At 41.0% G+C, this 144,179-nt stretch overlaps 1 protein-coding gene across 1 annotated transcript; it reads right to left on the bottom strand.

Moving 5' to 3' along the window:
• Positions 1-37,707: 37,707 nt before the first annotated feature.
• Positions 37,708-139,998, bottom strand: LOC128664506 (lamin-L(III)-like). Its single transcript, XM_053719327.1, has 8 exons — positions 139,548-139,998; positions 114,599-114,755; positions 106,069-106,194; positions 81,064-81,234; positions 79,508-79,633; positions 79,195-79,415; positions 78,231-78,459; positions 37,708-37,848 (listed from the first exon to the last, which is right to left on the bottom strand). Exons 1-8 carry the CDS (start codon positions 139,898-139,900, stop codon positions 37,708-37,710), a joined length of 1,524 nt encoding a protein of 507 aa, XP_053575302.1. The 5' UTR covers positions 139,901-139,998.
• Positions 139,999-144,179: the final 4,181 nt, after the last annotated feature.

The raw sequence follows: 144,179 nt of genomic DNA, 5'->3' as shown, positions 1-144,179 counted from the left end.
TTTAGGATCTTGAGATCCAAGATTGGTCTGAAAGTTCCCTCTTTTTTGGGAACTATAAAACAGATTTGAATAGAATCCCTGCCCCTGTTCCTCCCTTGGAACTGGGTGGATCACTCCCATGACCAGAAGGTCTTGAACACAACGTAAGAATGCCTCTCTATCTGGTTTGCAGATAATTGTGAAAGATGAAATCTCCCCTTTGGAGATGAAGCTTTGAAATCCAGAAGATATCCCTGGGAAATAATCTCCAGAGCCCAGGGATCCTGGACGTCTCTTGCCCAAGCCTGGGCGAAGAGAGAAAGTCTGCCCCAACTAGATATGGTCCCGGATCGGGGGCTACTCCTTCATGCTGTCTTAGAGGCAGCAGGTTTTTTGGCCTGCTTTCCCTTGTTCCAAGCCTGGTTAGATCTCCAGACTGGCTTGGACTGGGCAAAATGTCCTTCTTGTTTTGCAGTAGAGGAAGTTGAAGCTGCGCCACTCTTGAAGTTTCGAAAGGAACGAAAATTAGTCTGTTTGGTCCTTAATTTGTTGGACCTATCCTGGGGAAGGGCGTGGCCTTTTCCTCCAGTAATATCAGAAATGATCTCCTTCAATCCAGGCCCAAATAGGGTCTGCCCTTTGAAGGGGATGTTGAGAAGCTTAGACTTTGAAGTAACGTCAGCTGACCAGGATTTAAGCCATAGCGCCCTACGTGCCTGAATGGCAAAACCTGAATTCTTAGCAGTTAGCTTTGTTAAATGAAAAACGGCGTCAGAAATAAATGAATTGGCTAACTTAAGAGCTTTAAGCCTGTCTAGGATATCATCCAACGGGGTCTCCACCTGTAGGGCCTCTTCAAGAGACTCGAACCAGAAAGCCGCTGCAGCAGTGACTGGGGCAATGCATGCAAGAGGCTGGAGAATAAAACCTTGTTGTATAAAGATTTTAAGGAAACCCTCTAATTTTTTATCCATTGGATCTAGGAAAGCACAACTGTCCTCGACGGGGATAGTTGTACGCTTAGCTAGGGTAGAGACTGCTTCCTTCACCTTAGGGACCGTCTGCCACGAGTCCCGTGTAGCGGCATCTATGGGAAACATCTTTTTAAAAGCAGGAGGGGGAAGAGAACGGTACACCTGGTCTATCCCATTCCTTCGTAATAATTTCTGAAAACCTCTTAGGGATTGGAAAAACATCAGTGTAAACAGGCACTGCAAAGTATTTGTCCATTTTACACAATTTCTCTGGGACTACAATGGTGTCACAGTCATCCAGAGTCGCTAAAACCTCCCTGAGCAACACGCAGAGGTGTTCAAGCTTAAATTTAAATGCTGTCATTTCAGAGTCAGACTGAAGTAACGCCTTCCCTGAATCAGAGAAGTCACCCACAGATAGAAGCTCTCCTGCTTCGGCTTCTGTACATTGTGAGGGTATATCAGACATAGCTACTAAAGCGTCAGAAAGCTCTGTATTTGTTCTAGCCCCAGAGCTGTCTTGCTTTCCTTGTAACCCTGGCAGTTTGGACAATACTTCTGGGAGGGTATGATTCATAACTGCCGCCATGTCTTGTAAGGTAAACGCATTGGACGCTCCAGATGTACTTGGTGTCACTTGCGCGGGACATATAGGTTCTGACACACTGGAAGAGCTAGGTGGTTTAACCTCCCTTTTGTCAGTCTGAGAAACCTCTGGTGATAAATCTTTAAAAGCCATAATATGGTCTTTATAACTAATAGAAAGGTCAGTGCATTTGGTACACATTCTAAGAGGGGGTTCCACAATGGCTTCTAAACATAATGAACAAGGAGTTTCCTCTATGTCAGACATGTTTAACCGACTAGTAATGAGACCAGCAAGCTTGGAAAACACTTTAATAAATGTGAAAAAGCAATTAAACAAAAACAGTACTGTACCTTTAAGAGAAAAAAAAAACTACCACATAAACTGCAAAACAGTGTTAAAAAGTAGTAAACTCTACGAAATTTTTAGTGTGTATAAGAGACTAAAGCAGCATTGCACCCACTTGCAAATGGATGATTAACCCCTTAGGCCCCAAACCGGATTAGAAAAAACAGAATTTATGCTTTCTTTCTCCAACGGTGTGTCCGGTCCACGGCGTCATCCTTACTTGTGGGAAATATTCTCTTCCCCAACAGGAAATGGCAAAGAGCACAGCAAAAGCTGCCCATATAGCCCCCCCTCTGGCTCCACCCCCCAGTCATTCGACCGACGGTTAGGAGAAAAAGGAGAAACTATAGGGTGCCGTGGTGACTGTAGTGAGAAAGAAATTTTTCAGACCTGATTAAAAAACCAGGGTGGGCCGTGGACCGGACACACCGTTGGAGAAAGAAATTTATCAGGTAAGCATAAATTCTGTTTTCTCCAACATTGGTGTGTCCGGTCCACGGCGTCATCCTTACTTGTGGGAACCAATACCAAAGCTTTAGGACACGGATGAAGGGAGGGAGCAAGTCAGGTTACCTAAACGGAAGGTACCACGGCTTGCAAAACCTCTCTCCCAAAAATAGCCTCCGAAGAAGCATAAGTATCGAATTTGTAAAATTTGCCAAAAGTGCAGAGAAGACCATGTCGCTGCCTTACATATCTGATCAACAGAAGCCTCGTTCTTGAAGGCCCATGTGGAAGCCACAGCCCTAGTAGAGTGAGCTGTGATTCGTTCAGGAGGCTGCCGTCCGGCAGTCTCATAAGCCAATCGGATGATGCTTTTCAGCCAGAAAGAAAGAGGTAGCAGTAGCTTTTTGTCCTCTCCTCTTACCAGAGTAAACGACAAACAAAGATGAAGTTGGTCTGAAATCCTTTGTTGCGTCTAAATAGAACTTTAAAACACGGACCACATCTACATTGTGTAACAAACGTTCCTTCTTTGAAACTGGATTCGGACACAGAGAAGGAACAACTATTTCCTGGTTAATATTCTTGTTGGAAACTACTTTTGGAAGAAAACCAGGCTTGGTACGCAAAACAACCTTATCTGCATGGGACACCAGATAGGGTGGATCACACTGCAAAGCAGATAATTCAGAAACTCTTCTAGCAGAAGAAATAGCAACCAAAAACAGAACTTTCCAAGATAGTAACTTAATATCTATGGAATGTAAAGGTTCAAACGGAACCCCTTGAACTGAAAGAACTAAATTTAGACTCCAAGGAGGAGTCATGGGTCTGTAAAAAGGCTTGATTCTGACCTAAGCCTGTACAAAAGCTTGGACATCTGGCACAGCTGCTAGACGTTTGTGTGATAAAACAGATAAAGCAGAAATAAGTCCTTTTAGAGAACTCGCTGACAACCCTTTATCCAAACGCTCTTGGAGAAAGGAAAGAATCTTAGGAATTCTTTCTAGTCACAGGTTTTCTGGCTTGGACCAGAGTATCACTGAATTTGAAAACCCACGCTTGGATAAAATCAAGCGTTCAATTTCCAAGCAGTCAGCTGCAGAGAAACTAGATTTGGATGTTCGAATGGACCTTGAACTAGAAGATCCTGTCTCAAAGGTAGCTTCCATGGTGGAGCCGATGACATTCACCAGGTCTGCATACCAAGTCCTGCGTGGCCACGCAGGAGCTATCAGAATCACCGAGGCCTTCTCCTGTTTGATCCTGGCTACGAGCCTGGGAAGGAGAGGAAACACATAAGCTAGGTTGAACGACCAAGGCGCCACTAATGCATCCACTAGAGTCGCCTTGGGATCCCTGGATCTGGACCCGTAGCAAGGAACCTTGAAGTTCTGACGAGACGCCATCAGATCCATGTCTGGAATGCCTCATAATTTCGTTAACTGGGCAAAGACCTCCGGGTGGAGTTCCCACTCCCCCGGATGGAAAGTCTGATGACTCAAATAATCCGCCTCCCAGTTGTCTACTCCTGGGATGTGAATTGCAGATAGATGGCAGGAGTGATCCTCCGCCCATTTGATGATCTTGGATACCTCTCTCACCGCCAAGGAACTCCTTGTTCCTCCCTGATGGTTGATGTAAGCTACAGTCGTCATGTTGTCCGACTGGAATCTTATGAATCCGACCTTCGCTAGTTGAGGCCAAGCCCGGAGCGCATTGAAAATCGCTCTCAGTTCCAGGATGTTTATCGGGATTAGAGACTCTTCCCGAGACCATAGACCCTGAGCTTTCAGAGAGTCCCAGACCGCGCCCCAGCCTAATAGACTGGCGTCGGTCGTGACAATGACCCACTCTGGTCTGCGGAAACTCATTCCCTGAGACAGGTGATCCTGAGTCAACCACCAATGGAGTGAGTCTCTGGTTACCTGGTCTACTTGAATCTGGGGAGACAAGTCTGCATAGTCCCCATTCCACTGATTGAGCATGCACAGTTGTAATGGTCTTAGATGAATTAGAGCAAAAGGAACTATGTCCATTGCTGCAACCATCAACCCTACTACTTCCATGCACTGAGCTATGGAAGGCTGCAGAATAGAGTGAAGAACTCGACAAGCGTTTAGAAGCTTTGACTTTCTGACCTCTGTCAGGAAGATCTTCATTTCTAAGGAATCTATTATTGTTCCCAAAAGGGGAACTCTTGTTGACGGAGACAGGGAACTCTTTTCTACGTTCACCTTCCACCCGTGAGATCTGAGAAAGGCTAGAACAACGTCTGTATTAGCCTTTGCTTTGGAAAGAGACGACGCTTGGATTAGAATGTCGTCTAGGTAAGGTGCCACTGCAATGCCCCTCGGTCTTAGAACCACTAGAAGGGAACCTAGCACCTTTGTGAAGATTCTGGGAGCAGTGGCTAAACCGAACGGAAGAGCCACGAACTGGTAATGTTTGTCCAGAAAGACGAACCTTAGGAACTGATGATGATCTTTGTGGATAGGAATATGTAGGTACGCATCCTTTAAATCCACGGTAGTCATATTGACCCTCCTGGATTGTAGGTAAAATTGTTCGAATGGTTTCCATTTTGAACGATGGAACTTTGAGAAATTTGTTTAAAATTTTTAAATCCAGAATTGGTCTGAAGGTTCCCTCTTTTTTGGGAACTACAAACAGGTTTGAGTAAAACCCCTGACCTTGTTCCACTGTTGGAACTGCGTGTATCACTCCCATCTTTAATAGATCTCCTACACAGTGTAAGAATGCCTGTCTTTATCCGGTCTGAAGATAAGCGAGACATGTGGAACCTTCCCCTTGGAGGAAGTTCCTTGAATTCTAGAAGATAACCCTGAGAAACTATTTCTAGTGCCCAGGGATCCGGAACATCTCTTGCCCAAGCCTGAGCAAAGAGAGAAAGTCTGCCCCCTACTAGATCCGGTCCCGGATCGGGGGCTACCCCTTCATGCTGTCTTGGTAGCAGCAGCAGGCTTCTTGGCCTGTTTACCCTTGTTCCAGCCTCGCATTGGTTTCCAAGCTGGCTTAGCCTGGGAAGCGTTACCCTCTTGTCTAGAGGCTGCAGAGTTAGGAGACGGTCCGTTCCTGAAGTTACGAAAGGAACGAAAATTGGATTTATTCTTAGCCTTAAAAGGCCTATCTAGTGGGAGGGCATGGCCCTTTCCCCCCAGTGATGTCTGAAATAATCTCCTTCAATTCTGGCCCAAAAAGGGTCTTACCTTTGAAAGGAATATTAAGCAATTTTGTCTTGATAGATACATCCGCCGACCAAGATTTTAGCCAGAGCGCTCTGCGCGCCACAATTGCAAAACCTGAATTTTTCGCCGCTAACCTAGCCAATTGCAAAGCGGCATCTAAAATAAAGGAATTAGCTAACTTAAGTGCGTGAATTCTGTCCATGACTTCCTCATATGGAGTCTCCTTATTGAGCGACTTTTCTAGTTCATCGAACCAAAAACACGCCGCCGTAGTGACAGGAATAATGCACGAAATTGGTTGGAGGAGGAAACCTTGCTGAACAAAAATCTTTTTAAGCAAACCCTCCAATTTTTTATCCATAGGATCTTTGAAAGCACAATTGTCCTCAATGGGAATAGTTGTGCGTTTAGCTAGCGTAGAAACTGCCCCCTCAACCTTAAGGACTGTTTGCCATGCGTCCTTCCTTGGGTCGACCATGGGGAACATTTTCTTAAATATAGGAGGTGGGACAAAAGGTATGCCTGGTTTCTCCCACTTCTTAGTCACTATGTCCGCCACCCTTTTAGGTATCGGAAAGGCATCAGGGTGCACAGGGACCTCAAGGAATTTGTCCATTTTGCACAATTTTTCTGGAATGACCAAAGAGTCACAATCATCCAGAGTAGTTAGTACCTCCTTAAGTAAGGCGCGGAGGTGCTCTAACTTAAATTTAAACGTCACATCAGGATCTGCCTGTTGAGAAACTTTTCCTGAATCAGAAATTTCTCCCTCCGACAAACCCTCCCTCACCGCCAATTCTGACTGGTGTGAGGGTATGACAGATAAATTATCATCAGCGCACTCTTGCTCTTCCACTGTATTTAAAACTGAGCAATCACGCTTTCTTTGAAATGCTGGCATTTTGGATAAAATATTAGCTATAGAAATATCCATTACTGCCGTTAATTGTTGCATAGTAACAAGCATTGGCGCGTAAGATGTACTAGGTGTCGCCTGCGCGGGCATAACTGGTGTTGACACAGGAGAGGATGGTGAACTACCCCCACTACCTTCATTTGAGGAATCATCTTGGGCAACCTTATTAAATGTGAGACAGTACTGTCCTTACTTTGTCTGGACGCCACGGCACAATTTTCACATACATTTAAAGGGGGAACCACCTTGGCCTCCATACATACAGAACATGTTCTATCTGAAGGTACAAACATGTTAGACAGGCTTATACAGGCTATTAATGCAATAAAACCGTTTTTAAACAAAACCGTTACTGTCTCTTTAAATGTTAAACAGAGCACACTTTATTTCTGAATGTGTGAAAAACTATGAAGGAAATATCCGATCCTTACCAAATTTGTACCCTAGTGTCTTAATGCTTTGAAAGTATTGCACACCAATTGTCAAGTTTGTAAACCCTTAAATGAGGAAAACTGAGCTATTTTATCAAATTAACAATTTTAAACCCACTACAGTCCCAGCCACAGCGTTTGCTGCGGCTTCTCCTGTCCTTGGGGGTTATTCGCCACCGAAATAAGCCTTCCAGAAACGTTTTTAATGGCCACCAGACCCTCTCACATGAAGCTGCATGCACTGCATCCAGAAGAAACTGCGCAATTAAGGCGCGAAAATGAGGCTCTGCCTACTAGAGTGAAAGGCCCTTCCTGACTGGAAAGGTGTCTAAACGACTGCCTGGTGCTTAAAAACGTTACCAAAGTATTTTCAAGTTGTAAAACGTTTCAAACAACATATAAATATTGAATAAATCAATCAATTTAGCCCACAATAGTGTCAACCAGTATATAGCCCATTAATAAGCCTTCATTTTGTTATGAGTCTAAGAAAATGGCTTACCGATCCCAAAGAGGGAAAATGACAGTCTTCTAGCATTACTAAGGACTAGTCATACCTTGAGCAGAAAAGTCTGCAAACTGTTCCCCCCCAACTGAAGTTCTCTGGGCTCAACAGTCCTGCGTGGGAACAGCACTTGATTTTAGTTACTGCTGCTAAAATCATACTCTTTTAAACAGAACTCTTCATCCTTTTCTGTTTTAGAGTAAATAGTACAAACCGGCACTATTTTAAAATAAACTCTTGATAGAAGAATGAAAAACTACAACTAACGCCACATACTCTTCACCATCTCTGTGGAGATGCTACTTGTTCAGAGCGGCAAAGAGAATGACTGGGGGGCGGAGCCAGAGGAGAGGCTATATGGGCAGCTTTTGCTGTGCTCTTTGCCATTTCCTGTTGGGGAAGAGAATATTTCCCACAAGTAAGGATGACGCCGTGGACCGGACACACCAAAGTTGGAGAAAACGGTAAAACCGTTAAAAAACAGTCAAACACACTGCCACAGCTCTGCTGTGGCTCCTACCTGCCCTTAAACACTATTTTTGTAGGAAAAAAACCCTCTATAGTGGTCCTAGATGCCAGAGGACTCCTTTAGTTCGCGCGTGCAATTTCTGTCCGAGGACTGGATTCTGATTTGATTATCAGTTTAAGAAGAAGGCAGCTACGTAATAGTGGGGGGAGTTCGGCATCCATATTGACCGGTATTAGAGTAGTTAGCGCCGCTGATTAGGACAAAAGCAAGGCGGCAAGGGAGGAGGGGTATAGTGTAGGCGGACCTCCGTTTTATTAATTTACAATATAAAAACATGTTACACTAAGTGTTGAATGTCCCTTTAAAAAAGTACTCCTAGGAGTAATCTAACAAGCCATGTGGAAAAAACGTTTTTTTTCTGTAAGTTATGCAAACGTTTTTACACTAAGTAATATGAGAGTTAACATGAATATTACCCTTATCTTGTAAGCATGACCCCAGTCGTTAAATCACTGTATCAGGCTTACCTCAAATATACCAGGCACCGTCAGCATTTTCTAGACCTTATCTCTCTAGAAAAAAATATACTGAACATACCTCAAAGCAGGTGATCTGCAAACCGTCCCCCCAACTGAAGTTTTCTTTCCATACTCTTCAGTTATGTGTGAGAACAGCAATGGACCTTAGTTACAAACCGCTAAGATAATCAACCTCCAGGCAGATTCTTCTTCCAATTTCTGCCTGAGAGTAAAACAGCACAACGCCGGTACCGTTTATAAATAAACTCTTGATTGAAGGTAAAAACTACACTAAGTCACCACATATTTCTTGATACTTCCTTTCTTGTCGAGAGCTGCAAGAGAATGACTGGGGGTGGCAGTTTGGGGAGGAGCTATATAGACAGCTCTGCTGTGGGTGTCCTCTTGCAGCTTCCTGTTGGGAAGGAGAATATCCCACAAGTAATGGATGAACCCGTGGACTGGATACACCTTTACAAGAGAAAGGGAGTGCATGTTTTACAATAAAGAGAGTTCCTGTTTCACCTGAATGCTAGTATGTCTAGTTATTTGGGCGGGCTCCTGCTAAAATCACTTTCCTGGGCTACATAGCAGCCTGTTCCAGTCAGAGGAAGGACCCTCTGGCAGAGCTACCTAGTCTGGGTAGCCGGAGTCTGTCACAGGGTGGGACCCTGAGTACTGGTGCTGTCAGGCATCAGGGGTGGCTACTGGCTGTGGTCACTTGCCAGCCACATAGCTGCAGTCAGGGAGGAAGCAGGATCAGTTTGGCAGAGCTATCTAGTCGTGGTAGCCCGGGTATTTGTCACACCTAGGAATTCTAAAAAGAATGCTAAGAGAAGTTATGAGAACACTATAAAATATAGGTTTTCCAAACCTGATAATACATGTTCGCTGGAACATACTTATAAGCCTGCAACATAGCCTTAAAAACAGAGTCAGAGAAACCTCTGACTAAACACTAATCAATTTCCATACCACCAAATTAGTCATTTGAGATCCCGATGGAAAAATAGCCCTTAAAACAAGAGGGCTGGCCAAAGAAAAGGCGGCCATGGATGGCAACTGGACATCCGAACAAGATCCATATACCAAACCTGTGAGGCCATGCTGATGCTAGCTAATCCACCTCCCAAAATGTCTAAAAATCGTAGAAAATAGACAGGAGATGAATTCCATCTAAGAACGTATTTAAGATACTTCTTAATTGCTTCAGGAACTTCAAGTCCCTATGTGATATAGTCTGTCTGAAAGCAAAAAAAAAAAAGTTTTTCATTTTTAAGATAAAAGGCCAAGCCTGAAAGAGCTTTGAAACAATAGTACGGAGTTCTACAATATCAATTGGAAACCTGGCCTCTTGAAGTTTCCAAACCCCTGTCAAAAGACCCTCAGACAGCTCCCCAACCTTTAAAACTTGCATCCATTAAGAATACAGTCCAGGAAAGACTAACAAAAAGGAGGCCCCCTGAATAAAAAGATGATAGACTAATCACCAAAACAGAGAACGAAGAGAGTGTTAGGATTTAAAAATATCAACTGTGATATCTAAAAACAATTCATGTGTCATTGATTCAGTATGCAAAGCAAAAAGATCTGATTAAAAACGAGCAAAGGGAACCACGCCCGATGCTGCAGTTATGAGACCTAAAACTTCCATGCACATAGCCACTGAAAGAAATGTTCTAGACTAAGTTAGACAGGCTAATGCCACTTACAATTGACTTTTGTTCGATAAAGACATCTAGAAACCCAAAAAGAAATTACCCTTGTCTGAGGAATCGCGAAAATCTTACGTAAATTAAATCCTCTAACCATGTATTGAAGAAACAAAACTTAGTTGATCCATGAGGAATTCCACAAAAAGGAAAGGCCATATATTTGAACACTGCTTTTCCATATGTATGTATTGGGTACTTGTAAAGCACGTCTAATCACCTTTAAGGGACTCAAGATGCTGCTCATTTAATTGACCTCAGAAGGATGAAAGGCTGAATGGACCTCGCCGGAAATCGAACCTGCAACCCTTAGGTTGCCACAGAGCTCAGCCACAGTGCATTAGCATGCTGAGCTATCTGTCCGGATTTAATACAAGAAAAGTTTAAGCTAATACCAAGATACTATCCAAATAAGGAAGCACCACAATACCTTACTGTCTGAAGACAGAAGAAGAGCACCAAGAACCTTTGAAAAGATTCATAAAGCGGTCACTAAACCAAATAGAAAAGTGAAAAATTGGTAAAGCTTGAAGGGACACTGAACCCAATTTTTTCTTTCGCGATTCAGATAGAGCATGCAATTTTAAGCAACTTTCTAATTTACTCCTATTATAATTATTTCTTCATTTTCTTGCTATCTTTATTTGAATTAGATAGCATCTAAGATTTTTTTTTGTTCAGAACTGTGGACAGCACTTTATTGGTGGATGAATTTATCCACCAATCAGCAAGAACAACCCAGGTTGTTCACAAAAAAATGGGTCGGCATCTAAACTTACATTCTTGCATTTCAAATAAAGATACCAAGAGAATGAAGAAAATTTGCTAATAGGAGTAAAATTAGAAAGTTGCTTAAAATTGCATGCTCTATCTGAATCACAAATTAAAACATTTGGGTTCAGTGTCCCTTTAAAAAGAAAATTTCAGAATCCACAAGTGGTCTGAATGAAATAAAATATGAGGTTAAACATCCTAAAAAAATGGAGTGGACATGAAATGACCTTAACAAAAAGGCATAATAGTCCTTATAATCGCCAACTTACAAGTTGAGACTCTAACAAAACAATATAAAAGTCTTCAGATCCAAGAATAGACTGAATAAACCTTACTTCTTAGGGACAAAGAATAGAATTGAATAGAAACCTAAATCCAGTTCCTGCAAAAAGAACTGGCATAATCACTCCTGAAAAGAATTCAGAGCGTACTAAGAAAGATTCTTCCCATAGGAGGTCTCATTCTAAAAATCTATTCAAACCCTAAGAATAATATAGAATTTGGACTGAGTTCATCGAAAAACAATTTAATCTGCCCCCCACCAGAAGGACTGGTTTGAGAACCGCACCTTCATGCAGTCTAATAACTAGTAATTATATAGCGTTTTTCGGTGCTTACACTTGGAGTTAACCAAATTAGCAGCTGATAAAAACAGTAGTTATTACCCAAATAAATGGTATGCAATAAATTGACCTCAAGGGCCAAAGGGCTGTATTAACCCTGCCGGGAAAAGAATCTATGACCCTTGGGTCTAGAACAAGCGTTTGTAGTCAGGACATCCACCAACTGATCTACATCACCGGACTAAATGTAGGGCAGAAAAAAAAAAAACTCTAAACCTCCAGAAATAATGGAGATAATAGAAATCAAACAAAAGTATTATCCTAACGAGAGATAAAATATTTGAAATAATAATAAATATAGTAAACATAATTAAATGAACACATCTAAAGGAAATAAACAGAGTTATATACTTAAGAATCTGAAACTGCTTATGCTGTTCAACAAAGATTGAGAGAACAGTAATGTCAGCCACAGATAAAGCTGAGCTAAAAATATTAACAGTACGTGAATATGCTCTACTAAGGTTATATTCAAATCAAATTTCTAAAGAATTCTGAAAACAAGTACCATTTTCCATAGAAATAGTAGTACAGTCCAAAGAGGGAATCGGAATAACCATTCTCTAGAATATAATACAGATAGTATATTGAATAGGTAAAAAGCTCAAAGCAAAAATGTTAAAATCCAGATTTGAAAAAGGATTATTAACAGTTAATAGGACTAGACTCCTAAAAGCTATAAATAGAAAAAAAAAATCCTTAAAAAGGGACATGAAACCCCAAATTTTTATTTTATGATTTAGACAGAGCATACAATTTTAAAACAACTTTCCAATTTACTGCTATTATTTAATCGGCTTCCTTCTCTTGTTATCCGTTGCTGAAAGGTTTATCTAGGTAAGCTCAGGAGCAGCAGAGAACCTAGATTCTAGCTGCTGATATACAACGATTGATATTGGCTCTCCCATGTGTTCAGTTAGAAAGCAGTAGTGCATTGCTGCGCCTTCAACAAATGATACCAAGATAAAAAAAAATTAGATAATAGAAGTAAATTAGAAAACATAATTTATGCTTACCTGATGAATTTATTTCTCTTGTGGTGTATCCCGTCCACGGATCATCCATTACTTGTGGAATATTCTCCTTCCCAACAGGAAGTTGCAAGAGGATCACCCACAGCAGAGCAGCTATATAGCCCCTCCCCTAACTGCCATATCCAGTCATTCAACCGAAAACAAGCAGAGAAAGGAGAAACCATAGGGTGCAGTGGTGACTGTAGTTTAAAATTAAAAAATACCTGCCTTAAAATGACAGGGCGGGCCGTGGACTGGATACACCACAAGAGAAATAAATTTATCAGGTAAGCATAAATTATGTTTTCTCTTGTAAGGTGTATCCAGTCCACGGATCATCCATTACTTGTGGGATACCAATACCAAAGCTAAAGTACACGGATGAAGGGAGGGACAAGGCAGGTACCACAGCCTGTAGAACCTCTCTCCCAAAAATAGCCTCCGAAGAAGCAAAAGTATCAAATTTGTAGAATTTTGAAAAAGTACGAAGCGAAGACCAAGTCGCCGCCTTGCAAATCTGTTCAACAGAAGCCTCATTTTTAAAGGCCCATGTGGAAGCCACAGCTCTAGTAGAATGAGCTGTAATCCTTTCTGGAGGCTGCTGGCCAGCAGTCGCATAGGCTAAGCGGATTATGCTTCTTAGCCAAAAAGAAAGAGGTTGCCGAAGCCTTTTGACCTCTCCTCTGTCCAGAGTAGACAACAAACAGATGTTTGACGAAAATATTTAGTAGCTTGTAAGTAAAACTTTAAAGCACGAACCACGTCCCGTCTTTGCGTCCTAATCCTTCTTCAAAGAAGGAACGTCTATTACACAATCTGAACAACTATCTCTTGATTGATATTCTTATTAGATACCACCTTAGGTAAAAACCCAGGTTTGGTACGCAGAACTACCTTATCTGCATGGAAGATCAGATAAGGAGAATCACATTGTAAGGCAGATAACTCGGAAACTCTATGAGCCGAGGAAATAGCTACCAAAAAAGAACTTTCCAAGATAAAAGTTTGATATCTATGGAATGAAGAGGTTCAAACGGAAACCCCTGAAGAACTTTAAGAACCAAATTTAAGCTCCAAGGTGGAGCAACAGGTTTAAACACAGGCTTGATTCTAACCAAAGCCTGACAAAATGCCTGAAGTTTAGAACATCCGCCAGACGCTTGTGCAAAAGAATAGACAGCGCAGAAATCTGTCCCTTTAAGGAACTAGCCGACAATCCTTTCTCCAATCCTTCTTGGAGAAAAGAATATCCTGGGAATCCTGACCTTACTCCATGAGTAGCCCTTCACACCAATAAAGATATTTACACCATATCTTATGATAGATTTTCCTGGTGACAGGCTTTCGTGCCTGAATTAAGGTATCAATGACTGACTCGGAGAAACCACGCTTTGATAAAATCAAGCATTCAATCTCCAGGCAGTCAGCCTCAGAGAAATTAGATTTGGATGGTTGAAAGGATCTTGAAGTAGAAGGTCCTGTCTCAGCGGCAGAGTCCATGGTGGAAAGGATGACATGTCCACCAGATCTGCATACCAAGTCCTGCGTGGCCACGCAGGCGCTATCAAGATCACTGAAGCTCTCTCCTGCTTGATTTTGGCAATCAGACGAGGGAGCAGAGGAAACGGTGGAAACACATAAGCCAGGCTGAAGGACCAAGGCGCTGCTAGAGCATCTATCAGCGTTGCCTTGGGGTTCCTGGACCTGGATCTGTAACAAGGAAGCTTGGCGTTCTGGCGAGACGCCATGAGATCCAGTTCTGGTTTGCCCCAATGATGAATCAATTGTGCAAACACCTCCGGATGGAGTTCCCACTCCCCCGGATGAAAAGTCTGCCGACATAGAAAATCCGCCTCCCAGTTCTCTACACCTGGGATATGGATAGCTGATAGGTGGCAAGAGTGAATCTCTGCCCAGCGAATTATCTTTGAGACTTCTAACATCGCTAGGGAACTCCTTGTTCCCCCTTGATGGTTGATGTAAGCCACAGTCGTGATGTTGTCCGACTGAAATCTGATGAACCTCATTGTCGCTAGCTGAGGCCAAGCCTGAAGAGCATTGAATATCGCTCTTAGTTCCAGAATGTTTATTGGAGTCCACAATCCCTGAGCCTTCAGGGAGTTCCAGACTGCCCCCCAGCCTAGAAGGCTGGCATCTGTCGTTACAATTGTCCAATCTGGCCTGCGAAAGGTCATTCCCTTGGACAGATGGACCCGAGATAAACACCAGAGAAGAGAATCCCTGGTCTCTTGATCCAGATTTAGTAGAGGGGACAAATCTGTGTAATCCCCATTCCACTGACTGAGCATGCATAGTTGCAGCGGTCTGAGATGTAGGCGTGCAAACGGCACTATGTCCATTGCCGCTACCATTAAGCCAATTACTTCCATGCACTGAGCCACCGAAGGGCGAGGAATGGAATACAGAACACGGCAGGAATTTAGAAGTTTTGATAACCTGGACTCCGTCAGGTAAATGTTAATTTCTACAGAATCTATCAGAGTCCCTAGGAAGGAAACTCTTGTGAGGGGGGATAGAGAACTTTTCCTCGTTCACCTTCCACCCATGCGACCTCAGAAATGCCAACACTATGTCCGTATGAGACTTGGCAATTTGGAAGTTTGACGCCTGAATCAGGATGTCGTCTAAATAAGGGGCCACTGCTATGCCCCGCAACCTTAGGACCGCCAGAAGCGACCCCAGAACCTTCGTAAAGATTCTTTGGGCTGTAGCTAATCCAAAGGGAAGAGCTACAAACTGGTAATGCCTGTCTAGGAAGGCAAACCTGAGAAACCGATGATCTTTGTGTATCGGAATGTGAAGATAAGCATCCTTTAAATCCACTGTAGTCATGTATTGACCCTCCTGGATCATAGGTAGGATGGTACGAATAGTCTCCATCTTGAATGATGGAACTCTGAGGAATTTGTTTAAGATCTTTAGATCCAAAATTGGTCTGAAGGTTCCCTCTTTTTTGGGAACCACAAACAGATTTGAGTAAAAACCCTGTCCCTGTTCCTCCTTTGGAACTGGATGGATCACTCCCATAACTAGGAGGTCTTGTACACAGTGTAAGAATGCATCTCTCTTTATCTGGTTTGCAGATAATTGCGAAAGGTGAAATCTCCCTTTTGGGGGGGAAGCCTTGAAGTCCAGAAGATATCCCTGGGATATAATTTCCAACGCCCAGGGATCCTGGACATCTCTTGCCCACGCCTGGGCGAAGAGCGAAAGTCTGCCCCCTACTAGATCCGTTACCGTATAGGGGGCCGTTCCTTCATGCTGTCTTAGAGGCAGCAGCAGGCTTTTTGGCCTGCTTACCTTTGTTCCAGGTCTGGTTAGGTCTCCAGACCGTCTTGGACTGAGCAAAAGTTCCCTCTTGTTTTGCATTAGAGGAAGTTGATGCCGCACTTGCCTTGAAGTTTCGAAAGGCACGAAAATTAGACTGTCTGGCCCTTGATTTGGACCTATCCTGAGGAAGGGCATGACCTTTTCCTCCAGTGATATCAGCAATAATCTCCTTCAAACCAGGCCCGAATAGGGTCTGCCCCTTGAAGGGAATGTTAAGCAGCTTAAACTTTGAAGTAACGTCAGCTGACCATGATTTAAGCCATAGCGCTCTGCGCGCCTGGATAGCAAAACCAGAATTCTTAGCCGTTAGTTTAGTCAAATGAACAATGGCATCAGAAACAAAAAAATTGGCTAGCTTAAGTGCTCTAAGCTTGTCAAGTATGTCATCCAATGGAGTCGCTACCTGTAAAGCCTCTTCCAGAGACTCAAACCAGAACGCCGCAGCAGCAGTGACAGGAGCAATGCATGCAAGGGGCTGTAGGATAAAACCTTGTTGAATAAACATTTTCTTAAGGTAACCCTCTAACTTTTTATCCATTGGATCTAAGAAAGCACAACTGTCCTCGACAGGGATAGTAGTAAACTTTGCTAGAGTAGAAACTGCTCCCTCCACCTTAGGAACTGTCTGCCATAAGTCCCGTGTGGTGGCGTCTATTGGAAACATTTTTCTAAAAATAGGAGGGGGAATAGAACGGCACACCTGGTCTATCCCATTCCTTAGTAATAATTTCTGTAAACCTTTTAGGTATTGGAAAAACATCAGTGCACACCGGCACTGCATAGTATTTATCCAGTCTACACAATTTCTCTGGCACTGCAATTGTATCACAGTCATTCAGAGCAGCTAAAACCTCCCTGAGTAACACGCGGAGGTGTTCAAGCTTAAATTTAAATGTAGAGATATCAGAATCAGGTTGCATCATCTTCCCTGAGTCAGAAACATCACCCACAGAAAGAAGCTCTCCTCCTTCAGCTTCTGCATATTGTGAGGCAGTATCAGACATAGTTCTTAAAGCGTCAGTATGCTCTGTATTTCGTCTAACTCCAGAGCTATCTTGCTTTCCTCTAAATTCAGGTAGTCTGGCTAATACCGCTGACAGTGTATTATCAATGACTGCCGCCATGTCTTGTAAAGTAAACGCTATAGGCGCCCTAGATGTACTTGGCGCCATTTGAGCGTGAGTCCCTTGAGCGGGAGTCAAAGGATCTGACACGTGGGGAGAGTTAGTCGGCATAACTTCCCCCTCGTCAGATTCCTCTGGTGATAATTTTTTTAAAGACAGAATATGATCGTTATTGCTTAAAGTGAAATCAGTACATTTGGTACACATTCTAAGAGGGGGTTCCACCATGGCTTTTAAACATAATGAATAAGGAGTTTCCTCTATGTCAGACATGTTTGTACAGACTAGCAAGCTTGGAAAAAACTTTAAATCAAGTTAACAAGCAAATATAAGAAACGGTACTGTGCCTTTAAGAGAAACAAATTTTGTCAGAATTTGAAAAACAGTGAAAAAAGGCAGTAAATCAAACGAAATTTTTACAGTGTGTATAATAAGCTAACAGAGCATTGCACCCACTTGCAAATTGATGATTAACCCCTTAGTTCAAAAAACGGATCAAAAAAATGAGACTTTTTTTATAAGTCACACCAAACTGCCACAACCTTGCTGTGGGCCTACCTTCCCCAACGAACGATTTTGGAAAGCCTAAGAGCCCTTTAGAGATGTCCTATAGCATTCAGGGGACTCCTGGAGGAAGCTGTCTCAGTCTGTAAAAGTTACTGCGCAAAAAAGCGCTAAATTAGGCCCCTCCCACTCATAGTAACAGTGGAAAGCCTTCTAGGCAAATTTAAGCCAGCCATGTGGAAAAAACTAGGCCCCAATAAAGTTTTGTCACCAAAGTATATATAAAAACGTTTAAACATGCCAGCAAACGTTTTATATTGTAAATATAAAACATAATTTATGCTTACCTGATAAATTCCTTTCTCCTGTAGTGTAGTCAGTCCACGGGTCATCATTACTTATGGGATATTAACTCCTCCCCAACAGGAAGTGTAAGAGGATCACCCAAGCAGAGCTGCTATATAGCTCCTCCCCTCTACGTCACACCCAGTCATTCGACCGAGAACCAAACGAGAAAGGAGAAACTATAGGGTGCAGTGGTGACTGGAGTATAATTTAAAAATTTAGACCTGCCTTAAAAAACAGGGCGCGCCGTGGACTGACTACACTACAGGAGAAAGGAATTTATCAGGTAAGCATAAATTATGTTTTCTCCTGTTAAGTGTAGTCAGTCCACGGGTCATCATTACTTATGGGATACCAATACCAAAGCTAAGTACACGGATGACGGGAGGGACAGGTAGGATCTCTATACGGAAGGAACCACTGCCTGAAGAACCTTTCTCCCAAAAACAGCCTCCGAAGAAGCAAAAAAGTGTAAAATTTGGAAAATTTGGAAAAAGTATGAAGAGAAGACCAAGTTGCAGCCTTGCAAATCTGTTCAACAGAGGCCTCGTTCTTAAAGGCCCAAGTGGAAGCCACAGCTCTAGTAGAATGAGCTGTAATCCTTTCAGGAGGTTGCTGTCCAGCAGTCTCATAGGCTAAGCGTATTATGCTACGAAGGACAGAGAGGTAGCAGATGCTTTTTGACCTCTCCTCTGTCCAGAATAAACGACAAACAGGGAAGAAGTTTGTCGAAAATCTTTAGTTGCCTGTAAAAAAAAATTCAGGGCACGGACTACATCTAGATTGTGCAGAAGTCGTTCCTTCTTTGAAGAAGGGTTAGGACACAATGATGGAACAACAATCTCTTGATTGATATTCTTGTTAGTGACTACCTTAGGTAAGAACCCAGGTTTAGTACGCAGAACTACCTTATCTGAATGAAAAATCAGATACGGAGAATCACAATGTAAGGCTGATAATTCAGAGACTCTACGAGCCGAGGAAATAGCCATTAAAAACAGAACTTTCCAAGATAACAGCTTGATATCAATGGAGTGAAGGGGTTCAAACGGAACACCCTGTAAAACGTTAAGAACTAAGTTTAAGCTCCACGGCGGAGCAACAGATTTAAACACAGGCTTAATCCTGGCCAAAGCCTGACAAAAAACCTGAACGTCTGGAACTTCTGACAGACGCTTGTGTAAAAGGATGGACAGAGCTGAGATCTGTCCCTTTAACGAACTAGCAGATAAACCCTTTTCTAAACCTTCTTGTAGAAAAGACAATATCCTAGGAATCCTAACCTTACTCCATGAGTAACCCTTGGATTCGCACCAGTGTAAGTATTTACGCCATATCTTATGGTAAATTTTCCTGGTAACAGGTTTCCTAGCCTGTATTAAGGTATCGATTACTGGCTCCGAAAATCCACGCTTTGATAAAATTAAGCGTTCAATTTCCATGCAGTCAGCTTCAGAGAAATTAGATTTTGATGTTTGAAAGGACCCTGAATTAGAAGGTCCTGTCTCAGAGGCAGAGACCAAGGTGGACAGGATGACATGTCCACTAGATCTGCATACCAGGTCCTGCGTGGCCACGCAGGCGCTATTAGAATCACTGATGCTTTCTCCTGTTTGATCCTGGCAATCAAACGAGGAAGCATCGGGAAGGGTGGAAACACATAAGCCATCCTGAAGGTCCAAGGTGCTGTCAAGGCATCTATCAGGACCGCTCCCGGGTCCCTGGACCTGGACCCGTAACGAGGAAGCTTGGCGTTCCGGCGAGACGCCATGAGATCCATATTTGGTTTGCCCCAACGTCGAAGTATTTGGGCAAAGACCTCCGGATGAAGTTCCCACTCCCCCGGATGAAAAGTCTGGCGACTTAGGAAATCCGCCTCCCAGTTGTCCACTCCTGGGATGTGGATCGCTGACAGGTGGCAAGAGTGAGACTCTGCCCAGCGAATTATCTTTGATACTTCCATCATCGCTTAGGAACTTCTTGTCCCTCCCTGATGGTTGATGTAAGCCACAGTCGTGATGTTGTCCGACTGAAACCTGATAAACCTCAGAGTTGCTAACTGAGGCCAAGCCAGAAGGGCATTGAGAACTGCTCTCAATTCCAGAATGTTTATTGGAAGGAGACTCTCCTCTTGAGTCCATGATCCCTGAGCCTTCAGGGAATTCCAGACAGCGCCCCAACCTAGTAGGCTGGCGTCTGTATTTACAATTGTCCAGTCTGGCCTGCTGAAGAGCATCCCCCTGGACAGATGTGGCCGAGAAAGCCACCATAGAAGAGAATCTCTGGTCTCCTGATCCAGATTCAGCGTAGGGGACAAATCTGAGTAATCCCCATTCCACTGACTTAGCATGCACAATTGCAGCGGTCTGAGGTGCAGGCGTGCAAAAGGAACTATGTCCATTGCCGCTACCATTAAGCCGATTACCTCCATGCATTGAGCCACTGACGGGTGTTGAATGGAATGAAGGGCACGGCAAGCATTTAGAAGCTTTGTTAACCTGTCCTCTGTCAGGTAAATTTTCATTTCTACAGAATCTATAAGAGTCCCTAAGAAGGGAATTCTTGTGAGTGGTAAGAGAGAACTCTTCTCCTCGTTTACTTTCCACCCATGTGATCTTAGAAATGCCAGTACTAACTCTGTATGAGACTTGGCAGTTTGAAAGCTTGACGCTTGTATCAGAATGTCGTCTAGGTACGGAGCTACCGAAATTCCTTGCGGTCTTAGTACCGCTAGAAGAGAGCCCAGAACCTTTGTAAAGATTCTTGGAGCCGTAGCCAACCCGAAGGTAAGAGCTACAAACTGGTAATGCTTGTCTAGGAAGGCAAACCTTAGATACCGGTAATGTTCTCTGTGAATCGGTATGTGAAGATAAGCATCCTTTAAATCCACTGTGGTCATGTACTGACCTCTTTGGATCATGGGTAAGATTGTCCGAATAGTTTCCATCTTGAATGATGGAACTCTGAGGAATTTGTTTAGGATCTTTAAATCCAATATTGGTCTGAAGGTTCCCTCTTTTTTGGGAACCACAAACAGATTTGAGTAAAACCCTTGTCCGTGTTCCGACCGCGGAACTGGATGGATCACTCCCATTAGTAAAAGGTCTTGTACACAGCGTAGAAACGCCTCTTTCTTTATCTGGTTTGTTGACAACCTTGAAAGGTGAAATCTCCCTTGTGGAGGAGAAGCTTTGAAGTCCAGAAGATATCCCTGAGATATGATCTCCAACGCCCAGGGATCCTGGACATCTCTTGCCCAAGCCTGGGCGAAGAGAGAGAGTCTGCCCCCCACTAGATCCGTTACCGGATCGGGGGCCCTCACTTCATGCTGTCTTAGGGGCAGCAGCAGGCTTTCTGGCCTGCTTGCCCTTGTTCCAGGCCTGGTTAGGTTTCCAGCCTTGTCTGTAGCGAGCAACAGCTCCTTCCTGTTTTGGAGCAGAGGAAGTTGAAGCTGCTCCTGCCTTGAAATTACGAAAGGCACGAAAATTAGACTGTCTAGCCCTGGGTTTGGCTCTGTCTTGAGGCAGGGCATGGCCTTTACCTCCCGTAATATCAGCGATAATTTCTTTCAAACCGGGCCCGAATAAAGTCTGCCCCTTGAAAGGTATGTTAAGTAGTTTCCATTTAGAAGTTACATCAGCTGACCAGGATTTTAGCCACAGCGCTCTGCGTGCCTGAATGGCGAATCCGGAATTCTTAGCCGTAAGTTTAGTTAAATGTACTACGGCATCAGAAATAAATGAATTAGCTAGCTTAAGGGTTTTAAGCTTAAGTGAAATCTCATCTAATGTCGCTGAGTCAAGGGTGTCTTCCAGAGACTCAAACCAAAATGCTGCCGCAGCCGTGACAGGCGCAATGCATGCAAGGGGTTGTAATATAAAACCTTGTTGAACAAACATTTTCTTAAGGTAACCCTCTAACTTTTTATCCATTGGATCTGAAAAGGCACAGCTATCCTCCACCGGGATAGTGGTACGCTTAGCTAAAGTAGAAACTGCTCCCTCCACCTTAGGGACCGTTTGCCATAAGTCCCGTGTGGTGGCGTCTATTGGAAACAATTTTCTGAATATAGGAGGGGGTGAGAAAGGCACACCGGGTCTGTCCCACTCCTTAGTAATAATTTCAGTAAGTCTCTTAGGTATAGGAAAAACGTCAGTACCGCAAAATATTTATCCAACCTACACATTTTCTCTGGGATTGCAACTGTGTTACAATCATTCAGAGCCGCTAACACCTCCCCTAGCAATACACGGAGGTTTTCCAGCTTAAACTTAAAATTTGAAATGTCTGAATCCAATTTATTTGGATCAGATCCGTCACCCGCAGAATGAAGCTCTCCGTCCTCATGCTCTGCAAATTGTGACGCAGTATCAGACATGGCCCTAGCATTATCAGTATACTCTGTTCTCATCCCAGAGTGATCTCGTTTACCTCTAAGTTCTGGCAATTTAGACAAAACTTCAGTCATAACATTAGCCATGTCTTGTAAAGTGATTTGTAATGGCCGCCCTGATGTACTTGGCGTTACAATATCACGCACCTCCTGAGCGGGAGATGCAGGTACTGACACGTGAGGCAAGTTAGTCGGCATAACTTCCCCCTCGTTGTCTGGTGAATGTTGCTTAACATGTACAGATTGACTTTTATTTAAAGTAGCATCAATGCAATTAGTACATAAATTTCTATTGGGCTCCACCTTGGCTTTTGAACATATTGCACAAAGAGATTCCTCTGTGTCAGACATGTTTAAACAAACTAGCAATTAGACTAGCAAGCTTGGAAATAGTTTTCAACTAAATTTACAAGCAATATGTAAAAACGTTACTGTGCCTTTAAGAAGCACACAAAAAAAACTGACACAGTTGAATAAAAATGAACCGGATTAGTTATATAAACCAAATTTAGCAAAGGATTGCACACATTAGCAATGGATGATTAACCCTTAATATCAGAAAAAAACGTATAACAATTGACAATATAAGCGTTTTTATCACAGTCAAGCACAGTCTCACAGGTCTGCTGTGAGTGATTACCTCCCTCAAAACTAGTTTTGAAGACCCCTGAGCTCTGTGGAGACGTCCTGGATCATGCAGGGAGAAAAAGACAGACTGACTGAATTTCTGATGCGTAGTAAAAGCGCCAAAATAGGCCCCTCCCACTCACACTACAACAGTGAGGGAAGCTCAGTAAACTGTTTTAATTTAAAACAAACGACAGCCATGTGGAAACTAAAGCCCAAAACAATTTTCACCAAGTACCTCAGATAATTAAACGATTTAACATGCCAGTAAACGTTTAAAATCTAATATATGAAATGTCATTAAAAAGCCTGCTGCTAGTCGCTCCCACAGCAAGTTAGGCTAAAAGTTATATGCATACAGTATTTTCCCAGTGAAGTGCCATTCCCCAGAAATACTTAAGTGTAAACATATATACATGTCAGCCTGATACAAGTTGCTACTACTGCATTTAAGGCTGTACTTACATTATATCGGTATTAGCAGTATTTTCAAAGTCAATTCCATTCCTTAGAAAATAATATACTGCAACATACCTCTTTGCAGGTGAACCTGCCCGCTGTCCCCTGATCTGAAGTTACCTTACTCCTCAGAATGGCCGAGAACAGCAAACGGATCTTAGTTACGTCCGCTAAGATCATATACAAAAACTCAGGTAGATTCTTCTTCAAATTATGCCTGAGAAGGAAACAACACACTCCGGTGTCGTTTAAAATAAACTTTTGATTGAAGATATAAAAAACTAAGTTTAATCACCACAGTCCTCTCACACATCCTATCTATTAGTAGGGTGCAAGAGAATGATTGGGTGTGACGTAGAGGGGAGGAGCTATATAGCAGCTCTGCTTGGGTGATCCTCTTGCACTTCCTGTTGGGGAGGAGTTAATATCCCATAAGTAATGATGACCCGTGGACTGACTATACTTAACAGGAGAAAAGAGTATTACCTCAGAAAGTAAGCATGATACCAGTCGCTATTAAATCACTGTATTCAGGCTTACCTTACATAAATCTGGTATCAGCAGCATTTTCTAGCATTCACATCTTCTAGAAAAAAATTTAACTGCACATACCTCATAGCAGGGTAACCTGCACGCCATTCCCCCGCTGAAGTTACCTCTCTCTTCAGTCATGTGTGAGAACAGCAATGGATCTTAGTTACAACCTGCTAAGATCATAGAAATCACAGGCAGATTCTTCTATTTTTCTGCCTGGGACAAAATAGTACAACTCGGGTACCATTTAAAAATAACAAACTTTTGATTGAAGCAAGATAACAGCTACATTTCACCACTTTCCTCTTACTACCTCCATGCTTGTTGAGAGTTGCAAGAGAATGACTGGATATGGCAGTTAGGGGAGGAGCTATATAGCAGCTCTGCTGTGGGTGATCCTCTTGCAACTTCCTGTTGGGAAGGAGAATATCCCACAAGTAATGGATGATCCGTGGACTGGATACACCTTACAAGAGAAAGTTGTTTAAAATTGTATTCTCTATCTGAATCATGAAAGAAAGTTTTTGGGTTTCATGTCCCTTTAATAAAGAACAAAGAATGTTCAAATGAAAAATAAGGAGAATTTTTTTTAAACAAACTGTCTGATACAGGATCCTTTGAGCCAAAAGAAACCTTCATCAGTATAATAAACTTAAATATGCTGTCGGTCAGAACAAAATTAATCTTAATTTTGAAAAGACCTGGTAAGTTTATTTAAAAGGCATAATAGCAGTCATAACCTTTTATGATATAAGCAACATCTGATGTTTGCAGATGAAATCAAGAACATTTACTGTTTTTTTTTTTTACATATTCAGTTCATGTTATTGTACATGTAGAAACATTGCTAGCATAAAACAAGATAAATAAATGCCACACAATTGAGCTGAAGAAATAACAGCTTAAAAAATCAAAAGAACACACTTAGCTTTGCAGAATGATGTTACAGTAGAAACTATGATGCCCTGGAACACAAGAGTCAGGATCAGAATGAGACATCTCACAAAATGTAACAGAAAACGAAAAATAACATTAGGCAAAACAGTCAATTTCCACAATGTAACAGTTTCAGTAGAGAAAAACAAAAAGCAGGCATAATAGCTTTCAAAGTTAATGAAAACAGCGAGCAATAGAGGGAGAGGGGTAAAATAACTCAAATTTGGTGCCAAGAATGAGGCATTACGCAAAAAAAGTTACAAAATTTGGAGCAAAACACCAGGAAATGAAACAACTCACGTCAAACACAATTTCGTGCCAAAACAACTAGCATCAAAGACACAGGAAATTACTAAATCTGCGCCATTAAAGACGCAACTTCGCACCAAAAAAACTTTGCACCAAAAAAACTTTGCACCAAAAATGACGCAATTAAAAACAGCATTTTTCGCCCTTGCGAGCCTAGATTTGCCCGCGAAAAAAAGAAAAAAAAGTCAAATTAGAAAAAGACTGAATAAATAAATAAAACTTACCAAACATGATTCCTATATTGAAACTGTTTAAAACTGCAAAGGGAAATACACACAGATCTGACTCATGGTAAATATAAGTAAAATACAAATATTTAAAACTTTATATTAATACATTAAGCTCCAAACCATAGCTGAGAGTGTCTTAAATAATGATACATACTTACCGAAAGACACCTATCAATATATAGCAGATAGCCAAATCAGTACTGAAAACTATCAGCAGAGGTAATGTAATATAAGAGTATATCGTCGATCTGAAAAGGGAGGTAGGAGATGAATCCCTACGACCGATAACAGAGAACCCTTGAAAAGATTTCCCGCAAGGAAAACCATAAAATCAATAGGCGATACTCTCTTCACATCCCTCTGACAAACACTGTATTTAGAGGAATTGGGCTTCAGAATGCTTAGAAGCGCTCATCATAGAAGAAATCCTAAAAATCAAGCACAAACTTACTTCACCGCCTCCATAGGAGGCAAAATTTGTAAAACTGAATTTTGGGTGTGGTGAGAGGTGTATTTATAGGCATTTTTAGGTTTGGGAAACTTTGCCCTTTGTGGTAGTATTGTATATCCCATACGTCACTAGCTCATGGACTCTTGCCAATTACATGAAAGAAATTGGATGGCTCAGGAAAGATTACCTGGAACCGGGAAGATTTATCTTTGTGAAGGATGCATGAATCAAGCCACACAAGGTTATCCTGGAAGAAATTGTGCTTCCTTCTGCTCTCACCATGTTCCCCAACTCTGAGGATAGTTTTTTTCCCAGCAGGACAATGATCCATGCCCCACAGTAAGGTCGACCAAGGTGTGGATGGAGGCCCTCAAGATAAGACCCCGTCATGTTCATTTTACTTTTACACATGCCTAAAAATAGTAAAACAGAGAAACTGATCATTTTGCTGTGGTCTCTTATTTTTTCTTAAAGCTCTGTAAAGTACTGTGGAAAAGTTTTAGGCAGATGTGAATAAATGCTGTAAAGTAAGAATGCTTTTGAAAATAGAAACTAATTTTTTTAAATCAATTAAACTGCAAAGTGAGTAAACAGAAGAAGAAAAGAAAAACTAAATGCAAATCAATATTTGGTGTGATCACCATTTGCCTTCTAGGTACACTTAAACACAGTTTAAGGAACTTGGCAGGTAGGTTGTTCCAAACATCTTGGAGATCTAACCACAGTTAGTCTGTTGCTTCAGTCTCTTATAATCCCAGACATACTTTATTAAAGTTGAGATCAGGGGGCCAAAACATTACTTTCAGAACTCCTTGTTCTTTACACTAAAGATAGATGTTAAAAGACTTTGGCTGCATGTTTGGGGTTGTTATGCTGCAGTATAAATGTGGGCCCAATCAGATGCCTCCCTGATGGATTGCATGATTCCTGTACTTCTAGCATTGAGGAGACCATAAATTCCGACCAAATCACCAACTCCATTTACAGAAATGCAACCCCAAGCTTGCAGGGAACTTCCACCATGCTTCACTCTTGCCTGCAAACACTCATTCTTGTACTGTTCTACAGTCCTTGTTAACAAACTGCCTTCTGCTACAGTCCAGAACACAGCCATTTTCCTGCACCCAAGTTCCTGTGTTTTCATGCATAGTTTAGTTACTTTACCTTGTTTCCACATCAGGTGTTTTGGCCGAAAGTCTTCCATGAAGACCACTTCTGACCAGACGTCTCTGGACAGTATGGGTGTACTAGGGACCCACTGGTTTCTGCCAATATCAAGCTGATGTCATCGATTGTAATCTTCCAATTGCAAAGGGATACAAGCATGATATGTATCATCTGCTGCACTAAAATTCCATGGTTTACCACTGCATCTACGGTCCTCAGTGTTGCCAGTTTTTTTTTTTTTTGAGCTTCTACAGAAGAACTTGGACAGAAAGAACATCTGGAAACCCCCTGTCTTCCTCAAAATTTCTGCCTGGGAAAGACCTTGCGGTTGTATAAAACAACCTCACCTTGTTAGCAGAGTTTGGCTGTTCATCAGCCAGTTTTATTTCTCCTAAACAGATGTTACTGTTTCAGTTACTTACTGATTGTATTTCAACCTACATATTAAAATGATTAGCACCTATTTGGTATAATGGTTTAAATCCTGCACCTGACTATATGCCTAGAAAATCCCTGTCTTTACGCAAGTTTACATAAAAGAACTGATGCCGTTTTGAAGGCAAAGGATGATCACACTAAGGGGTCGATTTATCAAAGGCTTTCACCAGCCTTTGAGCCCCTACGGCTACAGGTTCTCACAAGAGAATCTGCTCGCCGTATTTAACAAGCAGCGGTCATCAGACTGCTTTCTTAACCTTTTGCCACCTCTAAGGTGGCGAAATTCAATCTCGGCGGTCTAGTTCGCCTGGAAGATTGACAGCTCCTGCCCACGCATGTTTGCATTTGCGTGCAATTCTGTTTGCGCACAGTCGATGGTAAATTCACCCGTCAGAGGCGAGCTGAGGCGGACAGGGGAGCGTATATATATGCGCCCCTGTCCGCCTCAGCTTGATAAACCTAGCCCTAAATATTGATTTGATTTATATATTTTTCTTCTATTCACTCAAGTTTGCATTTTGCCAATTGATAAAAAAACAGAATTTATGTTTACCTGATAAATTACTTTCTCCAACGGTGTGTCCGGTCCACGGCGTCATCCTTACTTGTGGGATATTCTCTTCCCCAACAGGAAATGGCAAAGAGCCCAGCAAAGCTGGTCACATGATCCCTCCTAGGCTCCGCCTACCCCAGTCATTCGACCGACGTTAAGGAGGAATATTTGCATAGGAGAAACCATATGATACCGTGGTGACTGTAGTTAAAGAAAATAAATTATCAGACCTGATTAAAAAACCAGGGCGGGCCGTGGACCGGACACACCGTTGGAGAAAGTAATTTATCAGGTAAACATAAATTCTGTTTTCTCCAACATAGGTGTGTCCGGTCCACGGCGTCATCCTTACTTGTGGGAACCAATACCAAAGCTTTAGGACACGGATGATGGGAGGGAGCAAATCAGGTCACCTAGATGGAAGGCACCACGGCTTGCAAAACCTTTCTCCCAAAAATAGCCTCAGAAGAAGCAAAAGTATCAAACTTGTAAAATTTGGTAAAAGTGTGCAGTGAAGACCAAGTCGCTGCCCTACATATCTGATCAACAGAAGCCTCGTTCTTGAAGGCCCATGTGGAAGCCACAGCCCTAGTGGAATGAGCTGTGATTCTTTCGGGAGGCTGCCGTCCGGCAGTCTCGTAAGCCAATCTGATGATGCTTTTAATCCAAAAAGAGAGAGAGGTAGAAGTTGCTTTTTGACCTCTCCTTTTACCGGAATAAACAACAAACAAGGAAGATGTTTGTCTAAAATCCTTTGTAGCGTCTAAATAGAATTTTAGAGCGCGAACAACATCCAAATTGTGCAACAAACGTTCCTTCTTTGAAACTGGTTTCGGGCACAGAGAAGGTACGATAATCTCCTGGTTAATGTTTTTGTTAGAAACAACTTTTGGAAGAAAACCAGGTTTAGTACGTAAAACCACCTTATCTGCATGGAACACCAGATAAGGAGGAGAACACTGCAGAGCAGATAATTCTGAAACTCTTCTAGCAGAAGAAATTGCAACCAAAAACAAAACTTTCCAAGATAATAACTTAATATCAACGGAATGTAAGGGTTCAAACGGAACCCCCTGAAGAACTGAAAGAACTAAGTTGAGACTCCAAGGAGGAGTCAAAGGTTTGTAAACAGGCTTGATTCTAACCAGAGCCTGAACAAAGGCTTGAACATCTGGCACAGCTGCCAGCTTTTTGTGAAGTAACACAGACAAGGCAGAAATCTGTCCCTTCAGGGAACTTGCAGATAATCCTTTTTCCAATCCTTCTTGAAGGAAGGATAGAATCTTAGGAATCTTAACCTTGTCCCAAGGGAATCCTTTAGATTCACACCAACAGATATATTTTTTCCAAATTTTGTGGTAAATCTTTCTAGTTACAGGCTTTCTGGCCTGAACAAGAGTATCGATAACGGAATCTGAGAACCCTCGCTTCGATAAGATCAAGCGTTCAATCTCCAAGCAGTCAGCTGGAGTGAGACCAGATTCGGATGTTCGAACGGACCTTGAACAAGAAGGTCTCGTCTCGAAGGTAGCTTCCATGGTGGAGCCGATGACATATTCACCAGATCTGCATACCAAGTCCTGCGTGGCCACGCAGGAGCTATCAAGATCACCGACGCCCTCTCCTGATTGATCCTGGCTACCAGCCTGGGGATGAGAGGAAACAGCGGGAATACATAAGCTAGATTGAAGGTCCAAGGTGCTACTAGTGCATCCACTAGAGCCGCCTTGGGATCCCTGGATCTGGACCCGTAGCAAGGAACTTTGCAGTTCTGACGAGAGGCCATTAGATCCATGTCTGGAATGCCCCACAGTTGAGTGATTTGGACAAAGATTTCCGGATGGAGTTCCCACTCCCCCGGATGCAATGTCTGACGACTCAGAAAATCCGCTTCCCAATTTTCCACTCCTGGGATGTGGATTGCAGACAGGTGGCAGGAGTGAGACTCCGCCCATTGAATGATTTTGGTCACTTCCATCGCCAGGGAACTCCTTGTTCCCCCCTGATGGTTGATGTACGCAACAGTTGTCATGTTGTCTGATTGAAACCGTATGAACTTGGCCCTCGCTAGCTGAGGCCAAGCCTTGAGAGCATTGAATATCGCTCTCAGTTCCAGAATATTTATCGGTAGAAGAGATTCTTCCCGAGACCAAAGACCCTGAGCTTTCAGGGATCCCCAGACCGCGCCCCAGCCCATCAGACTGGCGTCGGTCGTGACAATGACCCACTCTGGTCTGCGGAAGGTCATCCCTAGTGACAGGTTGTCCAGGGACAGCCACCAACGGAGTGAGTCTCTGGTCCTCTGATTTACTTGTATCCTCGGAGACAAGTCTGTATAGTCCCCATTCCACTGACTGAGCATGCACAGTTGTAATGGTCTTAGATGAATGCGCGCAAAAGGAACTATGTCCATTGCCGCTACCATCAAACCTATCACTTCCATGCACTGCGCTATGGAAGGAAGAGGAACAGAATGAAGTACTTGACAAGAGTTTAGAAGTTTTGATTTTCTGGCCTCTGTCAGAAAAATCCTCATTTCTAAGGAGTCTATTATTGTTCCCAAGAAGGGAACCCTTGTCGACGGAGATAGAGAACTCTTTTCCACGTTCACTTTCCATCCGTGAGATCTGAGAAAGGCCAGGACGATGTCCGTGTGAGCCTTTGCTTGAGGAAGGGACGACGCTTGAATCAGAATGTCGTCCAAGTAAGGTACTACAGCAATGCCCCTTGGTCTTAGCACAGCTAGAAGGGACCCTAGTACCTTTGTGAAAATCCTTGGAGCAGTGGCTAACCCGAAAGGAAGCGCCACGAACTGGTAATGCTTGTCCAGGAATGCGAACCTTAGGAACCGATGATGTTCCTTGTGGATAGGAATATGTAGATACGCATCCTTTAAATCCACCGTGGTCATGAATTGACCTTCCTGGATGGAAGGAAGAATTGTTCGAATGGTTTCCATCTTGAACGATGGAACCTAGAGAAACTTGTTTAAGATCTTGAGATCTAAGATTGGTCTGAACGTTCCCTCTTTTTTGGGAACTATGAACAGATTGGAGTAGAACCCCATCCCTTGTTCTCCTAATGGAACAGGATGAATCACTCCCATTGTTAACAGGTCTTCTACACAATGTAAGAATGCCTGTCTTTTTATGTGGTCTGAAGACAACTGAGACCTGTGGAACCTCCCCCTTGGGGGAAGCCCCTTGAATTCCAGAAGATAACCTTGGGAGACAATTTCTAGTGTCCAAGGATCCAGAACATCTCTTGCCCAAGCCTGAGCGAAGAGAGAGAGTCTGCCCCCCACCAGATCCGGTCCCGGATCGGGGGCCAACATTTCATGCTGTCTTGGTAGCAGTGGCAGGTTTCTTGGCCTGCTTTCCCTTGTTCCAGCCTTGCATTGGTCTCCAAGCTTGCTTGGCTTGAGAAGTATTACCCTCTTGCTTAGAGGACGTAGCACTTTGGGCTGGTCCGTTTCTACGAAAGGGACGAAAATTAGGTTTATTTTTGGCCTTGAAAGGCCGATCCTGAGGAAGGGCATGGCCCTTACCCCCAGTGATATCAGAGATAATCTCTTTCAAGTCAGGGCCAAACAGCGTTTTCCCCTTGAAAGGAATGTTAAGTAGCTTGTTCTTGGAAGACGCATCAGCTGACCAAGATTTCAACCAAAGCGCTCTGCGCGCCACAATAGCAAACCCAGAATTCTTAGCCGCTAACCTAGCCAATTGCAAAGTGGCGTCTAGGGTGAAAGAATTAGCCAATTTGAGAGCATTGATTCTGTCCATAATCTCCTCATAAGGAGGAGAATCACTATCGACCGCCTTTACCAGCTCATCGAACCAGAAACATGCGGCTGTAGCGACAGGGACAATGCATGAAATTGGTTGCAGAAGGTAACCCTGCTGAACAAACATCTTTTTAAGTAAACCTTCTAATTTTTTATCCATAGGATCTTTGAAAGCACAACTATCTTCTATGGGTATAGTGGTGCGTTTGTTTAAAGTGGAAACCGCTCCCTCGACCTTGGGGACTGTCTGCCATAAGTCCTTTCTGGGGTCGACCATAGGAAACAATTTTTTAAATATGGGGGGAGGGACGAAAGGAATACCGGGCCTTTCCCATTCTTTATTTACAATGTCCGCCACCCGCTTGGGTATAGGAAAAGCTTCTGGGAGCCCCGGGACCTCTAGGAACTTGTCCATTTTACATAGCTTCTCTGGGATGACCAAATTGTCACAGTCATCCAGAGTGGATAATACCTCCTTAAGCAGAGCGCGGAGATGTTCCAACTTAAATTTAAACGTAATCACATCAGGTTCAGCTTGTTGAGAAATGTTCCCTGAATCTGTAATTTCTCCCTCAGACAAAACCTCCCTGGCCCCATCAGACTGGTTTAGGGGCCCTTCAGAACCATTATTATCAGCGTCGTCATGCTCTTCAGTATCTAAAACAGAGCAGTCGCGCTTACGCTGATAAGAGTGCATTTTGGCTAAAATGTTTTTGACAGAATTATCCATTACAGCCGTTAATTGTTGCATAGTAAGGAGTATTGGCGCGCTAGATGTACTAGGGGCCTCCTGAGTGGGCAAGACTCGTGTAGACGAAGGAGGGAATGATGCAGTACCATGCTTACTCCCCTCACTTGAGGAATCATCTTGGGCATCATTGTCATTGTCACATAAATCACATTTATTTAAATGAGAAGGAACTCTGGCTTCCCCACATTCAGAACACAGTCTATCTGGTAGTTCAGACATGTTAAACAGGCATAAACTTGATAACAAGTACAAAAAACGTTTTAAAATAAAACCGTTACTGTCACTTTAAATTTTAAACTGAACACACTTTATTACTGCAATTGCGAAAAAATATGAAGGAATTGTTCAAAATTCACCAAAATTTCACCACAGTGTCTTAAAGCCTTAAAAGTATTGCACACCAAATTTGGAAGCTTTAACCCTTAAAATAACGGAACCGGAGCCGTTTTTAACTTTAACCCCTTTACAGTCCCTGGTATCTGCTTTGCTGAGACCCAACCAAGCCCAAAGGGGAATACGATACCAAATGACGCCTTCAGAAAGTCTTTTCTATGTATCAGAGCTCCTCACACATGCGACTGCATGTCATGCCTCTCAAAAACAAGTGCGCAACACCGGCGCGAAAATGAGGCTCTGCCTATGATTTGGGAAAGCCCCTAAAGAATAAGGTGTCTAAAAAAGTGCCTGCCGATATAATCTTATCAAAATACCCAGATTAAATGATTCCTCAAGGCTAAATATGTGTTAATAATGAATCGATTTAGCCCAGAAAAAGTCTACAGTCTTAATAAGCCCTTGTGAAGCCCTTATTTACTATCTTAATAAACATGGCTTACCGGATCCCATAGGGAAAATGACAGCTTCCAGCATTACATCGTCTTGTTAGAATGTGTCATACCTCAAGCAGCAAGAGACTGCTCACTGTTCCCCCAACTGAAGTTAATTCCTCTCAACAGTCCTGTGTGGAACAGCCATGGATTTTAGTAACGGTTGCTAAAATCATTTTCCTCATACAAACAGAAATCTTCTTCTCTTTTCTGTTTCTGAGTAAATAGTACATACCAGCACTATTTTAAAATAACAAACTCTTGATTGAATAATAAAAACTACAGTTAAACACTAAAAAACTCTAAGCCATCTCCGTGGAGATGTTGCCTGTACAACGGCAAAGAGAATGACTGGGGTAGGCGGAGCCTAGGAGGGATCATGTGACCAGCTTTGCTGGGCTCTTTGCCATTTCCTGTTGGGGAAGAGAATATCCCACAAGGATGACGCCGTGGACCGGACACACCTATGTTGGAGAAATAAACTTCATTTCTAAATGTTGAAAGCATTCTTATCTTACAGCATTTTTCAGACGTGCCTAAAACTAGATAGAATGTTGCTGTTTTCCTTTCTTATTTATATGTATTCTTTACTTTGGTTAATAAAGTATTTAGGGCCAGATTACAAGTGGAGCACTAAATATTGCTTTCAGGAGAGCGATATTTGTGCTCCACTGTGCAATACCTGCGTACACTAATATGCGCTGGCATTACAAGTTGTTAGCAATGCTGGGAAGCATTGCACTCACAAGAGCGCGCTGTCATAGGCTCCTATGGGAACCTGGTTCTGAACCTAAGCGCAGCAAAGGGAGGAAATTGTTATTGTTATTATTCATACATACACACACTTACTGGGAACACAGTTTCCATAGACCTTAATCTTAAAGGCACTTTTCAGTGACAATTTTTTTTCTCTAACATCCCACTTCCGCAAACTTTAGCCCCAAAATACTGCCTAGTGCAGTTATTTTATTAAACAAAGATGCTGCTGTCTTTATTTTAATAAAATACACTAGACTGTATTTTGGATGCATTTGTTTACATTTATAAAATTAACCAGAGATCTGATCTCAGTTTTATTTTATAAGTGCTAATTGTACCCGCAAACTCGGAGCAGCAATAACCAGCCACTTGTAATGGCTAATTATTGTACGCTCGCAAAATAGGCAAATTTGCCCGTTTGCGGACGTGCAATAATTTAACACTCCACTTGTAATCTAGCCAATATTGTTTAAAGTGGGGTGTTGGTTAAGACAATTGTTTAAGCAGCACGTTGCTGTAAAGAAAATGTTTGGAGGGCAAAACAAAAAATAAAAAAAAAAATACATAACTCTGTAGTCAAATATTTCCATTGATCCCTCCAGTTTTTTTTTACATGTTAATACAGCAACCTTGCTTAGGGTCACATCAGGCAGTGAAAGACAGGAGTCACTTGCATAAGGGGCCCAAGTGGGTCCACAGCAGGCTCTGACCACATGCAGGCCCAGGGCTCAATTGACCAAATTGTGCAAGGAGGCAATGTCAAAAGGGAAATAAAGGTCAAAATTGAAATGTGCATGGCTGCATTTAAATTTGCAATATACTTCATTAACCCCTTAATGACCACAGCACTTTTCCATTTTCTGTCCGTTTGGGACCAAGGCTATTTTTACATTTTTGCGTTGTTTGTGTTTAGCTGTAATTTTCCTCTTGCTCATTTACTGTACCCACACATATTATATACCGTTTTTCTCGCCATTAAATGGACTTTCCAAAGATACCATTATTTTCATCATATCTTATAATTTATTATAAAAAAAAATTATAAAATATGAGAAAAAAAAAATGGAAAAAAACTCACTTTTTCTAACTTTGACCCCCAAAATCTGTTACACATCTACAACCACTAAAAAACACCCATGCTAAATGTTTTCTAAATTGTGTCCTGATTTTAGAAATACCCAATGTTTACACGTTCTTTGCTTTTTTTGCAAGTTATAGAGCCATAAATACAAGTAGCACTTTGCTATTTCCAAACCATTTTATTCAAGATTAGCGCTAGTTACATTGGGACACTGATATCTTTCAGGAATCCCTGAATATCCCTTGACCTGTATATATTTTTTTTAGAAGACATCCCAAAGTATTGATCTAGGCCAATTTTGGTATATTTCATGCCACCATTTCACCACCAAATGCGATCAAATACAAAAAATTGTTCACTTTTTCACAAACTTTCGGTTTCTCACTGAAATTATTTACAAACAGCTTGTGCAATTATGGCATAAATGGTTGTAAATTTTTCTCTGGGATCCCCTTTTTTCAGAAATAGCAGACATATATGGCTTTGGCATTGCTTTTTGGTAATTAGAAGGCCGCTAAATGCCGCTGCGCACCACACGTGTATTATGCCCAGCAGTGCAGGGGTTAATTAGGGAGCTTGTAGGGAGGTTGTAGGGTTAATTTTAGCTTTAGTCTAGTGTAGCAGACAACCCAAAGTATTGATCTAGGCCCATTTTGGTATATTGCATGCCCCCATTTCACCGCCAAATGCGATCAAATAAAAAAAAAAAAAGTTCCCTTTTTCACAAACTTTTTGTTTCTCACTGAAATTATTTACAAACAGCTTGTGCAATTATGGCATAAATGGTTGTAATTTTTTCTCTGTGATCCCCTTTGTTCAGAAATAGCAGACACATATGGCTTTGGCGTTGCTTTTTGGTACTTAGGCCGCTAAATGCGCATCACACGTATTATGGGTAGCAGTGAAGGGGTTAATTAGGTAGCTTGTAGGGAGCTTGCAGGGTTAATTTTAGCTTTAGTGTAGAGCTTAGCCTCCCACCTGAAACATCAGACCCCCTGATCCCTCCCAAACAGCTCTCTTCCCTCCCCCACCCCACAATTGTCCCCGCCATCTTAAGTACTGGCAGAAACTCTGCCAGTACTAAAATAAAAGCTGTATTTGGGCTTTTTTTTTTAAAAAAAAAAAAGAGGCATATTTACATATGCTGCTCTGTAGGACCCCCCTTTAGCCCCCAACCTGACTGATCCCCCACCAAACAGCACTCTAACTCTCCCCTCCGTCTTAATGGCCGCCATCTTGGGTACTGGCAGCTGTCTGCCAGTACCCAGTTTAAAAAATATCAGCAATTTTATTCTAATTACCCCTTTTCTGTACTGTAGCTCCCTGCCCCACCAAAGACCAACCCCCCACCCCCTCCTAGATACGTTCGATTTATATATATTTTTTTAATTAAAATACCCCTTATTCAAACTTTTTAAAAGTTTTATTTTCTGTAGTGTAGCGTTCCCACCCGCTCCCGCCCTGTGCACGCGCCCGCCCGCCGCCCCCCCCATGCACGCGCCCCCATCGACCCTGCCCCCGATCCCGCCCCCCTCTACATTACCCGGCCCATCGATGACCGCCCACCCGCCTCCCAAGTCTGCTCCCACCCACCAACGATACCGGCCATCGATGTCCGGTGCAGAGAGGGCCACAAAGTGGCTCTCTCTGCATCGGATGGCCATCTAGAGTTATTGCAGGATGCCTCCATATCGAGGCATCACTGCAATAACCGGAAAGCAGCTGGAAGTGAGCAGGATCGCTTCCAGCTGCTTTCCACACCGAGGACGTGCAGGGTACGTTCTCAGGCGTTAACTGCCTTTTTTTTTTTGGAGGACGTACCCTGCACGTCCTCGGTCGTTAAGGGGTTAACAAAAATGCTTCTAATAAAAGTTATTACTGTTTTTCAGCAGAATAAGCACATATCCTGTGAGGGTTCATGCACCAGAAGAGAGCTCGCTGGTGTTCCGAAGACATCATTTGTGTCATACTGCTGACTCTGAGATGGTTTGTATACTGGTGCACAGGCACCCACAGGATATTTGCATTTGCCGCAGAAAAAACAATAACTTTTACTAGAAGCATTTTTGCTAATGGAAGTATAATGCAATTTCAAATTGATGTGCACTCATGCACGTTTCATTTTTGACCTATCCCTTTAACGCCCTGGACAGTTCGTTAATGTCTCCCTATACTGCAGCAATAGACTGAGCAGAGCTGGGAACCACCGCTTCACGCCCCCACGTAGAAAGTTTCGGCAGCTCTCTAGGTATAAATCCTATTATAAATATACATTAATTTTGCCTGGTTATCACTTTTAGGAAATGTTAGTATAAGTGTCATATTTTTTGAGTAATTATCTTTAAGTCAGTTCCGCCACTTAAAGCTTTGTTTTGCTTAGTTTTATTGTCATTATAATGAAAGGCCTTTTCCCATAATTTTAAACTTTTAATGAAAAAAAAAAAAAAAAAAAAAAAAAAAAGAAGAATCTAGGTGCACACCCTAATGAAATCTGCTGCACACGCCTATGGTTATGATTGAAGATTGCTGTAAAAAATTATAATCTTAACACACACATCAGTATAAAAACTGACAATAATACAATTATACTGTGAGATGTAGAGAATGTCTACTTACAGTTACTTCTTGTCCCGCTTTAAGAACATATCGGTTTGGGAATGTATACACAATGTCAGGCATGCTTGCATTAAACCTTTTTAGCGTCCATCCATGTAGGGGTTGATCCTGAGTTTATAATATCAAGAGAAATTGTGTTTGTTGCAGCTCAGAACAAAATGGTGTAATATGGAAAACAAATAAACTTAAATATTTCTGTTAAAGAAAAGTGCAAAAAGAAATGCTGTGCATTATTCTCAAGCAACAATGCAACCATAAAATACTCTGTTTCACTCCTGCAAAGAGAACAGAACATGCAATTTTAAGAGACTTTTCAGTTTACTTCTATCTGAATCAGAAGTTTAATGTTGACGCCACTAAAAACACAATGGGAATGAAGGATATGAAACACAAAATTTGGAGGGAAAATAAAAAATGCAATTTAACAGGGGGAAAAAAAAAAAAACAGAATTTATGCTTACCTGATAAATTACTTTCTCCAACGGTGTGTCCGGTCCACGGCGTCATCCTTACTTGTGGGAATATCTCTTCCCCAACAGGAAATGGCAAAGAGTCCCAGCAAAAGCTGTCCATATAGTCCCTCCTAGGCTCCGCCCACCCCAGTCATTCGACCGACGGACAGGAGGAAAAAACAGGAGAAACTATAGGGTGCCGTGGTGACTGTAGTTAGAGAAAATAATTCATCAAACCTGATTAAAAAACCCAGGGCGGGCCGTGGACCGGAAACACCGTTGGAGAAAGTAATTTATCAGGTAAGCATAAATTCTGTTTTCTCCATTGGTGTGTCCGGTCCACGGCGTCATCCTTACTTGTGGGAACCAATACCAAAGCTTTAGGACATGGATGAAGGGAGGGAGCAAATCAGGTTACCTAAACAGAAGGCACCACGGCTTGCAAAACCTGTCTCCCAAAAATAGCCTCCGAAGAAGCAAAAGTATCAAATTTGTAAAATTTGGCAAAAGTGTGCAGTGAAGACCAAGTCGCTGCCTTACATATCTGATCAACAGAAGCCTTGTTCTTGAAGGCCCATGTGGAAGCCACAGCCCTAGTGGAGTGAGCTGTGATTCTTTCAGGAGGCTGCCGTCCGGCAGTCTCGTAAGCCAATCGGATGATGCTTTTAAGCCAAAAGGAAAGAGGTAGAAGTCGCTTTTTGACCTCTCCTTTTACCAGAATAGACGACGAACAGAGAAGATGTTTGTCTGAACTCTTTTGTAGCTTCTAAATAGAATTTTAGAGCACGGACTACGTCTAAATTGTGTAACAAACGTTCCTTCTTTGAAACTGGATTCGGACACAAAGAAGGTACAACTATCTCCTGGTTAATATTTTTGTTGGAAACAACCTTTGGAAGAAAACCAGGCTTAGTACGCAAAACAACCTTATCTGAATGGAACACCAGATAGGGCGGAGTACACTGCAGAGCAGATAACTCAGAAACTCTTCTAGCAGAAGAAATAGCAACCAAAAACGAAACTTTCCAAGATAACAACTTAAACATCTGGCACAGCTGCCAGTCGTTTGTGTAACAAGAGAGATAAAGCAGAAATCTGTCCCTTTAGAGAACTCGCTGATAATCCTTTATCCAAACCTTCTTGTAGAAAGGAAAGGATCTTAGGAATTTTGATCTTATTCCATAAGAATCCCTTGGATTCACACCAGCAGATATATCTTTTCCATATTTTATGGTAAATTTTTCTAGTTACCGGTTTTCTGGCTTGAACCAGAGTATCTATCACCGAATCTGAAAACCCACGCTTTGATAGAATCAAGCGTTCAATTTCCAAGCCGTCAGCTGGAGGGAGACCAGATTTGGATGTTCGAATGGACCCTGTACAAGAAGATCCTGTCTCAAAGGTAGCTTCCATGGTGGAAACGATGACATATTCACCAGGTCTGCATACCAAGTCCTGCGTGGCCACGCAGGAGCTATCAAGATCACCGAGGCCCTCTCCTGCTTGATCCTGGCTACCAGCCTGGGAATGAGAGGAAACGGTGGAAACACATAAGCTAGGTTGAAGGTCCAAGGCGCTACTAGTGCATCCACTAGAGTCGCCTTGGGATCCCTGGATCTGGACCCGTAGCAAGGAACCTTGAAGTTCTGACGAGACGCCATCAGATCCATGTCTGGAATGCCCCATAATTGAGTCAACTGGGCAAAGATCTCCGGGTGGAGTTCCCACTCCCCCGGATGGAATGTCTGACGACTCAGATAATCCGCCTCCCAGTTTTCCACTCCTGGGATGTGGATCGCAGATAGGTGGCAGGAGTGATCCTCCGCCCATTTTATTATTTTGGTCACTTCTCTCATCGCCAGGGAACTCCTTGTTCCCCCCTGATGATTGATATAAGCAACAGTCGTCATGTTGTCTGATTGGAATCTTATGAATCTGGCCTTTGCTAGTTGAGGCCAAGCCCTGAGAGCATTGAATATCGCTCTCAGTTCCAGAATGTTTATCGGGAGAAGAGACTCTTCCAGAGACCATAGTCCCTGAGCTTTCAGGGATTCCCAGACCGCGCCCCAGCCCACTAGACTGGCGTCGGTCGTGACGATGACCCACTCTGGTCTGCGGAAGCTCATTCCCTGGGACAGGTGGTCCAGGGTTAGCAACCAACGGAGTGAGTCTCTGGTCTTCTGATCTACTTGAATCACTGTAGACAAGTCTGTATAGTCTCCATTCCACTGTTTCAGCATGCACAGTTGTAATGGTCCCAGCTACAGCCTTTGCTGCAACTTTACCAAACCCAGGGGGGAATACGATACCAAATGAAGCCTTCTAGGAACCTTTCCAACTACTTTCAGATCCACACACATGCATCTGCATGTCTTGCTCCCAAAAGTAACTGCGCAGTAATGGCGCGAAAATGAGGCTCAGCCTACAACTGGGAAGGCCCTTCCTGACTGGAAAGGTGTCTAACTCAGTGCCTGACGTTAAAAAACGTTCCCCAAGCTTATAAGTGTGAATTTCAAACATAAACATTTATAAAATGCTCAAATAAAGCAATCGATTTTGCCCATAAAAGTGTCTACCAGTTTTATAGCCCATATTAAGCCCTTTATTCTGTTTGAGACTAAGAAAATGGCTTACCGGTCCCCATGAGGGGAAAATGACAGCCATCCAGCATTACACAGTCTTGTTAGAAATATGGCTAGTCATACCTTAAGCAGAAAAGTCTGCTAACTGTTTCCCCCAACTGAAGTTACTTCATCTCAACAGTCCTATGTGGAAACAGCAAACGATTTTAGTTACTGCTGCTAAAATCATCTTCCTCTCACAAACATCTTCATCTTTTTCTGTTTCAGAGTAAATAGTACATACCAGCACTATTTTAAAATAACAAACTCTTGATAGTAGAATAAAAAACTACAACTAAACACCACATACTCTTAACCATCTCCGTGGAGATGTTGCCTGTGCAACGGCAAAGAGAATGACTGGGGTGGGCGGAGCCTAGGAGGGACTATATGGACAGCTTTTGCTGGGACTCTTTGCCATTTCCTGTTGGGGAAGAGATATTCCCACAAGTAAGGATGACGCCGTGGACCGGACACACCAATGTTGGAGAAATCTGTCACATCCCAAATAAATGATTCAGTTCTATAGAGCAGCATATTAGTGAATTGATTCATTTCCTTTTATAGTATAGAATCAATGTAGATTTATCATTAATAAAACCGAGTTGAAAAGAAAGTTTAAGCACATTTTCTTATGTGCACAGTAGCCAAAACTAAAAACTCATGGGTTAGACAGAACATGTCATTTTAAATACTTCAATTTACTTTTGTTATCAAATTAATTTAGAGTTGTCGTTGTCGAGATATCCTTTGTTCAAGAGAAAACCGATGTTAGGTATGGGAGCTCACGAGCGTACAAATCTTTAAAACCCTATTGTAAGCGTGTGCAACAATTTATAACATTGCTACAAGCATTGTTGCAAACACCGCCTCCTTAGAGTGCAAACAGGTCATTCCTCTCCCTCCTTTTTCTCTAAAGAATTCAAAGATTGCCATTTGTACACAACTTTAGCGCTGCGGAATCTGTTGGCACTCTACAAATAACCGATAATAAAAAAATAATAATAACTTTCAGTTCTGGTTCAAAAATCACATAAGACCCATGGATCCTAAAGACTATCAGTTCTCCTCTTACCCAATTCATATTAAAATTACCCACTTCTACATTTTTCCTCAAAGGAACATTTTAGACACAAACATTGCCAGAGTTATCAAAAAGAGCCAAAGATTTTAGTCAAAATAAAAACTGATCTTCTAGCAACACTTAAGTGACAGAATGCCTTTACTACCCATTCCCCAGCATTGAAGCAACCAAAATTGTTCTATTAACCCCTTAAGGACCAGCGACGTACCCTGTATGTCGCTGGCCTTTTTTTGGGACTTGATTGTTTTATATCGCGGTCTTGCCACCAGCGTTAAGACTGCTCTATTCCACAAAGCCTTCTAGAGGGAGGGCATTAATAGCGTGTTCTTGCTAGACTTGTGCTATTATGTCCTGAAAAAACCCTTAACGACCAGTGACATACAGGGTACATTGTGGTCATTAAGGGGTTAATATAATTTATAAACCTTAAAAACCCTAAATATATGGCTGTTTCTAAGCCCCTGAAGGCCGCCTTTATTGAAGTGCATTTTATTAGCACTTCACAGCAAGAGAGTGCTAGTTAATGTGTGACATATAGATACTGTGCACACTCCTGCTGAGTGACGAATCAGTATGCACTGATTGGCTAAAAGGCAAGTCTGCAAATAGCACTGAGATAAGAGGGCAGTCTGCAGAGGCTTAGCTGCAAGGTAATCACATGGGTAAAAAAGTATATTAATACAACAGTGTTGTACAAAAGAACACTCAGGTAGCACTCAAAATTTTGAGTGCCACCTGAGTGTTCTTTTGTACAATATTATTTAGGACCCTGGAAAGGGAGGTCCTCCAGGTGTGCACCATACCTTATTGGATATAATTATACAGGACATTTGGTCAAGTGTGTGCTGGTCCCATCTCTCTCATACAAAATACAACAGTGTTGGTTATGCAAAACTGGCATACGGGTAATGGGATTATCTATCTTTTAACGTGTACTGTGGTATCTGGCACCAAGATATTAGCAGCAGATCCTTTAAGCACTGCAAGTTGCAATGTGGGGCCTCCACAGATAGGAATAGTTGTTCCAGCACATCCCACAGATGCTCAATTGGATTGAGAGGCCAAGGAAACACCTTGAACTCTTTGTCATGTTCCTCAAACCATTTCTGAACCATTTTTTAGTGTGGCAGGGTGCATTATTCTGCTGAAAGAGGCCGCTGCCATCAGGGAACACCATTACCATGAAGAGGTGTACGTAGTCTGCAACAATCTCTAGGTAGGTGGTACGTGTCAAAGTAGCATCCATATGAATGCCAGGACCCAAAGTTTGCCAGCAGAACATTACCCAGAGCATAAAACTGCCTCTACCACCTTCCTTCTTCTCAGAGTGCATTCTGTTGCCATCTCTTACCCAAGTAAACAATGCACACGGCCAGCCATCTGCTATAAAAGAAAACCTGATTGATCAGACCAGGCAACCTTCTATTGCTCCATGGCCCAGTCCTGAAGCTCAAGTTCCCATTGAAGGTGCTTTTGGTGGGGCACAGGGGGCATCATGGGCACTTTGACCAGTCTGTGGCTAAGCAGCCCCATACGTAGCATACTAATGCGCTTCAACACTTTTCTATCATTAACATTTTTTTAAGAAAGAGAGCATATGGGGCATGAAGCAAGAAATCCCTACCTAAAGGCTATCAGTGACTTAATTCTCCATAATGGAGCAAAAGGGATTTAAAAACTACTAATCTCATGTTGCAACACTGGGATTTTTTAAAAAAAGGCTGGGTATTCCCATGCTAGTTTCTATATCAAATACCTATCAAACAAATTACATGTAACAAAATGACAACACTGACCAAGGTAGGGAGAGGATTACGCCAAGATTGCCTGACGTGTCTCATAGTCTAATTCTAACTTTAAAATATACATATCTAACCATTTTCCACTACCGTCAGTGATGACCGATCATGATATAAGCTCCCGTCAAGAGCCAAATTACTCTATATATTACATTCAACTGTGTCCTCTAGTCAACTCTGCACAAGCTGCTATACAGCTGTTTTCAGTTACTAGTTCGTAACCGTTACGCCCGGTTAAAAAAACAAAACAAAAAAAAATAACCCATTAAGGGCGTTCTCTTAATCAGGGGCGGAACTACCAGGGATGCAGAGTCCGCAACTGCGAAAGGGCACGGGAGGTCCACCCCCCAGGGTGCGCCAACAGTTTCAGCACAAAAAATTTAAACATTTCTAACTTTCTTTTTTTATGGGATGTTTCTCTGCTGTAGGCACATTTCCATGGCTACATCATGATCCCCAGACCCACCTTGCAAGGCTGACACCTGGATGAGGAGTGTGAGTGTGGGCACTGGGCAGGGCTGGCTCTTAGCAGGTGCAGCGCATTCAGCTTTGCACTAAAGCCTGGCTGTGTGCGACTGATCTTCCAGCACAGGCCTTGTGCTAGAAGATCAGAGTCGCACACAGCCAGGTTATAGCATAATGCTAATTAGAACAGAGCACTCTGGAGCGTATCTGCCCTCGGCTGAAATCGGAACATTCTTCAGCTTCTTTTTCAATAAACAGTTTACATGAGAGAAAAACTAAAGCGCTTTTTTTTTTTGCAGATTACCTAGGTAATTTGAGAAAACATAATTTATGCTTACCTGATAAATTCCTTTCTCCTGTAGTGTAGTCAGTCCACGGGTCATCATTACTTATGGGATATTAACTCCTCCCCAACAGGAAGTGCAAGAGGATCACCCAAGCAGAGCTGCTATATAGCTCCTCCCCTCTACGTCACACCCAGTCATTCGACCGAGAACCAAACGAGAAAGGAGAAACTATAGGGTGCAGTGGTGACTGGAGTATAATTAAAAAATTTAGACCGGCCTTAAAAAACAGGGCGGGCCGTGGACTGACTACACTACAGGAGAAAGGAATTTATCAGGTAAGCATAAATTATGTTTTCTCCTGTTAAGTGTAGTCAGTCCACGGGTCATCATTACTTATGGGATACCAATACCAAAGCTAAGTACACGGATGACGGGAGGGACAGGCAGGATCTCTATACGGAAGGAACCACTGCCTGAAGAACCTTTCTCCCAAAAATAGCCTCCGAAGAAGCAAAATTGTCAAATTTGTAAAATTTGGAAAAAGTATGAAGAGAAGACCAAGTTGCAGCCTTGCAAATCTGTTCAACAGAGGCCTCGTTCTTAAAGGCCCAAGTGGAAGCCACAGCTCTAGTAGAATGAGCTGTAATCCTTTCAGGAGGTTGCTGTCCAGCAGTCTCATAGGCTAAACGTATTATGCTACGAAGCCAAAAGGATAGAGAGGTAGCAGATGCTTTTTGACCTCTCCTCTGTCCAGAATAAACGACAAAAAGGGAAGAAGTTTGTCGAAAATCTTTAGTTGCCTGTAAATAAAATTTCAGGGCACGGACTACATCTAGATTGTGCAGAAGTCGTTCCTTCTTTGAAGAAGGGTTAGGACACTATGATGGAACAACAATCTCTTGATTGATATTCTTGTTAGTGACTACCTTAGGTAAGAACCCAGGTTTAGTACGCAGAACTACCTTATCTGAATGAAAAATCAGATACGGAGAATCACAATGTAAGGCTGATAATTCAGAGACTCTACGAGCCGAGGAAATAGCCATTAAAAACAGAACTTTCCAAGATAACAGCTTGATATCAATGGAGTGAAGGGGTTCAAACGGAACACCCTGTAAAACGTTAAGAACTAAGTTTAAGCTCCACGGCGGAGCAACAGATTTAAACACAGGCTTAATGCTGGCCAAAGCCTGACAAAAAGCCTGAACCTCTGGAACTTCTGACAGACGCTTGTGTAAAAGGATGGACAGAGAAGAGATCTGTCCCTTTAACGAACTAGCAGATAAACCCTTTTCTAAACCTTCTTGTAGAAAAGACAATATCCTAGGAATCCTAACCTTACTCCATGAGTAACCCTTGGATTCGCACCAGTGTAAGTATTTACGCCATATCTCATGGTAAATTTTCCTGGTAACAGGTTTCCTAGCCTGTATTAAGGTATCAATTACTGGCTCTGAAAATCCACGCTTTGATAAAATTAAGCGTTCAATTTCCATGCAGTCAGCTTCAGAGAAATTAGGTTTTGATGTTTGAAAGGACCCTGAATTAGAAGGTCCTGTCTCAGAGGCAGAGACCAAGGTGGACAGGATGACATGTCCACTAGATCTGCATACCAGGTCCTGCGTGGCCACGCAGGTGCTATTAGAATCACTGATGCTTTCTCCTGTTGATCCTTGCAATCAAACGAGGAAGCATCGGGAAGGGTGGAAACACATAAGCCATCCTGAAGGTCCAAGGTGCTGTCAAGGCATCTATCAGGACCGCTCCCGGGTCCCTGGACCTGGACCCGTAACGAGGAAGCTTGGCGTTCCGGCGAGACGCCATGAGATCCATATCTGGTTTGCCCCAACGTCGAAGTATTTGGGCAAAGACCTCCGGATGAAGTTCCCACTCCCCCGGATGAAAAGTCTGGCGACTTAGGAAATCCGCCTCCCAGTTGTCCACTCCTGGGATGTGGATCGCTGACAGGTGGCAAGAGTGAGACTCTGCCCAGCGAATTATCTTTGATACTTCCATCATCGCTAGGGAACTTCTTGTCCCTCCCTGATGGTTGATGTAAGCCACAGTCGTGATGTTGTCCGACTGAAACCTGATAAACCTCAGAGTTGCTAACTGAGGCCAAGCCAGTAGGGCATTGAGAACTGCTCTCAATTCCAGAATGTTTATTGGAAGGAGACTCTCCTCTTGAGTCCATGATCCCTGAGCCTTCAGGGAATTCCAGACAGCGCCCCAACCTAGAAGGCTGGCGTCTGTAGTTACAATTGTCCAGTCTGGCCTGCTGAAGGGCATCCCCCTGGACAGATGTGGCCGAGAAAGCCACCATAGAAGAGAATCTCTGGTCTCCTGATCCAGATTCAGCGTAGGAGACAAATCTGAGTAATCCCCATTCCACTGACTTAGCATGCACAATTGCAGCGGTCTGAGGTGCAGGCGAGCAAAAGGAACTATGTCCATTGCCGCTACCATTAAGCCGATTACCTCCATGCATTGAGCCACTGACGGGTGTTGAATGGAATGAAGGGCACGGCAAGCATTTAGAAGATTTGTTAACCTGTCCTCTGTCAGGTAAATTTTCATTTCTACAGAATCTATAAGAGTCCCCAAGAAGGGAACTCTTGTGAGTGGTAAGAGAGAACTCTTCTCCTCGTTTACTTTCCACCCATGTGATCTCAGAAATGCCAGTACTAACTCTGTATGAGACTTGGCAGTTTGAAAGCTTGACGCTTGTATCAGAATGTCGTCTAGGTACGGAGCTACCGAAATTCCTCGCGGTCTTAGTACCGCCAGAAGAGAGCCCAGAACCTTTGTAAAGATTCTTGGAGCCGTAGCCAACCCGAAGGGAAGAGCTACAACTGGTAATGTTTGTCTAGGAAGGCAAACCTTAGATACCGGTAATGTTCTCTGTGAATCGGTATGTGAAGGTAAGCATCCTTTAAATCCACTGTGGTCATGTACTGACCTCTTTGGATCATGGGTAAGATTGTCAGAATAGTTTCCATCTTGAATGATGGAACTCTGAGGAATTTGTTTAGGATCTTTAAATCCAATATTGGTCTGAAGGTTCCCTCTTTTTTGGGAACCACAAACAGGTTTGAGTAAAACCCTTGTCCGTGTTCCGACCGCGGAACTGGATGGATCACTCCCATTAGTAAAAGGTCTTGTACACAGCGTAGAAACGCCTCTTTCTTTATCTGGTTTGTTGACAACCTTGAAAGGTGAAATCTCCCTTGTGGAGGAGAAGCTTTGAAGTCCAGAAGATATCCCTGAGATATGATCTCCAACGCCCAGGGATCCTGGACATCTCTTGCCCAAGCCTGGGCGAAGAGAGAGTCTGCCCCCCACTAGATCCGTTACCGGATCGGGGGCCCTCACTTCATGCTGTCTTAGGGGCAGCAGCAGGCTTTCTGGCCTGCTTGCCCTTGTTCCAGGCCTGGTTAGGTTTCCAGCCTTGTCTGTAGCGAGCAACAGCTCCTTCCTGTTTTGGAGCAGAGGAAGTTGAAGCTGCTCCTGCCTTGAAATTACGAAAGGCACGAAAATTAGACTGTCTAGCCCTGGGTTTGGCTCTGTCTTGAGGCAGGGCATGGCCTTTACCTCCCGTAATATCAGCGATAATTTCTTTCAAACCGGGCCGGAATAAAGTCTGCCCCTTGAAAGGTATGTTAAGTAGTTTCCATTTAGAAGTTACATCAGCTGACCAGGATTTTAGCCACAGCGCTCTGCGTGCCTGAATGGCGAATCCGGAATTCTTAGCCGTAAGTTTAGTTAAATGTACTACGGCATCAGAAATAAATAAATTAGCTAGCTTAAGGGTTTTAAGCTTAAGTGAAATCTCATCTAATGTCGCTGAGTCAAGGGTGTCTTCCAGAGACTCAAACCAAAATGCTGCCGCAGCCGTGACAGGCGCAATGCATGCAAGGGGTTGTAATATAAAACCTTGTTGAACAAACATTTTCTTAAGGTAACCCTCTAACTTTTTGTCCATTGGATCTGAAAAAGCACAGCTATCCTCCACCAGGATAGTGGTACGCTTAGCTAAAGTAGAAACTGCTCCCTCCACCTTAGGGACCGTTTGCCATAAGTCCCGTGTGGTGGCGTCTATTGGAAACATTTTTCTGAATATAGGAGGGGGTGAGAAAGGCACACCGGGTCTGTCCCACTCCTTAGTAATAATTTCAGTAAGTCTCTTAGGTATAGGAAAAACGTCAGTACTCGTCGGTACCGCAAAATATTTATCCAACCTACACATTTTCTCTGGGATTGCAACTGTGTTACAATCATTCAGAGCCGCTAACACCTCCCCTAGCAATACACGGAGGTTTTCCAGCTTAAACTTAAAATTTGAAATGTCTGAATCCAATTTATTTGGATCAGATCCGTCACCCGCAGAATGAAGCTCTCCGTCCTCATGCTCTGCATATTGTGACGCAGTATCAGACATGGCACTAGCATTATCAGTATACTCTGTTCTCATCCCAGAGTGATCTCGTTTACCTCTAAGTTCTGGCAATTTAGACAAAACTTCAGTCATAACATTAGCCATGTCTTGTAAAGTGATTTGTAATGGCCGCCCTGATGTACTTGGCGTTACAATATCACGCACCTCCTGAGCGGGAGATGCAGGTACTGACACGTGAGGCAAGTTAGTCGGCATAACTTCCCCCTCGTTGTCTGGTGAATGTTGCTTAACATGTACAGATTGATTTTTATTTAAAGTAGCATCAATGCAATTAGTACATAAATTTCTATTGGGCTCCACCTCGGCTTTTGAAAATATTGCACAAAGAGTTTCCTCTGTGTCAGACATGTTTAAACAAACTAGCAATTAGACTAGCAAGCTTGGAAATACTTTTCAACTAAATTTACAAGCAATATGTAAAAACGTTACTGTGCCTTTAAGAAGCACACAAAAACTGTCACAGTTGAATAACAATGAACCGGATTAGTTATATAAACCAATTTTAGCAAAGGATTGCACACATTAGCAATGGATGATTAACCCTTAATATCAGAAAAAAAACAAAAAAAAAAAACGTATAACAATTGACAATATAAGCGTTTTTATCACAGTCAAGCACAGTCTCACAGGTCTGCTGTGAGTGATTACCTCCCTCAAAACTAGTTTTGAAGACCCCTGAGCTCTGTGGAGACGTCCTGGATCATGCAGGGAGAAAAAGACAGACTGTGACTGAATTTCTGATGCGTAGAAAAAGCGCCAAAATAGGCCCCTCCCACTCACACTACAACAGTGAGGGAAGCTAAGTAAACTGTTTTAATTTAAAACGACAGCCATGTGGAAAATAAAGCCCAAAACAATTTTCACCAAGTACCTCAGATAATTAAACGATTTAACATGCCAGTAAACGTTTAAAATCTAATATATGAAATGTCATTAAAAAGCCTGCTGCTAGTCGCTCCCACTGCAAGTTAGGCTAAAAGTTATATGCATACAGTATTTTCACAGTGAAGTGCCATTCCCCAGAAATACTTAAGTGTAAACATATATACATGTCAGCCTGATACAAGTTGCTACTACTGCATTTAAGGCTGTACTTACATTATATCGGTATTAGCAGTATTTTCAAAGTCAATTCCATTCCTTAGAAAATAATATACTGCAACATACCTCTTTGCAGGTGAACCTGCCCGCTGTCCCCTGATCTGAAGTTACCTTACTCCTCAGAATGGCCGAGAACAGCAAACGGATCTTAGTTACGTCCGCTAAGATCATATACAAAAACTCAGGTAGATTCTTCTTCAAATTATGCCTGAGAAGGAAACAACACACTCCGGTGTCGTTTAAAATAACAAACTTTTGATTGAAGATATAAAAAACTAAGTTTAATCACCACAGTCCTCTCACACATCCTATCTATTAGTTGGGTGCAAGAGAATGACTGGGTGTGACGTAGAGGGGAGGAGCTATATAGCAGCTCTGCTTGGGTGATCCTCTTGCACTTCCTGTTGGGGAGGAGTTAATATCCCATAAGTAATGATGACCCGTGGACTGACTACACTTAACAGGAGAAATGAAACAATTTTTCTGCACTTTAGCTGTAACACACATATATATACACACACACACACACACATACACTTTTAAAACAACTACACTTATCAAATTTGCTTCACTCTCTTTGTATTCTTTGTTTAAGGAGAAGCAATGCACAAGCTCAATGAACACATTCAAATCAAAATTAGATAATAGATGTAAAATAGAATTTTGTTTAAAATTGCATGCTTTATCTGAAACATGAGTTTAATTTTGACATTGTGTTGAAAAGAAATAAAGATATTATCAAATTCACATTTTTTTTTTTTGGGGGGGGGGTTGGGGGGCCCTTCTTAGATTCTTGCACCTGGGCCCTGTGATTTCTAGTTACGCCCTGCTCATACTCTTAATGCATGGCTAATGTGTTCATGACTTATCTCACGTGGGATCCGTTTTGATGGCAGTGAGGTCGGATGAGACAAGAGAACATAATGCACATGCAGTAGCATTGCTAAGCTTTAAAAAGCAGTGTTAGTGAGAGATCATATGGCATACTGCTAAGATGATGTAGTCTATAAAGCAGTCATACGATTGTCACATATACCCAATCATAGTCATCATACAATTACAGGTACTATTGGGCCATTAATTTAAACCATGTTTATTACTAATTAGTTTTTTTTACACTCTGCCCAGCATCAATAAAAAAAAGTCTGCAAAGTAAACCCCAACATGAGAATTAGCAGGATCACAAATACCAATCACTATCTACAGATGCTGCCGTTCACATATCGAAGGACATATTTATTGCAAAAAATATAAGACTATCCAATTGACAGAATATGCTTGATGGACAACCAGTTACTTAATGCTTAACTCTAAGTTAACCTACCTATCATGTAGCTATTCAAGATCTTAAAAATGAAACAATAGTTTTTTTGTTTTGTTTTTCAAAAGCTTTATTGAGAGAATTCACATAATACAATAAAAATATAATATATAATAAGAAAAAAAAAAAAAAAGACAATTACATCGACAACTAATGAGTCAAAGGTCATGAATGTCCAGCAAGAACAGAAACCACCTAGAACATACATATTCCAAAATAAACAGAGGTGGTAAGAATACCCAAAATGAGGGACATAACGTCCCCAGATACATTTAAAGTAAGGAGAATTGATGGGTAGGGAGAGTGAGGGGGGAAAGAAGACGAGAGTAAGGCGGGGGGGAGAAGCAATATTCAGTCAGGAAGCGAATGGGTAGAATTAGGGAAATTAGTTAGTCAGTAGTCATAGGGTTCGATTTCCAGGTCGTATTGAAATGAAACTGCCAGTCTGCCCAAATTAATTCAAAGAGGTCAGAAGTGCCTAATTTGTAGAAGATATCCTTCTCCATGGTATACAGGTAGGCCATTGAGGAGCAGATTTTAACCACTTAGGAGGGCATTCGCTCTTCCAAGCACATGCAATGGAGTGCTTAGTAGCCATAAAATGATATATGCTTAAATAAGAATGGTGTTTGGGGAGGAGGTGTAGGCCTAAGTGTTGAAGAGCTACTGCAGGTGATTTGTGGAGAACGATACCCAGCTTGGAGAGAACACGAAAACACGTGTTCCATAGGGGACGGAGCTTAGGACAGTCCCACCATATATGAATGACGTTACCCTTCTGGCCACAATTTCTCCAGCAGTCGAGCGATACATTTGGGAACATTTTAGAGAGCCTGGAAGGGACGTAGTACCAATGTACTAACAATTTGTAATAGGTTTCAAACAGGGTAGTGCAATGAATAGTTTTACGGGTAAGTTCAAAAGCGTGTCCCCAAGTCTCCATTGAATTGGACAACCCCAAAAGGGCCGGAGGGTCTGGAAATGAGGATGAACCCAAAAGGGCATAGTGAAATGATAAGGGGCCACAAAGTCTATTTCCAAGATTCCACACAGATTCCCAGGCGGTCAGAAGACGAGCTGAGGTAGGACTGAAGCCCCAGCTTCGTAAGAAGCTTTTGACTCTGTAGTATTCGAATGAAAAATACAGAGGTGGCACACAATCCTCCCCAATCTGAGAAATGGGCTTAAAACCCGCCTTTGGGTTGGAAAGCCAAAGGTCTGAAACCGTAGTGATCCCTAATTGAGCCCATTTATTAGGGCGAGTATTCTGCAAACCCATGAGGAGTACAGCCAAAGAGGCAATGGGGGAAGGGTGCGGCGCTACGTGCGAGAAGTGACGGAGACTGTCCTAAAGCTTTAGACATTCACAAATGATGGGGTTGGTAATACCCAATTCCCTACGGCAATGTAGGGGAGTCTAGATCAGATCTCTTTAGACATTCACAAATGATGGGGTTGGTAATACCCAATTCCCTACGGCAATGTAGGGGAGTCTAGATCAGATCTTCAAGTAAAAGGGATTTCCATTTACTTGAAGATTGTTTAACTCCCCACTGAGCGATATGAGTAAGCATAGAGCCCTCATAATATCTAAGAACAGAGGGTGAGCCTATACCGCCCCTAATCCTAGGTAATTGGAGAAGCCTGTGGGCCACCCTAGGTGGCTTACTGCGCCAAATGTGTTTAGTAAATTCCCCTTGGAACTGCAGTAAAATGTGTTTTGGAACCTTTATAGGGAGACAGCGAACTAGATATGTAAGTTTAGGCAAGAATGACATTTTAAGCGCAGCTATCCTGCCTAGCCATGAGACATGGGACAAGTCCCAGGTTTTATTGAGGGAGCGGAGTTCGGCCAGTAGGGGCAAATCATTTTCTTTAATGACTCGAGTCTAGTTCCCTGATAATTTAACTCCTAAATGGAGGACTGAGGATTCCGTCCAATTGAAGGGATACTTGGAATTCAAGGGGGCTAAGCGCGAGCTGTAGATATCCTGTGTATGTATATGTATATTTTCAGTTTTTGTTAAATGTAGCTTATAATATGAGTGGGCATTGAAGGAGTCTACTATTTGTAGTAATCTTGGCATAGTTTGTTTTAGATCTGACGAGAATAGGGTCACGTCGTCCGCGAATAAGGCTATTTTATGGACCGTCCCATGGAGGGTGACACTTTTAATGAGGGGATCAACTCTAATCTGGGCTGCTAGTGGCTCAATGGCTATAGCGAACAATAGGGGCGACAGGGGACAGCCCTGTCTGGTGCCATTTGTTATATCAAATGGGGCCGACTGAAAGCCCAGCCCTCTAACCAAAGCAGAAGGGGAAGAATAGAGGGCCCTAATAGCTCTGATAAGCTCGCTAGGAAATCCGAAGGCCTCAAGGACCTCCCATAAAAACCAACAGCGTACCCGATCATTTCGGCGTCGAGAGAGATAACCGACAAAGGTTTGCGGAGACTAGAAGACAGGCTAAGAATATTTAAGAGACGACGAGTGTTATCTGGACCCTCTCGCCCAGGAACAAAGCCCACCTGATCAGGATTGATAAGATGTGGTAAAAGGGATGCAATTTGGTTGGCCAGCAATTTGGAATAAAACTTCACATCAGTATTAAGTGATATTGGACGGTAGCTGGAACATTGGGAGGGGTCCTTGTTGGGTTTAAGAATCGTTATAATATGGGCCTTGAGGAATTCCTTTTTCATAGTGCCCTCATTTCGGGTAAGGTTATAAAATTTGAGAAGTAGGGGTGAGAGCTCTTGGGAAAACGTTTTGTAAAAATGGGCCGGGAATCCATCAGGGCCAGGGGATTTAAAGGGGTTTGAGTTTTTGATAACCTGCCGAACTTCAGTTAGGGTAAAGGAGATTTTAGTTGGTCACATTGGTCCGTTGAAAGCGTAGGGAGATTCAGGGAATTTAGATATCCGCGTAAAACCTCTGGGGGCGACGGGCTAGGATTTTCAGAGTTGTGTATATTGTACAGATTTGAGTAGTACTTGGCAAACTCATTGCCAATTTGAGAAGGAATTTTAAGAAGGGATTGAGGAGTATTAATGCTATGTATACGCGAGGTGCCCGCTCTATATCCGAGTTTGTTGGCCAGAAGGGTATCTGCCTTATTACTTTTGTAATAGAATAACTGTTTCAGTTTGGTTAAGTTAGTTTGGGTCCTTTTAAGTTCAATTTGGGATGTGATTTTTAATGGTAACAATCTGATTCGACAGAGTGGTTGAAGGGGCTTCTCTGTTTTGAGATTCAAGATTCCTCAGCTGGATATGGGCCTGTGAAAGGGTCAGACCAGCTTTTTTTCTATTGCTCACCTGCTTACTGATTATGAGACCTCGTATTGTCGCTTTTGCGGCGCCCCATAAGGTATCATCTTTGACCTGGGTGTTGTCGTTTGTGTGTATGAAGTGTTTAATCTCAGTGCATAATAATTCTCTAAACAGGATATCACTCAATAAGTTGTGGGGCATTCTCCAAAGGGGTCTAGAGAGAGAGGAATTTAATGAATCTGTCAGCTAAGATGTGATCGTGGTCCAACCAAGTACAGAGTGAGATGTTAGATTGTGTAATGAGGTCTAACGAGTCTGCTGTGGAGAAGATGTAATCAATCCTAGCATACTGTCTGTGTGGGTGTGAATAATGCGTGAAGTCCTTATCTGTGGGGTGGATAGCTCTCCATATATCGTAATATCCTGAATAGGACATTAGGTTACGGAACTTCTTAGTTAAAAGTTCGGAGGCTGGGTGTGTCTTATTTGTGTCATCAGAAGACCAACTGTACGGGTAGTATACGTCACTTGGTAAAGAGAATTAGGGAGGAGAGGTAAAGGGAAAAGGAGAAAGAAGGAAAGAGGCACTGGGAAGTACCTAAAGTGTGGTGAAAATAATTCACCTTAGAGGAACCCTGGGGTGGGTTTTCTAGTGGGGGGGGGCTTAGTGCTTGAAAGCAACGTGGAGATGGTAGGACTGGAATATCAGCCCCGCTCTAACATGCAAAACTTCTCTTCGGAGAACAATAAACCTTAGGTGCAAACTAAACATAGCTGAACATGTAATAATAGTTAATATAAACCGTAACAGAAAATATATTGGTACACTTCTAGATCCCTTGAGGGAATCATTCAGAACATTTAACTAAACTTATTAACTTAGTTAGTGCAACTTTAGAGAAGGAGTGGAATCTGAGCTCAGAGGAGCCCTATTGAAAACATATTATACTCAAGTGGCTGTACAGGTTGCCCTGAAAAATCTCGGGGTTGCTGCAACTTAGGTCGCTTCGATCTCTGCTCCCTTGTAGTCCATTCCGGAGCCGAAGCTCAAAGGGTAGGTTGACCTGGAGCCTGTGCTGTTGGGGGTTCATGGTGTAAACCCCATGACGTGAGAAGAGAGAATCCCTGAGACACAGAGGAGGCCACAACTGTCTGGTTGTCTTTGGTAATAAAGAGTCTCGTAGGATAGCCCCATCTGTATCTAATATTGGCTTTGCGTAAGGTGGAGGTGACTATTTGGAACTGTCGCCTTTGTTGGAGAGTATGTGCTGATAAATCAGGAAGGCGTTGGATGTCTTTGAATTTATCACTCAGTGTTGGCTTTTGAAAGGCTGCCTGTATCAACCTATCCTTATACAGGAAACTGTGGAAGCACACTATAACATCCCTCTGTTTATCCTGTGCTACCAATCTATAGAACATAGGAGCCTGAGAAGTGAATCAACACCAGAGCACCTTAATGTTCACCCAATTGGGAGAAAAAAGGCGTTAAAAGCACATAGGTATATACAGGTTAAATACAACCCGTTATATAGTTAGAGCGGGGCTGAGCAAAGTACCATAATAGGAACTACATTATGTATTTGAGACAGAACCGGAACAGCCGTGCAGGTGAGCAAATCCTAACCCCTCACCTTAGGTAACTTGGGGATAGGACCCGAAGGAAGGGAGAGGGGAGTTGGAGGTGACCCACCCAGACTAGCTGGGCGGGAGCGGGAAGGTGAGGGGTAACCTCACTTAAAGGCCCACAATCACAATGAAGAAATGCAGTTTTCAGTATAAATCATAACAAACAAACAGTTATGCACGACACTCCACCTTGGGTTAAAAGTCCAAGGACACATAGGCTGGCGCAGCAGCAATATTTTAACAAAGCAATAACTCTGGGGAAGGCCCACAGAGGCACAAACGCGGACGCAGCAGCTTTTATTCAGTTGCTTCTAATAAGTTATAAATTTGCACAGTTCCTACCGAGGGAGCACAAAATGGAGAAAAATGCTTCATCCAATGACACAAGAAAAATCCTGTGATGGAGAGAGATGGCTGCAGTGAAACAGGCGACTTATATACACCCTCAGGGTTATGGCCTGGGCTGGACACAGCTTAAGATAGTACAATTCTCTCAACTTTTCAGCTTGCAAATATCCCAGACACAAAGTAAACTTGATTGTAGGTCTATTTGTATAAGAGGCCTATAGGGTAATATTCAGGGCCTGCTATACCTTCTACAGTTGCTGGGGGGGGGGGGGGGAATTTAGGAGACCTCAGGGAAATTCACATGTATGGGAAGAGGTAGGTAGGCCCAGCTAACTTTATAGATACACAGTCCAGATAGCACACAAGCCATCTGGGGCCACTTTTCAAAAATATACTGGGTGACACTAAGAGTAAAGGCTGGGCCTAGTTGAGAATGAAGCAGCTATAGCAGATTTCTTGCCCTAAGTCTCTTCCTATGTAGGGAAAACAGTTAAGTAAGGAACTGGCCTCCAAAATCTCACGTATGGTTTTAAGTGGTATTGATTTTAAAAGGGTAAAATGAGTTCCAGAGGGGTGTATGTGAAATTCTGTTGCTGGGTCACTTAACCCTGTAATTGAGAGAACGACTGCAGGTTGGGTCTCAAGACCCAGTTTACGCAGGGCCTCAACAGGGCAATCTTGTGTTCATGTAAGGATGTGTGTATGAACTGGCTAACACCGCCTTTATGAGGGAATCAAGTAACGCTAAGCTGTGTTTATATAGCTAGTGTCCCAAGTGATAATCCCACGTGGGTATTACCTTTCGCTGTAAGGCGTCCTGTGCGATCTTACCCTGAATTGAAGGCAGGGATAGCCGGAATGTCACCCGTACTGAGATCCGTTAAAGGTAACTCCCCGCAGGTAGAAGCACCAACCTCAGCTCTTTCTTGTGATGTCGGCGGGAATCTCCTGTTCCTGAGTCGTGAGGCCGGTACGATTGCGGCCCAAGATGGCGGCTGTCTCTCGCCTTGCCAGCGTCTCCTCGTGGGGTCAGTATGTCAGCGGTAGTCAGCCCACGATTCTCCGACCTGGGTTTCCAGCTTGCAGAAGGATAACACCTCAGGATCTCAGCGAGGACAGGTAATGGATGGCCGCTTGGGACCAAGTCTCAGCAACTGGCCTAACGTTTAATACAGCACTGTACTTGCAGTCCGCAGCCTTGAATGTCCTCCTCGACTGCAAAGCACAGATCTCTCTCGAGGGATTCAAGTAAGTTCTCCGGAGCGGAGCCCCGACCCTCTGGAGAGCGGGATCCCCCGCAAGCTTCTTCAGGTGTTGTTGGCGGTCTTCCGGCACAGCAGTTCGCCGTAGGCAGGTTTCGTGAGACCAAAGTAGTTATTCAAGGGCAGAAAAGGTCTCAAATAACCCCACAGTGTAGTAGGCGTTTAAATTTTAACCTGATTTGGTGTTAAACTTGAAGTTTAGATTGTTTGAACGCCCTAAAATTACTTTCTAGAGCAGAGCTCCTCACACCTACGTCCGCTCAGTTCAGCGGCTAGCTCCGCCCCCTTCGAAACAATAGTTTAAAAGCTCTGTCAGCCACATAAGCGGTCTCACAATATGCACAAACACTGTTGTAGAAATTATCCATCACAGGCATATAAAATAGGCATTCAATAGTTCCTGTAAACGCCCATGTCTCTCAACCCCCTCATAAATACAAGTACAGGTGGCCCTTGGTTTACGACGGTTCAATTTGCTCCGTTTTAGAATAACGCACTTTTTTTCCAAGTCATGTGACTTATTGAAAAGCATTGAGAAGCAGTGCATTCATTAAAATAGCCAGTAGTTGGAGCTGTCCGCTTGTGTTGCAGCAAAGAGATGCAAAGCCAAGCAAGCCAGACGCGATCAATGGATCAGCTTTCAAAGGAACAAGATCTAGCAGCCACTTCCCTTAGCTGCAGACGCAATGCAGAGAACTGTTTGCAGAAAAAGGCAAATAAAAAAACATTTTTGTTCATTAAACTTAGTTTGATAATACAATCTATTTTATTAGGTTTATAATGGTGTTTAGCATTTAAAGTCTTCATTTCAAAGCTTTGAAATAATGTATTAAGTGTTACTTATGACAATTTTGAGAGGGGCCTGGAACCTAACTCCCTCACTTCCCATTGACTTACATTATAAACTGGGTTTCAATTTACAACGGTTTCGATTTTAACCATTCCTTCTGGAACCTAACCCTGTGGTAAACTGAGGGCTACCTGTACAACACTTCAATGAAGCCATATTATCACAAAGCTACTGCGTACAAATGTATTCTAAAAGTATCAATTCCGTCACGTGTCTCATACAGACTTAAGTGTTCAGCTTGCTTCTCTATTTGCTCATTCAGCCAATGTGGCATCAGTGTGTTTAATTGAAATATCCATTTGTTCTCTGCATGTAATAGATTCAGATTCACATCACCACCCCTAATACATAGATATTCTTTGCAGAACCTGGCATCTCAAATCAGATTTACTATGATGTATAGATAAAAGTCTAGCAACAGACAAAAGCCCCTTGCCCTTGATCTTTACAGGCAGAAGACATGCCCACGTATCTTTTCTTACAAGAACATTCAATGCAATAAATCACATTAGTCCTACTGTTGAAAAGTCCATTAATATATATCCCTTCCCACTTGGTAAAATTTCAAGCTCATTAACATTTTGGATATATAGGGAAAATTAGCATCCGCCGCAAGGGTAGGTACCTTTCAATACATCCTCTCTCCTACCATCTCTGAGACAGATGGCTTGAAACCAATGTGTCATGCAAGGTTTCTGATTTACGCTAGCTTATGGCAATTCTATCACCTACAATATTTGCAATTTCTTCATCATATTTTAGTAGATCTAGATGCTTATTCATCACTTTGGCAATATCCCTGTAACACATATAAGTCATTCTCTCTTGTAGATGACTGTCTTTGTTTAACAGTCAAAAAACATCACCCCTCAGGATACGTAAAGCGCTCTGATAAGCCTTACATATAATTTGATGGATAGCCTCTGAGTCTTCTCAGCTTTTTTGCTCTCTGTTTGCCAGTACTCATATCCGAGCAGTTCCTTCTTAAAGGGAGACTGAACCCAAATTTTTTCTTTCGTGATTCAGATAGAGCATGCAATTTTAAGCAACTTTCTAATTTACTCCTATTATCAATTTTTCTTCGTTTTCTTGCTATCTTTATTTGAAAAAGGCATTTAAGCTTTTTTTGGGGTTCAGAACTCTGGACAGCACTTTTTGATTGGTGGATGAATTTATCCACCAATCAGCAATGACAACCCAGGTTGTTCACCAAAAATGGGCCGGCATCTAAACTTACATTCTTGCATTTAAAATAAAGATACCAAGAGAATAAAGAAAATTTGTTAATAGGATTAAACTAGAAAGATGCTTAAAAATGTCATGCTCTATCTGAATCATGAAAGAAAAAATTTGGGTACAGTGTCCCTTTAATCTCAGAAACTCTCTCATTGGTATGGCTAACAGTGGCAAAAATATGGTAACTGTTATATTGTAAGATAATTGGTAGCAGTGTGTTTATAGTGTAGATTCAACTTCATCTTACCAAAGGCATCTCTGCCTATCTTGAGATCTAAAAACGTGATCATATTGAAGTCAATCTCAAAAATGTAAGTTTAGGATTCAGAAAATTTAGCAATATAGCAGCACCTAGTGGGAATAAAAAATGGCACAACACTTAGAGCTACACACCGCAGAAGCAACAAAGCATGATTAGAAAAACCTATATAGCCATGTGGTAACATAATAGTGGTAAAACAGTAGGTACCAGTAACATTCGCTAGTGCACAATAGAACAAAAAAATAACCTTATAACTACTAGCAGTATAAACAATAATGGTGGACAGTTCACATAAGAGTTTGAAATAGAAATATAGACAGATTAGCCGTTTGTAAAAAAAGGAGTACTTATGCAACCAGCATTAATTTGTCCAAGTTTGTCCGAGTAATTAGCCGACACCTTTTTTACGGTCAGGGATTATGCCGTGGAGCTTAAGACTGCTGTGGGACTCGAAAATGTTAATGTACAGCCTATATAATGTTTGCATGAGAGGCAGCAGCTTGTCGGAAGACTGAAGCAAATGGTCATTTGAAGATTTCTTTAGAAGCAGCATGACTCTGTAACGTGCGGGTAGGAGGCAGGCACGCACGGAGAGACTCTCCCTTCCGATATAGAAGACCTAGGTTTAGTCGGATCATCCGGGTTCCAAACGACAGAGACAGCTAAGGCTGTGCTGCTTGGAATGTGAGTAAGAGCTGTCTCCATCATTGGCCCCGGGCTAATCTTAGCTGTCCTCACAGTAGAGTGTTCCCCTAGGGTTTTTAAGGGCGTATTAGCTAACCCAGGGTTTGTTGGCAGCGTATACAGATTATAGTCTTCCTTATCGTTAGCTCCAGGACTATAAGGTGTAGGGGTTGGTCCGATAGGTCTCGATGACGGCTGTGATGGGGCATTACCTCCCCGATGGTCTGAGGGAGTTAGTATTGTAGGTATTGCTCTATTAGGCCCCGCTTCAGTGACTGGGCACAATACGGCAGGTTCCCCCTCTGCGAGTACAGTAGCTCCGCTGGTATCTCCCAACTCCATCTCAGGGGGCCTTTCAAGCGCACCGCTGAGCATGCAATTAGTGACCAGGGCGTTAACAACCTGGGAGGTAAGTGGCTGATGCCGGGGCCCCAAAGCACCGCCACCCCCATACCCATTGGGTGTGTATGTGTTCCTCATCCAGCGGTTTGAAGTGGAAAGCTGCATGCAGGGTGTCAGCAAATGCCGTTTGGTAGGTGTCAAGTAGGTCGCTGATTGCTTGCAAAAGGTCTGTCATCCTCCCAACCCTTCAGATAGATGTTGATGGCAAGGATATATAATGTGAGAGAAAGAAAGGGTGCTTTCATAGCATTTAGTAACGACAGAGATCCAGACGACACTCTGCCGGGGGGTCAAGAAGGAGGCCGCAACCTCAAGTAGTCTCCGGTATAAAGCAGTTGCAAGTATGCTGGTATATTTTTGCTGCATTTAGTTGAGCTATATCTGTATCAGGATCTGTAGCTGTTGCTGGTCGATGTAAGGTATAAAACAGATTTTTAAAAGATTAGTCTGTAGGTCTGTGGCAGCTAGGTAAAATGCGACCTGTCATGGCCGCTACCCGGAAGTTCCCCATCTGGATGTTTTTTTCTATTGTGTCATTATTTTCCACTTACATCTAATCATTTTTTGATTGCCACATATCACAGAATTGGTTATTAATCCACCATTTGTATTTTACCTTTAATCTGTTTCACCTTTTGCTGTGTATACAATTTTGTACGCCATCTCCTTGGTATAGCACGTGTATTATATATTTTTATAGACTTAAAGTGAAGGTAAAGTTAGCATCTTTATTACTTTTCAAATGTCAGTCGCCTAAAAAATAATGTTAGTTTAATTCATCAATTTCGTTAAAATTCGATATTTACCGTTTTATCCGATATTTATAACTCTATTCTCCTGGTTCTGTAATCTGCCCGTATTATTTTTTTTTCTGCAGCCAGGTCACGTTGTTCTAGTAGCCAATTATCTGTCTGGCCGTTAGGCGGCCGTCATTTGATGTCACCGCATAACTATTGGATCTGCGCATGCGTTAGATACACTTCCTGTATCTTATAAGCCGTGCTCGTTCAAGATTTGCGCATGCGCAAATCTCCTTCACTCAAGCAACTCTGCCGAACGCACTTGGTTTAGCAACAATTAGCAATTTCTTTTATGCTAATCGAAAAGCGTAGAAAACAAAAAGCAGCCTTTACAGTTCGCTTGCAAGATAGTAATGAATGAATAGATATTCATTCAATACTATGTTGCAACGGGATTAACGCATGCGCTTCAGAATGTAATAGTTTTTAGTCGCGCAGGCGCAAATTGAGGTTGAGCCATAGTGTGCGCATGCGCAAGATTGAATAAAATCGAGAACGCGCATTTACCATACGTATAGAGCGGGTGTCAACGCTCTATACGTAATACACCAAGAAAGCAGGAAATAACTTGAAGGCGGAGCTTTAATCGGCAGGACACGTACAGATAAAGTATTGATTTTATATTGATATATATAGAAATATGACATAAAAACTTAGCGATCATGCTATATTTTGAAGAATTAACACACTACTGCTTTCATTTCCCGGAAACTTTACCTTCACTTTAACATGGATCATGTAGTTTTTAGCCATTGTCATTTGTGTAACTGTATTTTATGAATTTTGCATATTGGTATTGTCATATTAAATTGTACTGCTTTTAGTCCATTTAGCCTTTTTAGCGCTCAGTCTCCCACTCATATTTCATATGTTATCTTCTAGTCCGCTAGGGGACTTCTGATAGTGAGCTTAAGGAGTTCTAACTAGCGTTCGGTTTACAATCTCTATCTTTTTTAAATACATATTCCCTCTCCCACCACCCAACATAGATGTTGGCTTAGGTGAGGGCAGAAGCCGCTCCATTGCCGTCCCTCGTATATAAGTAAAATCTGTCCCTAAAGACAAAATAATTGTCTCAAAATAGAATTCCAAAATTAACCGTTTTCTTTTCATTGTACCTTGAATCCATCTCTAAGAAATATTGAACAGACCTACACCCTTGGTCATGGTTAATCACACCTATTTTATTCAATACATCCATAGTGTCAAGTACATAAGATGGTAAAGTAAGCACAACATCCCTCAATCTAGCATCTATTTACTAAACTTAAAAAGGGACAGTCTACACCAGAATATGTATTGTTTTAAAAGATAAATAATCCCTTTATTACCCATTCTCTAGTTTTGCATAACCAACAGTGTTATATTAATACACTTTTTACCTCTGATTATCTTGTATTTAAGCCTCTGCAAACTGCCCCTTATTTCAGTTCTTTTGACAGACTTGCATTTTATCCAATCAGTGCTGGCTCCGAGGAACTCCATGTGCATGAGCACAGTGTTATCTATATGAATCACATGAACACCCTCTAGTGGTAAAAAATTGTAAAAATGAGATGAGGCGGCCTTCAAGGGCTTAGAAATTAGCATATGAACCTCCTAGGTTTAGCTTTCAACTAAGAATAGCAAAAGAACAAAGTAAAATTGGTGATAGATGTAAATTTGATAGTTAAATATTACATGCCCTATCTGAATAATGAAAGTTTGTTTTGAACTAGACTGTCCCTTTAAGGCACCAATCCCTGACATTATGAGACATCCTGGGAGATTCTCTTTATTTTTGTGTACCTTAAGGAGCAGGTAAAATGTATTCATTCTTGGTTTCTCACATTTCATTCTTTTACTGTGTTTCAATTTTCATTAAAAGCATCCTTGATCATATTGTCATAATTTTAAATAGTGTTCTGTGGTATCCCTCCAAAGTGATTTATAACATTAAAGGATCTTTAAGTTGTCTATATGCTTCTCAATCATACAGATCAATAGGCTACAGAACAACAACATTTATGCTTACCTGATAAATTAATTTCTCTTGTGGTGTATCCAGTCCACGGGTTCATCCATTACTTGATAGATATTCTCCTTCCCAACAGGAAGCTGTAAGAGGACACTCACAGCAGAGCTGCCTATATAGCTCCTCCCCTAACTGCCACCCCCAGTCATTCGACCGAAGACAAACAAGAAAAAAGGAGAAACTATAGGGTGCAGTAGTGACTAGTTTAAAAATAAAAAACACCTGCCTTAAAATGACAGGGCGGGCCGTGGACTGGATACACCACAAGAGAAATAAATTTATCAGGTAAACATAAATTTTGTTTTCTCTTGTAAAGGTGTATCCAGTCCACGGGTTCATCCATTACTTGTGGGATACCAATATCAAAGCTTTAGGACACGGATGAAGGGAGGGACAAGGCAGGCGCTTAAACGGAAGGCACCACTGCCTGTAAGACCTTTCTCCCAAAAATAGCCTCCGAAGAAGCAAAAGTATCAAATTTGTAGAATTTAGAAAAAGTATGAAGCGAAGACCAAGTCGCCGCCTTGTAAATCTGTTCCACAGAGGCCTCATTTTTAAAAGCCCATGTGGAAGCCACCGCTCTAGTGGAATGAGCTGATTCTTTTAGGAGGCTGCTAGCCAGCAGTCTCATAAGCCAAACGGATTAAGCTTCTCAGCCAAAAAGAAAGAGAAGTTGCCGAAGCCTTTTGGCCTCTCCTCTGTCCAGAGTAGACAACAAACAAAGCAGATGTTTGACGAAAATCCTTCGTAGCATGTAAATAAAACTTTAAAGCACGAACCACTTCAAGATTGTGTAAAAGACGTTCCTTCTTTGAAGAAGGATTAGGACATAGTGAAGGAACAACAATCTCCTGATTGATATTCTTATTAGATACCACCTTAGGAAGAAACCCAGGTTTAGTACGTAAAACTACCTTATCTGCATAGAAAATCAGATAAGGGGAATCACACTGTAAAGCAGATAACTCCAAAACTCTTCGAGCCGAGGAGATAGCTACTAAAAACAGAACTTTCCAAGATAAAAGCTTAATATCTATGGAATGCAAAGGTTCAAACGGAACCCCTTGAAGAACTTTAAGAACTAAATTTAAACTCCATGGCAGAGCAACAGGTTTAAACACAAGCTTGATAATAACCAAAGCCTGACAAAACGCCTGAACGTCTGGAACCTCAGCCAGACGTTTGTGCAAAAGAATAGACAGAGCAGAAATCTGTCCCTTTAAGGAACTAGCTGACAATCCTTTCTCCAATCCTTCTTGGAGAAGGATAATATCCTAGGAATCCTGACCTTACTCCATGAGTAACCCTCGGATTCACACCAATGAAGATATTTACACCATATCTTATGATAGATTTTCCTGGTGACAGGCTTTCGAGCCTGAATTAAGGTATCAATGACCGACTCGGAGAAACCACGTTTTGATACAATCAAGCGTTCAATCTCCAAGCAGTCAGACACAGAGAAATTAGATTTGGATGTTTGAAGGGACCTTGAAGTAGAAGGTCCTGCCTTAGCGGCAGAGTCCATGGTGGAAAGGATGACATGTCCAAGCCCTGCGTGGCCACGCAGGAGTTATCAAGATCACCGAAGCTCTCTCCTGCTTGATCTTGGCAATCAGACGAGGGAGCAGAGGAAACGGTGGAAACATAAGCCAGGCTGAAGGACCAGGGCGCTGCTAGAGCATCTATCAGCGCTGCCTTGGGATCCCTGGACCTGGACCCGTAACAAGGAAGCTTGGCGTTCTGACGAGACGCCATGAGATCCAGTTCTGGTTTGCCCCATAGTTGAATCAACTGGGCAAATACCTCCGGATGGAGCTCCCACTACCCCGGATGAAAAGTCTGCCGACTTAGAAAATCCGCCTCACAGTTCTCTACTCCTGGGATATGGATAGCTGAGAGATGGCAAGAGTGAACATCTGCCCATAGAATTATCTTTGAAACCTCCAACATTGCCAGGGGGCTCCTTGTTCCCCCCTGATGGTTGATATAGGCTACAGTCGTGATGTTGTCCGACTGAAATCTGATGAACCTGACCGCAGCTAGCTGAGGCCAAGCCTGAAGAGCCTTGAATATCGCTCTTAGTTCCAGAATGTTTATCGGAAGGAGGGCCTCCACCTGAGTCCACGAACCCTGAGCCTTCAGCGAGTTCCAGACTGCATCCCAGCCCAGAAGGCTGGCATCTGTCATTACTATAGTCCATTTTGGCCTGCGGAAACTCATTCCTCTGGACAGATGGACCCGAGATAGCCACCAGAGAAGAGAATCCCTGGTCTTTTGATCCAGATTTAGTAGAGGGGACAAATCTGTGTAATCCCCATTCCACTGATTGAGCATGCAAAGTTGCAGTGGTCTGAGATGTAGGCGGGCAAACGGAACTATGTCCATTGCCGCTACCATTAAGCTGATTACTTCCATACACTGAACCACTGACGGCTGAGAAGTGGAATAAAGAGCACGGAAGGAAGTTAGAAGCTTTGACAACCTGACTTCTGTCAGAAAAATCTTCATTTCTACTGAATCTATCAGAGTGCCTAGGAAGGAAACTCTTGTGAGAGGGGAGAGAGAACTCTTTTCTACATTCACCTTCCACCCGTGAGACCTCAGGAATGCCAGAACAATGTCCGTATGGGACTTGGCGATTTGAAAAGTCGGCGCCTGTATCAGAATATCGTCTAGGTAAGGAGCCACCGCTATGCCTCGTGGTCTTAGAACCGCCAGTAGGGACCCTAGAACCTTTGTAAAGATTCTTGGTGCCGTGGCTAACCCGAAGGAAAGAGCCACAAACTGGTAATGCCTGTCTAGGAAGGCAAACCTGAGAAACCGATGATCTCTGTGCATCGGAATGTGGAGATAAGCATCCTTTAGATCCACGGTAGTCATATATTGACCCTCCTGGATCATAGGTAGGATGGTTTGAATAGTCTCCATCTTGAAGGATGGGACCCTGAGAAAATTGTTTAGGATCTTGAGATCCAAGATTGGTCTGAAAGTTCCCTCTTTTTTGGGAACTATGAACAGATTTGAATAGAATCCCTGCCCCTGTTCCTCCCTTGGAACTGGGTGGATCACTCCCATGACCAGAAGGTCTTGAACACAACGTAAGAATGCCTCTCTATCTGGTTTGCAGATAATTGTGAGAGATGAAATCTCCCCTTTGGAGACGAGGCTTTGAAATCTAGAAGATATCCCTGGGAAACAATCTCCAGAGCCCAGGGATCCTGGATGTCTCTAGCCCCAGCCTGGGCGAAGAGAGAAAGTCTGCACCAACTAGATCCGGTCCCGGATCGGGGGCTACTCCTTCATGCTGTCTTAGAGGCAGCAGCAGGTTTTTTGGCCTGCTTTCCCTTGTTCCAAGCCTGATTAGGTCTCCAAACTGGCTTGGACAGGGCAAAATTTCCTTCTTGTTTTGCAGCAGAGGAAGTTGAAGCTGCACCACTTTTGAAGTTTCGAAAGGAACGAAAATTGGTCTGTTTGGTCCTTGATTTGATGGACCTATCCTGGGGAAGGGCGTGGTCTTTTCCTCCAGTAATATCAGAAATGATTTCCTTCAATCCAGGCCCGAATAGGGTCTGCCCTTTGAAGGGGATGTTAAGAAGCTTAGACTTTGAAGTAACGTCAGCTGACCAGGATTTAAGCCATAGCGCCCTAGGCGCCTGAATGGCAAAACCTGAATTCTTAGCCGTTAGCTTTGTTAAATGAAAAACGCAGTCAGAAATAAATGAATTGGCAAGCTTAAGAGTTTTAAGCCTGTCTAGGATATCATCCAACAGGGTCTCCACCTGTAGAGCCTCTTCAAGAGCCTCGAACCAGAAAGCCGCTGCAGCAGTGACTGGGGCAATGCATGCAAGAGGCTGGAGAATAAAACCTTGTTGTATAAAGATTTTCTTAAGGAAACCCTCTAATTTCTTATCCATAGGATCTAGGAAAGCACAACTGTCCTCGACGGGAATAGTTGTACGTTTAGCTAGGGTAGAGATTGCTCCCTCCACCTTAGGGACCGTCTGCCACGAGTCCCGTGTAGCGGCATCTATGGGAAACATCTTTTTAAAGGCAGGAGGGGGAGAGAACGGTACACCTGGTCTATCCCATTCCTTCGTAATAATTTCTGAAAACCTCTTAGGGATTGGAAAAACATCAGTGTAAACAGGCACAGCAAAGTATTTGCCCATTTTACACAACTTCTCTGGGACTACAATTGGGTCACAGTCATCCAGAGTCGCTAAAACCTCCCTGAGCAACACGCGGAGGTGTTCAAGTTTAAATTTAAATGCTGTCATTTCAGAGTCAGACTGAAGTAACGCCTTCCCTGAATCAGCAATGTCACCCACAGAAAGAAGCTCTCCTGCTTCGGCTTCTGTACATTGTGAGGGTATATCAGACATAGCTACTAAAGCGTCAGAAAGCTCTGTATTTATTCTAGCCCCAGAGCTGTCTCACTTTCCTTGTAACCCTGGCAGTTTGGACAATACCTCTGTGAGAGTATGATTCATAACTGCCGCCATGTCCTGTAGAGTAAACGCATTGGACGCGCCAGATGTACTTGGCGTCACTTGAGCGGAAGTTATAGGTTCTGACACGTGGGGAGAGCTAGTAGATGGCATAATCTCCCTTTTGTCAGTCTGAGAAACCTCTGGTGATAAATCTTTAAAAGCCATAATATGTTCTTTATAACTTATAGAAAGGTCAATGCATTTGGTACACATTCTAATAGGGGGTTCCACAATGGCTTCTAAACATAATGAACAAGGAGTTTCCTCTATGTCAGACATGTTTAACAGACTAGTAATGAGACCAGCAAGCTTGGAAAACACTTTAATAAATGTGAAAAAGCAATTAAACAAAAACGGTACTGTACCTTTAAGAGAAAAAAAAACTACCATAAAAACTGCAAATCCGTGTTAAAAAGCAGTAAACTCTACGAAATTTTTACAGTGTGTATAAGAGACTAAAGCAGCATTGCACCCACTTGCAAATGGATGATTAACCCCTTAGGCCCCAAACCGGATTAGAAAAAACGGTAACACCGTTAAAAAACAGTCAAACACACTGCCACAGCTCTACTGTGGCTCCTACCTGCCCTTAAACACGATTTTAGCAGGAAAGAACCCCTCTATAGTGGTCCTAGATGCCAGAGGACTCCTTTAGGGAAGCTGGATGTCACAGTCTGTATAACAACTGCGCATAAAGTGCGCGAAAATAGGCCCCTCCCACCATGCACTCACAGTCAGAGGGCCATAAAAAACTACTCCTAGGAGTAAAACAGCCATGTGGAAAACTAGGCCCCAAATAAAGATTTATCACCCTCAGAGAAAAACAGAATTTATGTTTACCCGATAAATTTCTTTCTCCTACGGTGTGTCCGGTCCACGGCTTCATCCTTACTTGTGGGATATTCTCTTCCCTAACAGGAAATGGCAAAGAGAGCACAGCAAAAGCTGCCCATATAGCCCCCCCCTCTGGCTCCGCCCCCCAGTCATTCAACCGAAGGTTAGGAGAAAAAGGAGAAACTATAGGGTGCCGTGGTGACACTAGTGTACAGAAATAAAAAAAAATTAAACCTGACTAAAAGCCAGGGCGGGCCAAGGACCGGACACACCGTAGGAGAAAGAAATTTATCAGGTAAACATAAATTCTGTTTTCTCCTACATTGGTGTGTCCGGTCCACGGCTTCATCCTTACTTGTGGGAACCAATACCAAAGCTTTAGGAAACGGATGAAGGGAGGGAGCAAGTCAGGTTACCTAAACGGAAGGCACCACGGCTTGCAAAACCTCTCTCCCAAAAACAGCCTCCGAAGAAGCATAAGTATCGAATTTGTAAAATTTGGCAAAAGTATGCAGAGAAGACCAAGTCGCTGCCTTACAGATCTGATCAACAGAAGCCTCGTTCTTGAAGGCCCATGTGGAAGCCACAGCTCTAGTAGAGTGAGCTGTAATTCGTTCAGGAGGCTGCCGTCCGGCAGTCTCATAAGCCAATCGGATGATGCTTTTCAGCCAAAAAGACAGAGGTAGCAGTAACTTTCTGCCCTCTCCTCTTACCAGAATAAATGACAAACAAAGATGATGTTTGTCTGAAATCCTTTGTTGCTTCTAAATAGAATTTTAAAGCACGGACCACATCTAGGTTGTGTAACAAACGTTCCTTCTTTGAAACTGGATTCGGACATAGGGAAGGAACCACTATTTCCTGGTTAATATTCCTGTTGGAAACTACTTTTGGAAGAAAACCAGGTTTGGTACGTAAAACTACCTTATCTGCATGAAATACCAGATAGGGAGAAGTACACTGCAAAGCAGATAATTCAGAAACTCTTCTGGCAGAAGAAATAGCAATTAAAAACAGAACTTTCCAAGATAGTAACTTGATATCTATGGAATGCAAAGGTTCAAACGGAACCCCTTGAAGAACTGAAAGAACTAAGTTTAGACTCCATGGAGGAGTCATAGGTCTGTAAACAGGCTTGATTCTGACTAACGCCTGTACAAATGCTTGTACATCTGGCACGGCTGCCAGACGTTTGTGCAACAAGACAGACAGAGCAGATATCTGTCCCTTTAGAGAACTAGCTGAAAGACCTTTCTCCAAACCCTCTTGGAGAAAGGAAAGAATCCTAGGAATTTTGATTGTTCAGAGCGGCAAAGAGAATGACTGGGGGGCGGAGCCAGAGGGGGGGCTATAAGGGCAGCTTTTGCTGTGCTCTTTGCCATTTCCTGTTAGGGAAGAGAATATTCCAAAAGTAAGGATGAAGCGGTGGACCGGACACACCAATGTAGGAGAAAAACGTTTTTTCTGTTAAGTAATGCAAACGTTTTAACACTAAGTACTATGAGGGTTAACATAAAAATTACCCTTATCTTGTAAGCATGATCCCAGTCGCTGTTAAATCACTGTATCAGGCTTACCTCAAATATATCAAGTACTGTCAGCATTTTCTAGACCTTATCTCTCTAGAAAAAAAAAATATACTGAACATACCTCAAATCAGGCGATTTGCCAACCGTCCCCCCAACTGAAGTTCTCTTTCCATACTCTTCAGTTATGTGTGAGAACAGGAATGGACCTTAGTTACAAACAGCTAAGATCATCAACCTCCAGGCAGATTCTTCTTCCAATTTCTGCCTGAGAGTGAAACAGTACAACGCCGGTACCGTTTAAAAATAAACTTTTGATTGAAGGTAAAACTACACTAAGTCACCACATATCTCTTGATACTTCCTTTCTTGTCGAGAGCTTGCAAGAGAATGACTGGGGGTGGCAGTTAGGGGAGGAGCTATATAGACATCTCTGCTGTGGGTGTCCTCTTGCAACTTCCTGTTGGGAAGGAGAATATCCCACAAGTAATGGATGAACCCGTGGACTGGATACACCTTTACAAGAGAAAACAGAATTTATGCTTACCTGATAAATTACTTTCGCCAACGGTGTGTCCGGTCCACGGCGTCATCCTTACTTGTGGGAATATCTCTTCCCCAACAGGAAATGGCAAAGAGTCCCAGCAAAGCTGGCCATATAGTCCCTCCTAGGCTCCGCCCACCCCAGTCATTCGACCGACGGACAGGAGGAAAAATATAGGAGAAACCATATGGTACCGTGGTGACTGTAGTTAGAGAAAATAATTCATCAGACCTGATTAAAAAACCAGGGCGGGCCGTGGACCGGACACACCGTTGGAGAAAGTAATTTATCAGGTAAGCATAAATTCTGTTTTCTCCAACATTGGTGTGTCCGGTCCACGGCGTCATCCTTACTTGTGGGAACCAATACCAAAGCTTTAAGACACGGATGAAGGGAGGGAGCAAATCAGGTTACCTAAACGGAAGGCACCACGGCTTGCAAAAACTTTTCTCCCAAAAATAGCCTCCGAAGAAGCAAAAGTATCAAATTTGTAAAATTTGGCAAAAGTGTGCAGTGAAGACCAAGTCGCTGCCTTACATATCTGGTCAATAGAAGCCTCGTTCTTAAAGGCCCATGTGGAAGCCACAGCCCTAGTGGAGTGAGCTGTGATTCTTTCAGGAGGCTGCCGTCCGGCAGTCTCATAAGCCAATCGGATGATGCTTTTAAGCCAAAAGGAAAGAGGTAGAAGTCGCTTTTTGACCTCTCCTTTTACCAGAATAGACAACAAACAAAGAAGATGTTTGTCTGAAATCTTTTGTAGCCTCTAAATAGAATTTTAGAGCACGGACTACGTCCAAATTGTGTAACAAACGTTCCTTCTTTGAAACTGGATTCGGACATAAAGAAGGTACAACTATCTCCTGGTTAATATTCTTGTTAGAAACAACCTTTGGAAGAAAACCAGGCTTAGTACGCAAAACCACCTTATCTGCATGGAACACCAGATAAGGAGGAGAACACTGCAGAGCAGATAACTCTGAAACTCTTCTAGCAGAAGAAATTGCAACCAAAAACAAAACTTTCCAAGATAGTAACTTAATATCTATGGAATGTAAAGGTTCAAACGGAACCCCTTGAAGAACCAGATTTAGACTCCAGGGAGGAGTCAAAGGTCTGTAAACAGGCTTGATCCTAACCAGAGCCTGAACAAATGCTTGAACATCTGGCACAGCTGCCAGTCTTGTGTAGTAAGACAGATAAAGCAGAGATCTGTCCCTTTAGAGAACTTGCAGATAATCCTTTCTCCAAACCTTCTTGTAGAAAGGAGAGAATCTTAGGAATTTTTATCTTATTCCATGGGAATCCTTTGGATTCACACCAACAGATATATCTTTTCCATATTTTATGGTAAATCTTTCTAGTTACCGGTTTTCTGGCCTGAACCAGAGTATCTATCACCGAATCTGAAAACCCACGCTTTGATAGAATCAAGCGTTCAATCTCCAAGCCGTCAGCTGGAGGGAGACCAGATTTGGATGTTCGAATGGACCCTGAACAAGAAGGTCCTGTCTCAAAGGTAGCTTCCATGGTGGAACCGATGACATATTCACCAGGTCTGCATACCAAGTCCTGCGTGGCCACGCAGGAGCTATCAAGATCACCGAGGCCCTCTCCTGTTTGATCCTGGCTACCAGCCTGGGAATGAGAGGAAACGGTGGAAATACATAAGCTAGGTTGAAGGTCCAAGGTGCTACTAGTGCATCTACTAGAGTCGCCTTGGGATCCCTGGATCTGGACCCGTAGCAAGGAACCTTGAAGTTCTGACGAGACGCCATCAGATCCATGTCTGGAATGCCCCATAATTGAGTTATTTGGGCAAAGATCTCCGGATGGAGTTCCCACTCCCCCGGATGGAATGTCTGACGACTCAGATAATCCGCTTCCCAGTTTTCCACACCTGGGATGTGGATCGCAGATAGGTGGCAGGAGTGATCCTCCGCCCATTGAATTATTTTGGTCACTTCTTTCGCCAGGGAACTCCTTGTTCCCCCCTGATGATTGATATACGCAACAGTCGTCATGTTGTCTGATTGGAATCTTATGAATCTGGCCTTTGCTAGCTGAGGCCAAGCTCTGAGAGCATTGAAGATCGCTCTTAGTTCCAGAATGTTTATCGGGAGAAGAGACTCTTCCCGAGACCATAGTCCCTGAGCTTTCAAGGATTCCAAGACCGCGCCCCAGCCCCCTAGACTGGCCTCGGTCGTGACAATGACCCACTCTGACCTGCGGAAGCTCATTCCCTGGGATAGATGGTCCAGGGTCAGCCACCACCGAAGTGAATCTCTGGTCTTCTGATCTACTTGAATCATTGGAGACAAGTCTGTATAGTCCCCATTCCACTGTTTGAGCATGCACAGTTGTAATGGTCTTAGATGAATTCGTGCAAAAGGAACTATGTCCATTGCTGCAACCATCAACCCTACTACTTCCATGCACTGCGCTATGGAAGGACGTGGAACAGAATGAAGAACTCGACAAGTGCTTAGAAGTTTTGACTTTCTGACCTCTGTCAGAAAAATCCTCATTTCTAAGGAATCTATTATTGTTCCCAAGAAGGGAACTCTTGTTGACGGGGACAGAGAACTCTTTTCTATGTTCACCTTCCATCCGTGTGATCTGAGAAAGGCCAGAACAATGTCTGTATGAGCCTTTGCTGTTGACAAGGACGACGCTTGTATTAGAATGTTGTCCAAGTATGGTACTACTGCAATGCCCCTCGGTCTTAGAACCGCTAGAAGGGACCCGAGTACCTTTGTGAAAATCCTTGGAGCAGTGGCTAACCCGAATGGGAGGGCCACAAACTGGTAATGTTTGTCCAGAAAGGCGAACCTTAGGAACTGATGATGTTCTTTGTGGATAGGAATATGTAGGTACGCATCCTTTAGATCCACGGTAGTCATAAATTGACCTTCCTGGATAGTGGGTAGAATCGTTCGAATGGTTTCCATCTTGAACGATGGTACCCTGAGAAATTTGTTTAGGATCTTCAAATCCAAAATCGGTCTGAAAGTTCCCTCTTTTTTGGGAACTACGAACAGATTTGAATAAAATCCCATTCCTTGTTCCTTTATTGGAACTGGGTGTATCACTCCCATCTTTAACAGGTCTTCTACACAATGTAAGAACGCCTGTCTCTTTATTTGGTTTAAGGATAAGTGAGACATGTGGAACCTTCCCCTTGGGGGTAGTTCCCTGAATTCCAGAAGATAACCCTGAGAAACTATTTCTAGCGCCCAGGGATCCTGAACATCTCTTGCCCAAGCCTGAGCAAAGAGAGAGAGTCTGCCCCCTACTAGATCCGGACCCGGATCGGGGGCTACTCCTTCATGCTGTTTTGTTAGCAGCAGCAGGCTTCTTGGCCTGCTTACCCTTGTTCCAGCCTTGCATCGGTTTCCAGGCTGGTTTGGGTTGTGAGGCATTACCCTCTTGCTTAGAGGATGCAGAATTAGAGGCCGTTCCGTTCCTGAAATTGCGAAAGAACGAAAATTAGACTTATTCTTGGCCTTGAAAGGCCTATCTTGTGGAAGGACGTGGCCCTTTCCCCCAGTGATGTCTGAGATAATCTCTTTCAATTCTGGTCCAAATAGAGTTTTACCTTGGAAAGGGATGTTAAGCAATTTTGTCTTGGATGACACATCCGCTGACCAAGACTTTAGCCAAAGCGCTCTGCGCGCCACAATTGCAAACCCTGAATTTTTCGCCGCTAATCTAGCTAAATGCAAAGCGGCATCTAAAATAAAAGAGTTAGCCAACTTAAGTGCGTGAACTCTGTCCATAACCTCCTCATATGGAGTCTCTCTACTGAGCGACTTTTCTAGTTCTTCGTACCAGAACCACGCTGCTGTAGTGACAGGAACAATGCACGAAATGTGTTGTAGAAGGTAACCTTGCTGTACAAAAATCTTTTTAAGCAAACCCTCCAATTTTTTTATCCATAGGATCTTTGAAAGCACAACTATCCTCGATAGGAATAGTAGTGCGCTTGTTTAGAGTAGAAACTGCCCCCTCGACCTTAGGGACTGTCTGCCATAAGTCCTTTCTGGGGTCGACCATAGGAAATAATTTCTTAAATATAGGGGGGGGAACAAAAAGGTATGCCAGGCTTTTCCCACTCCTTATTCACTATGTCCGCCACCCGCTTGGGTATAGGAAAAGCGTCTGGGTGCACAGGAACCTCTAGGAACTTGTCCATCTTGCATAATTTCTCTGGAATGACCAAGTTGTCACAATCATCCAGAGTAGATAACACCTCCTTAAGCAGTGCGCGGAGATGTTCTAATTTAAATTTAAATGTCACAACATCAGGTTCAGCTTGTGGAGAAATTTTTCCTGAATCTGAAATTTCCCCATCTGACAAAACCTCCCTCATGGCCACTTCAGATTGGTGTGAGGGTATGACAGAACAATTATCATCAGCGCCCTCCTGCTCTACAGTGTTTAAAACAGAGCAATCCTGCATGGGCAAAACTGGTGTAGACACAGTAGGAGATGATGTAGTATCATGTCTACTCCCCTCATCTGAGGAATCATCTTGGGCAATTTCATTATCTGTGGCAGTACTGTCCTTACTTTGTTTGGACGCTATGGCACAATTATCACACAAATTTAAATGGGGAGACACATTGGCTTTCATACATATAGAACATAGCTTATCCGAAGGCACAGACATGTTAAACAGGCTTAAACTTGTCAACAAAGCACAAAAAACGTTTTAAAACAAAACCGTTACTGTCTCTTTAAAAATTTTAAACAGAAAACACTTTATTACTGAATATGTGAAAAAGTATGAAGGAATTGTTCAAAAATTACCAAAATTTCACCACAGTGTCTTAAAGCATTAAGAGTATTGCACACCAATTTTCAAAGCTTTAACCCTTAAAATAACGGAACCTGAGCCGTTTACAAATTTAACCCCTATACAGTCTCAGCTATAGCCTTTGCTGCGAACTAACCAAGCCCAGAGGGGAATACGATACCAAATGACGCCTTCTAGAAACTTTTCCAGCTACTTTCAGAACCTCACACATGCATCTGCATGTCTTGCTCTCAAAAACAACTGCGCAGTAATGGCGCGAAAATGAGGCTCAGCCTACAACTGGGAAGGCCCTCCCTGACTGGAAAAGGTGTCTAACATAGTGCCTGCCGTTAAAACACGTTCCCCAAGTTTATAAATGTGAATTATCAGCATAAACATGTATAAAAATGTCCAAATAAAGCAATCGATTTAGCCCATTAAAGTGTCTACCAGTTTTATAGCCCATATTAAGCCCTTTATTCTGTTTGCTTGACTAAGAAAATGGCTTACCGGTCCCCATGAGGGGAAATGACAGCCTTCCAGCATTACATGGTCTTGTTAGAAATATGACTAGTCATACCTTAAGCAGAAAAGTCTGCTAACTGTTTCCCCCAACTGAAGTTACTTCATCTCAACAGTCCTATGTGGAAACAGCAATCGATTTTAGTTACTATCTGCTAAAATCATCTTCCTCTCACAAACAGAAATCTTCATCCTTTTCCGTTTCAGAGTAAATAGTACATACCAGCACTATTTTAAAATAACAAACACTTGATAGAAGAATAAAAAACTACATTTAAACACCAAAAAAACTCTTAACCATCTCCGTGGAGATGTTGCCTGTGCAACGGCAAAGAGAATGACTGGGGTGGGCGGAGCCTAGGAGGGACTATATGGCCAGCTTTGCTGGGACTCTGTCATTTCCTGTTGGGGAAGAGATATTCCCACAAGTAAGGATGACGCCGTGGACCGGACACACCAATGTTGGAGAAATAAGACCGCTATGGGATGGAATAGAATCTCACTTTAAAAAATATTCTGAACGCATATTTTACACTAACCCTTAGGATAGCCCTTTTAAATGGCCTACCAAAAATTGCATGTAGACTGAGACGGACTTTACTACAGATACTCTCCACAGCTCATGACTTATTGACAACATCAGGAAAGGAGGTTGAAACGAAAAACAAGGGATTACACGGATCGGACCTACTGTATAGGATATATGGTGCCAAGTTAAAGATGGAGTTATAACTAAGAGAGAGTGAGCAAAGTTTGAGTTATTTTAAATTTACTTTTTGATTGAATTTTAATTGCAAGTCTATTTTCATTTTATTTGATGGTTGCTTAGGTTTGTCTCTTACATAAGCCTTTTCTGAAGTAATGATGCCTAACAAAAGAGATTTCATTGTTAGTAAAGAGGTATTTGACAATGATAAACTTGTAATAATGTGAGACCAACACTGAACTCAGAAAAAATGTCAAGTCCTCTGTTCATACTCATTATTGAGAAATCAATAATAATAATAAAAAAAAAAGTGACAGTTAACACCTTGTAGTTACGATACATTTTAGATGTGTTTTCCATACAATAATGTATCAGCCAAGTGTAAACATTTGTAAAGCAAATTAACATGCTTCTTACTGCAGTTATTTTTTAATAGTAAAACTCCATCCAACAATTTTTTTGGAGGAGCAAATCTGGGCTTTAGTCTGAAAACATCAAGGCTAGCCACTGTCATAATATTATTATAAATTGTGTTTTACAATGTGTTATAAGATAAAGCCAATTATGGAAATAAATGTAGCAGGGTTAGCCTTGAGAAGTCCGCAGGGTACATTTCAGGTTCTGAGAATTAGAAAAGCTACAATTTTATGTGCTGCTTTCCCACCCCCCCCCCCCAATTATTATTATAAATTCACAAAATAAATATTGTATTAAAAGCAATACCTTCTCTGCGCCGTTAACCAGTCTGACAAAATTCCCCTCTGGGTTAATATCATCTACAGACACAGGTCCTGAAGAGGAGGCTTGCTGAACAATCTTATATTTGCTTCTGGTTTCTGGACTTTCCGTTTCCTGCAGCTTTCTTTTCTTACCACGTAACATACGACTTTTGTGACTTGCAGATGCTCGAGACACTGCAGTTCTCTGAGAAGGGCTGGGTGATAGTTTCAGCCTATATTACACAAACATTTTATAAAATGAACAAATATTAGACTACAATGCTTTTATCATTTTCCCCCATCTCTTTATATCATATGGCAACAATTTATATCTAATATAATATATACACACACTTTCCAATTTACTTCTTGGTATCTTTTGTTGAAAATAGAGCAATGCACCTCAGGTGAGTCAATAACAAGAGGCATATTTGTGCAGCCACTAATCAGAAGTTAGTTACCAGTAGTACATTACTGTTCCAGAGCCTTTCTAGGAAAGTTTTCCCAACAAAAATATACCAAAAAAACAAAAGCAAATTAGATAAAAAGTATATTGGAAAGTAGTTTACAATTGCAAGATCTGAATCGTGAAAGTTTAAATTTTGACTTTACCATCTATTTAAAGCTTCTAAATCCTAAAAAGGTAAACTCAAATCACAAGGAAGCTAAACACTGATCAGAGTGTATCAAAATATGTGCTTAACTCCTTAGAAAAGAATTGAATTGTTTAAAATGACAGCAAAGTTTATTAGAAAATATATCTCTCTCTATAGCCATCTCTCTCTCTCCCCCCCCCCCCTGTGCTGGATAAAGCTACTTTTGTTTTCATGCTTGTTAATAATTACCCACAGAGCTATGGAAGTTGTCCATATTGACCAGTGCGCCGTTAATAATGATCATATTGCCATTCTCTCATTATGCATGACAGATAGTTTAATCTCCCTTTAATGACTAACTAATATGCTTACCTTTGTTCTTCTCCTTCCAGCATTTTTCTGTATGCATTTATTTCCATATCTAATGCAAGCTTCACATCCAGTAGTTGCTCATATTCTTCCAGTTGCGACTGCAATTTGTACCTCATTTCAGAAACCTCTCTATCTTTTTCGCTCATCTGTCTTCTGTGCATGTCATGTTCATGGTCTAGAATTTCCTGCAACTCTCTAACTTTAGCCTCCAGCCCAGAATTCTACCAAAAACAAAGCTTGTTACAGATGCACCACTCTAGTTTCAATAATTCTATAAAAGCGTAACACAGAGGAATGAATAAGAAAATGATACCTGCTTTTGACAATGACTTAGTTGTGATGTTAAAGAATCTACTCTCATCTTTGTTGCCAAGATCTCTTCCCTAGTTGCACTGGCATAATCACTGTTTTTTGTGGCTGCAAGCTGTGCATTCTCCAACTGTAGAAAATGTATGGGAAAAAAAGCAATGTTAGGGTTACCAAATCTGTTATATCTCTAGTCCAGTACAGAGCAGGTTTATAGAAAGTGCGAGTTAGAAAGGGTTGTAATCTGCAATATAAAAAGAAAAAAGTTAAATACACATATACCAAGTTTGCGCAGTGATCTTCAGTAAATAGCCATCATAAGACCTGTACCTGAAATTGTTCATTCATTGCTTCTATCTGATCTTGAACCTCATACTCTATCAAACTGCTAACCATATCCACTGCTTCAAATGTCTGTACTATCACCTCACTTCTGCTCTCAGTATGTTTAATGCACTGTTTCTGTAGATGCAAACAATATTTGAAATCTAAAAAGGAACAAACTGTCAAAAATAACCATAAATATGCTATTATAAAAGACATTTTTTTAATTAGTTTTGCTAATAGAGTATAAACTTAGTTTAAACTAAAGATTTATTGTAACATTTCTTTTGTTTCACATAAAAGGAGGGGATTTAAAAATTATTATTCAATTACATGTTCCTGTCCTAAATACACAAAATATTTCTATGCTAAGCTTGAAGAGGGGTGTCCCTCTTCACCAGTGGGGCAACGCCCTTCAAAGCCAGTGAGTATTATTATAAAATGCACAAGTGATGCCAATGTATTTGTTTCAGTTAAATATAATTGTAACATTTCTTCAATCCTGCTTATATACACAAGCATGACATTCGTTAATGCTGTATGGGATCTATAAAATGTATGCTAATGTACAAATAGAAAACTACAATGGGACACAATTTATGGGAAATACTTAAAGTGAAGGTAAACTTTGATGAATGAAAGCCCTTTTTTTAAAAATACTATTAAAAACGGGGGCATTTTCATTCATCAAAGTTTACAAAACAGCCGTTTTGATTAAAAACTTACCCCTCTTCTTTGCACAGCTAGAGCAGCTTCCCCCACCCGGAGATCCTCTTCACACCTCAATGACTAATCCAGCTTCCTCCAATCACGGCATGGCCTCAGGCAATGACTACCCTGGGGGGAAAGCCGTGATTAGAGGAAGCTGGATTAGTCATAGATGACGTGTGAAGAGAGGATCTCCGGGTGGGGGAAGCTGCTCTGGCTGTGTAAAGAAGAGAGGTAAGTTTTTAATCAAAGCGGCTGCTTTGTAAACTTCGATGACTGATAAATGAAAGCCCATTTAAAAAAAAATACTATTTAAAACAGGGGCACTTTCAAAGTTTACCTTCACTTTAAGATTTGGAAAACTGGCAATATAAACTGAAATATAAGAGGTGAAACAGTTTCACCGCAATTTTTCTTCTTCTACTTTTCAAATAGGAGGGACCATTGAGATAACATTCACATTCTTCCGCTTATACTCAATTCAATTTGAATACCTACAGGTTTTTTTTTTGTTTTTTTTTTAAATATTACCTTTGCATTAAAGTTCTTCTCCAGATGCTCTTTGTAATCCATGATTTGTTGCTCATGGTCTTTCCGCAGGTCCTGTAGAGCCTCAGCTAACTTGCTTTCAAATTCTACCCGGCGTCCCGAGTCTATTTCAACTATCCTTGACTCATGACGGCTCTTCATTTCCCGCACCTCCTATAAAGAAAAAAAAAAAAAAAAACTGACAACTATTCAAGTGTAGCTTTTGAAAAAAAAAAAAAAAAAACACACTATATATATATATATATATATATATATATATATATATATATATATATATATATATATATATATATATATATATATATATATATATATATATTGGAATCACTGTTTAAATACAACAATCAACTTAAAAGGGAACCACAACACCCGATTGACATATACTAAACTAACTTGATCTAATTGTGCAAAATAAACTAACAATGTCTTTTCATATTTCATCTTACTGAATTCTGTAAAAGCTTTATGATTTAAACGTTGATCTGCAGCATTACATGTGCTATGCAAGCTGCCATTTTTTTTAAAGTACATTCCACAACACTGTCACATGATACACACAGCACCAGCTATTACTAAATCAAGACTGCATACAGCATTAGTCTTTTTTTGAATAATCAGAAAAACATAATTTATGAAAGAACTTACCTGATAAATTCATTTCTTTCATATTAGCAAGAGTCCATGAGCTAGTGACGTATGGGATATACATTCCTACCAGGAGGGGCAAAGTTTCCCAAACCTCAAAATGCCTACAAATACACCCCTCACCACACCCACAAATCAGTTTAACGCATAGCCAAGAAGTGGGGTGATAAGACAAAAGTGCGAAAGCATAAAAAATAAAGAATTGGAATAATTGTGCTTTATACAAAAAAATCATAACCACCACAAAAAAGGGTGGGCCTCATGGACTCTTGCTAATATGAAAGAAATGAATTTATCAGGTAAGTTCTTACATAAATTATGTTATCTTTCATGTAATTAGCAAGAGTCCATGAGCTAGTGACGTATGGGATAATGAATACCCAAGATGTGGATCTTCCACGCAAGAGTCACTAGAGAGGGAGGGATAAAATAAAGACAGCCAATTCCGCTGAAAATAATCCACACCCAAAATAAAGTTTAAATCTTATAATGAAAAAAAAAACTGAAATTATAAGCAGAAGAATAAAAGTGAAACAGCTGCCTGAAGTACCTTTCTACCAAAAACTGCTTCAGAAGAAGAAAACACATCAAAATGGTAGAATTTAGTAAAAGTATGCAAAGAAGACCAAGTTGCTGCTTTGCAAATCTGATCAACCGAAGCTTCATTCCTAAACGCCCAGGAAGTAGAAACTGACCTAGTAGAATGAGCTGTAATCCTTTGAGGCGGAGTTTTACCCGACTCTACATAAGCATGATGAATCAAAGACTTTAACCAAGACGCCAAAGAAATGGCAGAGGCCTTCTGACCTTTCCTAGAACCGGAAAAGATAACAAATAGACTAGAAGTCTTTCGGGAATTTTTAGTAGCTTCAACATAATATTTCAAAACTAACTACATTCAAAGAATGTAACGATCTTTCCTTAGAATTCTTAGGAATAGGAAACAATGAAGGAACCACAATTTCTCTACTAATGTTGTTAGAATTCACAACCTTAGGTAAAAATTTAAAAGAAGTTCGCAACACAGCCTTATCCTGATGAAAAATCAGAAAAGGAGACTCACAAGAAAGAGCAGATAAATCAGAAACTCTTCTAGCAGAAGAGATGGCCAAAAGAAACAAAACTTTCCAAGAAAGTGATTTAATGTCCAGCGAATGCATAGGTTCAAACGGAGGAGCTTGAAGAGCCCCCAGAACCAAATTCAAACTCCAAGGAGGAGAAATTGACTTAACAGGTTTTATACGAACCAAAGCTTGTACAAAACAATGAATATCAGGAAGACTAGCAATCTTTCTGTGAAAAAGAACAGAAAGAGCAGAGATTTGTCCTTTCAAGGAACTTGCAGACAAACCTTTATCCAAACCATCCTGAAGAAACTGTAGAATTCTAGGAATTCTAAAAGAATGCCAAGAAAAATGATGAGAAAAACACCAAGAAATGTAAATCTTCCAGACTCTATAATATATCTTCCTAGATACAGATTTACGAGCCTGTAACATAGTATTAATCAGAGAGTCAGAGAAACCTCTGTGACTGAGAATCAAGCGTTCAATCTCTATACCTTCAAATTTAAGGATTTGAGATCCTGATGGAAAAAAGGACAGAAGGTCTGTCTTGTGACAGAAGGTCTGGTCTTAACGGAAGAGTCCACGGTTGGCAAGTTGCCATCCGGACAAGATCCGCATACCAAAACGTGTGAGGCCATGCTGGAGCCACCAGCAGAACAAACGAGCACTCCTTTAGAATCTTGGAAATTACTCTTGGAAGAAGAACTAGAGGCGGAAAGATATAGGCAGGATGATACTTCCAAGGAAGTGACAATGCATCCACTGCCTCCGCCTGAGGATCCCTGGATCTGGACAGATACCTGGGAAGCTTCTTGTTTAGATGAGAAGCCATCAGATCTATTTCTGGAAGTCCCCATATTTGAACAATCTGAAGAAATACCTCTGGGTGAAGAGACCATTCGCCCAGTTGTGACATTGTCCGTCTGAAAACAAATGAACGACTCTCTTTAGAAGAGGCCATGACTGAAGAGCTCTGAAAATTGCACGGAGTTACAAAATATTGATTGGTAATCTCACCTCCTGAGATTCCCAAACCCCTTGTGCTGTCAGAGACCCCCAAACAGCTCCCCAACCTGTCAGACTTGCATCTGTTGAAATCACAGTCCAGGTTGGAAGAACAAAAGAAGCCCCCTGAACTAAACGATGGTGGTCTGTCCACCACGTCAGAGAGTGTCGTACAATCGGTTTTAAAGATATTAATTGAGATATCTTTGTATAATCCCTGCACCACTGGTTCAGCATACAGAGCTGAAGAGGTCGCATGTGAAAACGAGCAAAGGGGACCGCGTCCAATGCAGCAGTCATAAGACCTAGAATTTCCATGCATAAGGCTACCGAAAGGAAAGATTGAGACTGAAGGTTTCGACAAGCTGAAACCAATTTCAGACGTCTCTTGTCCGTCAGAGACAGAGTCAAGGACACTGAATCTATCAGGAAACCTAAAAAGGTTACCCTTGTCTGAGGAATCAACAAACTTTTTGGTAAATTGATCCTCCAACCATGTTCTAGAAGAAACAATACTCCTAAAAGACTGGAAAGGTTCTTTATAGTGAAAATGAGCAAAGGGAATTGAATCCAATGCTGTGGCCATAAGACCTAAAACTTCTATGCATATATAGCAACTGAAGGAAATAATAGAGACTAAAGGTACCGACAGACGGAACCCAATAGAATTATCCCTTGTCTGATAGAGACAAAGACAGTGACACAAACTTTCTGGAAACCTAAAAAAGGTGACCCTTGTGTGAGGAATCAAGAGCTTTCGAAAAAAAGATCCTCTATGTCCTGAAGAGCAAGTGAATCATATGAGATTCCGCATCCTCAGAAAATAATCTGAATGAAAACAGATAAAAGAAAATATGCATTTATTGTATCTAATGAAAACAAATAATGCTATTAATGACCATAAAAAGGCAAAATAGTTTGAATAAAACTCCAAACCCGGTTCCTAAAAAAGGAACTGGAAGAAATACCCCAGAAGATTCCAGGTCTGAGCAGCGCTTGAACCCCATGGGTGCCCAGCCATGCTTCAACAGTACCCAAAATATATAGGACAGAAACACACTTAAAGAAAGTGTTAGCCTTACTGGAAAGGTAAGAAAAAAATGATTTATTCATATGCATTATCCCAAATATGAAACCGACTGTCTGAAATAAGGAACGTTGAACATCCTGAATCAAGGCAAATAAATGTTTAAACACATATTTAGAACTTTTATATAAAGTGCCCAACCATAGCTTAGAGTGTCACAGAAAATGAGACTTACTTACCCCAGGACATTCATCTACATGTAGTAGAAAGCCAAACCAGTACTGAAACGAGAATCAGTAGAGGTAATGGTATATATAAGAGTATATCGTCGATCTGAAAAGGGAGGTAAGAGATGAATCTCTACGACCGATAACCGAGAACCTATGAAATAGACCCCGTAGAAGGAGACCATTGAATTCAAATAGGCAATACTCTCTTCACATCCCTCTGACATTCACTGCACACTGAGAGGAAAATCGGGCTCCAGCCTGCTGCGAAGCGCATATCAACGTAGAATCTAGCACAAACTTACTTCACCACCTCCATTATATAGTTTCCTCTAAGTCTTTAAACAATTCATTTATACAGAATGTCATAGCAATACTAACCAACAGGAAAGGATTTGATGAATGCACTAATCAAACATACAGCATGAAAATATAAGTTATGATGAGTACAATTTAATTTGTCTACTGTCTAGCTTCACCATCCCAGCCAGTTCATAAAATGAAATATACTAAATCAGCTACAAAAAAAAAAATATAAAAATAAAAAATCAGTTTTAAATTGTGCTTGACTTCACACATTAACTATGGGGTATACACAAAATACTCCCACTGGCCATTTAGCTTATTGTCTGGAAAACGTACCTTACCATATGCAGTAGCATTAGCAATTTGTCTTTTTTGCAGTGTGTTTAAAGGATATGAAACCCAAAACAATTATTTTGTGATTCAGACAGAGCATACAACTAAAAAAAAAAAAAAAAAAAAAAAAAAAATGTACTTCTTTCAACAAACTTTGCTTCGTTCCATGGTATTAGTTGTTCAGGAGATACCTAGGTAGGTGTCTGCAGCACTACACAGCAGTAAATAGTGCTGCCATCTAGTGCAAACTGATAACATTCTTGTAAAACTGCTACTATTTAGTGCTCCAGACACATGCATGCTCATGAGCTTACATCCCTGCTTTTCAACAAAAGATACTAAAAGAAATTGATTAGAAGTAAATTAGAAAGTTGCATGCTCTATCTGAATGATAAACCTTTTTGGCTTCAAATCCCTTTAATGTAAAAAACAAAATGTATGATTACATGATAAATTTATTTCTTCAAGATGTGGTGAGTCCACAGGTTCATCTTAATTACTGTTGGGAATACCACTCCTCCTAAGCAGGAGGCGGCAAAGAGCATCACAGCAAAAATCGACCGAAAGTAAATGGAGAAAGGAAAGCAATATAAAGGTGCAGAGGTGTCTGAGCTTCAGTCAAAATCCACAAAACAAAAAAGGGTGGGTCCGTGGACTCGCCACATCTTGAAGAAATAAATTTATCAGGTAAGCATAAATTTTGTTTTCTTCTAAAGATGTGGTGAGTCCACGTATTCATATCAATTACTGTTGGGAACCAATACCCAAGCTAGAGGACACAGATGTAAAAGGGAGGGATAAAAAAAAACCAGCATGCCTAAACGGAAGGCACCACCGCTTGAAGAACCTTTCTCCCAAAAGCTGCCTCAGCCGAGGCAAAAGTATCAAATCTGTAAAATTTTTGCAAAGGTATGCAAAGACCAAATGGCAGCCTTGCAAATCTGCTCCATAGAAGCATAATTTTTGAGAGCCCAAGAAGAGGCTACAGCTCTGGTGGAGTGAGCCTTAATTCTCTCTGGAGGTTGCTTCCCAGAGGACTCATATGCCATGCGAATCACACTTCGCAGCCAAAAAGCAAGAGTAGAGGCAGATGCCTTCTGACCTCTATTCTTTCCAGAAACACAAACAAAAAGAGCAGAAGACTTTCAAAAGGCTTTAGTCCAAATAAAACTTAAGAGCACGTACCACGTCCAAATTATGTAACAAACGTTCTTTATGCGAAGGCGGCTTCGGACAGAGAAGGAACAACAACAATTTCCTGGCTAATATTCTTAGTAGATACAACTTTGGGACGAAAACCCAACTTAGTGCGAAGAACAGCCTTATCTGCATGAAAAATAAGATAAGGAGAGTTAATCTGTAAGGCAGACAGTTCAAAAACCCTTCGGGACGAAGAAATGGCCAACAGAAATAACACCTTATAAAAGCTTAATATCAAGAGAATGCATTGGTACAAACGGACGCCGCTGCAAAACTTTAAGAACAAGATTGAGGCTCCAAGGAGGAGCCACCGCCTTAAACACAGGCCTAATTCTGACCAAGGTCTGACAAAAAGATTGAACATCTGGCACCTCTGCCAGACGCTTGTGCAATAACACTAACAAGGCTGAAATCTGACCTTTCAAGATGCTAACAGACAAACCTTCCTCCAAGCCCTCCTAGAGAAAAGATAAAATTATCGGGATCCTGGGGGGGCGGAGCCTATGCTTTGAGCGGCAGGACGTGTTTTGGAGAAGCTCCTATTTGTATTCTATAAACTTTGCTTTATATCTTTAACTACGTAGAGATAATTCACTACAGATTGTTATCCTGGGAAGCTAAGTTTGTCTACCTAACATATTTGGAGTGCAGGAGCGGACAACGGACACCCTGACCAGCGTTCCCTCTAAGGCCAGTTTTGTGTGCGGCCCAGCAGTGAAACAGTTAATTAGTCAACCACACCCTGCAATTAGCAAACACTGCACAATGCTGATGGCAAGTTATGGTTCTCTTGTTAACTGTTTCACTGCTGGTCTGCACACAAAACTGTACTTAGAGGGAACACTGACCCTGACCTATGTTTTCCAAGCAAGCCGCGCACATTGTTTGTCAGTAGCGTGGCTAGGGCTGCCGCATAAAATTCCCCAATAGGCCTCTGGGTCTAAATGTACACAGATACGACCTTTATTACAAACCCTGATTTCATACCTCTTCCTCATAAAAGCTACTTTGGATATTGAGCTACAATAATTCGCTATATGGAAAATTCTGCAAAATTCGGCATCAAGGATCGATTTGATTTTAGAGGAGATGCGCATAAGTATGGACGAGCACTTCCACTGTCTCCTTAGAGATATTGAGGCCTTAGTTGTTCCGAAGCTGACACAACAGGCAGATGACAGCATAGAGATCCCATCGGTTGAAACAGAAGCGTTACGTCAAGATGACCCTGTGGATCATTTCATACCGTTAATACCTACCTCGGAGATGCCTTCTAAGTTCTGTCGCTCGGAGAGGAGGATCGGGCGTGCAGAACTGCTGTGGCGGCTGGAGAGAGAGGCGATGGCGGAGATTTCTGTGATCGGGAGAAAGTCTGGGGGCGAGAATCTATCTATCTATAAGGTTCACCTATGTGTTTCCCGCAGGACAGGTATCTATGGCTGGAGTCTGCTGTTTACCGATAGTTCCTTTATCTACTTCAGCTGTATATGTCACTTGGCCGTGCATATTTTGGCAGTCGGACCTCGCCGCTGAATATGAGAGATCCGAGATAGGCTACCAGTGGAGACAGCTGAATGGTCTGTGCCAGATCTACTGCCTGAGGCAAGCTGCGCACAAAGTTGGAGTGGGGTAATTTTCGCACATTCTGAGGCGGCCACTTGGTGATCTTAGCTGCCCAGCCGACTGGAACTTATATTTAGAGTAAACACGGCCTGATGGTATATCTGAAGCTCCTCAAAGTTTAACTGACAGTGAGTAAAGCAGAAGCAGGATATTTTTAATGTTGTTTGGGAGAGTGTTATACTGTCGGCACATTAGCATATGCTATAGGGAATATTGCCTGTTAATATGAACATACTTGGATATACGAATACACTGGATTATGCAAAGTACTCTTACACAGCCAATTGACTGAACTTTGGACTTGCTATATCCAGTTTATCATATTAAAATGTCTTCTAGAAGGCTGCTGCTCACAACACTATCAGATTGTGCGAAAGCCCCCAGGGTCTATATAGTTTATATGTTTAGTTTCCATATAGAGCTGTATTACGTTTTGGGTATAATTTTGCTATGCTGTCTCTTCACAGGTTTAGAACTTATAGTACTAATGAGGCAGTGATATTTTGAAATTCATATTAGTTCAGCCGTGACAGTAATTTTCATTTAGTTTAACATAGCTAGAGAAAGGCTAATGCAATTTTCAATATTCTCTCTTTGCAGATATTATATCTTCAAGTTTTTATACTAATATCTTTGTATGGAAGCATACTAAAAGGAGCGTATGTCAATTTTTGCTTTTTTTTTTTATGTATTTGCCTCTAACATATCAATGTTTGGTCAATTAAATTTTATATGTGCTCCCTGACTACTATTGATATCTAATTGTTATTGTGCTTCATCTGTTTGTGGGTATAGGGCCCATACCCAAATGGCAGGACCTACATGTGAGAAATGAAGACATATAATGTTTATTCCCCATTATTTTAGTGCTGATGCCTTCAAATTTTATTTTTTACTAGCACAGGCCACAACATAGTTCACTGTTTTAGCGTTAGTAATAGTTTCATGACCTATTCTTGTGCTAATCTCACTATGACCATATGGCTCACCTGTTCATTAGTTTCGCTCCCAACTTAGTTCCAAATTTCTGTAACAATTAAATTAGTGAGTGCCATCAATTTAGCATTAAAGCTATTACCTCACTAAGTTGGCTTTTATATCCCTGCTAAGATTCGATATATTAAACATAGACTCCTCCTACTCCTGAAGGTGTTTCTGCAAATAGATATTTAAATACGCCATAACGAACCAATAATAGTCTAATATATCCCCTGATGTTACAGGCTTTGTACCCTATTGCCCAGTTAATCTCCGTGAGTCCTTTCATAGTACTCCTGCGCTTAAATATGCTCCTAACCATACTCATAGTTTATTAATATGATATGATCCAAAAGTTATTATCTCTATTTTTATAATATAAATGACCTATACGAGATATCTCTATACTATATTCAGCATATATCATGAAAGCTCCTTCTAATATTGGTTATTATGTTTCCATTTGTTCTACCTATTAAGCTAAGGGACACAGATCTTACCTTTAAATTCCTATAATCCATGTCATTGTGTTGAATCATAGATGATATTGATAATCCTTCCCTGAATATGTATGTGTAATTATAGGTATCAGGGCACGAAAGGGGCCCTATATGCCAAAAAAAACTTAAATTTGAGGCTAGCTTTAAGTCCCATTGAACCACACAGATAGCATTACATTACTGGAATCATCCAGGGTTCTTAGAGTTTTCTTTTTTATTTCCTCTAGTTTTCAAAATGTCAGCTTTCACTTTTGCCATATTCTACTGGTGTAATGCTTTGTGTAGGACCTGTGATGTATACTCCTACAAATTGCCCTTACAGGTTGGGGGCCTATGCTTGTGATTACTTTGTATGTACTGTTATATTTTTTTTTTCCCTCAATAAAAATTATAAAAAAAAAATAAAAAAATAATTATCGGGATCCTAACCTTACTCCAAGAATATCCCTCGTCTTCACACCAGAAGAAATATTTCCTCCAAATCTTCCTGGTAACAGGCTTAAGAGCCTGAATCAGTCTCGACTACTGACTCTGAAAACCCCCACTTGCATAAGATCAAGCGTTCAATCTCCAAGCAGTCAGCTTTGGAGAAACGAGATTTGGATGAAGAAGGTCCTTCCTCAGGTGAAGTCTCTACAAAGGTAGAGATGACATCTCCACCAGGTCCGCATACCAAATTCTTAGAGGCCAAGACGGGGCGATCAGGATCACTGATGCCCTTTCCTGTCTTATGAGAGCAATCACCCGAGGCAGAATGGCAAACGGTGGAAACAGATAGGCCATGCTGAAGTTCCAAGGAGCCACCAGTGCGTCTATTAGACACGCTCGAGGATCCCTTGACCTGGAAGCTTTGCATTTTGACGAGACGCCATGAGGTCCAGATCTGGAATCCCCCATGTGAACAGATAACAGTGGTTCTCCGCCCACTGAATAAACCGAGACACCTCCGTCATAGCTAGAGAACTCAGAGTTCCCCCCTGGTGGTTGATGTACACCACTGAAGTTATGTTGTCCGACTGGAACCTGATGAACTGGTTCAAGGCTAACTGAGGCCGAGCCAAGAGCGCATTGTAAACTGCTCTCAGGTGTTGATCGGCAGCTCGGATTCCTCTCGATTCCAAAGACCCTGAGCCTTTAGGGAATTCCAGACTGCACCCCAGCCCACTAGACTGGCGTCTGTCGTTACCATCACCCAAGAAGGTCTCCGAAAACAGGTGCCTTGGGTCAGGTGATCCCAAAAATGCCCCCACATGAGAGAATCCTTCGACTTCTGGTCTAGAGCTAACTTTGGAGATAGATACATATAATCCCCGTTCCGTTGCCTGAGCATGCGCAACTGCAGAGCTCTCAGATGAAATCGGGCAAATGGCACAATGTCCATAGCAGCCACCATTAGACCAATTACCTCCATACATTGGGCAACTGAGGGAAGAGGCGTCTCCTGAGACCGGCAAGACAAAAGGAGCTTGTCCGTTCTGGTCTCTATCAGGAAGACCTTCATCTGGACAGGATCTATGATCATCCCTAAGAACACTACTATTGTTGCTGGGATGAGAGAACTCTTCTCCAGATTCACCTTCCATCCGTGAGACAGGAGGAAGGCCAGTAACCTCTGTGTAAGATGCTGCCTGAGAAAAGGAAAAGGCCTGAATCAGAATGTCATCCAGATAGGGAGCCACTGCTATCCCCCTGGATTGAACCACCGCCAATAGGGCTCCTAGGATCATTGAGAATATCCTGGGAGCCGTGGCCAGACCGAAGGGTAAAGGTCACAAACTGAAAGTGACTATCCAGAAATGCAAACCTCAGGAACTTGTAAAGATGCCTGTGAATGGGAATGTGTAAGTATGCATCCTTTAGATCTAGAGTCATATATTGACCCTCTTGCATCAAGCAAAGAATTGTCTGAATGGTTTCTATTTTGAAGGATGGAACCTTGAGGAATTTGTTGACATTTTAAGTCTAGAATCAGGCGGAAAGTCCCCTCTTTTTTGGGCACCACAAACAGGTTTGAGTAGAATCCCAGACCCTGTTCCAATCTTGGAATGGGTACAATCACTCCCAGGGCTGAAAGATCTTCGACACATTTTAAGAACGCATCTCTCTTTATCTGGTTTACAGATACCCTGGAAGGTGAAACCTGCCCCTGGGGGGACAACCCTTGAATTCTAACCTGTAGCCCTAAGAAACAAAAATTTCCACCGCTCACCGGTCCGGAACGTCTCTTAACCAAACCTGGGCGAAATGAGAAAGTCTGCCCCCTACTTGATCCAAGCCTGGGGGAAACCCCATCATGCAGATTTAGAGTCGGCCGCAGGCTTCTTGGTCTGCTTCCCCTTACTCCAGGACTTATTCGGCTTCCAGGATGGCTAATTATTATCCTGTTTGGCTGAGGAAGACTTTCCTCTAAAGTTCCGAAAGGAACGAAAATTACTCAGGTTTGCTTCTCTTATCCTGGGTCAGAAAAGACCCTTTCCCGCCTGATATCAGAAATGATTTCTGCCAAACCCAGTCCAAATAAGGTCTTCCCCTTATAAGAGAGCCATCAGTTTAACCTTGGATGAAACATCAGCTGACCAAGGCTTTAACCATAAAGCCCGCCTGGCCAAAATGGCAAAACTTGATGCGTTAGCTCTCAATCTAAGGACCTGCAGGACATCATCAGCGATATAGGAGAGCTCTTATCCTGTCCTGGATCTCATATAGAAGCATCTCCTCTTGCAGATAATCTGTCAATGCCTCAAACCAGTATGAGGCTGCACTAGTTACCATTGCAATACAAACCACTGGTTGCCATTGAAGACCAAGATGTACATAAATCTTTTTTAAATAGGTCTCCATCTTCTAATCCATTGGATCTTTGAAGGAGCTACTATTTGAAAGATATAGTAGTATTCGTGGCCAAAGTAGAAATGGCACCCTCTACCTTGGGCACTGCAGCCCAAGATTCCTTAATCGATTACTCTACTGAAAACAAATTTTCCTAAACACTGGAGATGATGTAAAGGCCACTCCTGGCTTCTCCCACTCGTGGGCTATAATCTCCTTTCCCTATCCAGTACTGGGAAAACCTCTGAAGAAGAGGTAACATCAAAACAAAAAAAACTAAGTTTATTGGACTTCTTAGGCGTGTTTACCGCTGGGGTCTCAGAGTCATCCAAAGTAGCTAAAACCTCCTTTAATAGTAACCGGTGTTCTAGCTTAAACCTGAAGGAAGATCCTTCACCATCAGTCTGAGTCTGAAATTTCACCCTCCGAGTGAGAGTTTTCCTCATCATCAGATCTTAGAGGAACCTGAGGGTCAGAATTAGTAACATACACCCTAGTCTCTGAATTTTTAGATTTCCTCTTGCGCTTCCCTGAAAACCTGGGAAACTCTGCCAAAGCTGCAGATACCGCTGAGGATACCTGTGCAGAAATCTCTGCCTTTATAAATGCTCCACTGGGAGTAAGAGGAACCGCAGGACACCATGTAAGACGCCATAGATGCTTGGGACGAAATAGGGGGAAGGCCCTGGCAACACTTGGACAGTATTAGTTATTTGTAGAGCGCCAACAGATTCCGCAGTGCTATAAACAAAGGCAGAGTACAACAAAACAATTAAAGGGATCAAATGGGTAGAGGGCCCTGCCAAGAGTTGCACTGTGGTAGTCAGCTCTTAAGAAGGTGATCTACAAACAGCTGGATTCTTAGGCTTATATGCCAAGGGGGTTCAGGGGATAGCAATGGAGGAGTGGAACTGGTATAAAGAAAGGTTAGCGTAGGTTGTATGCATTCCTGAACAGAGTCTTTACGGAGCGCTTGAAGCTTTCAAAACTAGAAGAGAGAGTCTTGTGGAGCGAGGCAGAGAGTTCCACAAGATGGGAGCCAGTCTGGAGAAGTCCTGTAAACGGGAGTGTGATGAGGTGACAAGAGAGGAGGAGAGTAGGAGGTCATGAGCAGAGCGAAGGGAACAGGAGGGAGAGTATCTGGAGACAAGGTCTGAGATATAGGGGGGGAGCAGTGCAGTTGAGGGCTTTGTATTTCAGAGTGAGAATTTTGTGTTTGATCCTAGAGGAAGCCAGTAAAGGGATTGGTAGAGAGGTGCAGCAGTTGAAAAGCGACGTGTAAGGAAGATAAGTCTGGCAGAGGCATTCATTATGGATTGTAAAAGGAGCTAGGCGGCAGGTGGGGAGACCAGAGAGGACAGAGTTGCAGTAATCGAGGCGTGAAAGAAAACATAATTTATGCTTACCTGATAAATTCCTTTCTCCTGTAGTGTAGTCAGTCCACGGGTCATCCATTACTTATGGGATATTAACTCCTCCCCAACAGGAAGTGCAAGAGGATCACCCAGGCAGAGCTGCTATATAGCTCCTCCCCTCTACGTCATACCCAGTCATTCGACCGAAACCAAACGAGAAAGGAGAAACTATAGGGTGCAGTGGTGACTGGAGTTTAATTTAAATTTTAGACCTGCCATAAAAAACAGGGCGGGCCGTGGACTGACTACACTACAGGAGAAAGGAATTTATCAGGTAAGCATAAATTATGTTTTCTCCTGTTAAGTGTAGTCAGTCCACGGGTCATCCATTACTTATGGGATACCAATACCAAAGCTAAAGTACACGGATGACGGGAGGGACAGGCAGGATCTTTATACGGAAGGAACCACTGCCTGAAGAACCTTTCTCCCAAAAATAGCCTCCGAAGAAGCAAAAGTGTCAAATTTGTAAAATTTGGGAAAAGTATGAAGAGAAGACCAAGTTGCAGCCTTGCAAATCTGTTCAACAGAGGCCTCATTCTTAAAGGCCCACGTGGAAGCCACAGCTCTCGTAGAATGAGCTGTAATTCTTTCAGGAGGCTGCTGTCCAGCAGTCTCATAGGCTAAACGTATTATACTACGAAGCCAAAAAGAGAGAGAGAGGTAGCAGATGCTTTTTGACCTCTCCTCTGTCCAGAATAAACTACAAACAGGGAAGAAGTTTGGCGAAAATCTTTAGTTGCCTGTAAATAAAATTTCAGGGCACGGACTAAGTCTAGATTGTGCAGAAGTCGTTCCTTCTTCGAAGAAGGGTTAGGGCACAGTGATGGAACAACAATCTCTTGATTGATATTCTTGTTAGTGACTACCTTAGGTAAGAACCCAGGTTTAGTACGCAGAACTACCTTGTCTGAATGAAAAATCAGATAAGGAGAATCACAATGTAAGGCCGATAACTCAGAGACTCTACGAGCCGAGGAAATAGCCATTAAAAACAGAACTTTCCAAGATAACAGCTTGATATCAATGGAATGAAGGGGTTCAAACGGAACACCCTGTAAAACGTTAAGAACTAAGTTTAAGCTCCACGGTGGAGCAACAGTCTTAAGCACAGGCTTAATCCTGGCTAAAGCCTGACAAAAAGCCTGAACGTCTGGAACTTCTGACAGACGTTTGTGTAAAAGGATGGACAGAGCTGAGATCTGTCCCTTTAAAGAACTTGCAGATAAACCCTTTTCTAAACCTTCTTGTAGAAAAGACAATATCCTAGGAATCCTAACCTTACTCCATGAGTAACTCTTGGATTCGCACCAGTGTAAATATTTACGCCATATCTTATGGTAAATTTTCCTGGTAACAGGTTTCCTAGCCTGTATTAAGGTATCAATTACTGACTCCGAAAATCCACGCTTTGATAAAATCAAGCATTCAATCTCCATGCAGTCAGCTTCAGAGAAATTAGATTTTGATGTTTGAAAGGACCCTGAATTAGAAGGTCCTGTCTCAGAGGCAGTGACCAAGGTGGACAGGATGACATGTCCACTAGATCTGCATACCAGATCCTGCGTGGCCACGCAGGCGCTATTAGAATCACCGATGCTTTCTCCTGTTTGATACTGGCAATCAATCGAGGAAGCATCGGGAAGGGTGGAAACACATAAGCCATCTTGAAGGTCCAAGGTGCTGTCAGAGCATCTATCAGGACCACTCCCGGGTCCCTGGATCTGGACCCGTAACAGGGAAGCTTGGCGTTCTGGCGAGACGCCATGAGATCCATATCTGGTTTGCCCCAACGTCGAAGTATTTGGGCAAAGACCTCCGGATGAAGTTCCCACTCCCCCGGATGAAAAGTCTGGCGACTTAGGAAATCCGCCTCCCAGTTCTCCACGCCTGGGATGTGGATCGCTGACAGGTGGCAAGAGTGAGACTCTGCCCAGCGAATTATCTTTGAAACTTCCATCATCGCTAGGGAACTCCTTGTCCCTCCCTGATGGTTGATGTAAGCCACAGTCGTGATGTTGTCCGACTGAAACCTGATAAACCTCAGAGTTGCTAACTGAGGCCAAGACAGAAGGGCATTGAGAACTGCTCTCAATTCCAGGATGTTTATTGGAAGGAGACTCTCCTCCTGAGTCCATGATCCCTGAGCCTTCAGGGAATTCCAGACAGCGCCCCAACCTAGTAGGCTGGCGTCTGTTGTTACAATTGTCCAGTCTGGCCTGCTGAAAGGCATCCCCCTGGATAGATGTGGCCGAGAAAGCCACCATAGAAGAGAATCTCTGGTCTCTTGATCCAGATTCAGCATAGGGGACAAATCTGAGTAATCCCCATTCCACTGACTTAGCATGCACAATTGCAGCAGTCTGAGATGCAGGCGTGCAAAAGGTACTATGTCCATTGCCGCTACCATTAAGCCGATAACCTCCATGCATTGAGCTACTGACGGGTGTTGAATGGAATGAAGGACACGGCAAGCATTTAGAAGTTTTGTTAACCTGTCCTCTGTCAGGTAAATTTTCATTTCTACATAATCTATAAGAGTCCCCAAGAAGGGAACTCTTGTGAGTGGCAATAGAGAACTCTTTTCTACGTTCACCTTCCACCCATGCGACCTTAGAAATGCCAGAACCAACTCTGTATGAGACTTGGCAGTTTGGAAATTTGACGCTTGTATCAGAATGTCGTCTAGGTACGGAGCTACCGCTATTCCTCGCGGTCTTAGCACCGCCAGAAGAGAGCCCAGGACCTTTGTAAAGATCCTTGGAGCCGTAGCTAACCCGAAGGGAAGAGCTACAAACTGATAATGCCTGTCTAGGAAGGCAAACCTTAGGTACCGGTAATGATCCTTGTGAATCGGTATGCGAAGGTACGCATCCTTTAGATCCACTGTGGTCATGTACTGACCCTTTTGGATCATGGGTAAGATTGTCCGAATAGTTTCCATTTTGAACGATGGAACTCTTAGGAATTTGTTTAGGATCTTTAAATCCAAGATTGGTCTGAAGGTTCCTTCTTTCTTGGGAACCACAAACCGATTTGAGTAAAACCCTTGTCAGTGTTCCGACCGCGGAACCGGGTGGATCACTCCCATTAGCAAAAGATCTTGAACACAGCGTAGAAACGCCTCTTTCTTTGTCTGGTTTGTTGACAACCTTGAAAGATGAAATCTCCCTTTGGGAGGAGAAGATTTGAAGTCCAGAAGATATCCCTGGGATACGATCTCTAACGCCCAGGGATCCTGGACATCTCTTGCCCAAGCCTGGGCGAAGAGAGAAAGTCTGCCCCCTACTAGATCCGTTTCCGGATCGGGGGCCCTCACTTCATGCTGTCTTAGGGGCGGCAGCAGGTTTTCTGGCCTGCTTGCCCTTGTTCCAGGTCTGGTTAGGTTTCCAGCCCTGTCTGTAACGAGCAACAGTTCCTTCCTGTTTTGGAGCGGAGGAAGTTGATGCTGCTCCTGCCTTGAAGTTACGAAAGGCACGAAAATTAGACTGTCTAGCCCTTGGTTTGGCTCTGTCTTGAGGCAGGGCATGTCCCTTACCTCCAGTAATGTCAGCGATAATTTCTTTCAAACCGGGCCCAAATAATGTCTGCCCTTTGAAAGGTATGTTAAGCAATTTAGATTTAGAAGTCACATCGGCTGACCAGGATTTTAGCCACAGCGCTCTGCGCGCCTGGATGGCGAATCCGGAATTCTTAGCCGTAAGCTTAGTTAAATGTACTACGGCATCAGAAATAAATGAATTAGCTAGCTTAAGGACTCTAAGCTTGTCTATAATTTCATCCAATGGAACTGAGCCAATGGTCTCTTCTAGAGACTCAAACCAAAATGCCGCCGCAGCCGTGACAGGCGCAATGCATGCGAGGTGTTGTAATATAAAACCTTGTTGAGTAAACATTTTCTTAAGGTAACCCTCTAACTTTTTGTCCATTGGGTCTGAAAAGGCACAGCTATCCTCCACCGGGATAGTGGTACGCTTAGCCAGAGTAGAAACTGCTCCTTCCACCTTAGGGACCGTCTGCCATAAGTCCCGTGTGGTGGCGTCTATTGGAAACATTTTTCTAAATATAGGAGGGGGGGGGAAAAGGGCACACCGGGCCTATCCCACTCCTTGGTAATAATTTCTGTAAGCCTTTTAGGTATAGGAAAAACGTCAGTACACACCGGTACCGCATAGTATCTATCCAGCCTACATAATTTCTCTGGGATTGCAACCGTGTTACAATCATTCAGAGCCGCTAATACCTCCCCTAATAATACACGAAGGTTCTCAAGCTTAAATTTAAAATTTGAAATGTCTGAGTCCAGTTTATTTGGATCAGATCCGTCACCCACAGAATGAAGCTCTCCGTCTTCATGTTCTGCCATTTGTGACGCAGTATCAGACATGGTTCTAACATTATCAGCGTACTCTGTTCTCACCCCAGAGTGGTCGCGTTTACCTCTAAGTTCTGGTAATTTAGATAAAACTTCAGTCATAACATTAGCCATGTCTTGTAAAGTGATTTGCAATGGCCGCCCTGATGTACTTGGCGTCGCAATATCACGCACCTCCTGAGCGGGAGATGCAGGTACTGACACGTGAGGAGAGTTAGTCGGCATAACTTTCCCCTCGTTGTCTGGTGAAATTTTCTTAAAATGTACAGATTGGCTTTTATTTAAAGTAGCATCAATGCAATTAGTACACAAATTTCTATTGGGCTCCACATTGGCTTTTGAACATATTGCACAAAGAGATTCCTCTATGTCAGACATGTTAAAACAAACTAGCAATTAGCCTAGCAAGCTTGGAAAATACTCTTCAAATAAATTTGCAAGCAATATAAAAAACGTTACTGTGCCTTTAAGAAGCACACAAAAACTGTCACAGTTGAAATAACAATGAACCGGATTAGTTATAGAAACCAAATTTTCACAGTAAATGCATAAAGTTAGCAAAGGATTGCACTCACTAGCAATGGATGATTAACCCCTTAATATCAGAAAAACGGATAACAATTGAAAATATAAGCGTTTTAATCACAGTCAAAGCACAGTCTCACAGGTCTGCTGTGAGTGATTACCTCCCTCAAAACTAGTTTTGAAGACCCCTGAGCTCTGTAGAGACGTCCTGGATCATGCAGGGAGAAGAAGGCAGACTGTGACTGAATTTCTAATGCGCAGTAAAAGCGCCAAAATAGGCCCCTCCCACTCACAATACAACAGTGAGGGAAGCTCAGTAAACTGTTTTAATTCAAAAACAAACGACAGCCATGTGGAAAATAACGCCCAAAACAATTTTTCACCAAGTACCTCAGATAAATAAACGATTAACATGCCAGCAAACGTTTAAAATATAATTTATGAAATGTTATTAAAAAGCCTGCTGCTAGTCGCTCACACTGCAGATTAGGCTAAAAGTTATATGTATACAGTATTTTCCCAGTGAAGTGCCATTCCCCAGAAATACTTAATTGTAAACATACATACATATCAGCCTGATACCAGTTGCTACTACTGCATTTAAGGCTGTACTTACATTACATCGGTATTAGCAGTATTTTCTCAGTCAATTCCATTCCTTAGAACATAATATACTGCAACATACCTCTTTGCAGGTGAGCCTGCCCGCTGTCCCCTGTTCTGAAGTTACCTCGCTCCTCAGAATGGCAGAGAACAGCAAATGGATCTTAGTTACGTCCGCTAAGATCATACACAAACTCAGGTAGATTCTTCTTCTAATGCTGCCTGAGAAAAAAACAACACTCCGGTGCCGTTTAAAATAAACTTTTGATTGAAGAAATAAAAACTAAGTTTAACAACCACAGTCCTCTCACACATCCTATCTATTAGTTGGGTGCAAGAGAATGACTGGGTATGACGTAGAGGGGAGGAGCTATATAGCAGCTCTGCTTGGGTGATCCTCTTGCACTTCCTGTTAGGGAGGAGTTAATATCCCATAAGTAATGGATGACCCGTGGACTGACTACACTTAACAGGAGAAAGAGTGGATTAAAATCTTAGTTGTGTCTTGTGTAATTTTAGAGATGTTTTTAACGTGGAAGCGGCAGGCTTTACCCAAGGACTGAATGTGAGGAGTGAAAAAGATCTGAGTCAAATGTGACCCCGAGACATCGGGCATGCGGGGTAGGGGGTAATGGAGTTGTTGACAGTTAGAGAGAGATTGGGGGTGGAGATTTTGGAAGAAGGGGGGGAAATAAGGATCTCAGTTTTGGAGAGTTTAGCTTGAGGTAGTGAGAGGACATCCAGGAAGAGATGTGAGAAAGACAGTTAGTGACAAAGGTTAGCAAGGAAGGAGATAGGTCTGGTGCAGAGAAGTAGATTTGGGTGTCGTCGGCATACAAATGATATTGTAAACTGTGGGACTTTATTAGGGAACCTAGTGATGACAAGTAGATTGAGAAAGGAACCGAGGACAGAGCCTTGTGGTACTCCGACAGAAAGTGGTGACGGGGCAGAGGAGGCCCCAGAGAAGGCTACACTACAGGTACTGTTTGACAGGTAGGAAGAGAGCAACAAAAGGGCTGTGTCACAGATGCCGAAGGATTCGAGGTTTTGGAGCAAAAGAGGGTGGTCAACAGTGTCAAAGGCTGCAGACAGATCAAGGAGGATAAGCAGAGAGAAGTGGCCTTTTGATTTTGCTGTAAGTAGGTCATTGGTAACCTTAACAATTGCCGTCTCTGTTGAGTGATGGGGACGAAATCCAGATTGCAGTGGGTCAAAGAGGGAGTTTATTGTAAGGAAATGGGATAGGCTTGCATAAACTAGTTTTTCGAGAAGCTTTAAGGCAAGAGGGAGGAGGGAAATAGGGCGGTAGTTGGATAGGGAGGTAGGATCAAGGGAAGGTTTTTTGAGGATAGGTGTGACCAGTGCAAGTTTCAGCAAAGAGGGAAATATACCGGTGCTGAGGGAGAGGTTGAAAGCGTGTGTGAGTATAGTGGTAAGGGTAGCAGCTGTGAGGGGATAGGGTCAAGGGGACAGGTAGTGAGGTGAGAGCGCAGTATAAGTGCCGAAACTTCTTCCTCAGTAACAGGGGAGAATGAGCTAAGTTTAAGGTTATGTGGGTTGTGGTTGATTGAGAGCATTTGAGGGGGTGAGAGAATGGAATTATGTTGAGAGCCGATTTCATTTCTGATGGAGTGGATTTTGTTATTGAAGTGGCTGGCAAAGTCTTGAGCTGACAGAGAAGTTGTATTAGGAGGTGGGGGAGGGCAGAGAAGGGTATTGAAAGTGGAGAACAAACGTTTTGGGTTTGAAGAAAGATTAGAGATAAGGAGTAGAGAAGTAGTGTTGCTTATGGAGATTAAAGGGCAGAATAGTAGGAGTTCAAGATAAATTTGTAATGTTGAAAATCAGCTGAGCTCCTAGATTTTCTCCAGTGCCGCTCAGCAGTACGGGAACATCTGCGTAGGTATCGTGTCATAGGAATATGTCAAGGGCGGATGTAAGGGTGGAATTATAGTGACAGATAGATTGGTCAGGGCAGGAGAAGGAGGAGAAGGATGAGAGGAGAGGTTTGAGGGAATTAGAAAGCTGTTGATCTAATGACATAATGCTTCTGTGAAGTTTGGTGTGAGGAGCAGAAGAAGGAGGGAGAGTTGTAGGGAGAGATGATATGTTGCAAGTAAGGAGATGGTGGTCAGAAAGAGGGAGTTTGTGAAGTTTGAGAGAGTGAATCGATAGCTAAAGATTAAGCCAAGGGAGTGACCATCTTTGTGAGTGGGAGAATCACTCAATTGTGACAAACCGAAATAGGAAGTGAGTTGCAGAAGTTGTTTTGCAGAGGAGGCAGTGGGATTGTCAAGAGGGATGTTGAAGTCGCCAAGAATGAAGGAAGGGGTGTCTGAGGAAAGGAAAGAAGGCAGCCAGGCAGCTAAGTGATCTAGAAATTTAGTTGAGGAGCCAGGAGGACGGTATATGACCACAACACGTATAGAAAGAGTAGAGAATAAGTGAATCATGTGGGTTTCGAATGTGGAAAATGTGAGGGAAGAGATGGGATGTATTTATTGAAAGGTGCAACAAGAGGAAAGCAAAATACCCACACCACCTCCTTGTCTATTACCAGACCTAGGAGTGTGGCTGAAGTGGAGACCACCATGTGAGAGAGCCAGGTTTCTGTTAGGGCCAGAAGATTGAGGGAGTGGGAGATAGAGAGGTCATGTACAGAAGTGAGCTTGTTGCAAACAGAGCAAGATTTCCAGAGTGCACAAGAGGAATGTGGGTAAGGTTGTCAGAGTTTTGTTTTCTGAGTCTGTGGGACGGTACACATGGATGTGCACGGCTAGGCAGTTGTTGGGGACCAGGATTAGGGGAGATGTCACCATCAGTTAGTAAAAGCAAGAGGGAGAGGGAGATGAGATGATACAGATTTGCAGTAATGAGACTGCTTTTGAGACGAGGTGCAGGGGGGGAAAGAGTGTTTAGGAATAGGTAAAGTTTGTGAGTACAAAAGTAAGGTGAGTTTAAGAGAGATGGGCTAATTAACAGCGCAGGTGGAGAGGGAGAAGGGGTAATTGAATAATGTAGTTTGTTATAGAGACAAGAGGCAGCAAAAATGAATATGAAGATTAGGCATTTTTACAAAAGAGGGAACCAGTTAAACGCATAAGACACAGTATTACAGTAGCAACTGCATAAGAAAACAATAAGGAATATAAAATATAATATTACAAAAGTACCTGCCTTTTTCTTGCCCCTTGTCCAATCCTTGTTCAATTCTTGTATAATTCTATTGTTAATGCCTTACTTATAAAATGTTCACTTTAAAAAATGTGAACATATGTTGTTATAGCAATGCACATCCCAGTGCAATGAACATCCCAAACTAGTGTGAAATATATGCAGGCAGGGCAGTCAGTCGAGTCCACTAAATTTAGTTGATTGCTAATCAAAGACAATTGGAAAGGCCAATTGGAAAGTTAGATTCTGGTCTGGTCAGGGTGAGAGGTTAAAACTATGGAATAAGACAGCTATAAATTTTAGAATAATAGCAAGTATTGATAAGGATTGAACATCACATGGCAATTAACTAAACGTCCTCCTGAGAGACATTAGGCTCCACATTAAATAGCTTATCTTTACCCTACAATGCCTGTTTAACACAGGAAGAACAGAACTGCATAGGGGCTGCAATATGTGCATCTAAACACAATAAACAAGGATTAAATTGGAGCGGACTCCTGATCCATATCAGACATGTCTGGTTATTACCCCAGCCATCCGAAAACGGTTAGCACTAATTAGCTAAAAACTAAAAGGATCAAACTACTTAGAAGAACCAATTCAAATAAATTTATTTAAGAAAAAATGTTTAACCTCCGATTTAGTCTCCCTCCACACCTCAGTGCCCTTACAACCACCTGAAGCGGAACTCCCAACTTCTATGCGCTCCCTCACCACGCAGCCGTATATGCCAACAGCCTCTGCATTGAACGGAGCTAGGACAGCAGGCCCAATGACGGCAAGCAGACGTCTGGAAGGCGGGAAAACCTCCCGTGGGTGCTGAGGAGAGGGCGTGGTTAAACTTAAACCGCCCGTCGGAACAGAATGCAAAACTAAATATCAGTTCAGTGCCCCTACACAAACGAGCCCTCAGTTAAACACAAAAAGTGTCCCATACTGTCTCCCAAAACACTATGCCTGCACATGTCAATTAAACCCCGACTCCAGGGATGAGCTAGTATCATCCTTAGTATATCCCCGCAGGGAATCTTAAGTGCTCCTCACCCACTAGGAAGACCCGCACTTACCCGCTCAGCTGTCCGACATGAAGACAGCTCCTAAGTATGAGAGGACACATCTTCCTCACAGAGACTAGGTCCAGAACAGATAGCAAAGTAACCAACTTAGATATCTGAGGTCAGAGCAGCGTAAGTGAAGAAAACACAGCAAGCACCACTTTGAATGTTCTCCACTGCTTTAAAACCACCACAGCTCGACCGCAAAGACTAACGTGGAGTAAGGCTATACACTGTAGCTTGCTTGAAGTAATCCATCTTAACTGAACAAATTATTTTAAATTACACCTAAACGTCACCTCCTCCATGCACTTAGAGGCAAAGAGAATGACTAGGGTTTATGGGTAGGGAAGTGATGCTTAACAGTTTTTGCTGTGGTATTCCCAACAGTAATTAAGATGAACCCGTGGACTCACCACATCTTTAGAATAAATTGGAATTTCTTAACCCATGATATACCTGCTTTCGGGTAATAAAAAGGGGAAGGCTGCCATAAAAAAAAAAAAAAAAAAAAAAAACACAAGTTTTCGTAGAAAATAACATTCATATATCCAGGAGAAAAATGTGGGTTTTATGTGCCTTTAAAATAAAAATAAATACAAAACAGAAAAGCTGCATAATAAAAAAAAAGCAGCTTTCCTCTTCCAATTGCATAGATGTGTTATGTACTGAAAAAACCTCAGCAGATTAAAGTGACACTGAACCCAATTTTTTTTTTCTTTCATGATTCAGATAGAACATGCAATTTTAAGCAACTTTCTAATTTACTCCTATCACCAAATTTTATTCGTTCTCTTGCTATCTTGATTTGAAAAAGGCATCTAAGCTTTTTTTGGGTTCAGGACTCTGGACAGCACTTTTTTTTTTTTTTTTTTTTTTTTTATTAGTGGATGAATTTATCCACCAATCAGCAAGAACAACACAGGTTGTTCACCAAAAATGGGCCGGCATCTAAACTTGCATTTCAAATGAAGATACCAAGAGAATTAAAGGATTACTTTCTGTTATAATTTTTAAGCTAAACAACTAACATATTAAAGTTAATAAACATTAATTAAAACCTACTGACCTATATTTTCTCCAAAACAAAGTTTCATAACGTTCTAAAAGTTATATCTTTTATTCGCCGATGATGTCACGTTATCCTGCCCACTATTTTCAGCACTGAGTGTTCAAAATACTTAAACCAATAACTTTGTGTTTAAAGCGCCATTTTGAAACCTAGGTATTGTAAACTGATTGGTACAGAGCAAAGGACACCCACGGAGTGGGTTTGGAAAACAATTAAATTTGCAGACAAGATTTCTGATATACGGTAGAGATATGTTAATGAAATGCTATTGATAAAAAGCGTATTTGGGGTAGTTAGTTACTAACAGGCATAGAAAATATTTACTTACAGTGGCCCTTTAAGAACATTTGATAATAGGAGTAAACTAGAAAGTTGCTTAAAATTTCATGCTCTATATGAATCACGAAAGAAAAAATTTGGGTTCAGTGTCCCTTTAACATTACATCTCTGCTGTTTACATTTAAACTGATTTTGGCACAAAGTATAAAATCATGGTCAAAAGATCCTCCTCTCTGAGCCTATAGAGATAAGAACAACAATTTTGAAGCCCAATGCTCCATTAACGAAATACCTCTTCAAAACCATAAAAGTGGGATGGTCTAAAAAAAAAATGTAAATGCTCTTAAAAAGAAAAAAAAAAAAAGTAACAAAAAACGTAAACACACCTGACGTGACATTGTCCTTCTCATTACAAGAAAATAAACAACTGAAATCATCCTGCCTGTAGAACATTATAAAAAAATGCAAAGTAGATACTACAAGCTCTAGATAAAAAGGGACATAAAAGTACAATTCTAAGCTAGCCACAATTTTAAAAATAAAAAAAATGTTATCATAAAACTACAAGATTAGCATATTGTGCACATGCCCAGAGACTATCCAGAAACAGAAGAAGTGCTTGATTGATACATTTGCTAGCCCATAAATCAAGCACAGAGGGTAAGGTATAAGCTGTCCAAATTAAAAATTAAATAAATAATTCTCACACAAACACAAAGAATAAAAAAAAAAGTGTAGCATACCTGTTCATGAAGATTATTTTGGAAATCCATTTGCTCCCTAAGAGTTTGCATTTTATTTTCCAAGTCAACTCTACATAACATCTCATCATGCAATTGTTTCGTAACATCATTTAAAGAAGATTCAAGCTAGAAAACAAAAGAAAATAGGTCATATTTATCAAAACAATGTAATCTTAATGTAGTCCATCAAAATAAATTATACAACAATAATACTTCCATAATCCAAAAAAATATTTAAGTGAAAATGTAACATTTATCAACCCGAACAGTTGGTTCCAGTATAGTGTGTAGAAAATATATATATATAAATTTGAAGCAGCAGGTGTTCCAGCACTCCTACTTTGGTGAATAATTCAGAACCTGGGTGCAATCCTCAAACAATATGTAGATCAGAATGCAGAAAACATAATTTATGCTTACCTGATAAATTCCTTTCTTCTGTAGTGTGATCAGTCCACGGGTCATCATTACTTGTGGGATATTAACTGCTCCCCTACAGGAAGTGCAAGAGGATTCACCCAGCAGATTTGCTATATAGCTCCTCCCCTCTACGTCACCTCCAGTCATTCGACCAAGGACCAACGAGAAAGGAGAAGCCAAGGGTGTAGTGGTGACTGGAGTATAATTTAAAAAATATTTACCTGCCTTAAAAAACAGGGCGGGCCGTGGACTGATCACACTACAGAAGAAAGGAATTTATCAGGTAAGCATAAATTATGTTTTCTTCTGTTAAGTGTGATCAGTCCACGGGTCATCATTACTTGTGGGATACCAATACCAAAGCAAAAGTACACGGATGACGGGAGGGATAGGCAGGCTCTTTATACAGAAGGAACCACTGCCTGAAGAACCTTTCTCCCAAAAATAGCCTCCGAGGAAGCAAAAGTGTCAAATTTGTAAAATTTGGAAAAAGTATGAAGCGAAGACCAAGTTGCAGCCTTGCAAATCTATTCAACAGAGGCCTCATTCTTAAAGGCCCAAGTGGAAGCCACAGCTCTAGTGGAATGAGCTGTAATTCTTTCAGGAGGCTGCTGTCCAGCAGTCTCATAAGCTAAACGAATTATGCTACGAAGCCAAAAAGAGAGAGAGGTAGCAGAAGCTTTTTGACCTCTCCTCTGACCAGAGTAAACGACAAACAGGGAAGACGTTTGTCGAAAATCTTTAGTTGCCTGTAAATAAAATTTAAGGGCACGAACTACATCCAGATTGTGCAAAAGACGTTCCTTCCTCGAAGAAGGATTTGGGCACAAGGATGGAACAACAATCTCCTGATTGATATTCCTGTTAGTGACTACCTTAGGTAAGAACCCAGGCTTAGTACGCAGAACTACCTTATCCGAGTGAAAAATCAAATAAGGAGAATCACAATGTAAGGCTGATAACTCAGAGACTCTTCGAGCCGAGGAAATAGCCATTAAAAATAGAACTTTCCAAGATAACAACTTTATATCAATGGAATGAAGGGGTTCAAACGGAACACCCTGTAAAAGGTTAAGAACAAGGTTTAAACTCCATGGTGGAGCCACAGCTTTAAACACAGGTTTAATCCTGGCCAAAGCCTGACAAAAAGCCTGAACGTCTGGAACTTCTGACAGACGCTTGTGTAACAGAATGGACAGAGCTGAGATCTGTCCCTTTAAGGAACTAGCGGATAACCCCTTTTCTAAACCTTCTTGTAGAAAAGACAATATCCTAGGAATCCTAACCTTACTCCAAGAGTAACCTTTGGATTCGCACCAATATAGGTATTTACGCCATATTTTATGGTAAATCTTTCTGGTGACAGGCTTCCTAGCCTGTATTAAGGTATCAATAACTGACTCAGAAAAACCACGCTTTGATAAGATCAAGCGTTCAATTTCCAAGCAGTCAGCTTCAGAGAAGTTAGATTTTGATGTTTGAAAGGACCCTGAATCAGAAGGTCCTGTTTCAGAGGTAACGACCAAGGTGGACAGAATGACATGTCCACCAGATCTGTATACCAAGTCCTGCGTGGCCATGCAGGCGCTATTAGAATCACTGATGCTTTCTCCTGTTTGATTCTGGCAATCAATCGAGGAAGCATCGGGAAAGGTGGAAACACAAAAGCCATCCTGAAGGTCCATGGTGCTGTCAAGGCATCTATCAGGACCGCTCCCGGATCCCTGGATCTGGACCCGTAGCGCGGAAGCTTAGCGTTCTGTCGAGACGCCATGAGATCTATCTCTGGTTTGCCCCAACGTGGAAGTATTTGGTCAAAGACCTCTGGATGAAGTTCCCACTCCCCCGGATGAAAAGTCTGACGACTTAAGAAATCCGCCTCCCAGTTCTCCACTCCCGGGATGTGGATTGCAGACAGGTGGCAAGAGTGAGACTCTGCCCAGCGAATTATCTTCGATACTTCCATCATTGCTAGGGAGCTTCTTGTCCCTCCCTGATGGTTGATATAAGCTACAGTCGTGATGTTGTCCGACTGGAACCTGATGAACCCCCGAGTTGCTAACTGGGGCCAAGCCAGAAGAGCATTGAGGACTGCTCTCAATTCCAGAATGTTTATTGGAAGAAGACTCTCCTCCTGATTCCATAGTCCCTGAGCCTTCAGAGAATTCCAGACAGCGCCCCAACCTAGTAGGCTGGCGTCTGTTGTTACAATTGACCAGTCTGGCCTGCTGAATGGCATTCCCCTGGACAGATGTGGCCGATAAAGCCACCATAGAAGAGAATTTCTGGTCTCTTGAATGGAATGAAGGACACGGCATGCATTTTGAAGTTTTGTTAACCTGTCCTCTGTCAGGTAAATCTTCATTTCTACAGAATCTATCAGAGTCCCCAGGAAGGGAACTCTTGTGAGTGGAAAGAGAGAACTTTTCTCTTTGTTCACTTTCCATCCATGCGACCTTAGAAATGCCAGTACTATCTCTGTATGAGATTTGGCAGTTTGAAAGCTTGAAGCTTGTATCAGTATGTCGTCTAAGTACGGAGCTACTGAAATTCCTCGCGGTCTTAGTACCGCCAGAAGAGTGCCCAGAACCTTTGTGAAGATTCTTGGAGCCGTAGCCAGTCCGAATGGAAGAGCTACAAACTGGTAATGCCTGTCTAAAAAGGCAAACCTTAGATACCGGTAATGAATTCTTTGAATCGGTATGTGAAGGTAAGCATCCTTTAAATCCACTGTGGTCAAGTACTGACCCTCTTGGATCATGGGCAAAATTGTTCGAATAGTTTCCATCTTGAACGATGGAACTCTTAGGAATTTGTTTAGGATCTTTAAATCCAAGATTGGCCTGAAGGTTCCCTCTTTTTGGGAACTACAAACAGATTTGAGTAAAACCCTTGTCCTTGTTCCAACCGCGGAACTGGATGGATCACTCCCATTAATAAAAGATCTTGTACGCAGCGTAGAAACGCTTCCTTCTTTGTTAGGTTTGTTGACAACCTTGACAGATGAAATCTCCCTCTTGGGGGAGAGGATTTGAAGTCCAGAAGGTATCCCTGAGATATGATCTCTAACGCCCAGGGATCCTGAACATCTCTTGCCCAAGCCTGGGCGAAGAGGGAAAGTCTGCCCCCCACTAGATCCGGTCCCGGATCGGGGGCCCTCAATTCATGCTGTCTTAGGGGCAGCAGCAGGTTTTCTGGCCTGTTTGCCCCTGTTCCAGGACTGGTTAGGTTTCCAGCCTTGTCTGTAGCGAGCAACAGCTCCTTCCTGTTTTGGTGCAGAGGAAGTTGATGCTGCTCCTGCTTTGAAATTACGAAAGGAACGAAAATTGGACTGTCTAGCCTTGGCTTTGGCCTTGTCCTGAGGCAGGGCATGACCTTTACCTCCTGTAATGTCATCAATAATCTCTTTCAAGCCGGGCCCGAATAAGGTCTGCCCTTTGAAAGGAATATTAAGCAATTTAGATTTAGACGTAACATCAGCTGACCAGGATTTTAGCCACAGAGCTCTGCGTGCCTGAATGGCGAATCCTGAATTTTTAGCCGCAAGTTTAGTTAAATGTACTACGGCATCTGAAATAAATGAATTAGCTAACTTAAGGAATTTAAGTTTGTGTGTGATGTCATCTAGTGTGGATGATTGAAGTGTCTCTTCCAGAGACTCAAACCAAAATGCTGCTGCAGCCGTGACAGGCGCAATACATGCAAGAGGTTGCAATATAAACCCTTGTTGAACAAACATTTTCTTAAGGTAACCCTCTAATTTTTTATCCATTGGATCTGAAAAAGCACAGCTATCCTCCACTGGGATAGTGGTACGCTTAGCTAAAGTAGAAACTGCTCCCTCCACCTTAGGGACCATTTGCCATAAGTCCCGTGTGGCGGCGTCTATTGGAAACATTTTTCTGAATATAGGAGGGGGTGAGAAAGGCACACCGGGTCTATCCCACTCCTTAGTAACAATGTCAGTAAGTCTCTTAGGTATAGAAAAAACGTCAGTACTCGTCGGTACCGCAAAATATTTATCCAACCTACACATTTTTTCTGGGATTGCAACTGTGTTACAATCATTCAGAGCCGCTAATACCTCCCCTAGTAACACACAGAGGTTCTCAAGCTTAAATTTAAAATTTGAAATGTCTGAGTCCAGTTTATTTGGATCAGAACCGTCACCCACAGAATGAAGCTCTCCGTCTTCACGTTCTGCAAACTGTGACGCAGTATCAGACATGGCCCTTGCATTATCAGCGCACTCTGTTCTCATCCCAGAGTGATCACGTTTACCTCTTAGTTCTGGTAGTTTAGCCAAAACTTCAGTCATAACAGTAGCCATATCTTGTAATGTGATTTGTAATGGCCGCCCAGATGCACTCGGCGCTACAATATCACGCACCTCCTGAGCGGGAGATGCAGGTACTGACACGTGAGGCGAGTTAGTCGGCATAACTCTCCCCTCGTTGTTTGGTGAAATATGTTCAATTTGTACAGATTGACTATTTTTTAAAGTAGCATCAATACATTTAGTACATAAATTTCTATTGGGCTCCACTTTGGCATTAACACATATAGCACAGAGATATTCCTCTGAATCAGACATGTTTAACACACTAGCAAATAAACAGCAACTTGGAAATACTTTTCAAAGTAATTTACAAATAATATGAAAACGAACTGTGCCTTTAAGAAGCACAGAAAATATTATAACAGATAAAATAATTAAGTTATAGCATCAATCTTTGTCAGAATATACAGTTTTAGCAAAGGATTGTTCCCCTCAGAAAATGATAACTAACCCAGGCAGCAGAAAAAAAAAAAATACACAAATAAACGTTTTTTATATCACAGTCAATACAATCAGCACAGCTCTGCTGTGAATGATTACTTCCCTCAAAAAAGACTCTTGAGATCCCTGAACTCTGTAGAGATGAACCGGATCATGCAGGAAGAAAATGAACCTCTGACTGAGTTTTTCTGATGCATAGTGAAAGCACCAAAATGGCCCCTCCCCCACGCACATAACAGTGAGAGGGATCAGTGAACTGCTCTAATTTAAATCAAAACTATTGCCAAGTGGAAAAAAAGTGCCCAAAACATTTTTTCACCCAGTACCTCAGAGAAAAAAACGTTTTTACATGCCAGCAAAAAAACATTTACCTCAATAATTAATTGTCATTTAAAACCTATTGCAAGTCCCTGCAAAATAGGTTAAGTCTATGTATACAGTTTAAAAGCCAGAGAAGTACCATTTCCCAGAAAACTGAAGTGTAAAATATACATACATGACAGCCTGATATCAGCTACATCTACTGCATTCAAGGCTGAGTTTACATTATAACGGTATGGCAGGATTTTCTCATCAATTCCATGTCAGAAAATAATAAACTGCTACATACCTCTTTGCAGATTAATCTGCCTGCTGTCCCCTGATCTGAAGTTTACCTCTCCTCAGATGGCCGAGAAACAGCAATATGATCTTAACTACTCCGGCTAAAATCATAGAAAAACTCAGGTAGATTCTTCTTCAAATTCTACCAGAGAAGGAATAACACACTCCAGTGCTATTATAAAATAACAAACTTTTGATTGAAGATATAAAAACTAAATATATCACCATAGTCCTCTCACACATCCTATCTAGTCGTTGGGTGCAAGAGAATGACTGGAGGTGACGTAGAGGGGAGGAGCTATATAGCAACTCTGCTGGGTGAATCCTCTTGCACTTCCTGTAGGGGAGCAGTTAATATCCCACAAGTAATGATGACCCGTGGACTGATCACACTTAACAGAAGAAATGTAGGGCACTCTCAGGATTTGTGATAATTGCGTGTCAGCAACAGGTTATCATTTATTTCTCTTAGTAACATCATTTATAGGTCGACGTTTCAGCTTTCGCAGAAGCCTTCATCAAGACAAGTCAAAACTTATAACGGCAATCCGCCGTGCTCACCAAAAACCGGGAAAGACGTGTGTGTGTGTATAAATAAAAATATATACACACTTGTTTTAATGTAACAGCACCACACAGTTAATCAATACTGGAAGAGTTTAAATTAAAAAGTAGAAAAAGTTGAGAAGTATTTAAGTAGTAGGCAGAATGAGGAAAAAATGGGGAAAAGGGCAGGCTTATACAGCACTAAACTATTATCCAACAATTAATGTTACACTTAAAGGGTTAAATCTGAAACAATAATACAGTACTAACTGCTAGTGGTATGCAATAGACTATTTAATGCTACATGCAAACAATTTTGAAACGGCAGCAGTGTTCAAATAAACATAACAAGGGGCCCCTTGAAAATTGCAGTCTGCAAATCTAGTTAGCAGTGGATGTTTGGGTAAATGATATACATTGCACCTGCTGTCTCGCAGACAGGTATTTCACAATACCAAAACTGGGAGTCTGACTGTGAATTGGTGTTAAACATCCACTGCTAATTAAAGCGGATCCCCATCACAATATATGTCCTACGAAGGATTTAATATCATGTCTACTTGGGACATTGTTTGCAAATTTGCAGATTGCAATTTTCAAGGGGCTCCTTGATGTAACATTTATTTTAACACTGCTGCCGTTTCAAAATTGTTTGCATGTAGCATTAAATAGAAGTATTTTATTGCAATTTATCAATTTTAACCTTTTAAGTGTAACATTAAAGGGACAGTTTACTCAAAAATGTTCTCCCCTTTAATTTGTTCCCAATGATCCACTTTACCTGCTGGAGTGTATTAAATTGTTTACAAGTAGCTCCTTTACCCTTATATTGGCATTTGAAATTGTTAATTTAGCATGTGGTATCCCCACCTATTCTGAAAGTTTGTGGCCGCGCGTACCAGCTATAGATAAGCTTTGTAAACACAGCCAGCATAAGAAATTACACTCCCAGTGTGATAAAGCAGAGATAAGGTAGTAAAATGTTGATTTTCCATTGTTCTCTCAAAGTATTGGTGATTGTTTTAAGGACAGATATAAGATAAAGAAGCAGGTATATGTGCACAATGTGATACAGTAATGAGATCTGATTATACCTACAAGCTCAACCCATTTTATTAGGCTGTGGCTTCAAAACACAAAATCAGAGCTTTAATATACAGAAATAAACCTTAAAAAGCTAATTTTCATACATTTTTTACTCTGCAGTTGGTAAGAAAAGCAATGGTAAACACATTAAGGGAAAAACTATTTTACAGTATACTGTCCCTTTAAATGTTGGATAACAGTTTAGTGCTGGATTGTATGTACTGATGAGAAAGAAAAATATAGGCAGAAGTAAACATGCACCCATGGGTGTGCTAAATTTACTAAAATTATTTCCCGTACATTGCAGAAAAACAAATGTTTCATGCCCCTTTAACAGTTTAAAAACAATTTAAAAAACAAAAACAGGAGATAGCATACTATTTATAATAAATATTTAGGTAGAAAAGCTAAAAATGCATTCATTCAATGCACAAAATACCATTCAGGGCTAGATTAAGAGTGGAGCAGTAGTTTGCTAGCATCACGTAGCACGCATATTAAATTTAAAAAAAAGTTTTTGCTCGCTAACATGGATTGCGTAAAGAGCCAAACAGCAAATATAACAACGTAACCATATTCCCCCATACACTTCAATAGAAGGTGAAAATTTGATGAAAAAAACAAAAAACAAAACAAAAAAAAAACACAACAACCTTACTCTCGTGCAAACCCGATTGCATTTTCTCAAGTGCGCTAACCCAACATGTAAATATTAATATTTTACATTCCGATGTTTTCGCATAGCAGAATATGTTCTATTTATGCTTAAATACAAAAAATGCTATGTATCTGATGTTTTTTCGGTAAAATATATCTATACACACACACACATACATTTAGGCTATGTCTATGTTAAAGCCCTTTGCAGCCCTCTTTTTTTCACCCGAGATCCTCATATGTTTGAGCCCTTATAAGTTATTGCAATTTTTATAAAATACAATTATTAGTGTTATGAGTGCAACTGTTTTGGTGAGTAACAGTTAACTAGAGTTCAGAAGTAGCGCTATCCCCTCATCACTTCCGCACAACAGTTAGCGCGCCACTCGTAATCTAGACCTCAATGCGCTATTTATTTAAACAAAATTCCTCTCTTACATCAGATAACTGAGCTTTCAGATCTTGGAGTTGTCCTTCAAGGTTTCTTTTCCCACTATACGCAGTTGCAAGATCGGCTTCTTTGGAGTTCAACTTAGCTTCTAATTCTCTCAACTGATTCTGAGCAAGGCTTAAATCATTTTCCTTTTTATTACATCTGTAGGGACATTTTGACACGTCAAGTTGATGGAAAAAGTTAACAGTACATAAAAAGGATATTGAAATATGTTCTTATATAGACACGCATTAAGCTTATTTAAAATAGATGTACAGGAACACTGTCAAAAATAGCAAGGGTTAAAGTGTAGGAATAGTTTCTATAACTCATAACTAGTTTAGTGCATTTTACACCACTTTTATAGCGTTTCAAATTCATTTTTATTTAATTCCATCTTTGTAAGGAATGAAAAATTATGGATTAAGTCAGACTGTTTTTAATTTCACAAAGCTCTACCTTTCAAGAACTATAACAAAATGCTGTACTTTAATTGAGCTGTCTTTATTGCCTTGTGATTCAAACAGAAAGTATAACCAGTATATAAACACTGTATACGAATGAGGAAAAAGGAACGCTGAGTCTTAGAGAGTGGGTGAAATTAAGTTTTATTTAGGAGCAGGCTTTTCATCAGACACTTGGTAAGCTCCTATCTTAAGCGTTTCGCACATGGGCACATGCACTTCATCATGTACTTGGTAGATGGATACCTTTTGTAAAAGAAATAGAAATATTCAAGAACTCTAGAAAACTTTAAAAAGGACAGGAAACCCACAATTTTTATTTTGTGATTTAGACCGAGCATACTGTATTATCAGATTTGATTTGTTGTAATTGGATTATTTGTGGAAGATACCTAGGTAGGTAGCATGCACATGTTCTTGCATATGTATAACATTCTTGTAAAACTGCTACAATATAGTGCTTCAGACACATGCTTACTTCCCTTATTTTCAACAAAAGCATACCAAGAGAACAAAGAACATTTAATTAAAGTCAAATGGGAAGTTGTTTAAAATTACATTCTCTATCTAAATCATGAAAGAAAAAACCTTTGGGTTTCATGTCCCTTTAGGATATTATGATAGCCACAAACATCCTGAACACATCACAACTAAAATTAAAATGGACATTACAACAGTAAAATGCTACATACTGCAAAATGTTACATTCAAAGGAAAGGTTGACATGAAAATTATAAGTAGATATATTGAAAAAAAATCTGTTTAAATACAGAAGAAACAAGTGTAAACTTTTAGTTTCAATTAGCAAGAGGTGCCTGTGTAGCAACCTAGGTGTCCTCATCTAATCTGTTGTGCTAATGCACTGGCTTTGTAAAATATAGCAATGCTAAAAAGGGCTTTAAACCCTGTGAGATAGTAACTTTTTGTGGGGACATCCTAAAACATTTAATGTGAAAATGGCTTAATGTAGCATAATGAGTAAAAAAGTGACCAAATGTTAATCAATTGCTGCATAATTTTGCACAACCCAAGATTTCCACTATCCAAGCCTATCCTAGAAGTTTCATGGATTTTGGAATTCCACAAGGCAAATGAGTGACATTAAGCTTGTTTGTTGGGGAGCTTAATGTGGCTTAACGTACAAAATTGAACTTAGATCTTAACCAATTTCCCCCAAACTTCTCACAATATATTAATCTATCTATTCAAATATATTCTAAAAATTTCAGAACATTTGATAAAACATACCAAAAGTTATTCACATTTAACTATTTTTTTTACAATCCTAAAACATTTAATGTGAGCAGCTTAAAGGGACAGTTCAGCTAAAAACTTTCTCCCCTTTAAATTATTCCCAATTATCCTTTTTACCTGCTAGAGTGTATTAAATTGGTTGCAAGTAGCTCCTTTACTCATATATCAGCATTTGAAATAGCTGATTTAGATTGTGGTTTCCCAACCTATACGCTATTGACAAACCTAAGTAAACACAGCCAGCAGAAGAGATTACACCCTTAGTAGGGGGCATGATAGTTAAGTAATAAAATGATAATTTTCCATTGTTCTCTCTATGTATTGAGCTTTGGTGTTCCAGACAAATATAAGATAAGGAAGCAAGTCTGTGTACATTAAAGTGATAACATAATGAGATCTGATATTACCTGAAGCTCAACCCATTGTAATAGGCTGTGGTTTCAAAGCACAAAACCAGCTACTTCAGATACACAAATAAACCAGAAAATGCAATTTCTCAAATATTTTATACTCTGCAGTTGGTATAACAAGTCATTTAAAATACATTTATGGAAAAATAATTTTACAGTGTACTGTCCCTTTAATGTAAAAAGAGCCTAATGTACCAAAATTCACCTAAACATCAATCAGTTGCCTTGAAACTTGGCACAAACTCAGTTTGTCATTTTCCAAACCTATCCTAGAAGTTTCATGGTATTTGGTGTCCCACAAGGCAAATGAGTGACATTAAGCTTGTTTTTTGGGGAGCTTAATGTGGCGTAATGAGAAAAAAAGTGGCCAAATGTTAATCAATTGCTGCATAATTTTGCACAACCCAAGATTTCCACTATCCAAGCCTATCCTAGAAGTTTTATGGATTTTGGAATTCCACAAAGAAAATGAGTGACATTAAGCTTGTTTTTTGGGGAGCTTAATGTGGCTTAACGTACAAAATTGAACTTAGATCTTAACCAATTTCCCCCAAACTTCTCACAATACATTAATCTATCTATTCAAACATATTCTGAAAATGTCAGAACATTTGATAAAACATACCAAAAGTTATTCACATTTAATAATTTTTTTACAATAATAAAACATTTAATGTGAGCAGTTTAATGTAAAAAGATCTTAATGTACCAAAATTCACCTAAACATCGATCAATTGCCTTGAAACTTGGCACAAACTCAGTTTGTCATTTTCCAAACCTATCCTAGAAGTTTCATGGTATTTGGTTTCCCACAAGGCAAAGGAGTGACATTAAGCTTGTTTTTTGGGGAGCTTAATGTGGCTTAACGTACAAAATTGAACTTAGATCTTAACCAACTTCCCCCAAACTTCTCACAATATATTAATCTATCTATTCAAACAATCTGAAAATTTCAGGAAATTTGATAAAACATACCAAAAGTTATTCGCATTTAACAATTTTTTTTCAATCTTAAAACAAACGGCTAGATTTAGAGTTTTGTCGGTAAGGACCCGCGTAGCTAACGCTGGCTTTTTTCTGGCCGCACCATAAAAATAACTCTGGTATTGAGAGTCCACATAAAGGCTGCGTTAGGCTCCAAAAAAGGAGCGTAGAGCATATTTAACGCCACTGCAACTCTCGATACCAGAGTTGCTTACGGACGCGGCCAGCCTCAAAAACGTGCTCGTGCACGATTCCCCCATGGGAAACAATGGGGCTGTTTGAGCTGAAAAAAAACCTAACACCTGCAAAAAAGCCGCGTTCAGCTCCTAACGCAGCCCCATTGTTTGCTATGGGGAAACACTTCCTACGTCTGCACCTAACACTCTAACATGTACCCCGAGTCTAAACACCCCTAACCTTACACTTATTAACCCCTATTCTGCCGCCCCCGCTATTGCTGACCCCTGCATATTATTATTAACCCCTAATCTGCCGCTCCGTAAACCGCCGCTACTTACATTATCCCTATGTACCCCTAATCTGCTGCCCCTAACACCACCGACACCTATATTATATTTATTAACCCCTAATCTGCCCCCCCACAACGTCGCCTCCACTTATTAACCCCTAATCTGCCGACCGGACCTGAGCGCTACTATAATAAAGTTATTATGCCCTAATCCGCCTCACTAACGCTATAATAAATAGTATTAACCCCTAATCTGCCCTCCCTAACATCGCCGACACCTAACTTCAATTATTAACCCCTAATCTGCCGACTGGAGCTCACCGCTATTCTAATAAATGTATTAACCCCTAAAGCTAAGTCTAACCCTAACACTAACACCCCCCTAATTTAAATATAATTTACATCTAACGAAATTAATTATCTCTTATTAAATAAATTATTCCTATTTAAAGCTAAATACTTACCTGTAAAATAAATCCTAATATAGCTACACTATAAACTATAATTATATTATAGCTATTTTAGGATTAATATTTATTTTACAGGTAACTTTGTAATTATTTTAACCAGGTACAATAGCTATTAAATAGTTAATAACTATTTAATAGTTACCTAGTTAAAATAACAAAATTACCTGTAAAATAAATCCTAACCTAAGTTACAATTAAACCTAACACTACACTATCATTAAATTAATTAAATAAAATATCTACAATTACCTACAATTAAATAAACTAACTAAAGTACAAAAAATAAAAAAGAACTAAGTTACAAAAAAATAAAAAAATATTTACAAACGTAAGGAAAATCTTACAACAATTTTAAACTAATTACACCTACTCTAAGCCCCCTAATAAAAAATGCCCTACCCTATTCTAAATTACTGAAGTTCAAAGCTCTTTTACCTTACCAGCCCTGAACAGGGCCCTTTGCGGGGCATGCCCCAAAGAATTCAGCTCTTTTGCCTGTTAAAAAAAAAAAAAAAAAAAAAAAATACAATACCCCCCCCCCAACATTACAACCCACCACCCACATACCCCTAATCTAACCCAAACCCCCCTTAAATAAACCTAACACTAAGCCCCTGAAGATCATCCTGCCTTGTCTTCACCATACCAGGTTCACCGATCGGTCCTGGCTCCAAAATCTTCATCCAACCCAAGCGGGGGCTGGAGATCCATCATCCGGCGGCTGAAGAGGTCCAGAAGAGGCTCCAAAGTCTTCATCCTATCCGGGAAGAAGAGTAGATCCGGACCGGCAACCATCATCTTCCAAGCGGCATCTTCTATCTTCATCCGATGAGGACCGGCTCCATCCTGAAGACCTCCACCGCGGACCCATCTTCATCCGGCGACGTCCAACTGAAGAATGACTGTTCCTTTAAGGGACGTCATCCAAGATGGCATCCCTCGAATTCCGATTGGCTGATAGAATCCTATCAGCCAATCGGAATTAAGGTAGGAATATTCTGATTGGCTGATGGAATCAGCCAATCAGAATCAAGTTCAATCCGATTGGCTTAACCAATCAGATTGAGCTTGCATTCTATTGGCTGTTCCGATCAGCCAATAGAATGCAAGCTCAATCTGATTGGCTGATTGGATCAGCCAATCAGAATATTCCTACCTTAATTCCGATTGGCTGATAGGATTCTATCAGCCAATCGGAATTCGAGGGATGCTATCTTGGATGACGTCCCTTAAAGGAACCGTCATTCTTCAGTTGGACGTCGCCGGATGAAGATGGGTCCGCGGTGGAGGTCTTCAGGATGGAGCCGGTCCTCATCGGATGAAGATAGAAGATGCCGCTTGGAAGATGGTTGCCGGTCTTGATCTACTCTTCTTCCCGGATAGGATGAAGACTTTGGAGCCTCTTCTGGACCTCTTCAGCCGCCGGATGATGGATCGCCAGCCCCCGCTTGGGTTGGATGAAGATTTTGGAGCCAGGACCGATCGGTGAACCTGATATGGTGAAGACAAGGTAGGATGATCTTCAGGGGCTTAGTGTTAGGTTTATTTAAGGGGGGTTTGGGTTAGATTAGGGGTATGTGGGTGGTGGGTTGTAATGTTGGGGGGGGGGGTATTGTATGCTTTTTTTACAGGCAAAAGAGCTGAATTCTTTGGGGCATGCCCCGCAAAGGGCCCTGTTCAGGGCTGGTAAGGTAAAAGAGCTTTGAACTTTAGTAATTTAGAATAGGGTAGGGCATTTTTTATTTTGGGGGGCTTTGTTATTTTATTAGGGGGCTTAGAGTAGGTGTAATTAGTTTAAAATTGTTGTAAGATTTTCCTTATGTTTGTAAATATTTTTTTATTTTTTGTACTTTAGTTTTATTTCATTGTAGTTATTTGTAGGTATTGTATTTAATTAATGTATTGATATTGTATTTTAGCTATTAAATAGTTATTAACTATTTAATAGCTATTGTACCTGGTTAAAATAAATACAAAGTTACCTGTAAAATAAATATTAATCCTAAAATAGCTATAATATAATTATAATTTATATTGTAGCTATATTAGGATTTATTTTACAGGTAAGTATTTAGCTTTAAATAGGAATAATTTATTTAATAAGTTAATTAATTTCGTTAGATTTAAATTATATTTAAGTTAGGGGGGTGTTAGTGTTAGGGTTAGACTTAGCTTTAGGGGTTAATACATTTATTAGAATAGCGGTGAGCTCCAGTCGGCAGATTAGGGGTTAATACTATTTATTATAGGGTTAGTGAGGCGGAGTAGGGGTTAATAACTTTATTATGATAGCGGTGCGGTCCACTCGGCAGATTAGGGGTTAATAAGTGTAGGCGACGTTGTGGGGTGCAGATTAGGGGTTAATAAATATAATATAGGGGTCGGCGGTGTTAGGGGCAGCAGATTAGGGGTACATAAGGATAACGTAGGTGGCGGTCGGCAGATTAGGGGTTAAAAAAAATTAAATCGAGTGGCGGCGATGTGGGGGGGCCTCTGTTTAGGAGTACATAGGTAGTTTATGGGTGTTAGTGTACTTTAGAGCACAGTAGTTAAGAGCTTTATGAACCGGCGTTAGCCCAGAAAGCTCTTAACTACTGACTTTTTTCTGCGGCTGGAGTTTTGGCGTTAGATTTCTCACTTCAGACACGACTCTAAATACCGGAGTTAGAAAAATCCCATTGAAAAGATAGGATACGCAATTAACGTAAGGGGATCTGCGGTATGGAAAAGTTGCGGCTGAAAAGTGAGCGTTAGACCCTTTTTTGAGTGACTCCAAATACCGGAGGTAGCCTAAAACCAGCGTTGGGAGCCTCTAACGCTGGTTTTCACGGCTATCGCCAAACTCCAAATCTAGGCCTTAATGTGAGCAGCTTTATGTAAAAAGAGCTTAATGTACCAAAATTCACCAAAACTTCAATCAATTGCCTTGAAACTTGGCACAAACTCAGTGTTTCACTTTCCAAACCTATCCTAGAAGTTTCATGGATTTTGGTGTTCCACAAGGCAAATAAGTGACATTAAGCTTGCTTTTTGGGGAGCTTAATGTGGCTTAACGTACCAAATTTATCTTAGATCTTAACCAATTTCCCCCAAACGTCCCACAATACATTAATCTATCTATTCAAACATATTCTAAAATTTTCAGGACATTTGATAAAACATACCAAAAGTTATTTACATTTAACAGTTTTTTTTTACAATCGTAAAACATATGGGGGCTTATTTATCATAGCGTCAATCTCAGTGCGTTCGCAGGCGTCAAAATGCTCGCCAGACATCGCTGCAGTGGATCCACATACAATGCTCTTATTTATAAAAAAACACGTCAAAAACACGTGCGTCAAGTATGGTGCGATGAGCATCGGACTGTTAACTAACAGTCATCGATGTTGCAGTTATTCAGGTTTTTCCTGAGAGAAGCGCTCAACCTGAGAACGAACAATAGCATAATAGCTTGTTCTATGGCTAGTTACCACCCAAGAAGCAGCCTCATTTTGCCCAACATGTGCCTTTCACAGAGAAGAACTTTCCTGAAGCATTTCAGTCTGATCCTGACTTCACAGTACAGCCCAGCCCCAAAATACCAGGCAATCCCTCTCTGAACGAGAGATGCAGCAAAACCCCAGACGTACGTTTCGGCCTATTGTGGGCCTCGTCAGTGAGGTGCAGACATATCCCTCTAGGCACACTGAGCATGTCTGGATTCCCGCATCACACATAGGGAGACTTCCCTAAGTGGATTACTTTGTGTATACATATTTACATGTCCCTAAATTCCTTTTTTGTTCTAAACAATGTTGTCTTTCATGTCTGTGTTTATTTATACCAATATATGTATATAGTGTAAATGTATTATTATTCTGAGCAGGAATAATTGTGAATATAACATGTCATCAGGGTATCATATGTATTTAATTTACAATCAATGGATATTTTAAGAGCTGGGCCAGTTTTCTCTCTGTACCTGTGTAACCCCTCTGGATTGCAATCTAGTTTTAAAAACCACCCCTACACAGGTGTTATAAAATCGTCTGGCATATGATGACATTTCTTAATGAAAATGAAATTCAAGAGAAGGAAGAAATACACTAAAAATAGCATGACAGTAAAGAGGTGATTTTAATTTCTGCTGTATCTGAATCATGACAGTTTAATGTTAGGTGGGCTATCCCTTTGAGCTATCAGTTTAAGATTATATTGAATCAAACATCATTCAAATTTTAAAATCATTGTCTAAAATATTACATTGTGTGTCCTAATATAAAGCAAAATGTTAACCTCCAGCACTGGTGATAGGAGTGCCAGCTTGAAGAGCTCCTGCCAAAGCTCCAGATTTGTAATTCAAATGAAAAAAGTTCAAGCAGCACCTCCAATTGTACAAATTATTCCAATTTTATTGTACCAAGGCACACAAAATCATGACGTTTCGGGCTCAAATACCCTTAATCATATAACTTAAACATACTAAACACCTCTCTTAAATACCCTCTACCACAGGTGTTGCTAATTATAACATTCAATGTCAGAATTTTAACTCTTAAGTGTAAATGCCACCTAGTGGTCAGTATAAAGAATAACATAATATACTTTAAAAACGTCTAACCATGCTACATACATGTATTGAAACATACAAGAATACTTTTTACAAAAATTTTTACAGAAAAACAATTTCTTTCAAAATAACAATTGTTTTACAGAAAAACCTCTTATGGAGTAGTTACAGATCCGGAAGAAAGGGTTTCTTTTTTCTAATAATCACATTTGGAAAAGTAGAATCTAAGCAAATCTACAGAAAAATCTAGAGAAAAATATTTAGATCTATTTCACGGTTCATACCCTTTGGGAACATACAATCTAACCTATAGATCCACATAGATTCTCTTTTCTTTAAAATTAATTCTCTATTTCCACCTCTACGAGGGATGGGAACATGATCAATTATTTGGAACTTTAATTGAGCAATTGAGTGACCTTTTGATAGAAAATTACTAGAGACTGGGGCATTTAGATCTTTACATCTTATATTTGATTTATGTTGGATAATCCTATCCCTTACTCTCCGAATAGTCTCGCCAATGTAAATCCACCCACACGGGCATTTGATAAGATAAATCACATAACAGGAGTTGCATGTAAGAAAAGCATTAATTTTATATACTTTGCCTGTGTGTGGATGTACAAAGGTAGAACCTTTTACCATGTTGTTACAATTTGCACAGCCTAAACAAGGGTAACAACCCCAATTTTTTTCGGTAATATAACTCTGCTTCAATTTTTTACTACCTATATCAGCCCTCACCAACTTATCTTTAATGCTGGAGCTTTTCCTGTATGCAGACATTGGACTATTAGAAAATGATTGCACACCTGGATGGCATTCTCTCAACATAAACCAATACTTATTAATAATCCTTTTTATCTTTGAACTTTGTTTACTATATTCTGATACAAAAAGAATTCTATCCTTCTTATCCTGTTCCTTAATGGTATTGGTGCATGTGTCTTCACTAGCTCTTTTCACTTCCTCATGCAATAGGTCCGTTGGATAACCCCTATTACTGAATTTCTGACCCATTTCTTTAAGCCTTTTAGTAGCAAGTTCTTTGTCAGACACTATCCTCTTGACTCTTGTCATTTGGCTTCTAGGTAGAGATCTAATCAAAGCCGGTGGATGAGCACTTGTAAAGTGCAACAAACTATTCTTGTCTGTACTTTTCTTATATATATCTGATTTTAACATTCCACCTTCTTTATAAACCAAAGTGTCAAGAAAATGTAATCAATGTTTCTATCAAAAGGTCACTCAATTGCTCAATTAAAGTTCCAAATAATTGATCATGTTCCCATCCCTCGTAGAGGTGGAAATAGGGAATTAATTTTAAAGAAAAGAGAATCTAGGTGGATCTATAGGTTAGATTGTATGTTCCCAAAGGGTATGAACCGTGAAATAGATCTAAATATTTTTCTCTAGATTTTTCTGTAGATTTGCTTAGATTCTACTTTTCCAAATGTGATTATTAGAAAAAAAGAAACCCTTTCTTCCGGATCTGTAACTACTCCATAAGAGGTTTTTCTGTAAAACAATTGTTATTTTGAAAGAAATTGTTTTTCTGTAAAAAATTTTGTAAAAAGTATTCTTGTATGTTTCAATACATGTATGTAGCATGGTTAGACTTTTTTAAAGTATATTATATGTTATTCTTTACATTGTGTGTCCTAATGTCAGAATCAATGTTTATCTTTAATACTAATTACACATATACATACTTTCAAAGTACAATACACAATGTAACAGATAGGACTTACAAGTTCTGATGGGTGATCAATGACACAAGTATCGAGCAATTTTATTCGTTAGTGATACTATACAATGTATATTTAAATTTGATTAGCCGATGTCATAAGTCATGTGATTATGCATATCCCTATCAAACGTGGTGGGAAAAAAAATGTGTGGGTTGTCTAGGAGTATTGCGTCATATTTGGTGCGAAAAGTGTTGCATCAAATTTGGTGCGAAGTGGTGAGTGGGACTTGTATTACATGCCTTAAACATGGTGTATATAGATTTATCCAAAAAAACAAAAAAAATAAAAAAAGGAGGTTAGCTATATTATGTTATGTATTTATTTAATTTGTATCTCTATATCTACTAGTGCACCAAGTTTGGAGCAATAATATTGTCCTCTTGCTTTGTAATAGACAAAGATGTAACATAATCCATAAGTAGTAATGTATTTCATTTTTATCCCTATATCTACTAGTGAATCAAAATTGAAGCATTACTTTGCACCAAATTTGGAGCAATAATATTGTTTGATTTAGAAAGAGTATAGAATTTTAATAAAGTTTATAATTTACTTTTATTATCTAATATACTTTGTCTTGCAGAAATCGAACATAACCTTCCTGTGTTTTCAGACTCCAATTGATTTCTATGGCATCCGCGGCCTCAAGGGTAGTGGTTTGAACGATCGGTATGTTGCGCTGGAATAGACGCAAGTGTACCTGTTAAATGTTTGGTAAATTGGAAAAAGGGTCATATAGAGTCGAATGTGTATTTGAAACATCTGGGATGACGCAAGCATCGATCTGCATCAGATTGAGATCGCGGGAGGGTATATTATGTCACATTTCAACATTTGACGATCTTGACACTTTGATAATTACGGCAGATTCCATTTGCATCAGATATGACGTGAGATTCTAGTGGATTCCATCGTATTATCAGTTGAAGCTTTGATAAATTGGACCCTAAATGTTTTAGGATTGTAAAAAAATGGTTTAATGTAAATAACTTTTGGTATGTTTTATCAAATGTCCTAAATTTTTCAGAATATATTTGAATAGATAGATTAATGTATTGTGAGCAGTTTGGGGGAAATTGGTTAAGATCTAAGTTCAATTTTGTACGTTAAGCCACATTAAGCTCCCCAAAAAAACAAACTTAATATCACTTATTTGCCTTGTGGGAAACCAAATACCATGAAACTTCTTGGATAGGTTTTGAAAGTGAAAAACTGAGTTTGTGCCAAGTTTCAAGGCAATTGATTGATGTTTAGGCAAATTTTGGTACATTAAGCTCTTTTTTGCGTTAAGCCATTCACATGAAGGGGCCTATTTATTATGTGTCTGTCTGACATGATCCGATCAGCGGATCATGTCCGACAGACATCGATGAATGCGGAGAGCAATACGCTCTCCACATTCAGCATTGCACCAGCAGCTCTTATGAACTGCTGGTGCAATGCTGCCCCCTGCAGATTTGCGGCCAATCGGCCGCTAGCAGGTGGCTGTCAATCAACCTGATCGTATTCGATTGGGTTGAAATGCGGCGATGTCTGTCCGCTTCCTCAGAGCAGGCGGACAGGTTATGGAGCAGGGGTCTTTAGACTGCTGCTTCATAACTGGTGTTTCTGGCAAGCCGGAAGTCTCGACAGAAACATGGGCCCTCAAGCTCCATACGGAGCTTAATAAATGGGCCCCGAAATGTTTTAGGATTGTTAAAAACATATTTAAATGTGAATAACTTTTGTTATGTTTTATCAAATATCCTTTTTTTCAGAATATGTTTAAACAGATAGATTAATGTATTATGGGAAGTTTGAGGGAAATTGGTTAACATCCAAGTTAAATTTTGTACATTAAGCCACATTAAGCTCCCCAAAAAACAAGCTTAATGTCACTCCTTTGCCTTGTGGGAAACCAAATACCATGAAACTTCTAGGATAGGTTTGGAAAATGACAAACTGAGTTTGTGCCAAGTTTCAAGGCAATTGATCGATGTTTAGGTGAATTTTGGTACATTAAGCTCTTTTTACATTAAACTGCTCACATTAAATGTTTTAGGATTGTAAAAAAAATTATTAAATGTGAATAACCTTTGGTATGTTTTATCAAATTTCCTGAAATTTTCAGAATATGTTTGAATAGATAGATTAATGTATTGTGGGAAGTTTGGGGGAAATTGGTTAAGATCTGAGTTCAATTTTGTACTTTAAGCCAGACTAAGCTCCCCAAAAAACAAGCTTAATGTCACTCCTTTGCCTTGTGGGACACCAAATACCATGAAACTTCTAGGATAGGCTTGGATAGTGGAAATCTTGGGTTGTGCAAAATTATGCAGCAATTGATTAACATTTGGCCACTTTTTTACTCATTAAGCTCCCCAAAGAACAAGCTTAATGTCACTCATTTGCCTTGTGGGACACCAAATACCATGAAACTTCTAGGATAGGTTTGGAAAGTGACAAACTGAGTTTGTGCCAAGTTTCAAGGCAATTGATCGATGTTAATGTGAGCAGCTTAATGTACCAAAATTCACCTAAACGGCTAGATTTAGAGTTTTGTCGGTAAGGACCCGCGTAGCTAACGCTTGCTTTTTTCTGGCCGCACCTTTAAAATAACTCTGGTATTGAGAGTCCATATAATGTCAGCGTTAGGCTCCAAAAAAGGAGCGTAGAGCATATTTAACGCAAATGCAACTCTCGATACCAGAGTTGCTTACGGACGCGGCCAGCCTCAAAAACGTGCTCGTGCACGATTCCCCCATAGAAAACAATGGGGCTGTTTGAGCTGAAAAAAACACCTGCAAAAAAGCCGCGTTCAGCTCCTAACGCAGCCCCATTGTTTGCTATGGGGAAACACTTCCTACGTCTGCACCTAACACTCTAACATGTACCCCGAGTCTAAACACCCCTAACCTTACACTTATTAACCCCTAATCTGCCGCTCCGTAAACCGCCGCTACTTACATTATCCCTATGTACCCCTAATCTGCTGCCCCTAACACCGCCGACCCCTATATTATATTTATTAACCCCTAATCTGCCCCCCCACAACGTCGCCTCCACCTGCCTACACTTATTAACCCCTAATCTGCCGACCGGACCTGAGCGCTACTATAATAAAGTTATTAACCCCTAATCCGCCTCACTAAGCCTATAATAAATAGTATTAACCCCTAATCTGCCGACTGGAGCTCACCGCTATTCTAATAAATGTATTAACCCCTAAAGCTAAGTCTAACCCTAACACTAACACCCCCCTAAGTTAAATATAATTTTAATCTAACGAAATTAATCTCTTATTAAATAAATTATTCCTATTTAAAGCTAAATACTTACCTGTAAAATAAATCCTAATATAGCTACAATAAAAATTATAATTATATAATAGCTATTTTAGGATTAATATTTATTTTACAGGTAACTTTGTATTTATTTTAACCAGGTACAATAGCTATTAAATAGTTAATAACTATTTAATAGTTACCTAGTTAAAATAACAAAATTACCTGTAAATTAATCCTAACCTAAGTTACAATTAAACCTAACACTACACTATCATTAAATTAATTAAATAAAATATCTACAATTACCTACAAATAAACCTAACACTACACTATCAATACATTAATTAAATACAATATCTACAAATAACTACAATGAAATAAACTAACTAAAGTACAAAAAATAAAAAAATATTTACAAGCATAAGGAAAATCTTACAACAATTTTAAACTAATTACACCTACTCTAAGCCCCCTAATAAAATAACAAAGCCCCCCAAAATAAAAAATGCCCTACCCTATTCTAAATTACTAAAGTTCAAAGCTCTTTTACCTTACCAGCCCTGAACAGGGCCCTTTGCGGGGCATGCCCCAAAGAATTCAGCTCTTTTGCCTGTAAAAAAAAAAAAAACATACAATACCCCCCCCCCCCCAACATTACAACCCACCCACATACCCCTAATCTAACCCAAACCCCCCTTAAATAAACCTAACACTAAGCCCCTGAAGATCATCCTACCTTGTCTTCACCATACCAGGTTCACCGATCGGTCCTGGCTCCAAAATCTTCATCCAACCCAAGCGGGGGCTGGCGATCCATCTTCCGGCGGCTGAAGTGGTCCTGAAGAGGCTCCAAAGTCTTCATCCTATCCGGGAAGAAGAGTAGATCCGGACCGGAAACCATCTTCCAAGCGGCATCTTCTATCTTCATCCTGACCGGCTCCATCCTGAAGACCTCCACCGCGGACCCATCTTCATCCGGCGACGTCCAACTGAAGAATGACGGTTCCTTTAAGGGAAGTCATCCAAGATGGCGTCCCTCAAATTCCGATTGGCTGATAGGATTCTATCAGCCAATCGGAATTAAGGTAGGAATATTCTGATTGGCTGATGGAATCAGCCAATCAGAATCAAGTTCAATCTGATTGGCTGATCCAGGATGGAGCCGGTCCTCATCGGATGAAGATAGAAGATGCCGCTTGGAAGATGATGGTTGCCGGTCCGGATCTACTCTTCTTCCCGGATAGGATGAAGACTTTGGAGCCTCTTCTGGACCTCTTCAGCCGCCGGAAGATGGATCGCCAGCCCCCGCTTGGGTTGGATGAAGATTTTGGAGCCAGGACCGATCGGTGAACCTGGTATGGTGAAGACAAGGTAGGATGATCTTCAGGGGCTTAGTGTTAGGGTTTAATTGTAGGTAATTGTAGGTATTTTATTTAATTAATTTAATGATAGTATAGTGTTAGGTTTAATTGTAACTTAGGTTAGGATTTATTTTACAGGTAATTTTGTAATTATTTTAACTATTTTAGCTATTAAATAGTTCTTAACTATTTAATAGCTATTGTACCTGGTTAAAATAAATACAAAGTTACCTGTAAAATAAATATTAATCCTAAAATAGCTATAATATAATTATAATTTATATTGTAGCTATATTAGGATTTATTTTACAGGTAAGTATTTAGCTTTAAATAGGAATAATTTATTTAATAAGAGTTAATTAATTTCGTTAGATTTAAATTATATTTAAGTTAGGGGGTGTTAGTGTTAGGGTTAGACTTAGCTTTAGGGGTTAATACATTTATTAGAATAGCGGTGAGCTCCAGTCGGCAGATTAGGGGTTAATACTATTTATTATAGGGTTAGTGAGGCGGAGTAGGGGTTAATAACTTTATTATGATAGCGGTGCGGTCCGCTCGGCAGATTAGGGGTTAGTAAGTGTAGGCGACGTTGTGGGGGCCAGATTAGGGGTTAATAAATATAATATAGGGGTCGGCGGTGTTAGGGGCAGCAGATTAGGGGTACATAGCTATAATGTAGGTGGCGGCTCTTTGCGGTCAGCAGATTAGGGGTTAATTGTAGGTAGCTGGCTGCGACGTTGTGGGGGGCAGGTTAGGGGTTAATAAATATAATATAGGGGTCGGCGGTGTTAGGGGCAGCAGATTAGGGGTACATAAGGATAACGTAGGTGGCGGTCGGCAGATTAGGGGTTAAAAAAATTAAATAGAGTGGCGGCGATGTTGGGGGGCCTCGGTTTAGGGGTACATAGGAAGTTTATGGGTGTTAGTGTACTTTAGAGCACAGTAGTTAAGAGCTTTATGAACCGGCGTTAGCCCAGAAAGCTCTTAACTACTGACTTTTTTCTGCGGCTGGAGTTTTGTCGTTAGATTTCTAACGCTCACTTCAGACACGACTCTAAATTCCCGGAGTTAGAAAAATCCCATTGAAAAGATAGGATACGCAATTGACGTAAGGGGATCTGCGGTATGGAAAAGTCGCGGCTGAAAAGTGAGCTTTAGACCCTTTTTTTAGTGACTCCAAATACCGGAGGTAGCCTAAAACCAGCAATTGATTAACATTTGGTCACTTTTTTACTCATTAAGCCATTTTCACATTAAATGTTTTAGGATGTCCCCTTTTTGTGCTTATTTATAACTTGTACTAAAAATGTCTTCAACAATGGATAGGATATATAAAAATAAACTAATTTGTAACAGGCTGGCACATATTTTATTAAAAAAAAAAACAAGTCCTAAAAACCATTTAGCTGCCAACCCACCCCTTACCCTTTTCAAGTACTACTAAAGATCACAGTCAAGGTTTTGCGCCATTTAAATTTATTTCAGGCCGTGCAAGCTGTGTGTGAAAGCCAAGGCAATTCCCCTACCAGCTTATGTTGACCATATAGTTGCACATTTTACATTAAAAAGGGACTGCCTAGAACCAATAATTACTCATTGTTACTTACAAGACAAGCATCTTGCAAAGGGTTCCACAGCTATAAGCTTGTAAGAAGTACATGAACATTTTCAGTAATAGTTTGTTAGCCAAATGAATGGACGCCAAGCTCCAGCCACAGCTTTCCTCTTGTCAGTTAGCTATTTTCTTGTATGACAGCTTAGTAGTGCACGTTTAATATTTTTAAAGGGACAGTCAACACCAGGATTTTTGTTTTTAAAAAAAAAAAAAAAAAAAAAAAAAAAAAAGAGGATAGATAATCCCTTAGCAATTCCCCAGTTTTGCATAACCAACAGTTATAATACACGTTTTACCTCTGTAATTACCTTGTATCTAAGCCTCTGAAGACTGCCCCCTTATTTCAGTTCTTTTGACAGACTTGCATTTTAGCAAGTTCAGTGCTCACTCCTCGGTAAATTCACATGCATGAGCTCAATGTTATCTATATGAAACACATGAACTAATACCCTCTAGTGGTGAAAAACTGTCAAAGTACATTTAGATTAGAGGCGGCCTTCAAGATCTAAGAAATTAGCATATGAACCTCCTAGGTTTAGCTTTCAAATAAGAATACCAAGAGAACAAAGCAAAATTGGTGATGAAAGTAAATTGGGAAGTTGTTTAAAATTACATGCCCTTTTTGAACCATGAAAGTTTTTTTTGGACTCGACTGTCCCTTTAAGTTGCCGATTTCAAATTGCACAAGCACAAATCAGAATGTGAGAGTAGGAAAATGTATTTCCTAGTCAATTGTAATTGGAGAAACTTAACATACCAAAATATACATGCAATAGGTGGGCGGAGCTTGGTGGCCATTTTCATCTACTAACAAACAATGAATATTTAAAAGGGACAGTCAAGTCCAAAAAAAAAAAAAAAAAAAAAAAAAAAAAAAAAAAAATGTCATGATTCAAATAGGGCATGTAATTTTAAACAACTTTCCAAATTACTTTTATCACCAATTTTGCTTTGTAATCTTGGTATTCTTAGTTGAAAGCTAAACCTAGGAGGTTCATATGCTAATATCTTAGATCTTGAAGGCTGCCTCTAATCTAAATGTATTTTGACAGTTTTTTCACCACTAAAGGGCATTAGTTCATGTGTTTCATATAGATAACATTGAGCTCATGCACGTGAATTTACCGAGGAGTGAGCACTGATTGGCTAAAATGCAAGTCTGTCAAAAGAACTGAAATAAGGAGGCAGTTTGCAGAGGCTTAGATACAAGGTAAATCACAGAGGTAAAAAGTGTATTTCTACAACAGTGATTATGCAAAACTGGTGAATGGATAATAAAAGGGATTATCTTTCTTTTTAAGCAACAAAAATATCTGCTGTTGACTGTCCCTTTTAATGTACTTCTTACAAGCTTATAGATGTGGGACCAGTCACAGGATGCTTCTCAGGTATATAACAATAAGTAATCAAAATGATGTATTGGTCTAGACTGTCCCTTTAACAACTTAAGTGATTATCTCATCCATTTTTACACGGAGTTCTGTATGCACAGAATGGCATGAAGTAATTATAAGTGTCAAATGTTTTGAATACAGAAAAAAAGTCATAATATAAGGGGTCCTTATATTGGGTGAGAGGAGTTCAGTATTAATTTTTCACAACTTCTAATAATGTAGTGATTACAATTGAAAAAAAAAAAGTGATTAATTCACCTGTGAAAGATTGTCTTAAAGGGATTGTAAACTTTAAAGGGACAGTCTAGTCAAAATTAAACTTTCAAGATTCAGATAGGGCATGCAATCTTAATCAACTTTCCAATTTACTTTTATCATCAAATTAGCTTTTCTTGGTATTCTTTTTTGAAAGCTAAACCTAGGTAGACTCAAATTGATTTTTAAACCATTGAAAACTGCCTCAGTGCATTTTGACAGTTTTTCACAGTTAGACTGTGCTAGTCCTGTGTCAGATAACATTGTGCTCACTCCCGTGGAGTTATTTAGAAGTCAGTACTGATTGGCTAAACTGCATGTCTGTCAAAAGCACTGAGATAAGGGGAAGTATGCAGCGGCTTAGATACAAGGTAATCAAAGAGGTAAAAAGTATACTAATATCACAGTGTTGGCTGTGCAAAACTAGGGAATGGGTAATAAAAAGGAATATATCTTTCAAACAAACATTAATGAATTAAAGGCCAGTATTAAATAATACTCTTAAAAACAGGGGCACTTTAATTCATTAAAGTTTACAATGCTGCTTATTTTTAAAATACTTAGCTTTGAGTTATAGTAAACATAACGCTGATCCTCCGCCAGCAGCTCCTGCTTTCTTTAGCAGATAGATGATAACTCACCCTTTGGTGTCCAGCTCATGGGACCATGCAACGATTTGAGGAAGCCGGATTCGTCACTGATATGCTAATGAAGCAGCAGGTGCGGGCGGAGGATTAACGTTATGTTTACCAGAACGCAAAAGTAAGTAATTCATTAAAGTTTACAATGATGCTTATTTTTTTAAAAATACTTACTTTTGCGTTCTGGTAAACATAACGCTAATCCTCCGCCCGCACCTGCTGCTTCATTAGCATATCAGTGACGAATCCGGCTTCCTCAAATTGTTGCATGGTCCCACATGAGCTGGACACCAAAGGGTGAGTTATCATCTATCTCCTAAAGAAAGCAGGAGCTGCTGGCGGAGGATCAGCGTTATGTTTACTATAACTCAAAGCTAAGTATTTTAAAAATAAGCAGCATTGTAAACTTTAATGAATTAAAGTGCCCTGTTTTTAAGAGTATTATTTAATACTGGGCTTTAATTCGTTAAAGTTTACAATCACTTTAAAGGGACATTCCAGTCAAAATCTAAATGCACAGATGAATTACATCTTTGAAATATACATGTAATAGCAAAAATGCTTCTAGTAAAAGTTATTACTGTTTTAGTGTTAACATTTTCTCTGCATGCGATGCATAGCTAGATATTGTCACTGTACCCACATTTTAAATCATGCAGCTGCTCAGATCATCACTGGTGGCTTGTATCATGTCAGCAATGAACAAATTGAGTAATTACCAGATGGTACAAGCACCCTAGGCTCTCTGAGCAAGTGCAGTGTATAAAATGCTGGTGACATGGTTGCATACATAAATACACTTTTGAAACAGCTATAGCTTTTATTAGAAGCATTTTTGCTAATGCATGTATATTACAAAATTGATTCTGTTCAATACCGAAATGCATCCAATTTTGCCTGGAATATCCCTTTAAGAGGGTCATAATACAGAAGAGTTCTAAGGAAGTATGCAGGCAGTCATTAATAAAACTACAAGGTTTGTAGTCTAGTTATGGAGAAGCTGTCCATTAAAGGGACAGTATACACTCATTTTCATATAACTGCATGTAATACACACTACTATAAAGAATAACATGCACAGATATGGATATGAAAATCCAGTATAAAACTGTTTAAAAACTTACTTAGAAGCTCCCAGTTTAGCTCTGTTGAAAAGGTAGTGGGAAAGCCCACTGCAAGTGGGAAATGAAACACTCCCCCCCCTCCCCCTTTTGCTTATGAAAAGACCCTTTACACAAACAGGAGCAAGCTGGAGAAGGTAGCTGACTGTATTCTCATAAAACTTTGGGGCTTGGTTAGGAGTCTGAAAATCAGAGCAATGCTCTTTAAAAATAAGCAAAACTATAGATTTTTAAGAAAAAACAACTTTATGGGCTATATAAATAGATCATCTACAAAACATTTATGTGTATAATGTCCCTTTAAGAATTAAACTCAATTATTTGTGACAAGTCCATAGAAACTATGGATTTTTCCAAATCACAAAGAAAATAAGACATATGAGGGGGGGGCCTCCTAACATTTTTATGAAAGTTATAGATAATAGGCTAAATGCAATGATACAGGTATCAAGTCTATGGAATACTGGTGCAAGGTCTAAAGGGGATCACCCAAGAAAATAATACACAAAAGAAACTATAGTATGAGACATTGCTAAGGGCACAGGTTTTTGTGGTGGTTACTAGACAACATAATACTTGAGAAGCCTCATACTCAAGCTTTGGTGTTACTAAAAAAAAGGGAACATTTAGACAAGTTAAAATAACTAGGCAGTGTCATGCTTAAAGGGACATAAAAACCCCCAAAAATATTTCATGATTTAGGTAGAACATACAATTTTAAACAAATTGACAGTTTACATCTGTTATCAACATTGCTTCATTCTCTTGGTATCATTTGTTGAAGGAACAGCAATGCACTACTGGTTTCTAACTAAACACATGGGTGAGCCAATGACAAATATATATATTTATTAGCAAACAAATGCACTCTCAGGTCTTCTTTGTAGTGGGTCAACAACAAAAAATTATATATTTATATATACAGCCACCAATCAGCAGCTAGATCCTAGGTTCTTTGGTGCTCCTGAGCTTTCCTAGATAAACCTTTCAGCAAATGATAAGAGAAGGAAGCAAATTAAAAAGGGACACTAAACCCAAATTTATTTTTCACGATACAGATAGAAAGTTGCTTAAAATTGCATGCTCTAATTTACTCCTATTATCTTTATTAGAAAATGAAGACATCTAAGCTAAGGAGCCAGCAATTTTTGGTTCTGTACCCTGGACAGCACTTGTTTATTGGTGCTGTCCAATCAGCAAGGACAACCCAAGATGTGAACCAAAAATGGGCCGGCTTCTAAACTTACATTATTGCTTTTAAAATAAAGATAGCAAGAGAATGAAGAAAATTTGATAATAGGAGTAAATTAGAAAGTTGCTTAAAAGTGCATGCTTTATCTGAATCATGAAAGAAAATTTGGGTTCAGTGTCCCTTTAAGTAATAGAAGTAAATTGTAAAGTTGTTTAAAATGTTATTCTCTGTCTAAATCATGAATGTCTAATTATGACTTTACTGTCCCTTTAAAGTGATGTTAAACCCTCCCCTTTATAAAAACAGACCAGGAATGTTAGTGGTATTTTAGATTAAGTTTAATTATACCATCACTTTAAGCTTTCAGGATAGAACATGCAATTTTAACCCTTTAAGGACCACAGCACTTTTCAGCTGTAATTTTCCTTACTCATTTACTGTACCCACACATAGACCGGTTTTCTCGCCATTAAATAGACTTTCGAAAGATGCCATTATTTTCATCATATCTTATAATTCACTATAAAAAAAATTTTTTAGAAAATATGATGAAAAAAAAATCTGTTACACATCTACAACCACCAAAAGACACCCAAGCTAAATAGTTTCTAAATTTTGTCCCGAGTTTAGAAATACCCAATGTTTACATGTTCTTTGCAAGTTATAGGGCAATAAATACAATGAGCACTTTGCTATTTCCAAACCATTTTTTTTTTCAAAATTAGTGATAGTTACATTGTAACACTGATATCTGACAGGAATCCTTGAATAACCCTTCACATGTATATATTTTTTAAAAGACAACCCAAATTATTGATCTAGGCCCATTTTGGTATATTTCATGCCACCATTTCACCGCCAAATGCGATAAAAAAAAAAAAAAAAATGTGTTCACTTTTTTCCACAAACTTTAGGTTTCTCACTGAAATTATTTACAAAACAGCTTGTGCAATTATGGCACAAATTGTTGTAAATGCTTCTTTGGGATCCCCTTTGTTCAGAAATAGCAGACATATGGCTTTGGCGTTGCTTTTTGGTAATAAGAAGGCTGCTAAATGCCGCTGCGCAACACTTGTATTATGCCCAGCAGTGAAGGGGTTAATTAGGTAGCTTGTAGGGAGCTTGCAGGGTTAATTTTAGCTTTAGTGTAAAGATAAGCCTCCCACCTGACACATCCCATCCCCTGATCCCTCCCAAACAGCTCTCTTCTCTGCCATCTTAAGTACTGGCCCGAAAGTCTGCCAGTACTACAATAACAGGTTTATTTATTTATTTTTTAAAAAGACATTCTGCTGTGTAGGATCCCCCCCTTAGCCCCCAACCAGCTCTCTAACCCTCCCCCTCTACCTTATTGTGCGTCATCTTGGGTACTGGCAGCTGTCTGCCAGTACCCAGTTTGCCATAAAATATGGTATTTTTTTTTTTTTAATATATATATATTAAATATTTTTCAGTAGTGTAGCAGTCCTCCCTCAATAACCACCCCCCTCCCAGATCCCTTAGATAAAAATTGACCCCCTCCTCTCTCCCACCTTATCTAAGAAATTGTGCCATAGTGTAGCGTTCCCACCTGCTCGCCCCCATGCACCACCCCCCCCAGTGCCCCCGCACATGATCCCGCCCACCCACCTCCCACCAACGATCGTGACCATCGATGGCCGATACAGAGAGGGCCACAGAGTGGCTCTCTCTGCATCGGATGGCTAAAAAAATTTATTGCAGGATGCTTTAATATCGAGGCATCTCCGCAATAACATGAAAGCAGCTAGAAGCGATCAGGAACACTTCCACCGCTTGGAAACACTAACGACGTACAGGATACATCCATGGACCGTTTTTTGTAGGACGTACCCTGTACGTCAGTCGTTAAGGGGTTAAACAACTTTAGTTTACTCCTATTATCAATTTTTCTTCAGTCTCTTGGTATCTTTGTTTAAAAAAGCCACAGCAACATATCACAAGGAAAAAATGATTGTCTTTATATCATTTATTGCAGCAGTTTGATAGAATATATATATATATATATATATATATATATATATATATATATATATATATATATATATATATATATATGCGTCAAAAAAAAAAAAAAAAAAAAAAAAGGCTAAGGTATATCACAGGGCTAATTTATAAATCTATGATCAAATGGTAATCAGGAAGACCAACTTACAGATATTGTATACATTAAATATCTGTTAAAATTGTACTTATTAAAATAGTATTTTTTAAAATACATATATAACAACCAGTAGGGGTTGTCAAACATTCAAACCCATCACATTTAATGCAATGACAACACAATAAAAAAAATTGAATCTAAAAAGATGTTGATACAATATAAAATCTGGGCATGTAGCTACAAATTACAAGATTGGACTACTTACTCTCAATAGGTGGTTTCAATCCCTAAGGAGCCATAGACTAATAATAGGTAATAAATCCTAAAACCCAAAAAAAGTTATTTGAAGTCAAGGTAGCTTCTAAGTTTCCTACAGACTACTAATAGGAGCACTAAATCCTGTTTGGCAGTAAAAGGTGCAATTGGGATCACAGAATATCCAGTTGACTGAATATTCAAACAATAAAAATTAAGATAAAGATATAAAAAATATGATATAATACAACACAGTGAATAATTTCAATATTCAAAAAAAATCAGTGAATGAAACAAAGGAACTTATTATGGAAATGAGTGCTACAATTTGTGCAAAAAAATACAAAAGTGATTCTATCCTAAATAGAACAATACCGATATGTTCTGATAAAAAATATTCTAATAACACTCACAGCAAAAGCGTTTAGAATTAATCAGACTCAAAAATAAGTAGGTATGTGACAATCATATGCCAACAAAAGTACCTTCCGCTTTTCAAATTGGATATAGAGTGATTCCTAAATGAATCAAATGTGTATCGCTCCTCCGCTTGCTCAGCGGTTATTGGTTAACAAGGGGTAATGAAATAAATAAAATTCACAGTGACTAATAGAATACAATTTTCCAATAAAGTGATGATCCTAAAAAATACAAAAATACAAATACAAAATTCTAAACCTAAAAATAAAAAATAATAAAAATCAAAAAAAAAAAAAAAAAAAAAAAAAAATCTATATAAATTTTTTTTATATCATTTATTGAACTTTTAGCTTAGACAAAGCAAGAATGTAAGCTTAGGAGCCAGACCATTTTTGGTTCAGACCTGGGTAGCGCTTGCTAATTGGTGTCTAAATGTAGCTACCAATCAGCAAGCTCTACCCAGGTGATGAACCAAAAATGGGCCAGCTCCTAAGCTTACATTCTTGCCTTTTCAAATAAAGATACCATGACAACGAAACAAAATTGAGAATAGGAGTAAATTATAAAGTTGCTCAAAATTGAATGCTCTATCTGAATCATGAAAGTTTAATTTTGACTAAACTATCCCTTTGTCATATTTCCTTATGCTTATATTTATGGGAGTTTAATATTACAACTCCTGTCCACGTTTCGGGGTTTATCGTTACTAAAACACTCCCACCACTGGTTAGAGAGGGTGTGTTGTCCCCTCAGAGGTGGAATTTGAGGGTCTACTGATTTCTGAATTCCTGGAGCCAAAGTACAATGACAGGGAGGTTTGTCAGGGTATATGGTGACCATGACAGTCTATAATGCAGACTCTACAGAGCAAGGGAAGTGCTAAATATACAGCAGTCAGGCAACCGTATAGAGAGTGTAGCAGGATGCTGAATTAAAAGGTAAAGAAGGGCAACACCTGTTTTGTAGCTGCCGTTGCTCCTCACGAAGCTTACCAAGCTCCACCTGCAATCGGGCCCTCTCGTTGGCCGTGTGGTCCAGCAGTTTGCGCGCATCTGCCAATTCAGTCTCATAAAGCAGCCGAAGACCGGACACCTCCCGGGATGTCACCTCCTCTCGCTCCTCTAACTGCAGCCTCAGCAGCGACTTGTCTGCTTCCAGCGACCGTACCCGCTCGATATAGGCTGCCAAGCGGTCATTGAGATGCCGCAACTCCTCTTTCTCCTGTAGACGGCTCAAGCGGGTCGGGCTGCCGGGGGATTGAGTTCCAGGAGTCCGGGTTGTGCTCCTACTAGGAGTAATTGTCGCCATGTTTATTTTAATTAATAACGCAGACCTTCAATCGTTATGCACCCGGTGTATCTCGTATTTCTCCTCAGGAAACCCTGCTGTACCGTAGCTGCAGCTATATGAGGGCAGGCCGAGCGCTCCATATACTGAGCGCATCTTACTAGTGCCTCAGACGCCCAGGCCCAGCATCAACAGGTGGATAATCATTAACACGTGCTGCGCTGTACTCAATTATAACAGGAGTAAAACAGCATATGAGGAATGGGCTGGGAAATGTTTTGAAATACAATTCACGGATCTACAGTGTGAATGAAGGTGAATTGTATATGAAATTTTGTTGAACTAAACTATTTCCAATTGTAAAATAAAGTGTTCACTCCCAGTAACTATTGTATAATTTGTCAATTTCCTACCTGAAATTTGTCAATTCCTTATAGTCCCTTATTTTCTTTAAAAAAAGTTAGCATTTTCCAACCCTAGCTTCTATTTAACACTGAAACGCCCACTTGCACATTTTAATTTAAACCTTTCTATCCTGTTTAAATTTATAGCTCTTTATTGAACACTTAGAACACAAATGTTTGAATTCTATTTCAAATTTACAGTAGAAGTAAAGACATTATTTTACAATGGTACAATATTAAATATTTTTAATGAAGATATTACTACATGTTATAAAAAATAAGGGCAAACATTTTTCTATAGCAGATAAATTAGGGAGCCCAGGAGACTAGAATTGGGGAAAAAGGGAGATTCTTAGAAATAAGGGAGGTTTGGCACCCCTATAGAAGCATTTTGCAATATAATTCTATAAGTAAAAATTATTCTAGTAAAAGTATTTTTTCCCCCCAGCAGCCTACGTGTATATGCTGCATGTGATACCATGCCTGTGTTCTGGGAAAATGGTGAACTTGTGAAAATAGCGAACTACGTCACTTCCTGTGACGTGGGATCAGCTGTTTCACAAAGTTTGACCATATTGCACATGCGTTCTACCTGGCCGCATACGTCACTGCTACAGTTTTGAGACAGTGAAATTCATGGACCCTCTGTACCGCGCATGCGCGGCATTTGAAACTCTCAATACTGTGCCCTCTTTGCTTGACCAAAAAAAAAGTTTTGAAAATTAATTTATTTAATATCAGTGTAACTGTAATGGGAATGTGATAAATGTATGGCAAAGCGGGGCACAGTATTTTCATACAAGATTGACCTGTGTGGAGGCTTTGATGATACTGCAAAGCGGGTGCGGTATTGACAGAGTTTCAAATGCAGCGCATGCACGGTACAGAGGGTCCATGAATTTCACAGGTCTGGAAACAGTAGCAGTGACGTATGTGACCAGGTATGTAATGATGCTAGAACACATGCGCAATATGGTCAAACTTGTGAAACAGCTAATCCCACGTCACTGGAAGTGATGTGGTTCGCTATTTTCACAAGTTTGCCATTTTCCTAGAACACCTGCTAAGAGAGTTGGTGATGGTGGTTATTGCATCAGCAAAGACTTAATTTATGTCCTACAAACCACTGCAGACTCACTGACAAAGTGTAATGTTTGAATGCTGTTGCACAATGCACTTACTATATGTGTGTTTACTACTAATTCAATCCAATGTAGGGAACCAGCAATATCTTCAAGCAATGCAAACGCAGACAGGAGCTCACTGCCAGCTCCAAAGTACATCCAATAAACAAAGGTGTACACAGCATAAGCTTCCAAATATTTTCTTTATTTAGGGAAAATAGCAGTAACGTTTCAGGTTATACACCCTTAGTCATACAATGTAATACTATTCACAAACTCTCTGTTTTGTAGCCACACAGGTTACTTAATTAGCATACATCTGTAGGTGTTTAATCAATTATAATACATGTTCAGGCCAGGTAACCACTCACCTACCCCATCTACTGGTAAATCCTGAGTACTACAAGTTCAAAGTATCAAAATAGAAAATATACAAAAAACTGTTTAAAAACATTAAGAAAAATACCTTTGTACACTGTACTTAATTGAATAAACTACATAAATACTGATACATCATAATCTTTATTCATTCCAAAAGGCCTCATTGAGTTAAGTATAGATATCCAAAACAATTCTTTTCTTTTTTAATAATAATTCCCTATTGCCCCCTCTTCTAGGCAGTTTAATGTGGTCAATGATCTGCCATCTTAATTGGCTGATAGAGTGCCCTGCTTCCAGGAAATGAGATGAAACAGGCGCATCTTTATTATTGCACCTAATGTTTGATTTATGTTCAGTGATACGATCACGTATCCTTCTTGTGGTCTCTCCTAAATAAATCCTGGAACACGGGCACTTTATCAGATAAATCACATAACTTGAGTTACAAGTAAAGAAATCTCTAATATTATACAATTTACCAGTTCTCGGGTAAGCAAACTTATCTCCTTTAGTTAAAGAATTACAATTAGAGCATCCCAAACAGGGATAGCAAACCCAAATTTTTCTTGGTTATGTAGCCTGTTTCCATTTTGGACTGGCTACGTATATCAGCATTTGTAAGAATATCTTTAATATTACGATTTCTTTTATATTCCATCATAGGAGGGTCTTTAAAGCAGGGTAAGTCTTTGTTGCCGTCTCTAAGTATGTGCCAATGTTTCTGTATAATTCTACTCAGTTTCTTACTATGGCTACCATACTTGGAGACAAACACCAAACGGTCATCTTTCTCTTGAATTTTTGTCCGAGAAAGCAGAATACGCTGGAATACGGGAGAGGGAGGTTGCGGCCTAAGAGGAGAACGCTACACATGCTACTGATGGCGCATATACATAACAGGCAGCAACAGTAACGGAGCACAGCACGGAGAGGACATTGGAATTAATATCAGGGCTCAGCAGACTTGGACTGGAGATTGAGAGACCGCAAGTATATCTGGCATAGGAAATACACAAAATAGCACAGACCAGAGCATATATAGCTGCAGCACAGTCCAAACACCTCTCAGTGCCCATAGTACAAGGCATATATTGCTACCCCCCAGTCGCCATTTACTGCGCACAATCATCAAATTGTAGTATACCTGGTGGCCCTGACCGGCACTTTATATCCACAGCTGAGGTAGTGCAGTATACATTATCTAAGGAGCCCCTTTGGACCGAGATTGGCTCCCACCAACCATAAGCCATAGTCGAGGCCAGTTTGCAATAACCAGACCCAGGAAGGGATATACGCTAAAGGGACTTCTCAAGACACCCTGAGCTGGTTGGGCCTGCACCTAGTATAAGCCTCCACACAAGACGCTGCCCCAGTACCTACAACAAGCAACTTCCAGTTAGCAGATTGCAAGAGAGGTGGACAAGACCCCTGCCCCTGCATACATCTATTATGGTGTTACGTAACAAATTTAAAGGGGACAAGGCTACTAAGACAGCAGCACCAAATGAGAACAAATTAAATACATTTTTTAAGCCTTTTGAGGTGCAAGCCGCCAATAACATGGACACAACCTTATCTAACAATACAGACAAGACAGAGGCACCCCACTCGACAGAGAAGATCAGACTATACCGCCTACTAAAGCAGATCTCAGCACGTTACCCACAAAAGATGACCGCTCTTATTTTATGACCCAGGTGAATAAAGCAATCAAAGACGGCCTGGCAGAGGTGAAGCGTGAAGTTAATGACCTGGGACACATAGTGCTGCAGTTAGAGGAGCAAATAGAAGAGACATCTAAAACCTCAGACAGCATGGCAATAGCTATAGAACAACAGAACACTACGATACTACAATTACAAGCACAGGTAGAAGACCTCGACAATCGAGGTCGATGCCAAAACGGATGAAACCATACTAATAGACAGAGCCCATAGAGCCCTGAGGGCTAGACCCACTAAATCAGCGCCACCAAGGGACATTATCTTATGTTGCCATAAATTTGTGGAAAAAGAGAGGATACTGCAGGCAGCACGGAAAAAGTCACCCATCACCTTTGGAGAGGACTCTATTCAAGTGTATGCCGATCTCAGTGCTCTAACTTTAGCAAAACGCAAAGAGGCTCGCTATCTAACTATTCATTTATCAGATCTGGATATTCCATATAGATGGGGGTTCCCATTTGCTATAAAAGTTGCAAAGGAAGACTAAGTCTACATCTACAGAGACTCTGAGGATCTGGAAACCTTCTGTAAACAATTGGGAATCCCCCAGTTGTCACTTCCATCGCTGAAGAGTAAGGAGAGGACAGAGCCCACCATAACCTACTGCCTAGGCCAGAACGTCCAGAATGGACGACAGTCCCCAAGAAAAAAAGGAACGCATCTAACA

This window comes from Bombina bombina, chromosome 6 (assembly GCF_027579735.1).
Source record: "Bombina bombina isolate aBomBom1 chromosome 6, aBomBom1.pri, whole genome shotgun sequence".
Taxonomy (NCBI): Eukaryota; Metazoa; Chordata; class Amphibia; order Anura; family Bombinatoridae; genus Bombina; species Bombina bombina.
The sequence above is the reverse complement of the archived record's forward strand: the minus strand, read 5'-3'. Positions and strand labels throughout refer to the sequence as shown.

Excerpts from the sequence above, each read along its gene's own strand:
- LOC128664506 (XM_053719327.1), bottom strand. The coding sequence starts at position 139,900 with ATGGCGACAATTACTCCTAGTAGGAGCACAACCCGGACTCCTGGAACT. Across the intron at positions 81,235-106,068 it reads AAAATAATCTTCATGAACAG|GAGGTGCGGGAAATGAAGAG; the intron begins GTATGCTACACT and ends TTTTCTTTATAG. Across the intron at positions 79,634-81,063 it reads AGAAGAACTTTAATGCAAAG|TTGGAGAATGCACAGCTTGC; the intron begins GTAATATTTAAA and ends CATTTTCTACAG.